At 35.6% G+C, this 123,964-nt stretch overlaps 10 protein-coding genes and 1 pseudogene across 20 annotated transcripts; 1 reads left to right on the top strand and 10 right to left on the bottom strand.

Moving 5' to 3' along the window:
- Positions 1-232: 232 nt before the first annotated feature.
- On the bottom strand, positions 233-8,938 carry LOC133314116 (bifunctional protein FolD 4, chloroplastic-like). Of its 8 annotated transcripts, none has more exons than XM_061515558.1 (6): positions 5,639-5,873; positions 5,366-5,479; positions 1,473-1,798; positions 1,003-1,239; positions 697-864; positions 233-544 (listed from the first exon to the last, which is right to left on the bottom strand). In XM_061515558.1, the coding sequence occupies exons 3-6, from the start codon at positions 1,791-1,793 to the stop codon at positions 374-376; spliced, it is 897 nt and encodes a 298-aa protein (XP_061371542.1). In that variant the 5' UTR covers positions 1,794-1,798; positions 5,366-5,479; positions 5,639-5,873; the 3' UTR covers positions 233-373. The 8 variants fall into 8 exon arrangements, 6 of the variants coding, with proteins under 6 accessions (XP_061371542.1, XP_061371543.1, XP_061371546.1 ...); XM_061515559.1 differs by having other exon boundaries at positions 1,473-1,795; XM_061515562.1 differs by lacking the exons at positions 5,366-5,479; positions 5,639-5,873 and adding an exon at positions 4,309-4,328 and having other exon boundaries at positions 1,473-1,800.
- A 15,064-nt stretch (positions 8,939-24,002) lies between these two features.
- Positions 24,003-33,300, bottom strand: LOC133314135 (putative pentatricopeptide repeat-containing protein At5g59900; annotated as a pseudogene).
- Positions 33,301-35,472: 2,172 nt separating this feature from the next.
- Positions 35,473-40,095, bottom strand: LOC133314154 (putative pentatricopeptide repeat-containing protein At1g12700, mitochondrial). The gene is made up of 3 exons (XM_061515599.1): positions 39,877-40,095; positions 38,656-39,771; positions 35,473-35,740 (listed from the first exon to the last, which is right to left on the bottom strand). The coding sequence occupies exons 1-2, from the start codon at positions 40,093-40,095 to the stop codon at positions 38,668-38,670; spliced, it is 1,323 nt and encodes a 440-aa protein (XP_061371583.1). The 3' UTR covers positions 35,473-35,740; positions 38,656-38,667.
- Positions 40,096-41,657: 1,562 nt separating this feature from the next.
- LOC133314155 (uncharacterized) lies at positions 41,658-43,664 on the bottom strand. Its single transcript, XM_061515600.1, has 2 exons — positions 43,361-43,664; positions 41,658-42,325 (listed from the first exon to the last, which is right to left on the bottom strand). The coding sequence occupies exons 1-2, from the start codon at positions 43,566-43,568 to the stop codon at positions 42,111-42,113; spliced, it is 423 nt and encodes a 140-aa protein (XP_061371584.1). The 5' UTR covers positions 43,569-43,664; the 3' UTR covers positions 41,658-42,110.
- A 5,134-nt stretch (positions 43,665-48,798) lies between these two features.
- Positions 48,799-65,204, bottom strand: LOC133314153 (K(+) efflux antiporter 2, chloroplastic-like). 2 transcript variants are annotated; one of them, XM_061515597.1, is made up of 21 exons: positions 64,984-65,204; positions 62,970-64,664; positions 62,405-62,576; positions 62,239-62,329; positions 60,632-60,768; positions 60,480-60,539; positions 60,247-60,366; positions 59,751-59,819; positions 57,724-57,789; positions 57,033-57,122; positions 55,983-56,087; positions 54,835-54,963; positions 53,149-53,358; positions 52,457-52,606; positions 51,166-51,219; positions 51,025-51,083; positions 50,328-50,394; positions 50,079-50,255; positions 49,859-49,915; positions 49,264-49,338; positions 48,799-49,159 (listed from the first exon to the last, which is right to left on the bottom strand). In XM_061515597.1, exons 2-21 carry the CDS (start codon positions 64,571-64,573, stop codon positions 49,037-49,039), a joined length of 3,615 nt encoding a protein of 1,204 aa, XP_061371581.1. In that variant the 5' UTR covers positions 64,574-64,664; positions 64,984-65,204; the 3' UTR covers positions 48,799-49,036. The 2 variants fall into 2 exon arrangements, with proteins under 2 accessions (XP_061371581.1, XP_061371582.1); XM_061515598.1 differs by having other exon boundaries at positions 62,970-64,618.
- A 3,299-nt stretch (positions 65,205-68,503) lies between these two features.
- Positions 68,504-71,049, bottom strand: LOC133314134 (pentatricopeptide repeat-containing protein At2g22410, mitochondrial-like). The gene has a single exon (XM_061515580.1). The coding sequence runs from the start codon at positions 71,047-71,049 to the stop codon at positions 69,262-69,264; it is 1,788 nt and encodes a 595-aa protein (XP_061371564.1). The 3' UTR covers positions 68,504-69,261.
- A 2,069-nt stretch (positions 71,050-73,118) lies between these two features.
- On the bottom strand, positions 73,119-80,363 carry LOC133314113 (uncharacterized). 2 transcript variants are annotated; one of them, XM_061515553.1, is made up of 13 exons: positions 80,250-80,280; positions 79,981-80,207; positions 79,176-79,304; positions 78,754-78,846; positions 78,519-78,598; positions 77,913-78,026; positions 77,252-77,325; positions 76,811-76,887; positions 76,396-76,479; positions 76,220-76,312; positions 75,952-76,059; positions 75,799-75,870; positions 73,119-73,759 (listed from the first exon to the last, which is right to left on the bottom strand). In XM_061515553.1, exons 1-13 carry the CDS (start codon positions 80,278-80,280, stop codon positions 73,325-73,327), a joined length of 1,617 nt encoding a protein of 538 aa, XP_061371537.1. In that variant the 3' UTR covers positions 73,119-73,324. The 2 variants fall into 2 exon arrangements, with proteins under 2 accessions (XP_061371537.1, XP_061371536.1); XM_061515552.1 differs by having other exon boundaries at positions 79,981-80,363.
- Positions 80,364-81,156: 793 nt separating this feature from the next.
- LOC133314133 (LIM domain-containing protein PLIM2b-like) lies at positions 81,157-83,160 on the bottom strand. The gene is made up of 5 exons (XM_061515578.1): positions 83,026-83,160; positions 82,504-82,600; positions 82,316-82,347; positions 81,993-82,082; positions 81,157-81,480 (listed from the first exon to the last, which is right to left on the bottom strand). Exons 1-5 carry the CDS (start codon positions 83,158-83,160, stop codon positions 81,157-81,159), a joined length of 678 nt encoding a protein of 225 aa, XP_061371562.1.
- A 7,111-nt stretch (positions 83,161-90,271) lies between these two features.
- On the top strand, positions 90,272-96,698 carry LOC133314147 (remorin-like). Its single transcript, XM_061515592.1, has 5 exons — positions 90,272-90,431; positions 95,050-95,100; positions 95,584-95,671; positions 96,040-96,121; positions 96,428-96,698. Exons 1-5 carry the CDS (start codon positions 90,272-90,274, stop codon positions 96,620-96,622), a joined length of 576 nt encoding a protein of 191 aa, XP_061371576.1. The 3' UTR covers positions 96,623-96,698.
- A 6,806-nt stretch (positions 96,699-103,504) lies between these two features.
- LOC133314144 (transcription factor MYB17-like) lies at positions 103,505-105,581 on the bottom strand. Its single transcript, XM_061515589.1, has 3 exons — positions 105,446-105,581; positions 104,728-104,857; positions 103,505-104,165 (listed from the first exon to the last, which is right to left on the bottom strand). The coding sequence occupies exons 1-3, from the start codon at positions 105,579-105,581 to the stop codon at positions 103,505-103,507; spliced, it is 927 nt and encodes a 308-aa protein (XP_061371573.1).
- Positions 105,582-114,394: 8,813 nt separating this feature from the next.
- LOC133314112 (DEAD-box ATP-dependent RNA helicase 8-like) lies at positions 114,395-123,300 on the bottom strand. Of its 2 annotated transcripts, none has more exons than XM_061515551.1 (10): positions 122,536-123,300; positions 120,982-121,042; positions 119,374-119,608; positions 117,661-117,899; positions 117,005-117,256; positions 116,738-116,918; positions 116,102-116,190; positions 115,946-116,019; positions 115,742-115,868; positions 114,395-115,342 (listed from the first exon to the last, which is right to left on the bottom strand). In XM_061515551.1, exons 1-9 carry the CDS (start codon positions 122,835-122,837, stop codon positions 115,790-115,792), a joined length of 1,512 nt encoding a protein of 503 aa, XP_061371535.1. In that variant the 5' UTR covers positions 122,838-123,300; the 3' UTR covers positions 114,395-115,342; positions 115,742-115,789. The 2 variants fall into 2 exon arrangements, with proteins under 2 accessions (XP_061371535.1, XP_061371534.1); XM_061515550.1 differs by having other exon boundaries at positions 114,396-115,342; positions 122,539-123,300.
- Positions 123,301-123,964: the final 664 nt, after the last annotated feature.

Here is a 123,964-nt window from a genome sequence, read left to right as displayed (position 1 = left end):
TCCATCCAATTCTGCCCTGCTTCACACGCAATAACCTTTTGTTCCTGACTCTGTGTGCTTATGAATGTTTCCAAAATAGACCACAGTATCTGTATATAGTTCTAAGTTTCATGAATGTCATGTTTTGTTGGTGTGAGATGTCCAGTGACAGGAAACCATTTAAGTCCTAACTAATCCGATTCCAATTGGAGTTAGTGAATTCAATGAAATAAAGTTCTCTCATTGCATGTTTTTTTCCATTTATAATACTCTAATCCAAGACCTAGTTTAAGGTGAACGAAACAACATTATACTACCATAAAGGTAGGGAAATATCCAAGACTCCCCTAAACAAAAATTGATGGCCTGACATGGTATACATCCTTTGACCAGGTTAGTCAAAATTGTGCATCCTTTTTGCAGAGCTGAGCGTATTTTGAAGAAGCATTGCAATGGTCATTGGACCAACTCCTCCAGGAACTGGTGTGACAGCAGAGGCAACTTTTATGGCTTCTTCATAGCAAACATCTCCAATCAATCTATAACCTCGAGGGCTATTTGGATCCTGTTACAATCACCCCATACATGCATTGGTTAAATAACATTGATATTGAAATTTAAGCGTTCAATATGAAATTTGTTCCATAAAACCAGTACCAACCAAGATAGAAACCCAGTAGCATACCATAAACAAGACCTTAAAATAAATCTACTCACCTCTACCGGGTTGATTCCAACATCTATAATGACTGCACCAGGTTTTATCCAGCTTCCTTTAACCATGTTTGGTTGCCCCACAGCAGAGATGATAATATCTGCCTGTCTTGTGATCTCTTCAGGGTTACTGGTTCTTGAATGGACAACACTGACAGTAGCATCTTCCCTCTGGTAACATAAGATATATATAAACTAGAAACTTGTATGTTTGAAGCAAAAATAAAGGATCAAACAGTAACAATCAAACTAAACTAGTTTGGAACTGTTAACCAAAATTTGAAGTTTGGTGCAAAGCTATATTATTACTTGCAGCAAGAGAGCAGCTGGCATTCCTACAATGTTGCTCCGACCAATCACAACAGCCCTCTTTCCTTTCATAGAAACACCATATCTGTGCAGTAGCTCTATGCATCCCTTTGGTGTACAGGGAACAAACAAGGGTTCTCTGCCTCGCATGGCAAGACGACCAATATTTAATGGATGAAAACCATCTACATCCTTCTCAATTCTAACATCATTCAAGACGTTTTGCTCATTCATATGCTGTCACAAGGCCAAGGTAAAACTTCCATAAGAAAATCTGTGAGTTGAAGTTATAGTTTAGGCAATAAAAAGCTTAGCTATGAGAATAAGTTATTAATATATCATGCTGAAAAGCTTGACGCAGTTCCCCAAGAACTTAGCAATAGTTCAGACCTAAATATAAAAATTGCTTAATTACATAATTTAGCATACTTTGCCCTTAGGAAAATGAAGTTAGAGATCTAGAAGTATACAGAAGGTAAAGGTAACTGAACAAGAATGCCATGAACTGAAGGATCATCATTGTAGCCTGAAATATAGTTCAGGACTTCTTCTTCGGTGGAATCCTCAGGCAAATGTTCTTCCAAAGATTTGATTCCAACAGATTCACAAGCCTTCTTCTTGTTACGCACATAGGTTGCAGAGTCCTTCCTATCTCCAACAAGGATTACAGCTAACCCAGGAGTCACACCAATGGCTTCTCTCATCCTGGAGACTTCAGCTGTTATCTCATCCCTGATTTGCTTTGCCACTGATTTTCCATCAATCACCTTAGAAGATGCCCCAGTAGCCATAGCTGCTGTACATAAAGTCACATGGAAACATATGTACATAGGTTAGCAAATCCTTTCTCAGTCAATTGCATGCAGAGGAAAGACACATTGGCATGTGCAATGAATGGGAATACACATACATACATGGGCACTGAAAAAAAAATGTGTAAGGTAACTCAAGAATCTACATTATTGAACTCACAAGCAATGACAACAATAGCCTAATGATTAAAAGAATAAATGAACCTTTCAAGAAATAAATACCTTCCTCTACTAAGTCTAATATCTTGATCCAACCTACTAAGAAGGTTTCAAATTAAAAAATGGGTAAATCATCATCTTAAATCTCATAAGCAGGCAATTTAGGCAAAAGACATCTTAAATAAACACCAACCTCAGCCAAACTCACATAGTTGCAGTGTCCCAAAGACACCGGACACCCCGGAGCCACATAGTTTATTCATCTAAATAATATACAAAGCAATACAATAGTAAGTAATAACTAGAAGACGAGGTAGTCATCTAAACCAATATTATTAAACTCAGACCGGTCATCGACTCAGTCGAGGTATTGCCTTAATGGATCACTAGTTGAGCTGCTTAAATTGAATTTATGTAAAGATATATACTAAATATAGGGTTCCATTTTTCTGTAGTTGTGGCAGAAAGATTTATCTGCCACAGACACGTATTCACGAGGACCCGCCTATGGATCTCGTTATTTTTTTTTTTTTAAAAAGACCAGGATTCGATGTCGGATCCTGATAAAATTGTACAAATTTTTCTGCCGCAAAGGCAGAAATACTTTTGCCATAAATATATAAATAGAAGTAATATGACAATCAAAATGACCTGGCTTAGTGGTTAGCATTTCATTGAATCTAGTATATGACCGATTCACCGGTTCTTGACCTTGCATGCATGACTAGTCAATTGACTGAACCAAACCGGTTGGCGGTCTGTTCCGGTTCAACCAATCCGGTTTTAGTAACATTGATGTAAACTAAAGTGCTTCCCTACTAATTTCAAAAATTGGAACTAAACAGTTCAAGGCCTTTCGGGCCTTCAACCATGCACTTCCAACATACTCGCATCACAACCATAGCAACAACAAAAACAAATCAATCAAAAAAGAAACACCAACATGCACAAACTAAAAATTTTATCAACGTGATTAGAAGTGAGCAGAATGCATGTATGGGCTCATCAATCTTAAAGCAAAAGAGGTGGTAGAAAAATGACTCAGCATTGGTTTTACAGTTAATGGTAAAATTGTAACAGAAGCCCTCCCCTGAAAAATATAAATAATAATATTAATAAGAAGAAGAAGAAGAAGAATAAGAATAAGAATGGGAATGAGGCTTCAATCCCAAACATCAACCTCAAACAAACAGCATTTCAACTCCACTGAGAAAGAATTCACAAAATAGGGACAAGATAAAAAAAATAGAAGCATTGCATATTTTTCCCAAGACCCACAAAAATAAAAATTAAAATTAAAAAAGACACTTTTTTCAATGCATAACTACGGTTCCTAGTAAATGAAAAAAAAAAAAAAAAAAACACCCAGATAACCCCAGAAGCCAAAAAAACAGCATAGGAGCTGGGAATAGACAAAAACAGAAGAAAAGGTGAGAGCTTTATACCAATGGGGACTTGATGGGATGATGATGAAGGTGCTAGAGAGGAGTGAAGGGCTAAGAACCGGAGAGAGGTGGGACCCATTTGGAGGGGGCGGGTGGTGGAAGGAGGAGGAGAAGAATGGCAATGGGTGAAGAATAGCAAAGAAATAGAAGAAACCATTGGGATTCGGTGAATCCTCAAACAGCAGCTCAGTAATCTATACGTTGTGCTTAGTTGTCCAATGTTGTTGTAAATTGTAATGTTCTCTTTGCTTTACAGAAAAAACAAGAAGAAGAAGAAGAATGCTATGGCAGTGGAAGTGGAACTGTGCTTCTTTTTTTATTCTCAAAGGACATATTCCCTTTGTTCTTTATTTTGTCTCACATTTTGTTTGTTGGGTTTTTTTTTTTTTTTTTTTTTGGTAAAGATGTTTGTTGGGTTTAAAAGTGTGTGAAGATGTTTTTTTTTTTTACTCCCATGCCACTTATTTTTATATATATATAAGAGATAATTTTATTTCTTATAACATGAGAAATATTAAATTTTTATTTATTTATTTTCAGAAAATAAATTTTATCTACTACGTTTAATGAACCCATGTGGGCCATAAATTTTATTTTGCTTAAAATTTGATAATTTTATATAAGCTCAATTATAATTTTTTTCTTTGATTTTACTAAATTTTAATTTTCCACACGTCATCCCTATTTTAAAACTAATAAAGAGATTTAACTTTATTAGTTCAAAAATAATACAAATTGATAGTAAAAATGAAAGGAACCAAAGCTGAATTTAATACCATAAGACAAAGTCATATTTGTAAAATCCATCTGCTAAAAAAGTGAACAAAATGTATAGACAAGCAACTAGCATGGATGAAAACGTGACTTGACTTGATACTCTAAAAGATAATTTTATAAAACGTGACGACTTGATAGTGTAAAGATAATAATTCTTGTATAACTTGAGAAACTTGATTGTAGATGACTAGATGTTAACATTAGTCTTTACTTGATTTTTTACTTGAAAGCAATCAACAATACTATGGTGCCAATACAACGATAATTCATTTTATTTACTTCTTTTGGTTTTGTGAAAGAAAATGCCTGTATTGAAGTTAGGATAATGAGAAGTATTTTTACAACCTTTTCCTTTCTTTTGTGAGCATGCATTAGTTTCTTATTATTTTCTTTTTTTTTTTTTAAAGCAGCAAGCTTATGTCTTCTTTTTCCCCCCAATTAGACCCTGTTAAGATTTAGTAAAGGGTTCATTACTAGAATAATGCTTAGTGAACCTCCCCTAAGAGGTCCAGGAACGGGAAGAGAAAGGGAAAACATAATCAGAAAATAATATTCTATTGAGAGCATTATGGAGAGCTTACAAGTACATTGACCCTATAGATGAAAGTTTATGTTTATTTGTATGTAAATGTTTGACCAGTTTTGTGTGTGTATATATATATAGAGAGAGAGGTAGGATCTTTTGACACCTATTTGACACCTCATCTGTGAGCCGTTAGATCAAAAAAGATCAATGATGTCACATGCTTACAAATCAGAGCCGTTGATCTTTTTGGATCTAACGACTCTCAGATGAGGTGTCAAACTTCAAATTTGACACCGGTATGAAATGATCTTGCCTCATATATATATATATATATATATATATATATATATATATATATATATATATATATCCAAAACAATTTCTTGTGCTACATCTTTAAATAATTAAACCCAAATTTTATTAATTTTTTTTATTAAAAGACTGCAAGCCTTTGGATGGGAAACTATGGGCTATTGATGTCATTAAATTAGAAGTTTGATACTAAATTATGATTTACCAAAAAAAAGTAAGCAAGCAAGCCCCATAGGTGAACAGAATCCTATAGCAAATGAACTTTGGCTATAGTAAAGACCTCCCTAACTGCATAAATTAAGTTGACTAAATCTCCTAATGACCAAGCTTACAATAGGTTGAAGAATAAGTTCAATGCTTCTTCCCTTAGCCATTGGTGAGAAGAACCCTATTCTGCTTCACACGTGCGGAACAAGAAGCCACAATGGTGATGTACTCCAGAGAACCTGAAGAATAAGTTCAACAAAAGAAAAAGCTTAAGATACAATTAATGATCAAGCTTATATCACAAGTTCAAAAAAATGAAAAAAATTACATAAATTTAATGATCAATGCTAACACAAGAACGGAAATGTAATACATCTGAAATGAATCTTTGTTCATACTTGCAGCATGAGGAAAATGTGAACACGTGGCTTCATTGAACAAATCAAATTTGGTCAAACTGAATTATCTGTCTTCTTACGTGTTAAGAAAAAAAAACTAAATTGTGATATATTATGCTTATCCAGTCTTTCATCCTTTTCAAAACAATTAGCATAGCAGAGCAATTGCTTGAGATCTTATCATTCAGCAATTTTAGTTTCTTGGCAGTCTCTGGATCTTCTGGTGCAGATGAACTTTTCTCTCTGAAAATGTTTTGTTCTCATGCACCTGTACAATATAAACCAGGTCAACATCTCAAATACACAATAACAAAAAAAAAAACTAGAATATATTGCACCAAGAAAGAGTTATAGAAACAAGTATAACATATCCAGAACAAGCCTTAACACCAAATGGCACAAGGATCATTTCTGATACTGACAGTGCTACTAATTAATACCTCACGACAGCTGAGTCACAGCAACAGTCATGAAATCCGGTACGCATACAAAAACAAATGCTAGCACTTAACTCAAGAAAATAAAGGTAAGTCTAAATTATTCAACAGGCCTTCCATATTTTATGCTTCTGAATTTCCTTTAAGCACAACTGAGTCCACAAAAAATGCTATCTTCTAAACTGCAGAAACTTGATTAATGTTTAGGTTCTGTTGGCTTCTTAAAGCACCCGCTGAAGTGGCCTGATTAGTGGCCATATCAGGTGAAAACAAAAACTAAAATATATTGCACCTTGAAAGAGTTAAAGAAACAAGTATAACATGCACAGAACAAGTCTTAACCACCAAATTCCATAAGAATCATTTCTGATACTCATAGTGTGCTGCTGCTACCTCATGTCAGCTCAGTAACAATAATGACATACTATAAGCATAGAAAAACAAATGCTAGCCCTTAGCTCAAGAAAACAAAGGTTAGAGGAAAGATGAAAAGAAGCCAGCCATCAAGCGAATACAAAAGAGGCTTTACATAAAATTTAACAAAATATCATCAGTCAACTCTCTAAATATTCCGAAAACAATATTTATTTCTGCCCACATGACAAATTGACAATATCCAAAATGCACCATAAATTTTATAATAAGTTTCAACCATCGTTACGGTAACCAATCATTACGGTAACCAATGATGCCCAGAGGCCAGTTTTAGTTTACAGAAGAAAAAAATCCAAAGTGTATCTCATCACTCAGACTTTTGCAGGGGAATGAAGTAATATTTGAAGTCAGGAAGGCAGATAAAAGAAACAGCTTCAGAAAAACAAAGGGAAAGAACATAGTACTTACTATTTAGACAAGCTGATGCTGACACAAATGCATGATTAGTTTTAGAAAAGTGAAGACGATTCAAATAATAATTTTATTTTTCATAGAAGATTCAAATCACAACAATTACTCTTTTTTGGTAGTAGATCAGTTTAAAGTTTTCCATTAAAGTACCAAAAAAGTTGACCATCTGTATCATTACAATATCAAGAAGGACCTTACAATATATGTTTTAAATCAAAATTAAAGGGATAGAGAGCCCATTGCATAGTTCATCTTCTTTTTGATGTGTAACTATCAAAGCAAATATAGATTGGCTGGTCATCACCAAAACTGAAATAACTTAATGTGTGACCAGAAAGCATCTCACCTAATCTTTCTCTTACAGCAGACCTCTGGCAATCATTTCACGAAGAATTTTCTCTGCCCTATGATTCTCATCTTTTTCAAAGAGAGCACAAATAATTACTTCAAAAGTTATAGCATTAGGAATGCAACCATTGTCTTCCATTTTTGACAGCAAGGCCAATGCTTCATCAAACAAGCCCTCTTTACACAGCCCATTGATCATAATATTATACGTCCAGACATTTATATGATAGCCTTTGATCAGAAGATCCTGAAAAACCTCACGTGCATTCTTAAGTCTTCCACCTTTGCATAGTCCATCTATAAGTATACTGTATGTGCACACACTTGGCAGAATTCCCTCGTCTTTCATTTTCTTGAATAATGCAATTGCCTTGTCCAGATGATGGTTTTTGCATAAAGAGTCTAATAAGGAATTGTAAGTGATTACATTAGCTGGTTGACCTTTATCATGCATCTCATCAATAAGACCCCAAACATAAGAGATCCTCCCTGATTTGCACAAACCATCAATAAGAGAGCTGTAGGTGACCGTATCAGGAGTCATATTTTTGCACTGCATTTCTCTAAAGAGATTCATGGCTTCATGTACCATTTTGTTCTTACATAATCCGTTAATCATGATATTATAGCTCCAAACATTAGGAGTTATTCCTCTTTGGGCCATAGTGTGGAACACATATCTCGCATTGTTCACTTCATTAACTAAGCAATACCCATCCATTAATGAACTATAAGTGACAACATCAGGTTCTATACCTTCTTTTATCATCACAGCTAACATAGTTTTTGCTTCTTTAACCTTTCCTTCCTTACATAATGCATCAACCAACATATTAAAGGTATAATTATCAGGGTAGATGTTTTTCAATGGCATTTCATTTAACAAACCAATTGCATCTTTCAATTGACTCAAAATGCAAAAGCCATAGATCAGAGAACTGAAAGTGACAACATTAGGATGAATTCCCTTGACAACCATTTCAGAATATAAATCACATGCATCAGCTACAAGTTTATCTTTGCATAGGCTATCAATGATTGTGCTATACATTACCACATTAGGCTTAACCGCTTTCCCATCAATCTTTCTCAGCAACTGCATGGCTGCTCTTGTCTCTCCAATTTTACATAACCCATTGATCAAGGTCCCATAACAGACTTGGTCCAACTGATATCCTCGTGCAACCACGAGGTCATGAAAGTGCAGTGCTTTCTTAACCTGACGGTTAAGGCATAGACCTTTCATAAGTGTTGTAAAGGTTATGGTATTTGGATGATAACCCCTCTTGAAAATCTTGCCTAATACAGAAAAAGCAAAATTCAATTGACCCATGTGACAGAAACAATTTATCAACATGCTCAAAGTAACAATGGTTGGAGCAATTCCACTGAACTCCATCTGTTTAGAAAGGGAAATAGCAGTGTTGTAATGCTTCATCTTCACAAGGGATCCTAAAATCTTGCTAAATTCGATTATGGGTGGGGTGGGACGCATACGGAGCATGCGATTGAATGACGCAACAGTATCATTAGCTTTGTTAATGAATGGAGAGTGAGACTGAGAATGAGAACGAGAGTATAACCTTGAAGTCGAAGAGAAGCAAAGAATGACATTGAGGTTTGAGAGAAACCTTAACCTTCTTGACACTGACATTGTTGTTGCATTCAAAATGTGTTGGCAGCTTCTGAGTTTGTTAGGGTTCTTCACAGGAAACAGCTTGACTGCTTGAGCATATCGATTTTGTTAGGGTTCTTCACGTGTCACCCGCATCAACACGTCACATCAGAATTTTAAAAAATTGTTAGATTTTGAGTTATTAAAACATATTTTAATATTAAATAATATTTTTAATTTATTTAAGGGATTTTATTTTCTCATGTTGTTGAAGATAGTAATCTCCTACCACAGACACATGATGTGGTGGACTTGTGGGGCTCATCACCTATTAAAAAAAAGAAAAAAAAGAAAAATGGTGGCACAATTTTTAATGTGAGAACCTATATAGCACCGTTACCGACACATGACACGATACAACACGACATCCCGACACGTTAATTCTAAAATATGTTAGATTTCGACACGTTAAGACACGTTTTGATATTAAAAATATTTTTAATTTATGTAACGTATATTATATTTAATATTCAATATTTAACAAAAAAAAATGAAACTAAACTTATAATATTCATAAATTTTGCAAAAAAACATAATATATCCTAAATATTTATATTAAATTCAATAAAAAGATAATCATAATCCTACGAATCTAATAGTTTGAATTAAAAACTCAACATAACGCAACCTTTGAACTTTTTTTAAAATTTCTATAACGCCTGTTGGAGTGTCAGGGAGTGTCGGACACGACACGTCAGGGTTTTTGAAGTGTCGGTGCTTCATAAGTGAGAACAACCTGAGATACTTGTCTCATGTAAAATGAGATAATGATTTCCCTTTATTTAATGTATATTATATTTAATATTCAATAATTAAAAAAACGAAACTAAACTTTAATACCTATCAATTTTGCAAATGAATCTAATAAATGGTATTACAAATATTTATATTAAACTCAATAAAATGGTAATCTTAATCCAATGAATTTAATAGTTAGAACTAAAAAAACAAGTAACCTTTAAACCATTTTTTGAGTCTCTATAACGTGTGTTAGAGTTTCGAGGAGTATCGGACATGACACGTCAAGTTTTTTTGAAGTATTAGCGCATCATAGGATTAATATATCTCATTTTAGGAGATAAAATCATATTCTTTATGTATAAAAGTGTATGATGTAACATCCCTTGCTACAAACGTTTATAAGGAATATTACATGATTTCTTTTATTTACATTTCCACATAGTCAGTGAGAAATAAGATGGAAAGAAATTAATGTTATTAATTAATACACATCGATGATAATAACAGTAAAGAAAATTATATAAACATCTACCAACATTACTTTATAGGCAAAGTTAAGTCAGATAGTTACATACGAAATCTATTTTACATAGGTCCTACAGTCTACTAAATATTACATAACTTCAGTTTATATTTACATCACATAATTATACAATACAAAAGTCTTATCTTAATCTAGCCTATAGGTGTAGGTCTCCATGCTATCATCATAGAATATGGAAGCAGCTCCTTGATTCCCTACTACGATATAAAACTCCATGCGGTCCTCATAAGAGTAAATATTGATACTCCATCCTTCACCTGATAAGCTTAGACTAGGCATTATGATTTTATGGAAATGTTAGCACAAAACAAACACACGTGAAAAAATTCTTAGTAATATTGAGGTTTTCTAACTATAACCATTTCCAGCCGTAATAACGGAAAATACCATTCTCTCATATAATTGAATAAAATGAAATAATATAATAAATAACACATTGTGTAATATTTAACTTAAGCTAAATAATTTTCCAACTTTGTGGCCTTCTACATATGAAAGATTTATTGTGGAGGAGCTCAAACCACGATAAGGCATCCCTTACCCACAAAGTCTGAACCCAAACTCTGTGGTTCAGTTCATAGCAGTCTTCATCAGTTAGATTTACACATTCTCTTCATAATTATTTGGTACCAAACAATTTGTCAATATGATAATCAGTTGTTGTAAATAAATAAAATTTAAAAGAAAAATAATATACTGCAAAAGAATAAAAATCAAAGAATAAACTTAAACAAAAGAATATATAAAGAAGAGAGTTCGGTAAGATGACAGAGGTATTAAAGTTAAACATCGTTTTCGCAAAATGATTGTAAACACGAGAGAATGTTTTCAAAATCTCTCAATATTACCTTCTGTTTCGTTACTGCCTCGTCGCTTTCCTTCTTTCTTTTTCTGTTAATTTTTCTCTCTCTCTCTTTCACTTTCTTTTCGCTGGCCTCTTTCTTTTTCTTTTTGTAACACCCCGTATATATATCCGGTAATGTTATCATAATATCGTATTAAGCTGCGCTTAATTAAAATGCGGAATTACTTTTTCTTTTCAATTATGATGCCATTAACATTACCAACTTGCTTAATAATCAATTAATAAAACATCGCCTGTATGTAATTGCAATAAAACAGCTAACTGAAATACCTCATAACATAGATAATATAAGTGTGGCTCTAGTCACGGAACTACAACAATGCAGACCGGACCATCTAACAGTTTATACAACTCCAATCTAAAAGTACTAACAGCAAGTGTCATGGACAATCCCCATGCTCACTCAAATAAGGCAACATGCCCAACATCAGTCTCAACAACAACATATCATAAATAGCGGAAAACATAAACAGCATCCCAAATCCAGTCATGCTTACATAAAGCAGTAAAACCTAATCAGCTAAGCTCCGGCCTCCTGCCGCCTGAGGCATCAGTACCCATACTACCTGATCCTGAAATAAGCATTCCCCAAACGTGGGGTAAGATCTCTAATCTAGAAATCTCAGTAAGTCAGTGAGTCCTCAAGGATCTTCCACCCCAAGCTCACTTACATGTGTAATATAAGTTCAAAAGCAATTTATCATTTATCATTTCTAAAACAGTGCAATGCAGCAGATAATCATGTCATGTGTGTCAATACTAATCTACTGGCCAGAGACAGTGCAGGTATACGTCTATCACCTACACACCGTGCAAGTACCACTTGCATTCACCCCGGTACACCGTCTTGTATGGCACTACATACTCAGGCTTCTCGTCAAGATGAAACAACACATGCATATTAAAAGCCATTACATGTAGAGTTCAATCAACATATCAAATATTCAAAAGCATGTACACAGCATGCATAAACCATACCCCCATGGGACATGGTGGAACCACAACATGGCTAAACCGATGACACGAAAGCTTACCTTGCAAGCTAACTCCCAAAGCCAAGAGTCCACAGCTCAAAGTCCGAACACAACAGATTCACAATCTGTTATGGACCAATACTATACATCAACAACAAGCACCATAAGCATACAATATTAAGACAACGCCTTTTCATTACGTTTTATGTCTTAAGGCTTCTCACCAAGCCATAAGCCCTTAATCACTTGATTCTGACTTAGTTCATTAATTACAGAAGTTCCACTTCAGCAATCTAGGGTCCACAAACCCCCAATAGTCTACTGTACACACCGCACAGCTACTGTTCTACGAAATCCCAGAATATCCGAATATTCTTCGGGACCATATCCGGATATGCAATATCCGGATATCTCACTAGACATATCCGGATATGCAATATCCGAATATCCAGAATCCCATATCTGGATATCTATTATCCGGATACTCAAAACCCATATCCAGATATCACATATCTGGATATTCATCGGGCACATATCTGGATATTTCACGACAGAATGCAGAAAATGCATTTCGTGAAGATATCCTCCCAAGGTTGGGTTTTTAACGATATAAAGCACCTAAACATGCATTTCTAGGTGTGTTCAACATTACTCAACAACAAGTTATCATCTTTAAGCCTTAACATGCATCAAGCTTTCATTTTTAAGTTCAAAGACTCAAGACCAAAGGTGACAAGGCTTACCAAAACTCAATCAGCCAACAAGAGGTGCTCTTGGAGCTCAAAAGGTCACTCCAAGGTTTTGTCTCTCTCTGCACACGAAAATGGTATACCAAGGTGGTCCTCTTACTCAACAAGAAAGCTCCTTTAAGCCTCAAAACCCAATGAGCAAGGAAGAACTCCACCCAAACCCCAACTCAGAACACAAACAGTGGCCAAACCTCAAGCACAGCACCCTCACACCCTCTCAAGATGTTTCCCAAGTGTTTCCCAAGTGAAAGTGTGAAGAAAATCAAGAAAGGAAGTGTCTTGGACCCAAAATGGAGAAGAAACCCCAAGGAGCAGCCAAGCTGATCAGCCACCCTCACTCACTCACGTAGAGAATGTAATATAGCCTAGGGTTTAGTGCCCACTAAGGCTTATATAGTGGTTTAACAATTAAATACACAGTATTAACTTTAATTGCTACGCTTAGCATTTTAATCCCAAACTTTGGATTATGAAACTACAAAATTTTCTAAGATTTATCATATTTTTCTTATAATTTTATGAGCACTTTTCTGGTACGTGCTTTTCCAAGCCAGTACCGGTTTCCAGCACCAGTTCTCATTATCTGGACTTGAAACTCATTTTACAAGTCCTACATATCATTCTAGTAATTTTTATACACTTATTATAATTTTCCGGGATACTTTTTCGATACGCATTTATATAGACTAGCAGAACCGGTATCTGCATTTTTCTTCCGAAAAGCGACTTTCAGCATTATTACTCACTTACTATAATTATTAAAGCCTCATAATAATTATTAGGGTCAATTATGGAATCATTTCCTATTTTCTCGTAATTTATTAATTAAATTCCTTAATTAACGGTGTGGGTTCTTACATTCACCCCACCTTTTTAGGATTTTGACCTCAAAATAAGAAACATACCTGGTCGAAACTCGGGGTACTGCCGGAGAAGCTCGTCCTCACGCTCCCAAGTACACTCTTCAGGAGTCCTTCCGGTCCACTGCACCTTGACCATCGAAATGATCTTGCTCCTCAGCTGCTTCTCGCCACGATCGAGAATCTTTAGTGGTCCGACGGGAGTCTTTAAGTTCTCCCGAACTTCCACATCATCCGGTTGCACCACATGCGATGGATCTGCTATATACCTCCGAAGCTGAGACACGTGAAACACGTCGTGGATGATAGCCAGGTTCGGAGGCAAGGCAAGCCGGTAGGCAAGAGGTCCTACTCTACCAAGAATCTGGTATGGCCCAATAAACTACGGGCTCAGCTTCCTCACTTCGAGTGCCCGTTCAACACCGGTGACAGGTGAAAGTCTCACAAACACGTGCTCACCCTCACTGAACGCCAGTGGTCGATGCTTGACATCATAGTAGCTCTTCTGACGATTCTGCGCCTGCTTCAGCTTTTCCCTGATCATCTGGATCTGCAGGGTGGTATCTTGGACAAAGTCAAAGCCAAACAACTCACGATCCCCAACCTCCGACCAGCAGGTAGGTGTACGACACCTCCTACCGTAGAACGCCTCGTAGGGTGCCATGCTTAGGCTAGCATGAAAACTGTTGTTATAAGAAAACTCTACCAATGGAAGGTACCTATCCCATGCCGAGCCCTGCTCCAACGTGCAAGCCCGCAACATGTCCTCCAAGGTCTGGATAGTCCGCTCAGTCTGTCCATCAGTCTGAGGGTGATAGGCGGTACTCAATCTCAACTGTGTACCAAAAGCTCCCTGCAGCGCCTCCCAGAATCGAGATGTGAACTTCGGGTCCCTATTACTGATGATACTCACGGAACCCCGTGAAGCCTCACAATCTCGCGAACATATAGTCTGGCCAACTGCTCTGTAGTGAAGCTCACCTTCACTGGAAGAAAATGGGCAGACTTTGTCAGTCTGTCCACAATGACCCATATCGAGTCACAGCCAACCTGAGTCTTGGGCAGACCCACAACGAAGTCCATGGAAATGCTCTCCCATTTCCACTCTGGAATCTCAAGAGGTTGAAGTTTACCAGACGGCTTCTGGTGTTCAATCTTCACTTTCTGGCAAACCAAACACTTGGACACAAAGATAGCAACATCTTTCTTCATGCCCGGCCACCAGAAGTTCTTCTTCAAGTCTTGATACATCTTAGTAGCACCAGGATGGATAGAAAACTGACCCTTATGGCCTTCTTCCATAACCTCTCCTGTCAACGGACCTCGAGGAACCACAATCCTCCGCTGGAACAAAAGCAATCCATCATCATTCCAAGACACACCGTCTTGGTTCTTCACATAATCCAGACACTCTCTCTGAACTTGTGCCTCTTTAATCTTTTCTAGCAGCTCGTTCACAACATCTGATGCTTCCAACCCGAGAAGTACGCTCGCACACGGAGCGGTCACTGCCAAATGGCGGAACTTCTCAACCACATCGAAGTTACCAAGTAGCAAACTGGATGAACTACTGGATTTCCGACTCAAAGCATCAGCTACCACATTGGCCTTGCCATGATGATACCTTAGCTCAAAGCCATAGTCCTTTATGAACTCCATCCATCTCCTCTGCCTCATGTTCAACTCCTTCTGGTCGAACAGGTACTTCAAACTCTTGTGGTCACTGAACACCACAAACCTCAAACCAAAAAGATAATGCCTCCAAATCTTGAAAGCAAACACAATCGTAGCCAACTCCAAATCATGAGTCAGGTAGTTCTCCTCATGAGGCTTCAACTACCTCGAAGCAAAAGCAACAGCTCTACCAGACTGCATCAGCATACAACCCAGCCCCTTTCCAGAAGCATCACAGTAAAGCTCAAACTGCTCCTCAGGATCAGGAAGGATCAACACAGGTGAAGAAGGCAATCTCTCCTTCAACTCCTGGAAGCACGCCTCACACTCGTGAGTCCACACAAATGGAGTCTCCTTTCGGGTAAGGCGAGTCAAAGGGAGAACCATCGTGGAAAAACCCTTGATGAACCTCCGATAGTAACCTGCCAAACCTAAGAAGCTCCTCACCTCCGTAGCTGTCTTGGGCCTCTCCCAATCCAACAAAGCCTCAATCTTGTTGGGATCCACTGCAACTCCATCTGCTGAAATCACATGCCCCAGAAACTTGACTGATTTGAGCCAAAACTCACACTTAGAAGGTTTAGCATAAAGCTTTTTCTCCTTCAACACTTGCAGAACTATCCTCAGATGCTCTGCATGCTCCTCCTCAGTCTTGGAGTAGATCAGAATATCATCAATGAAGACAATCACAAACTGATCCAGATACGGATGGAAAATCCTGTTCATATAATCCATGAACACTTCCGGCGCATTTGTGAGTCCAAACAGAATCACCAAATACTCAAAATGACCGTATCTCGAACGAAACGCGGTCTTCGGGACATCCTCCGGCTTCACCCGAATCTGATGGTATCCGGACCGGAGATCAATCTTGGAATACACACAAGCACCCCTGAGCTGATCCAACAGATCATCAATTCGAGGAAGAGGATACTTGTTCTTGATTGTCACCTTGTTCAACTGCCTGTAGTCGGTGCACAATCGCATTGTCCCGTCCTTCTTCTTCACGAAGATGATCGGTGCTCCCCAAGGAGACACACTCGGTCTAATGAAATCTTTCGCTGAAAGATCCTCAATATGCTTCTTAAGCTCAGCCAACTCCGGTGGCGACATCCGATAAGGAGCTAAAGAAATCGGCCCCACACCGGGCAACAAGTCAATGGAGAACTCTATCTCCCGTTGTGGCGGAAACTCAGGAATCTCCTCAGGAAACACCTCAAGGAACTCCCCTACCACAGGAATGCAAGTGATATCCTCATGTGTCCCACTCACCAAACCACCCAACATGACATAACCCAATGCCCCTGCTCGCAACGCTCTCCTGGCCTACAGCAGTGAAATGTATGGCGAGGAACTAGCTGTGGAATCACACGGAGACATCACCACTCGCTTTGCACAACAATCAATCAAAACACAGTTTCTAGACAACCAATCCATGCCCAGAATAATCTCAAGGTTGGCCATCGGCAATGCTATCAGATCTACCGAGAACTCACGGCCATCCCACTGAAATGCTACATCGCGATGTACAGTGGCAGAATCACAAATCTCTCCGGTGGCGGTAGTCACCCGCAACGGTGGAGAAAGCACAGAACTGGACAACTCAAGCCCCAAAGCAATCGGGGGAGCAACAAACGAATGAGTAGCCCCGGAATCAAAGATAGCATCCACAAAAGAATCAGCAATAGACACAATACCTCTGACAAGGTTCGGAGCACGGTCCGACTGCTGCCTATCCAGTGTATACACTCTCCCAACAGAAGGTGGCACTGCAGGTGCCGAAGAAGATGCCATCGGAACCATCTGCAAAGGAACTGCCTGAACAGCTGCAGCTCTCGCCGTCGACGACGGACAATCTCTAGAGAAGTGGCCCTCCTTGCCACACTTGAAGCACAACAACTGCCCCGTAGCACAGCGTCCCACATGCTCCTTCCCACATCCCGAACATCTCGGAGTGGTAGGAGGCCTAGCAGAACTCCCCTGGTGTGAAACAACTCTCTTGACCTGACCAGGCGCCTGCCCAGTCGCTAACTGCTTTCCCTTGCTCTTATCAGCAAACCTCCTGTCCTTCCAAGGAGTAGGAGCAGGAGTGGAACCACCTGTTCCCTTGGTTTCCTCAACCTTGGCCCTCTTGGCCTTGCTTGCCACACAAACATCCTCGATGTCCTTACACTGTTGTACCAGTGTACCAAAGTCCCTCGAAGCAGCACCAGCCAGATGCTCAGCAATCACCTCACTAAGTCCTCTGCGGAACTTAGCTGCCAGAAACAACGGAGTAGAAGGAACCATCCGGAAGTGTGCAAACTTCACTAGCTCATTAAACTTAGCCAGATACTCATCAACAGACATCGAGCCCTGTACCAAATGATCAAACTCTCCCTGCTTTCTCTCCTGCGCATCATAGGGAAAGTATCGGCCCAAAAAGCACTTCTCAAAGAATGGCCACGTCATGACACGACCCTGCCTCTCAAAAGCACGAGAGGTGTGCGTCCACCACTCATGGGCATCGCCCTCCAGCATGTAGGTCGAGAACATCAGCTTCTGTGGGTCTGTACACTGCATAACCCGAAAGATCTTGTCCAGCGACTCTAGCCATCTCGCAGCAGCAATAGGATCCAAAGACCCCTCAAATACAGGTGGCTTATGCTTCCTGAAAGCATTCAACCGGCGATCGATCACATCACGATCCTCAGCAATCCCCACAAGGGGCTCCCCCGTCTCAGCGGCATGAGTAGCACTGCCGATGTGACTATGACTGTCCTCCTGAACACTAGGTGGAGGCGGTGGTGGAGGAGCCTGGCCAATAGCAGGACCAGCTCTCATCTCCTCCAACATGACTCTCATCATCGTCATGTTCGCCATCCTGTTCGCCTCGAGGACTTCCTCAGTGGTCCACGGTTCACTTCACGAACCTCAACTGCGGCTATCTGGTTCGCCTCGCGAACAGCTTCCATCATCGCCGCGTTGGCCAATCTAGTGGCCTCCTGATCGGCTAACCTAGCCGCCTGCATCTCAGCCAATGCAGTCAGGATATGATCGGATTGATCCTCAGAAGTCTCCCGTGTTCTCCCGGACCTTACCATGACTCTGCACAAGTTACACAAATTATGAGTTGATCAGGCCCACGCAGTATGATTACATATGCATTATCATAATAAAATTCGACGGAGTAACCACACAAGACAGACACAACAAAACATCCTAGCTATTGCAATACATACAGGCTTTTCCCTCGAACCATTGCTGTGATACCATAAATGTAACACCCCGTATATATATCCGGTAATGTTATCATAATATCGTATTAAGCTGCGCTTAATTAAAATGCGGAATTACTTTTTCTTTTCAATTATGATGCCATTAACATTACCAACTTGCTTAATAATCAATTAATAAAACATCGCATGTATGTAATTGCAATAAAACAACTAACTGAAATACCTCATAACATAGATAATATAAGTGTGGCTCTAGTCACGGAACTACAACAATGCAGACCGGACCATCTAACAGTTTATACAACTCCAATCTAAAAGTACTAACAACAAGTGTCATGGACAATCCCCATGCTCACTCAAATAAGGCAACATGCCCAACATCAGTCTCAACAACAACATATCATAAATAGCGGAAAACATAAACAGCATCCCAAATCCAGTCATGCTAACATAAAGCAGTAAAACCTAATCAGCTAAGCTCCGGCCTCCTGCCGCCTGAGGCATCAGTACCCATACTACCTGATCCTGAAATAAGCATTCCCCAAACGTGGGGTAAGATCTCTAATCTAGAAATCTTAGTAAGTCAGTGAGTCCTCAAGGATCTTCCACCCCAAGCTCACTTACATGTGCAATATAAGTTCAAAAGCAATTTATCATTTATCATTTCTAAAACAGTGCAATGCAGCAGATAATCATGCCATGTGTGTCAATACTAATCTACTGGCTAGAGACAGTGCAGGTATACGTCTATCACCTACACACCGTGCAAGTACTACTTGCATTCACCCCGGTACACCGTCTTGTATGGCGCTACATACTCAGGCTTCCCGTCAAGATGAAACAACACATGCATATTAAAAGCCATTTCATGTAGAGTTCAATCAACATATCAAATATTCAAAAGCATGTACACAACATGCATAAACCATACCCCTATGGGACATGGTGGAACCACAACATGGCTAAACCGAGGACACGAAAGCTTACCTTGCAAGCTAACTCCCAAAGCCAAGAGTCCACAGCTCAAAGTCCGAACACAGCAGATTCACAATATGTTATGGACCAATACTATACATCAACAACAAGCACCACAAGCATACAATATTAAGACAACGCCTTTTCATTACGCTTTATGTCTTAAGGCTTCTCACCAAGCCATAAGCCCTTAATCACTTGATTCTGACTTAGTTCATTAATTACAGAAGTTCCACTTCAGCAATCTAGGGTCCACAAACCCCCAATAGTCTACTGTACACACCGCACATCTACTGTTCTACGAAATCCCAGAATATCCGGATATTCCTCGGGACCATATCCGGATATGCAATATCCGGATATCTCACTGGACATATCCGGATATGCAATATCCGGATATCCAGAATCTCATATCTGGATATCTATTATTCGGATACTCAAAACCCATATCCGGATATCACATATCTGGATATTCATCGGGCACATATCCGAATATTTCACGACAGAATGCAGAAAATGCATTTCGTGAAGATATCCTCCCAAGGTTGGGTTTTTAACGATTTTAAGCACCTAAACATGCATTTCTAGGTGTGTTCAACATTACTCAACAACAAGTTATCATCTTTAAGCCGTAACATGCATCAAGCTTTCATTTTTATGTTCAAAGACTCAAGACCAAAGGTGACAAGGCTTACCATAACTCAATCAGCCAACAAGAGGTGCTCTTGGAGCTCAAAAGGTCACTCCAAGGTTCTGTCTCTCTCTGCACACGAAAATGGTATACCAAAGTGGTCCTCTTACTCAACAAGAAAGCTCCTTTAAGCATCAAAACCCAATGAGCAAGGAAGCACTCCACCCAAACCCCAACATAGAACACAAACAACCCACAAACAGTGGCCAAACCTCAAGCACAGCACCCTCACACCCTCTCAAGATGTTTCCCAAGTGAAAGTGTGAAGAAAATAGAGAAAGGAAGTGTCTTGGACCCAAAATGGAGAAGAAACCCGAAGGAGCAGCCAAGCTGATCAGCCACCCTCACTCACTCACGTAGAGAATGTAATATGGCCTAGGGTTTAGTGCCCACTAAGGCTTATATAGTGGTTTAACAATTAAACACACAGTATTAACTTTAATTGCTACGCTTAACATTTTAATCCCAAACTTTGGATTATGAAACTACAAAATTTTCTAAGATTTATCATATTTTTCTTATAATTTTCTGAGCACCTTTCCGGTACGCGCTTTTCCAAGCCAGTACCGGTTTCCAGCACCAGTTCTCATTATCTGGACTTGAAATTCGTTTTACAAGTTCTACATATCATTCTAGTAATTTTTATACACTTATTATAATTTTCCGGGATACTTTTTCGGTACGCATTTATACCGACTAGCAGAACCGGTATCTGCACTTTTCTTCCGAAAAGCGATTTTCAGCATTATTACTCACTTACTATAATTATTAAAATCTCATAATAATTATTAGGGTCAATTATGGAATCATTTCCTATTTTCTCGTAATTTATTAATTAAATTCCTTAATTAACGGTACGGGTTCTTACACTTTTCTTCTCGTTGTTCTCTCTTTCTTCTTATTCACAGCGATGTTTATATATATATATATATATATATATATATATATAAAGAAACTTGCTTACTGTTACATTTCGTTAGACTCGAACGTAACTAGTAACTAGGTAATCATTACTATTCAGATAATAACTAACCACGTAATACATTTCTAGAAAGATTCTCGTAAACCGTCCTCAGGTGCTTCCACGTTACCGTTTACGTTTTATTTTCTTTCTGTAATATATTTATACATATTTTTACTTTTTTATCAATTATTATATTATTATTAGTATTATTTATTTTATTATTAATATATTATATACATTTATCTTAATATTTAATTACTTATTTCTTTTTATTATTATTATTATCGTTATTATTATTAATTTTATACATCTACGTAAACACACACATATATATATATATATATATTTACGTTTATGCGCTTCGCGTAAAAATTGACGCGAACGACGCCACTATTAGGTGCCACTTTGGAGCAAAAGGCGCCATTTTAACGCTATTGGCGTCGCTTTCTTTTCTTTCTTTTTTTCTTTGGCACCACAATTGGCGCTATTAGCGCCAATTGTGGCGCTAGAGAAAAAGGTGCCATTTTAGCGCTATTGGCGTCGCTTTCTTTTCTTTTCTTTTTGGGGAAAGTACTTCTTATGTGACTGCAGAAGGGAAAACTTGCAGCAACACAGGATACGCGTCCGAATCCTGGTTTTTTTTTTTTTTTTTGATAGAATCCGCACGTGTATCCTAGTGTTAAAAATTTGCTGCAATTTTTCTCATCAGCAGTCACATGAGAAACGACAGACCCTTTCTTTTTTTCTTTGGCACCACAATTGGCGCTATTAGTGCCAATGTTGGCGCTAATGGCGTCAAAAATATTTTTTTATTTTTTTGAATATTATATATGAAGTGCACGAGACTTATGTTTTCTCTTCCTTTATTTTACATGACCTTATATAAGAGATAAGTTTATTTTCTACAACATAATAACAAGTACTAAACCCATATGATATTGGGAAATGTTGAAAAATAATTTATATGATTTCGCTTTAAATCTATTACAATTTTTTTTTGTCACTTACGTTTTACACCTTTCTTAAAATAAAACAATACACCGATAACAAAAAAAGAAAAGAATAAAATTAAATACGGTGGAAACTTACAACAATTACCAAAAAACAAAAGGAATTAAAATGAAAAAAAATTATAGAAGAAAAAAATCAATTATGTCTAAAACATAAAGAAGAAAATAAATAAAGCGTAAAAAATAAAAAATAAAACCAAACATGTTAAAAATTTACAACATTAATAAAAATAAATAAATATAAAAAAATGAAAATGGTCTAAATAAAAAGCTGAAAATAGACCGAAAATAAAAAAAATAAAACAAGACAGAAATAGAAAAAAAGAAATATATAAGTTTTTAACATATTTGATTTTTTTTTATTCTTTTTCCTCATACTATTTTCTTCTTTTTAATTTAGATATGTTTCATATTTTTCTGACATTTTTTTTTCACTTTCAGTCTTTTTTATAATTGTTAAAAGAAATGGAGGAAAAAATAAAAAAGAAATCAATTTGTAAATTTTGAACATCTTTAGTATTATTACTTTTTTCTTAATTTATTTTTTATATTAAAATTTTTTATTTTATTTTTTCTTCTATTTCCTTTTTGTCTTCAATTTTTTTAGACTATTTTTATTTTATTGTTTACTTTTGGTCTTTTCTACTATGGTTATAAGTTACCTACATATTTGGTCTTATTTATTTTTTTATCCTCAATCTTTTTTTCTTTGATTTAGATATATTTAATTTTTCCCCTTCTTTTTTTTATTTTTTGTCTTTTCTATATATATTAAAAGTTTCAACATATTTGATTTTATTTCTTTTTTTATTTTATTTTTTGGTCATGTAAGTATATTCTCTTATTCTAAGAAAGGTACAATAAATAGAATAGTTAAGTTTTTAATGATGTTAAGGACGAACTATGAAAAAAATCATAGTCAGAAAATAATTAAAAAAAGAGAGAGGTAAGTGATTCAAAACAAAATCATAAGAAAAATATTGAACTTTATGATATTATATTATATGTGTGTTTGATAACATTTATTTATTTCTCTCCCTACTATTAATGACCGTAGGATAGCATCAGCAGCAATGCTCTAGTGAGTCAGTGACAAAGTCAAACAAATATTGCGGTTGACAACTCCATGTACGAGATGTGTGTGTGATGAGTTGAGATTAGGATTAGGGCAAATTTAACTTTAAAAAATATATATTTTGTTTTAGACTTTTATATTTTTAAAGGAAAAAATATTTTTGCAGTTACTGCATATACCTTATTGTGTTTATTCTCCAAACGACGTCATTTTGGTATTGAAATTTTAAAAAATTATAAATATAAAGACTATTATAACCCTGAAATAAATTAAAATTACAAAAATACCATGATTTTCGCTCCAAAACGAAGTCGTATTGGGTTTACTGCAGATATCTTATCTGTAGTAACGGCAGAAAAAATAAACCCATTTTTAAAAACAACATTATTTTGACTTTTTTCTAAACTTCTACTTTTGCAAATACTTAGAAAAAGTGAGAAGCACTTTCTTGAGGATAAAAAAAAAAAAAAAAACCAAACATATGTATTGTGATTGCCCAAATTTTTAAGTACTTCTGCAACATGTCACACACCTTCCTCTACATAATTATTGGGCTCCCTATTTCAAAGAACACATTCTGTTTAAAGGTGTTTGAGTCAATTTAGAAAAAGTATTCAGTGTGGCCGAAATTAACTCAAAATGCCGAACAGAATCTTATATCAAATTAAGCAATGAAGTGTGGGTAAAATTGAGTGGCTAAATCTCCTAATGACCAAGCTTACAAATAGGTCAAAGAATAAGTTCAACAAATGAAAAAAGCTTACATACAATAAACGATCAAGCGAACACAAATGAAAAAGATGACATACAATCAATGATAAAGCTAACACAAGAATGGGATAAGGATTATACAATGTCCAATCTTTCTCTTCACCATCTCACTCCTTCCTTGTCCTGCAGGCAGTGGATGCTTTTTGAAATATGATCACAAATGGCCAAACAATATAATACATATGAAACGAAGCTTTCTTCATACTTGCAGCATAAGGAAAATGTGAACACGTGGCTTCATTGAACAAATCCAAGTTGGTCATCAATGCTGAATTGCCTGTCTTCTTAGATGTTCAAATAATTAAACTAAACTATGATACATTATGCTTATCCAGTCTTCTTAATTTTGAAGGCTGGATGTATCATTGCAGCATTGTATGAATCTAACATCTTAATTTTCGCAATGCAATCTTTCATCCTTTTCAAAACAATTGGCAAAGCAGAGCAATTGCTAGAGATCTTTTCATTCAGCAATTTTAGTTTCTAGGCAGTCACTGGATCTTATGGTGCAGATGATCTTCTGTACAATATAAACCAGGTCAACACGTCAAATACACAGTGAAAAAAAAAAAATAACTGAAATATATTGCACCAAGAAAGAGTTATAGAAACAACATATACAGAACAAGTCTCAACACCAAATGGCACAAGGATCATTTCAGATACAGACAGTGCTACTAATACCTCACGACAGCTGAGTCACAGTAAAAGTCATGACATCCTGTACACAGAAAAACAAATGCTTGCACTTAACTCAAGAAAATAAAAGTAAGTCTAAATTATTCAACAGGCCTTCCATACTTATGCTTCTGAATTTCTTTTAAGCACAACTGAGTCCACAAAAATGCTATCTTCTAAATTGCAGAACTTGATTAACGTTTAGCTTCTGTTGGATTCTTAAACCACCCGCTGAAGTGGCCTGATTAGTGGCCATATCAGGTGAAAACAAAAACTAAAATATATTGCACCAGGAAAGATTTAAAGAGACAAGTATAACATGAACAGAACAAGTCTTAACCACCAAATGCCATAAGAATCATTTCTGATACTCATAGTGCTGCTCCTACCTCATGTCAGCTGTGAGTTACAGTAACAATAATGACATACTATAAGCATAGAAAAAAAAATGCTAGCACTTAGCTCAAGAAAATAAAGGAAGGAGGAAAGATAAAAAGAAGCCAGCCATCAAGCGAATACAAAAGAGGTTTTACACACAATTTAACAAAATATCATAAGTCAACTCTCTAAATATTCGAAAAACAATATTTATTTCTGCCCACATGGCGATATTCAAAATGCACTATAAATTTTATAATAAGTTTCAGCCATCATTATGGTAACCAATAATCCCAAGAGGCCAGTCTTAGTTTATAGAAGAAAAAAATTCCAAAGTGTATCTCATCACTCAGACTATTGCAGGGGAAAGGGAATGAAGTAATATTTAAAGTCGGGCAGGCAGATAAAAGAAATAGCTTGAGAAAAACAAAGGGAAAGAACATAGTACTTACTACTTAGACAAGCCGATGCTGACACAAATACATGATTAGTTTCAGAAAAGTGAAGATGATTCAAATAATAATTTTATTTTTCAAAGAAGATTAAAATGATAACCATTTCTCTTTTTTGATAATAGATCATTTTAAAGTTTTCCAGTAAAGTACCAAAAAAGTTGACCATCTGTATCATTACAATATCAAGATGAACCTAACAATATATGTTTTTAATCAAAAGTAAAGTGATAGGGAGCCCATTGCATAGTTCATCTTCTTTTTGATGTGTAACTATCGAAGCAAATAAAGACTGGCTGGTCGTCGCCAAAATTGAAAATAACTTAATGTGTGACTAGAAAGCATCTTACCTAATCTTCCTCTTACAACAGACCTCTTCTAATCATTTCACGAAGAAGTTTCTCTGCCTTATCATTCTCATCTTTTTCAAAGAGACCACGAATTATTACTTCAAAAGTTATAGCATCAGGGATGCAATCATTGTCTTTCATTTTTGACATCAAAGCCAAGGCTTCATCAAACAAGCCCTCTTTACACAGCCCATTGATCATAATATTATACGTCCAGACATTTATATGATAGCCTTTGATCAAAAGATCCTGAAAAACCTCTCGTGCATTCTTAAGTCTTCCACCTTTGCATAGTCCATCAATAAGTGTATTGTATGTGCATATATCTGGCAGAATTCCCTCGTCTTTAATTTTCTTGAATAATGCAATTGCCTTGTCCAGATGATGGCTTTTGCATAAAGAGTCTAATAAGGAATTGTAAGTGATTACATTAGCTGGTTGACCTTTATCGTGCATCTCATCAATAAGACCCCAAACATAAGAGATTCTGCCTGATTTGCACAAACCATCAATAAGAGAGTTGTAGGTAACCATATTAGGAGTCATATTTTTGCATTGCATTTCTCTAAAAAGATTCATGGCTTCATCCACCATTTTATTCTTGCATAACCCATTAATCATGATACTATAGCTCCAAACATTAGGAGTTATTCCTCTTTGGGCCATAGTGATAAATACATATTTCGCATTGTTCACTTCATTAACTAAGCAATACCCATCCATTAATGAATTATAAGTGACAATATCAGGTTCTATACCTTCTTTTATCATCAGAGCTAACATAGTTTTTGCTTCTTTAACCTTTCCTTCCTTACATAATGCATCAACCAACATATTAAAGGTATAATTATCAGGGGAGATGTTTTTCAATGGCATTTCATTTAACAAACCAATTGCATCTTTCAATTGACCCAGAATGCAAAAGCCATAGATCAGAGAACTGAAAGTGACAACATTAGGATGAATTCCCTTGACAAGCATTTCAGAATATAAATCACATGCATCAGCTACAAGTTTATCTTTGCATAGGCTATCAATGATTGTGCTATACATTACCACAGTAGGCTTAACGGATTTCCCATCAATCTTTCTAAGCAACTGCATGGCAGCTCTTGTTTCTCCAATTTTACATAACCCATTGATCAAGGTCCCATAACTAACTTCATCCAACTGAAATCCTCGTGCTACAAGATTGTCATGAAAGTGAAGTGCTTTCTTAACCTGACTATTAAGACAAAGACCCTTCAGAAGTGTTGTCAAGGTTATGACATCTGGATGATAACCCCTCTTGAGAATGTTAGCTAATACAGAAAAAGCAAAATTCAATTGACCAATGTGGCAGAAACAATTTATCAACATGCTCAAACTAACAATGTCTGGAGCAATTCCACTGAACTCAATCTGTTTAGAAAGGGAAATAGCAGTGTTGTAATGCTTCATCTTCACAAGGGATCCTAAAATCTTGCTAAATTCGATGAGGGGCGGGGTAGGACGCATACGGAGCATGCGATGGAATAAGGCTACAGCATCAACAGCTTCGTCAATGAATGGAGAGTGAGAACGAGAGTCTAACCTTGAAGTCGAAGAGAAGCAAATAATGAAATTGGGGCTTGAAAGAAACCTTAACCTTCTTGACATTGACATCGTTGTTGCGTTCAACTTGTGTTGGCAGCTTCCGATTGTGTTAGGGTTAAGAGATTGTCGAGTTTAGAGTGAATTGCAATAATATAAAGTGTGTCATGATGATACATAATGGAATGAAACTTTGAAACATTTTAATTGTTTTTAATTCTAGGGTTTCTCTTTTCTTATCTTATATGAGATAACATTTTTCACAGGGGCAGGTTCATCTTACACCGGTGTAAGACTAATAAGTCTTACACCAAATCTTAACCATTGATTTTTTGCATCTAACGGTTTAAATTTATTAAGTCTCACTCATTAATTGATTTTTAATTCCCAATAAATATCAACCGTTAGATGCACGGAAATCAACGATTAAGATTTGGTGTAAGATTTATTATTCTTGCACCGGTGTAAGTTGATCCTATCCCTTTTTCATATGATAGATATAACAAATAATAGATCCTACCAATTGTTAAAAAAATAAAAAGAAGATAATACGAATTTCGATACTTTACAACATGAAAAAAGCAATCTCTGATAACACGAAAAAAATGATTTCCCTTAATTCTATATAATAATAATAGGATGTATTTGATTGACACAAAAATTGATAAGTTGTGAAAATTTCAAAACTATAAATTGAATGATAATTTTGATGTTTAGTATGTTAGTAAAAATAGAGGAGTACAATTTAAGAATTGTAAAATCAAATTTTATTATTTATTAAGATTAAGGTAACATTTATGGGTCTTTATTTTGTCATATGCTACATGAAGAAAATTCTTATTATGCAAACAGTAAAGGACAAAAAATAATAATAATAATAATAATAAATGAAATGAGACACTTTGTTCAATAATTTTGTTTGGTCATATCTTAGCATGACCAAATTATATTTTCTACAACATAACTCTTATTTATCCCAACATTTATTTATTCCACTTTCTACCATTGATGGATTTAAAATAGATGCAGCCATGAGATCAAATAATTGTATCATTAAAAGGATGAACTCTAGCAACAAATCTATCTATGAGAGAGAGGTGAGACTTTGTTTCCATTCCTATTTGAGTGCTAACAAACTCTTTCTTCATTGTCAAAAGTTCAACCCAAAATGGAGGACAATAAAAAATGCATCCTATATTTGCAACTCTTTACTGGACAAAACCACCACAGTACGCAAGAAGAATTTATATTCACAAAATATTTCATTGATACTATGGTTGGCGATGCATTTTGATAATCTAATCAATAGATGGACAAAGAAAATGAATTAAAAATAAAGTCAATTCTTAAAAATAAAAAAATAAAAAATCAATTGGGTTCTATTTACCCCTATCTCAGGAAAAAAAAATAGAAAATAGTTCCATGGTTAAAAATTGGGAAAAGGTAACCATCTCTGGGACTAGTTTTGATCTCCTTCTCTATCCTTTGACAATAATATAAACCGGTAGGTTCATTAAATTAGAAGTTTAATACATTTTTGGTTTCAGTAAAGTATGATACATTATGCTTATCCAGTCTTCTTCCTTTTGAAGGCTGGATGTATGATTGCAGCATTGTATGAATCAAACTTCTCAATTTTCGTAATGCACACTTCCATCCTTTTCAAAACAATTGGCATAGCAGAGCAATTGCTTGAGATCTTTTTTGGTAACCATTTCTATAGAAGATTCAAACGATAACCATTTCTCTTTTTTGGTAATAGATCATTCAAGTAATAATTGCTAAGTCGTTATCTTAAAGATTTCCTGTTCAGTTCTAAGCAATTTATAACATCCCCAGTAAATAAACAGCTAAGTCCATTCCACATGCACTGATATTCTCGTGTCAAAAAAAAAAAAAAAAAAAAAAAACTTGCTTTACCACATGCAATTCACCAGAACCCGCAAATAATTTAGGTTTTCTTTCCTATAAAATCAAACCTGCTATTTTTATTTAGCAATCTTCTGATAGTTGAAATTAATGTAACTAAATGTGCCACACTTTTCATGCTACTAACCCAGCAAGCATTACCCTACTCAAGAAACTACAGACACTAATTCAGATTTCACTAATCTGAGCATGATAAGTAAAATGATAACTTCCAGCAGCAAGCCAGCAACATTGGGTTTTAAAGATCCAAAACTCATCTGACCAATTAGAAAAAAAAAGACATGTGATGTGAGACCAATGAGATTCAGCTCTAAAGCCATAACTAATTGGACATCTCAATCAACCGAGAAATTAACAGTTGGTGCAATTGCAACAACACCAACAACCAGATTTGAACAATCTCAAACAAACAGCACCCATTTCAAATACTCAAAATTCATATACCCAAACAAAAGGGACGAATTTACATAAAACCCATATCCCCCAAAACACTTTAAATTGAAGAAACTACCATAGAGCCAAGAACCACACCATAATCATAGAACAACAATACCCACATTAAGTTGCATAAACAAATTCAAACAGAACACACAAATTTTGTTCAAACCAAAAAGTAATAACAGGTGATCAAACACAAGCACAAGATTAAATTCCAAACAATCTTTGCTTTTTCTTCTTACAATCGAAAACTCAAATGAAATTCTCAATTTTTGGGCCACCCCACCAATTAATGATCAGAGCTAACACATGAACGGGAAAAGGATTTTACAACATCCAATATTTCTATTCATCATCTCACTCCTTCATTGTCCTGGAGGCAGGGGATGCTTTTTGAAATATTATCACAAATGGACAAACAATGTAATACTTCTGAAACGAAGCTTTCTTCGTACTTGCAGAATAAGGAAAACACGAACATGTGGCTTCATTCAACAAATCCAAGATGGTCAAAGCTGAATTACCTTCCTTCTTAGATGTTTAGATAAATAACTGAAGTATGATACATTAGGTTTATCCATTCTTCTCCCTTTTAAAGGCTGGACTTACGGTTGCAGCATTGTATGAATCTAACTTCTCAATTTTCGCAAAGCAGTCTTTCATCCTTTCCAACACAATTGGCATAGCAGAGCAATTGCTTGAGATCTTTTCATTCAGCAATTCTAGTTTCTTGACAGTCTCTGGATCTTCTGGTGCAGATGAACTTTCCTCCCTATAAATGTTTTGATCCGATGCGCCTATACAATATAACCAGGTCAACACGTCAAATACATAGTGAAAAAAAAAACTAATATACATTGCACCTTGAAAGAGTTAGAGAAACAAGTATAACATATAAAGCACAAGTCTTAACCAACAAATGGCACGAGGATCATTTCTAACACTGATGGTGCGACTACTAACTCACGTCAGATGTGAGACACAGTAAAAGTAACGACATACAATACGCATAGAAAAACAAATGCTAGCACTTAGCTCAAGAAAATAAAGGTAGGAGGAAAGATGAAAAAGAGGCTTTGCATACGGTTTTACAAAATATTATCAGTCAACTATCTAAATATTAAAAAATCAATATTTATTTCTGCCCACATGACAATACTCAGAATGCACTATGAACTTTATAATAAGTTTCAACCATCATTATGGTAACCAATGATGCAAAGAGGCCAGTTTAAGTTTATAGAAGAAAAAATTCCAAAGTCAATCTCACCACTCAGAATTTTGCAGGGGAATGAAGCAATATTTCAAGTCAGGCAGGCAGATTAAAGAAACAACTTAAAAAAAAAACAAAGGGCAAGAACATAGTACATAGACAAGCTGATGCGGACACGTTCAGAAAAGTGACGACGATTTAAATAATAATTTCATTTTCCATAGAAGGTTCAAATGATAACCATTTCTCTCTTTTGAAAATAAATCATTTTAAAGTTTCCCTGTAAAGTACATTGGGAGGAAAGAGGAAAGCCACGTCAAGTACCAAAAAATTCGACCTTCTGTATCATTACAATATCAAGATGAACCTAACAATATATGTTTTTAATCAAAATTAAAGTAATAGTGAGCCCATTGCATAGTTCATCTTCTTTTTGATGTGTAACTATCAAAGCAAATAAAGATTGGCTGGCTGTCGCCAAAACTGAAAATAAAATAATGTGTGACTAGAAATCATCTCACCTAGTCTTACTCTTACAAGAGACCTCTGGCAATCATTTCCCGGAGAAGTTTCTCTGCCTTATCATTCTCATCTTTTTCAAAGAGAGCAAGGATAATTACTTCAAAAGTTATAGCATCAGGGATGCAATCATTGTCTTCCATTTTTGACAGCAAGGCCAATGCTTCATCAAACAAGCCCTCTTTACACAGCCCATTGATCATAATATTATACGTCCGGGCATTTATATGATGGCCTTTGATCAAAAGATCCTGAAAAACCTCCTGTGCAATCTTAAGTCTTCCACATTTGCATAGTCCATCAATAAGTGTATTGTATGTGCATATATCTGGCAGAATTCCCTCATCTTTAATTTTCTTGAATAATGCAATTGCCTTGTCCAGATGATGGCTTTTGCATAAAGCGTCTAATAAGGAATTGTAAGTGATTACATTAACTGTTTGACCTTTATCATGCATCTCATCAATAAGACCCCAAACATAAGAGATCCTCCCTGATTTGCACAAACCATCAATAAGAGAGTTGTAGGTAACCTAATCAGGAGTCATATTTTTGCATTTCATTTCTCTAAAAAGATTCATGGCTTCATCCACCATTTTATTCTTACATAACCCATTAATCATGATACTATAGCTCCAAACATCAGGAGTCATTCCCCTTTGGGCCATAGTGTTGAATACATATCTTACATTGTTCACTTCATTAACTAAGCAATATCCATCCATTAATGAACTATAAGTGACAACATTAGGTTCTATACCTTCTTTTATCATTACAGCTAACATATTTTTAGCTTCTTTAACCTTTCCTTCCTTACATAATGCATCAACCAACATATTAAAGGTATAAACATCAGCATAGATGTTTTTCAATGGCATTTCATTTAACAAGCCAATTGCTTCTTTGAATTGACCCAGAATGCAAAACCCATAGATTAGAGAATTGAAAGTGACAACATTAGGATGAATTCCCTTGACAACCATTTCAGAAAATAATTCACATGCATCAGCTACAAGTTTATCTTTGCATAAGCTGTCAATGATTGTGCTATACATTACCACATTAGGCTTAACCAATTTCCCTTCAATCTTTCTCAACAACTGCATGGCTGCTCTTGTTTCACCAATTTTACATAACCCATTGATCAAAGTCCCGTAACTAACTTGGTTCAACTGAAATCCTCGTGCTACCAGGTTGTCATGAAAGTACAGTGCTTTCTGAACCTGACCATTGAGACAGAAACCTTTCAAAAGTGTTGTCAAGGTTATTGTATCTGGATGATAACCCCTTTTGAGAATGTTAGCTAATACAGAAAAAGCAAAAGTCAATTGACCCATGTGGCAGAAACAATTGATCAGCATGTTGAAAGTAACAATGTTTGGAGTAATTCCTCTGAACTCCATCTGTTTCAAAAGGGAAAGAACAGTGTTGTAATGCTTCATCTTCACAAGGGATCCTAAAATCTTGCCAAATTCGATGATGGGTGGGGTAGGACGCATAAGGAGCATGCGATTGAGTGAGGCAACATCATCATCAGCTTTGTCAATTAATGGTTGCTGAGACTGACACCGAGACCGAGAATGAGTACAGTGCTTTCTTAACCATAACCTTAACACCGACATTGACATTGTTGTTGCATTCAACATGTGTTGGCACCTACCAATTGTGTGTGTTAGGGTTTCGTTTATCAGCATGTGTAGGGCACCTACCAAAAAAAAAAAAAAAAAACATACTAATGGCTGAAGAGTGAAGACCCACTATGCTGAGATCGCAAAATTCCGGTGATAGAAAAATTCAATAGTTTTAGGGCTAAACTAATCTTGTTGAAGGAGATAATTTATCTTAGTGAGTGACAAAATTAGAATGGATCCCATATTATTATTTTTTCTTTTTTTCTTTTTCAGTGGGATCTACATTAAATTTATCTCACAACATGGGACATACTCTCTCATGTAACATGAGATTAGTTTAACTTATAGTTTTAAATTAACCTAAAATTTTGGAAGAGCATAATTTTTTATTATTTAAATTAGATAAAAAAAATTTATTTCATGTAATTTTTCGAAATCAACGCAATAACATTTCATTGAAGGGAATTTTGTGAAATTTTCTAAAATTTGAGATATTTTATCATAAAATTTCGGAAGGCTATAACTTTGGTACGCCCAAATGAGTTTTTTTTTTTTAATTTCGCATAACTTTTCGAAATAAACGCATTTGATATATTTTTTATCTGTGATTGTATATGATGTTATTTAAGTTGAAATTTCGTCTCTCATGAATATAGTTTGAATTTGCAACAATAGTACCATGATTATAGGTATGTTTGTTAGGAATGTTTCTAATCATGACAATGATTTTCTCTCCATCAATGTTGTAGCTCATGGTGTTGGTTCGAAAAAAATTCTAAAGTGTTTGAGTTTGTGATTGTGAGAGATAAATTATGTCAATTGAGTTATCATTGTGTGAATCTCAAAAATTTATGTGGAATAAAAAAAATACACCTGATTTGAGCACCCGAGATGAAAGTTATTTTAATCAAAGTTGAGAATATTAATTCTGAACTCAGAATGGAAATAGTCGCAGCAAAATAAATAAATAAAATTTGGTGCTTCATACCGTTTCAATTGTGTAGGGAAGACCGTTCCTATATATTTGCTTAAATATAAAAAATAGGAAAAATTTATATCATTTTAAAGGAGGTAAAGTTGTGTTATTTTAAGAGAGAAAAAAAAAATAGATAAAGAAGGAGAGAGAGTTGACAAAAAAAAATAAAGATGTGGATCCCACCTCTTTGTGATAGTGAAATGATATAAATTATGTCATTTAAAAGGATAAACACTTTTCTCTATAAAAATTATTGACCAATATTAATATTTTGTTTGTTTAATTAAACATTGAAAAATAATTACGCAAACTCATGTTCCAACCCCGAGTAGGTTTTCTATTATCTTTATGCAAAACGGAAATTGACTCTAATCCCAAGTGTTAAGTATACTCGAGTGAACCTACTGATCTTAAGAAATTACAATCCAACCATAATTTCTAAACAATCGTAAATATTTTAGACATTAGTTTTTGAAAAGGAGTGATGTAACCAATATAATGATTTCTTAAGGACCATTTGCAGACTTCTTTATTTTTTAAAAATTAATGTATCTCTTATGGGAGAATTTTGAGATTTACTTATTTTTGTTTCTTCTCTTCCTCAGGACCTTCAATTGAATGAGACAAATTAGGCTTTGGACAGGTTATCTTTTAATTTTTACTTTATTTTTTCTTTGGGGTGTGGATTTCGCTTACAATAGCTGTATTTTATTTTAGGATTTATCATCTATCATTTAACATGACCACGAGAAATTTCCTACACACACAATATTTTGTGAGACCCGTAGCAAAAAAAAAAAAAAAAAAAAACTTTGACACGCAAAACAAATCTCTATAACATAAAACAATCACTCTTCCTACGACATAACTCTTATAAAACCCTTTATTTTAATCAAAGTTGTATAAACTGAAGTGGCTAAATCTACTAATGACCAAGCTTACAATAGGTCAAAGAATAAGTCAACAAATGAAAAAAGCTTACATACAATTAATGAACAAGCTAACACAAGTTCAGCAAATGAAAAAAAGATTACATACAAATCAATGATCAAGCTAACACAAAAAAGGGATAAGGATTATACAATGTCCAATCTTTCTCTTCACCATCTCACTCCTTCATTGTTCCTGCAGGCATGGGATGCTTTTCAAAATATTATCCCAAATGGCCAAACAATGTAATCCATCAGAAAAGAAGCTTTCTTCATACTTGCAGCATAAGGAAAATGCGAACATGTGGCTTCATTGAACAAATCCAAGTTGGTCAATGCTGAATCACCTATCTTCTTAGATGTTCAGATAACTAACTAAACTATGATACATTATGCTTATCCTGGCTTCTTCCTTTAGAAGGCTGGATGTATGATTGCAGCATTGTATGAATATAACTTCTCAATTTTCGCAATGCAGTCTTTCATCCTTTTCAAAACAATTGGCATAGCAGAGCAATTGCTTGTGATCTTTTCATTTAGCAATTTTAGTTTCTTGGCAGTCTCTGGATCTTCTGGTACGGATGAACTTTCCTCTATAGAAATGTTTTGTTCTGATGCACCTGTACAATATAAACCAGGTCACCACGTCAAATACACAGTGGAAAAAACACTAAAATATATTTTGCCTTGAAAGAGTTAAAGTAATAACATATACAGAACAGGTCTTAACCAACAAATGGCACAAGGATCATTTCTGACACTGATGGTGCTGCTACTACCTTCTGTCAGATGTGAGTCACAGTAACAGTAATGACAAACAATACGTATAGAAAAACAAATGCTAGCACTTGCTCAATAAAATAAAGATAGGAGGAAAGATGAAAAAGAAGCCAGCCATCAAGGGAATACAAACGAGGCTTTGCATACGATTTAACAAAATACTATCAGTCAACTCTCTAAATATTCGGAAAACAATATTTATTTCAGCCCACATGACAATATTCTAAATGCACTATGAATTTTACAATAAGTTTCAACCATCATTATGATAACCAATGATGCTTTAGAGATATATAAAATCATTAATGCAGTCTCACCAATCAGCTTAAGCTTTTGGGTGAATTGATTCTTTACATGGTATTAGAGTCCGGTGTGGTTTATGGACCCACTATGCTTCTGTTAGAAATAATATTGTATTATTTATATTAGTATTGTAGATTACTTTAGAAGATTCCTTGGGCATAGCCCATTAGGATTTTTAGCCTCTTTACTTAGAGAGCTTTTGTACACTCATTTACACAATTCTATACAATACAATATTCATATTTTCCATATTCTTCAAGTTGATACCAGAGCTTGTGTTCTGGGAAAACCTTATTTCCGCAGAAACCCTTGCCGTGCATCATTCCGGCAAGTCATCCGTCTCGTGCATCAAACCGGCAACCTATCTTCAATATCATGTAAAGAACCAATTCACCCAAAAGCTTAAACTAGTGGGTAAGGCTACACTAATGGTTTTATATATATCTAACATGCACCCTCACACGAAAGCCCACTGAACTTGAAGGGTGGGCAATGCACATGCCCACCTACCTGTGCTAAGAAACTCCACAAGACTAAATTAATTATTAATTAAATGAGGGACGGTGAGGATCAAACCCGTGACAACCAGACTCTGATACCATGTAAAGAACCAATTTACCCAAAAGCTTAAACTGATGGTAGAGACAACATTAATGGTTTTATATATCTCTAGCAGATGCCTTGGGCCAATTTTATTTTACACCAGAGAAAATTCACAATTTGTATCTCATCTCTCAAAAGTTTTGTAGGGGAATGAAGTTAGATTTGAAGTCAGGTAGGCAAGAGAAATTGCTTCAGAAAAACAAAGGGCAAGAACATAAGTACTTACACATGCTTGCTGATACTGACACAAATGCAGGATTAATTGTAGAAATGTGAAATATGATTCAAATGGTAATTTCATTTTTCGTAGAAGATTCAAATTAATACCATTTCTCTTTTGTGGTAATAGATCATTCAAGTGATAATTGCTAAGTCTTTATCTTAAAGGTTTCCTTTTCAGTTCTAAGCAATTTATAGCATCCCCTGTAAATAAACAGCTAAGTTCATTCCATATGACTGATATTCTTATGTTACAAAATAAAAAAATAAAAAACCTTGCTTTACCACATGCAGGTCACCAGAACCAGCAAATAATTTAGGTTTTCTTTCCTATAAAAGCAAACCTACTAATTTTATTTAATAACCTTCTGATAGTTGAAATTAATCTTACAAAATTTGCCACACTTTTCATGCATCTAACACAACAACGTATGTGCATTACCCTACTCAAGAAACTAATTCAGATTTCACTAATCTGAGCATGATAAGTAAAATGATAACCTCCAGCAGCAACATTGGGTTTTAAAGATCCAAAACTCATTTTACCAAAAAAAAAATAAAAAAATCCAAAACTCATCTGACCAATCAGAAAAAAAGACATGTGATGAGAGACAAATGAGACTCAGCTCTAAAGCCATAACTATTGGAAATCTCAATCAACCGAGAAATTACAGTTGGTGCAATTGCAACACCAAAGACCAGATTTGAGCAATCTCAAACAAACAGCACCCATTTCAAATACTCAAAATTCATATACCCAAACAAAAAGGCCGAATTTACATAAAACCCATATCCCCCAAAACACTTTAAATTGAAGAAACTACCTTAGAGCCAAGAACCACACCATAATCATAGAACAACAATACCCATATTGAGTTGCATAAACAAATTCAATCAGAACAACAATACCCATATGTCACATTAACAGTAATGACACATTGAAAAACAAATGCTAGCACTTAGCTCAAGAAAATAAAGGTAGGAGGAAAGATAAAAAAGAAGCCAGCCATCAAGGGAATAGAAAAGAGGCTTTGCATACGTTTTAACAAAATATTATCAGTCAACACTCTAAATTTTCAGAAAACAATATTTACTTCTGCCCACATGACAGTATTAAAAAATGCACTATAAACTTTATAATAAGTTTCAATCATCATTATGGTAACCAATGATGCCCAGAGGCCAGTTTAAGTTTACAGAAGAAAAAATTCCAAAGTCTATCTCACCACTCAGAATTTTGCAGGGGAATGAAGTAATATTTCAAGTCAGGCAGGCAGATTAAAGAAATAGCTTCAGAAAAACAAAGGGCAAGAACATAGTACTTAGACATGCTGATGCTCAGACAAATGCATGATTTGTTTCAGAAAAGTGAAGATGATTTAAATAATAATTTTACTGTGAAGAAAGAGGAAAGCCACGTCAAGTACCAAAAAAGTCAATGATCTGTATCATTACAATATCAAGATGAACCTAACAATATATGTTTTTATCAAAATTAAAGTAATAGTGAGCCCATTGTATAGTTCATCTTCTTTTTGATTTTGATGCGTAACTATCAAAGCAAATAAAGATTGGCTAGTTGTCACAAAAAATTGAAAATTACTTGATGTGTGACTAGAAAGCATCTCACCTAGTCTTACTCTTACAATAGACCTCTGGCAATCATTTCCCGAAGAAGTTTCTTTGCCTTATCATTCTCATCTTTTTCAAAGAGACCACGAATTATTACTTCAAAAGTTATAGCATCAGGGATGCAATCATTGTCTTTCATTTTTGACATCAAAGCCAAGGCTTCATCAAACAAGCCCTCTTTACACAGCCCATTGATCATAATATTATACGTCCAGACATTTATATGATAGCCTTTGATCAAAAGATCCTGAAAAACCTCTTGTGCATTCTTAAGTCTTCCACCTTTGCATAGTCCATCAATAAGTGTATTGTATGTGCATATATCTGGCAGAATTCCCTCGTCTTTAATTTTCTTGAATAATGCAATTGCCTTATCCAGATGATGGCTTTTGCATAAAGAGTCTAATAAGGAATTGTAAGTGATTACATTAGCTGGTTGACCTTTATCATGCATCTCATCAATAAGACCCCAAACATAAGAGATTCTGCCTGATTTGCACAAACCATTAATAAGAGAGTTGTAGGTAACCGTATCAGGAATCATATTTTTGCATTTCATTTCTCTAAAGAGAGACATGGCTTCATCCACCATTTTATTCTTACATAATCCATTAATCATGATATTATAGTTCCAAACTCTCTGAGTCATTCCCCTTTGGGCCATAGTGTTGAATATGTATTTTGCATTGTTCACTTCATTAACTAAGCAATACCCATCCATTAATGAACTATAAGTGACAACATCAGGTTCTATACCTTCTTTCATCATCACAGCTAACATAGTTTTTGCTTCTTTAACCTTTCCTTCCTTACATAATGCATCAACCAACATATTAAAGGTATAATTATCAGGGTAGATGTTTTTCAATGGCATTTCATTTAACAAACCAATTGCATCTTTCAATTGACCCAAAATGCAAAAGCCATAGATCAGAGAACTGAAAGTGACAACATTAGGATGAATTTTCTTGACAGCCATTTCAGAATATAAATCACATGCATCAGCTACAAGTTTATCCTTGCATAGGCTATCAATAATTGTGTTGTACATTACCACATTAGCCTTAACCAATTTCCCTTCGATCTTTCTCAGCAACTGCATGGCTGCTCTTGTCTCTCCAATTTTACATAACCCATTAATCAAGATCCCATAACTAACTTCATCCAACTGAACTCCTCGTGCTACAAGATTGTCATGAAAGTTCAGTGCTTTCTTAACCTGACCATTAAGACAAAAACCTTTCAAAAGTGTTGTCAAGGTTATGACATCCGGATGATAACCCCTCTTGAAAATCTTGCCTAATACAGAAAAAGCAAAATTCAATTGACCCAGGTGGCAGAAACAATTTATCAACATGCTCAAAGTAACAATGTTTGACGCCATTCCACTGAATTCAATCTGTTTAGAAAGGGAAATAACAATGTTGTAATGCTTCATCTTCACAAGGGATCCTAAAATCTTGCCAAATTCGATAATGGGTGGGGTAGGACGCATACGGAGCATGCGATTGAATGAGGCTACAGCATCATCAGCTTTGTTAATGAATGGAGACTGAGACTGAGAATGAGAATGAGATCGAGAGTCTACCCTTGAAGTCGAAGAGAAGCAAAGAATGAAATTGGGGCTTGAAAGAAACCTTAACCTTCTTGACATTGACATCGTTGTTGCTTTCAACATGTGTTGTCAGCTTCAGATTTTGTTAGGGTTCTTCACAGCAAACAGCTTGAGCAAATTGATTGTGTTAGGGTTAACTTCACTGATAATAATAAAATTATATATCAAGCCTTAGGTTGTTATTTTATTAATTTTTATTCAGCTTATTTCCACCAAATTGATTGTGTTTTCTTCTTGTAGTCCATTTCAACTGTGAATCTGTGATCAACAAAGTAATGTAAAATAAACACTACTCTTTTTGTGTGTTTAATAATGGGAATAAATTTCTAAAGTTATATAGAAAATTTGTCTAACATTCATCGAAATGACATAGTTTTGTAATTGAAGGATTAAAAAATTAAAATGATAAAGACTAATATAATACTGAAATAAATTAAAATTACAAACACAATATCATTCTCACTCAACCTATTTTACTATTTTTTTTTTTGGCTAAATTGACCATAAATGGATGAAACAACCTACATTCATCCTTATAAGTCACAACTTATATGATTGAAAAATAGAAATAATTCTCACAACAAAATGGTTGTGTGATAACAAATTTTTATGACTGTAGGATAGCTGCAGTTAAGAGTGTCAAAATAAGTTATGACACGTCGGTCGACCCGTAATATGACAAGAAAATTTGTGTTCGACCCACAAAAAAATTTATGTCATATCCGTGTTAAAAAAAATGACGTGCGAAAAATTTGTGTTGTGTTGTGTCAAATTTGTATTGACCGGTATTATTTTTTAATTTTTTTTTACTAATTTTAATTTTTTTTTTTTGACACATTTTTTTTTTTTGTCAATTATCATTTTAACCCATAATTTACGTATTATACGTATTATCATGTCAATCCACAAAAAATTCATATCATTTTTGTGTTACATATAGTCGTGTCATGTTAACCATTTTTACATTCCTACCAGCAGCAATAATCTAGTAAGAAAGTCAACCAAAAATTATAATGGGGTTGACAACGACATTAATGAGATGTGACTTTGATGAGTTGAGATCAGGGTTAGGGCAAATTTAACTTTGTTTGACTTCTATTTTTTTAAAAGCTAAAAATTTTAGCTTCCAGAAAACAATAATATTTTGGCTTTTTTCTTCCTGCAAGTACTTAAATAAGATGAGAATTATTTCTGAAAAAGAAAAGGTAACTACTTGAGGATAAAAAGAAAAAAACCATCAATACAATAATTGTGATTGCCCAAATTTTAAGCTCTTCTGCAACAAGTCCACACTTTCCTCTACATAATTTTTGGGATTCGATTTCTTTTTAAGGTTGTTTATGAGACAATTTAGAAAAAATATTAAGTCTGGCCGAAAGTAACTCAAAATGCGATAGGTGAACAGAATCCTATAGCATATTAAGCAATGAACTATGTCTGAACTAAAGTAATGACCACCCCAGTTGGGTAAATTGAAGTGGATAAATCTCCTAATGACCAAGCTTACAATAGGTCAAAGAATAAGTTCAACAAATGAAAAAGATGACATACAATCAATGATCAAGCTAACACAAGAACGGGATAAGGATTATACAATGTCCAAACTTTCTCTTCACCATCTCACTCCTTCCTTGTCCTGCAGGCAGTGTATGCTTTAAAAATATTATCACAAATGGCCAAACAATGTAATACATCTGAAACGAAGCTTTCTTCATACTTGCAGCATAAGGAAAATGTGAACATGTGGCTTCATTGACCAAATCCAAGTTGGTCATCAATGCTGAATCACCTATCTTCTTAGATGTTCAGATAAATAACTAAACTATGATACATTATGCTTATCCAGTCTTTTTCCTTTTGAAGGCTGGATGTATGATTGCAGCATTGTATGAATCTAACTTCTCAATTTTCGCAATGCAGTCTTTCATCCTTTTCAATACAATTGGCATAGCAGAGCAATTGCTTGAGATCTTTTCATTTAGCAATTTTAGTTTCTTGGCAGTCTCTGGATCTTCAGGTGCAGATGAACTTTCCTCTCCAGAAATGTTTTGTTCTGATGCACCAGTACAATATAAACCCGGTCAACATGTCAAATATACAGTGGGAAAAAAAAAACTAAAATATATTGCACCTTGAAAGAGTTAAAGAAACAAGTATAGCATGACAGAACAAGTCTTAACCAACAAATGGCACAAGGATCATTTCTGACACTGATGGTGCTACTACTACCAAATGGCACAAGACTAAATTATATTGCTACTATTGCCTCACGTCACATGCTTGCTGACACAAAAGCAGGATTGATTTAAGAAATATAAAAGATGATTCAAATGGTAATTTTTTTTTTTCATAGAAAATTCAAATGATAACCATTTCTCTGTATTGGTAACATCATTCAAGTGATAATTCCTAAGTCGTTATCTTAAAGATTTCCTGTTCAGTTCTTAGCAATTTATGACATCCCCGGTAAATAAACAGCTAAGTTCATTCCACATGTACTGATATTGGACTTTGCTACTGGAAGTCCCTTCTAGTAGTTTGTGAGACATGTGATGTGAAACCAATTGAGAGTTAGCTCTAAAGCCATAACTATTGGACATCTCAATCAACCGAGAAATTAAACAAAGTATCATAAACTGTTGGAGCAGTTACAAACCAGATTATACTCGAAATTCATATACCCAAAAAAAGGGCCAAATTGAAAAAAGAAAAAAGAAAAAGAAAAAGACCATATCCCCTAAAAACACATGATATTGAAGAAACTACCTTAGAGCCAAAAAGCACACCATAATCATATTGCGTTGCATAAACAAATTCAAACAGAGAACACAAATTCTATTCACACCAAAATGAAATCACAGATGATCAAACTCGAGCACAACATTAAATTCCAAACAATCTCCTTTTTTTCTTCTTCTTAAAATTGAAAATTCAACTAGAATTCTCAATTTTTGGGCCACCCCACAAAATCCACAAGTCCAAAAAAACATAAAAAAAGAATAAAATTGAGTTCACTTAAAATCTAAATTTTTGAGTCACCCCATCAAATTGGGGAATTAAGCAAAAACCCTAGAAAGTAGAAAGGGACCTTGAGTTGAGTTGAGTTGTGGAAGAAAGGGTCTTTGGGCATCGAGAACCGAAAGGAGTGTGGTCTTGAGCTGATCCGGAAGAGTTGATCGGTAATCGAGAATCTTGTGAGCCATTGGCTTCAAATCAGACTCCAATTTCTCCAGCTCCGAATCTTCACATTCGGAGCTCCGAACCGCTTCACGGGTTTCAACCAATTCGGGTGCCATGTTTCGTATTCAAATACTGTGAGCGTGTTCAAGTTGAAGTTGAAATTGAAATTGAAATTGAAGAAGAAAGAGGTTCTTTTGGGTTTCAAATTTTGAATCCACATTAATGTCTCTCTGATATATGTACCTCTCTCTTCACTGATTTGAAGTGGGAAATTGAAACCGTTAATTGATTTAAAAAATAATAATAAAAGTTTAGGCCTTTTTAAAAAACAAAAGAGAAAAAGTGTTTGTTATTTCTAAAGGATATAAAGTTGTGTCATCTTAAGAGAAAGAAAGAGACAGGTAAAGGAGGAAAGAGAGTTGAAAAAAAAATAAAGGTGTGGGTTCCACCTCTTTATGAAAGTAAAAAGATATAAATTGTGTTATTAAAAAAGATAAACATTTTTTCTAAAAAAATTATTACACAGTGTTAGATACCAATATCTCACCAGAGAGAGACAGAGAAGATTCCTCAATCTTTTTGAGAATTTCTGAATGAGATTATAGATGGTTCACTAATAACGTCGGTAAGCTAAAAAAAAAAAATTAAGTTAGTAATAAAGTTCAGGATTTTATGTATGAAAAAAAAAAATCCTAAACTTTTAGTTAATTATTCACTATGCTAAATTTGCTAGGATTTGCTTACCAAAAAAAAATTTGCTAGGATTTTATAAGATGCCAATAAATTGAATGTTTGTTTTAAAATTAGAAAAGTAGATAATGTTCATAAATGAAGTGAAATAATGAAACATGAATGAATAATTGTCTTGATTTTATTTGTTAAGATAAGATATGAAGGAATAATTATTTTAGTTTTATTTATCAAGATGGTAGTTGTTATATTAAAAATGTTGAAAATGAAATCCAAACACGTAATTGGGTTTTTTTATTGACTTGCAGTTCACAAAAGTTTAACTGATTGTGTGACAAGATATAATTTACATATTAGATGGGAATCTTCTTAGGTTCATAATTTAGAAAACAAAACAGTAGTTGTTTTCGGAATATAACACACGAAAGTAATCCAAAGAAGGTTGATAAAATAAATTATTACCAACTAAATTCATTTAATACATTATAAACAGACAAATATGAAGATTTTGTGTGTGTGTGTGTGAATAATTATCAAGCTTTTTAGTTTTGAGCTTTGCTGAATTTTGTAGTTAAAAAGGAAGAAACTAGTTATAATGTGCTTTGATGAATTTTATAGTTGAAAATTGAAGAGTAAGCATGTACTCTTGCTGTAGATACATTCATGCCAAAAGGAAGAAATTTTTAAGATTTAAAAGGAATTATAAAGAAAAGCATGAGTTAAGATAGAAAGAAAATTGAACTTTTTTTTAATAAAAAGAAGTACCGAGTTCGATTCTCCGAAGTATTAAAAATTTTTCCCAAACTTAAACCTTGTTCTTATAAATGTCAAATCCTCCTCCTCCTTTTTTTTATTTTAAATGTCAATTTAACAACATTCATAATACTAAAGAATAAAGTAAATATAAAAAAAAGCAAGTTTTGAAACTATAAAAAAATATATTAAACACTTCTCTTTCTTGAGTAATAAAGATAACGGAGGAAATAAAAAAAAATTAAAGAAAAGGAAATAATCATCCATAATTGCAAGTTTAATAACATATAGGAAAGGAAACTATCCCCTTTTTTGATTGGGATACAAATTTCCCTTCCTTCCAAAATTTGAATGAAATGGCTCGAGATAAACTTAAGTTAAAAATTACAGTTGATAATCCTTTATGATTTAACTCCTAAGTTCCATTAAATTTTTTTCACTAATCTTCAAAACAAAGAAAAAAGAAGAAGAAAACTTTGTTCGGCTTTTTGACCCTTATGCCCCTTAATTAATAATTAATTACCAAATTGCCCCTCATTCAAAACTATTTCGAAAATTTACCCTCCCCAACAAACATAACACCAATCTGCCCCTGTTTGACCGTTGACCACGAAGCCTACCCGGGTACACCATTACCTACCCGGGTAAATTTTGAAAATTTTTATCTACCCGAGTATGTAGGGGTGTACCCGGGTAGAGTTCTTGAATCTGGGAAAATGTTTGAATTATTTACCCGGGTACGTAGCAGTGTACCCGGGTAAATCGCGTCCAGAAACCCCAATATGTATGGGTTTCGACCATTGTTGCGAGGTATAGGGTTTTTGAAACCCCAAATCTTTCTCTCTTACCCTCTCTAATCCGAAACATCACACATATTTCATCTCATCATTTCAGAAAGCTGAATCTTGGGGGGACATTGAGATTACATCTCCACACTCCCATTTTGTGCTAAAAAATCTGAACCAACCTCCAAACCCAAAACCTAGATCTAATTTTTGTGTGAAAGATGAGTTCAAGTCCAAACATGGTTCCTATAGTTGTTTACTACAATGGGAGGCATTTTGAAGGTCCGAACGGTGTCCGATTTGAAGGAAAAACAAAAACGATGAAAATCAAAGTGGGCACTACATGCAATGAACTGAAGGAGAGAATTCTTCAAAAAATGGGGTCAGAAGGCATACATTCCATCCACCGCATGATAGCCAGGTTAGAGACTGTAGTGGATATGGATACAATATACTACATTGGAAACGATATAAATGATGATGAAGATGTGGAGTTCGTAACAGATGCGTTTGTTGAATGGAAAGTATTAAAATATATTGAGATATATGTTGAAGTTGATGTTGGACAATCTTCATCTTTACCGGTGCATACAACCACTACTGCACACTGTACCGGTCAAGAAGATACAGTTGTACGATCTTCTGCACCTCCTCAGGTAGCATGGGATGAGGATGAAGAGGATGAAGACGAGGACTATGTGGACAGCGAAGAGGAGGGAGAACCTGAAAGTGCTATTCCAGAAGGTGATTCGTCAGACACTGATGTGGACGGTAATTTTGAGGCTGACATGAGCGCCGTAAGTCTCGGTACCCCAGCCTTGTCACCACTTCATGTCGACCCAGTCAGTAGTGGTAAGTTATTAAATTTGAATATTTGCTTTAGACAATTTATTATTTGTGGTAAGTTATTAAATTTGACATGATCTTTAGATGCAGGGTCTGAGGAGCCATTCTGGAATGAAAGCCAACATTATTCATTCATTAACTGGGCGCACCCTAATGACGAGTTGGAGATCCTATATGGCGATGATGACTTGCACGGAGGTTGGAAGTTAGGAGATCCGTTATTTGTGCAACAAGAATTTGGGTCCAAACCAGAATTGCAACATGCTGTGAAGATACATTGTATGAAGGGGCGCAGGACAGCCATAGTTGAAAAAAGCGACGAGTCAAGATTTGTTATGAAGTGTAAAAACCATGCTGACGGTTGTCCCTGGTATATGAGGGCAATTAAGCCGAAGAAGGGAGCTAACTGGGTGGTCCGTAAATGGGGTCAAGGTCACACATGCCTAAATCAAGGCCTAGCACAGGATCATAGACAGTTGGATTCAAATGTCATTTGTGCGGCTATAATGAGTATGTATTCTACCGTTTATTTAATGATTCAGATTATGCGGGCGCTGGAAAATAATATGTGTCACCACATAATGAAGAATGCGAGCAGAAACTGACAAGTTGCTAACAGGATAATGAGCAAAATGACCGGGCTCAGCGTCTGCCCTCCTAGTCTCTGTAACAATGGTCTCCCGGTTATAATCACCAAATATATGATGGCTGTCTCCATCATATAGTGCTGCTCCTGTGACACCATCAAAATCGAACCCCAGTAGCTCCGTCCAGATAAGAGCAGTCATGATGATATCAATCCCGCAGACACGGGAAGTCAGCTCGCCTTGCGAGTAGCCAAGGTTCTGGTAGAAGGCTCTTACCATAACCTCCGAGTATGGGCACCGCATCTCCGCCAGGTGAAGTAAATGTGTCTGCTCAAGAAGCGGCACGATGTCAAAACGCTCTAGGTTGAAGAATGCCGAATCCAGTGATTTCGGTTCGCAGATCTTCCGGGTCATGAAAAACTTCACGAACTTCTCGTGTGAAGGAATGTCATCCTCAAACAAATATCCGAACGTCAAGTCCGGAGCCTGACTCGAAGCAGCCTGGGGCTGAGAGGATGACGACCCATCGTGACGACTCTTGGTTCTTCTCTCGGAATGGGTCACTGGCAGCTTTGAAACGCGTCGAGAGGTCATTGTGTCACACTATTAAACTGAAAAAATAACCAAAATCAGAAATTAGATACATGTTAGGGTTAGGGTTAGGGTTAGGGTTAGGGTTAGGGTTAGGGTTAGGGTTAGGGTTAGGGTTAGATTCAGGGTTAGGGTTAGACAAATTGATAAAATAATTCGGACAGAATCAAATGATATAAACGAAAATACAATGAATCAGAACAGAAATCATAACATAATTGAAAAAACTGAAAAAAAAATTCACCTTTGATCGATTTCAATCGGTAGAAGGCAGAGAGGTTGCAAGGTCCGCGAATGATGATCACAAACAAGACGAATTAGTGCAAGATTATGCCTGAAATCGCTCAAGATGACACTCCTCCAGCAGCTCTACTCGGGTACCCCTTTTGTGGGTTTTCGAAATGGGGCTGCTGGGGTATTTTAAAATCCTACCGTCGATGTTTACCCGGGTACACTGCTCCGTACCCGGGTAAATAATTCAAACATTTTCCCAGATTCAAGAACTCTACCCGGGTACACCCTTACATACTCGGGTAGATAAAAAGTTTCAAAATTTACCCGGGTAGGTAATGGTGTACCCGGGTAGGCTTCGCGGTCAACGGTCAAACAGGGACAGATTGGTGTTATGTTTGTTGGGGAGGGTAAATTTTCGAAATAGTTTTGAATGAGGGGCAATTTGGTAATTAATTATTAATTAAGGGGCATAAGGGTCAAAAAGCCAACTTTGTTCAGTTCCTTCTTTTTCTGTTTTAGCCTATCCCTACTTATTCCGTTCTGTTTCATTGACTAGAAAACATCAAACACATTGTAAGAGATTTAATATTTCTCAACCTTGAACATATGACTAGGCTTTGTAGCATTAACAAAAGCAAGTTCGGGGTTGGCATAAATTTTAGTAGAAATATTTAAGTAATAAATTCCCATATAGCGTTAACCAAAAGTTTAGGATGAGTTCGTGGACCATGAAGTAATGGACCAGCAGGAGTTGCACTAATTGTCCAGTGCTTTGGCATATTCTTGAAAAGCACTGAAAACACGACACCATGTTTTTCGAAAGCCAACGCAAATGACACAATGCCAATAGCACATACAACAACAGCAAAAGGGAATATCATCGTTAACAGAAATTTGCGAAGGTTGGGAACCAAAATTTTCTGGCGAAAGATAAAAGATGACAATGACATAAAACTATTGCATCTCGTTCTATTAGGCAATATTTCTGTACATATTAATTGAACTTATAATCTGCTATACATTTTTTCACAATTATTTTCTTTTTTCCTAACTCTTGTTTTCTTTTGCCTTCTAGTCTGTATACAGATGGGGTAATCTTCATATTGCCAGTGTCCCTTCAGAGATTTGCGTCTCATCTAATGAATCTGGGGATTGAGACTTGGGTTTGCTCATAATTCTATTATATCCATAACCAAGAGAACTTCCACTTAATTCACACAGCTGCATAAATAGAACAAAAATAATATACATCAATTCAGACATCAACTATACACGAGTGGTGCAAGTAGTGCATATTTTGCATGAGTTGTAAAAGGAATATGTACCTCTGTGAGCTCAGCCAGATGTCGGGATCTGAATTCATTTATAGTTGCTGCAATCTCTGATGTAGGAAGTTTAGCCTGGAGAAAAAAAATGCTTAGCAAACTAAAGATCATCCATCTCCATGCCATAGCATTGTGCCATAGCTTCATAAACTAGTAAAAAAATTACAACGAAAACCTTTCCTTTGAATGTTTGGTATTTGGATTCTAGGTATGCCTAAATTAAACATCATCTGACATTTTCGTTTCATTTTTTCCCCATCCTTTTGAATTTATGAACACGACAGCTAGTGTTGACAACAAAGATGTGGAGCCAATCTTACTATGCAGTAAAGAACAAAAATATGTTCAAACCATTTCTAAGAAAAGTTGACTAAGACTCAAGTAAATTATTTATATGAAGGGTAACAATAGTTCAGCCAATGAGACCAAGATTCAATCACAAGACATGACCATAGTCATTTATCTCTTGTGTCAGCCGTAATCAGAGTATTAATATAGATATTAAAAGAGACAGTGAGACACATAAAAAATATTTTCTATTAGGTCAATATTTCTGATCCAATAAAAATAGGGTATTCAATGAAAATTGATTTACCTGAGAAAGCACAGCAGCTGCTAGTTGAAGACTTGGTTCCAAGGTCTCTGGCACAACCTGCAAGCAAAGGAAAATTCAAGTAAGCATTCTTCCACTAATAGCCAATTTTGCTAAAAAAAAAAAAAGCAAGATTTAAGAACAAGACTCTTTTCCCACTGTTTTGGAATTGCACCATAAGGTAATCAAAACGGGAATACTAGAATAGGTATGAGAATATTACAGCAGTAGCTCCAGCCTTTTCTAAATTCAATCCATGATCAACATCATGAGCACGAACAAAGGTCTTCACATTTGGGAAGTACTTGCTCAGAGCCCAAACTGTTCTATAATTTGCACCAGGTGTATCAAGAGTTATTGCTGCAGCACATGCCCTTTCAGCGCCAACCTTATGCAGGACCTAGTCATGCATTAAAAAGAATAACGGGTAAGAACATGTATATGTCTTGCGTACTGAAGTCATGTGCACTACCTCTCGACTACCAGCATCTCCAAAGTAAACGGGGAGATCCAGGGCACGCCCAACTGCCACTCTGTCACTGAAGACGTTAGCAAATATGGAAATCAAGTTAGTTCATCGCCCGCTGTTTCCTATCCAAAATTGCACACAATGTATAATAGCTCACACATATCTTTGGAGAAAACTATAGTATATCTAGATAAACATTTCGTTAAGAGAACATGTGAAATTACTTGAGGGTACTTCTAGAGTCTAGCCTTTAGGTGTCCTATAATTTCTCCATGTACGTAATATATATAGATCACTGCCTGACACAATTGTGTCATGGCATGTCAATTATTTTTCTTGTAACACATTCAAATATTGTCCCATCATAGAGCTAGAAACTAACTATTGTGGTGCTCTAAGTATAGAAAACTACAAACACAAACCTATTGTGAAGGAAAGTAAGGCACAATCACAGACATCATATCTAGGCTCATCTAGGTGACTTAAAAATACAGAAAGAGTATCGTAATTGTTTTCTTTTCTTTTCCCCATTGGGAGGCAGAATTCAGAAATAACAAATATTATGCATGTAATTTTGCTTTCTTTTACAATAGAAATAACATTCATTAAGCTTAAAAACCTAGTAATAGATATCAAGTCATTCATCCACAAGAAACAATTACAAAAGAGGATAATAGTTTTAATTAGCATGATGTGTTACCTCCTCACGTCTAGTGCAACAAACGGAATAAGTCGCTCAGAAAGAAGTTGGGCAATGATCTGAAAATAACACAATGGTAAACTGTTACCCCTAAATCAATTATGTGAACTAATTAATCAAACCAAAAAAGAGAGAATTTACCTGGCCTACTCGTCCAAATCCACAAATAATGATATGATCTTGCAGATCATCTGTCTGTAAAAGAAGTCATCAGAAAAGAAGTCAACTATTAAACTTTCATGTCAACTCCAAATCAAAGATTAAAAATGATAAACCCATAACATCCATTGTCTACCACTGGTATAATAAGCGCTCCTACATAATCTCCTAAAATTAAAAGCTATAATTTTTAAGCTAGAAACCTAAAACTAAACTATATACAATGAACAAAATGCAGTTAAATGATAAAAAAAGAGTTAATCATGTGACAAAAAATATATACCCCAAAAATATTTTAAAGGACATTGCCTGATTTTAAAAAAGTATGAAGGATATCAAAATTTCCCTTCGAATATCATTTCTATGACTAAGAATTCCATCCAGAAACACGATCAGTATCAGTACAAAGGTTTTATAAGGCAGTGAGGACTTATCGAAACCGCAGTCAACTGACTTCATAAAAAACTTTACCACCTTAGTTAGCTTTATAATTTTCAACTTATACCGTCTTTGCTTTTTTCTGATAAGAAATGTCAAACATTTAAAATGAGTTGCCAAACTATATTTGAAACTCAATATTTAGGCCAGGTTATAACTAACTCTACAATATATATAGGTGCAATAAGTGATTTGTTGTCCAATCATTTTATTACTGTCTTATCAGATATGTGTGTGTGTGTGTGTGTGTCTATATATATGTAAAACAAGATGAAAAATTAGCAACATCAGCAACAGACTACCAGTCATAAAAAATGGGGGATATTGAATCGATTTCACAAATTAAAGAATTAAGAAGTTCATGAAATTTATCAATCTGAACTACATTCAGGGAACTAGAGAATAATTAAGCCAATCTAAAACAAATTTTATGTACTATTAACAATAGTACATGCATCATAGTTTTTTTGGATCTATGGATGAAGTTTCAGGAATTTAGAATTAAGGAATTTCACTAACAAACAAGGATTAAGATAATTTAACTAATATATTTTTCAAAGGTCAGTGAACATGTCCCTGACTCCTTGATATGACATGATGTCAGTTTGAGGAACAACTATAATATTTTTCAGTACTGTCTAACGTCTAAATACAATGCAGCTACATTGTACCCGCACAGCAAGACTTTTATGAAACACAGCAAATAATCTATTTAGCTGTAAGAAGTCAGCTTCCGAGAAAGAGAGCCTCATCATAGATATTGCTAAAGCTGAAAATCCATGACCATTTACAATTAATAAAATTACAGGTCGGCAACTCATCTAAGAGCTTTTACCTCACTTTCTACTGGTAATAAGCTTCTAACATCATGCTGCTCAAAACGGGAAGCAATCAGCTGGCCTCCTGCAGCTAGCCATGGCGTGATGGCCATTGAAATGCCGACAACAAGAAACAGCAAAGAGGACATCTGGGAAGACATTATACCCTACAGAAGTGCCAATTAGCAAAACAATAGTTTTATCAGCAGATTATCATAAAAATAAAAATTCTTAGCAGCTACTAATACACCAATCTATATTTCATAATTTTCAACTTACAAGGATGATCAACCATCAAAACCAAAGGTAACACAAAATAAAAAAAGGAAAAAGGGAAAAAAAAATTCATCTGAATAAAAATCAAGCTAGCAAAGCCCCACAATTTCTCTGAATATCCACCAGTTGAATTCCCATTAATGTTGTATAAGCCGAACACCAAAACAAAGAAAAACGTACAATTCTGCCCAATAATAAGGATATAATGGTTCTCTGATTTGATAACTCTTACAATACATCATGCAAAAAACAGCAAGAGACAAAACCTTATTTTATCAACACTTGTCTGCCCAGCACCTATTATTATTTATCAATTTATTAAACTAACTCCAGCAGAATGACTTATTCTACATGAATATGAAAAACAGAGTTAAACTAGTACTTATAAAACATGAAAATCTTGGTAGGACAAAAAGTTTTCAAGCACAAAAACCTGATTAACAGCTTCACCAAAAGCCACAAATGCAAATTCTCCACCGGGAGCAAGAAGAAGACCAACTCTAATGGCAGAAATGAGGGAAATCCCAAAGATTCTACCCATCAAAGAAACCAAGATAGTCTTGCCGCATATTAAGAGTCCCAGTGTCCCTGTGATGACTGGGAAGTTTGAAACAAGAAGTTTTGGATCAATTGACATTCCAACCTGAAAATCACAAAATGAGTGCTATTAATTATGCAAATTGAAACAGGCTTGAACATTAAGCCATTAGCAACAATAGTTGTAAGAATCCTAAGACAAACTCATAGTTAAGCAATCAACATTTTCTAATCAAAATTTTCTGATCAACGTACCACAATGGTTATTATCTAGATTCTCGATCAACAAAAGTTCAGAATGTGCTTGGACAAGCCTTTTGTTCACATCCGAAATAGTTTAGTTTTCTTGTAAGTAATATAAAGCTCTACCCCTAATCCCACCTAGTTGGATAAGGCTTGGTTATGCTGTTGTGGTAGAGTAAAGCTCTATCCATAACAGACCCTGAATCATTAACCTATCCCTATTGTCAAATAATCAGCCCACAAGAAACACTTACAATTTATCTATCTTAGCCCTAAGAAATACTCTACTTAAACCATTCCCCCTTTTTAAGCCTTTGAAATTCTGAATTTTTTTCTCAGTTGTTATTGAACTAATGGATAATCCAACTAAAAGTGATGCTTTAATCCAGAACTTTGAATTCTTTTTTGCAAACCCTTTTGTAGAATCGAAACTTTTAAATTTTTAAATTTTTTGAGTTGTTAGTGACTCTGTGGACCTAGTTAAAGGAAATAGTTTGATTTCTAAAATTTTCAACTTTGTGTTGAAAGGAATTTCTAAATGGCTTAAAGGAAATACCTCAGCCCCATTCATTGTATATAGGATTTACAATCACTAATAAAAAGGAAACAAAATAAAACCTACACAAATCTAACTACTTGATTGCAGATATGCAATCCCTAAAATTAAGGAATCTATTTCCTAAAATAGAAGATACTAATAAGATATTATTCAATGATTTGAATACTTTTTTTCTTTTCCGCATTGAATTCTACATTTTGAACTATGTTTTAGTGGGATGATAATCAGATCACAGTCAGTGCTAGTGTTTAATGAAGGATTGAAAACAGAGAAGCCAAGCTAATCTGTCAAACAGAGAAGTTTTTTTCTGCTGAAAAATCAAATATTATCTAGTGTACAGTGTACTACTGTTTGCGTGAAGTTTTTGCAGAAGAAAGAGGGTAAATAACGAAAAATGAATTCTTCTCCTTTTTGAACAATATTTAACATGCAACCTATCCCTTATCTACCAGATCAAAAGCACACCATTTATTTATCCGGATCCACCATTTTCCTTTTTAATTACATCTATAATGGATAATTTCTCAAGTGGCCAATTCTTTGCTTTAGAAGATTCTCATAACAATAATTCACATATAAGTAATTGACTAGATGATTTTAAATTGTGGTTCGCAAGCGCAATCATGCCCACAAGTGCAGCCGCATCAACCACAATTGTCAGCAAATTTGGAATCACAACGCTACCGTAATCACAATTTAAAATAAAAATAGATATTTGTCACTTGAACAAATAGAAAAATACAATTAATAAATTTGTGAATTCTGATATTCAGAACCTACCGTCATAAAGAAGAGCCCCAAAAGAAGGCCACGATATGGAGCAATATCAGATTCAACCTGTAAGGAAAATTCAGTTTCTGCCAGTAGTAAACCAGCCAAAAATGCTCCCAATGCCATGGAAAGCCCTGCCTGTTTTAAATAAATACAAGTCCAAGATCAGGTTAATGGTCACAAGAATAATAAACTTAAACCCAAGATTTTGAAAATCGGATTGGTCATCAAACCGAAAAAGGGACTGGATCTTGATATTTTGTTATTTTTTAATATTTAAAATTAAATATTATTCTAGTAATAAGAAGTATGTAAAAGCATTAAAATTACATTTGAAAAGTAATAAAATATTTGTACAAAATTATTTGGGACTAAGTTAATTTTGATTTTTGAATATAACAAGTAAGCAAGACAATGTAACTAATAAAATTGAAGCTGACAATTAATTGTAAACTTCTAGAATTGTTATTTGCCATGTTGAAATTGAATTAATTATTGGTGATTTCTTCCACAAGTGCTATTTATTTCTAATGTTTAATGATTAGGTGTTTGCACTAATTATTCAGATTCTATATGTAGCAATCACATAATTTTAATATAAGAATAATTAGTTTAATAACATTACACAGAAAGAACTAGTGGCACAGTGGTTGAATGTAGCCTTCTATAGCTACACATGTATGTTCGATTTCTACTTCTTTGTGCAGCAATCAAATACATTTAATATATGAATAGTTAATCTGATAATATTACACAAAAAGCACTAGTGGCACAGTGGTTAAATGTTGTCTTCTTATGCTGAATACCCGTGTTCGATTCCTACTTCCCACAATTAGTACATTTTGTGATAAAGCTTTGAACCAGTTCAAACTCCCAAACTGTATCCAATTTTAGCGGTACATAGCCAGTTCATAGATGTACCAGTTCATAGTCGAACCGGTCCGACCAGTTGGTCCAGTTTTCAGAACAATGCTTAAACCAAACAATCAAACCTTGGCTGGCCTTTTCATTTTCCAAAATATTCTAATTAAGATAATATGATTGAAAACATGAAAATTTATTTCTACAATAAACAAAAACTTAAGAAGAAACTCTTCAACCAGGCAAAAACTCAAAGAAGAAATGATTAAAGGAAAAGCATTAGGATAATCACATACCCTGGCTGTAAGAAGACTAGTCCCGAGAATAACAAGGAGTGTATTGGCCGAGAATATTTCTGCATTTTGATTTTCTGCAACTTGCTTGTATATTGGTCGAAGGAGCTGTAAAGAGGAAAAAGAAACTCAGTACAAAGAATAATCTGCATGTGCAATTGAAATACCACCATGCGATGCCTTCTTAAAGAACGATATCAAATATCCTTTGAAAATATTGCTTTTTTACAATAATGTTTTAGTATTAGGATCTTGACGCAATTAATAGTAAATATCCTAAACGGCCACTCCATTTAATCCCACTAAGAACAGAAAAAAATATAAAGGAACTTCCATCAAGACCTAGACTTCATAAACCATTACAGTCCAAAACTCATCTCAAACTATATAAGCAACTAAGTCTATGCATTTCACATATGGTAAACCGGTCGGTAACTTCCATCACCATGATAGGCCAATTATCTGAATGTGCTTCAAAGGTCTCTTAATATCATGTAAAACCATGTATTAAAAAAAAAATCATGTAAAACCATGGGTCTGTTTGATTGTGTTCTGGTTTTTTTGTTCTTAAAACTGTTTTGTAGAATAATTATGGAAACAGTTGTTTTCTATTTTTTTTTGTTTTGAAAGTTAAAAACCAAAACAGAAAACAAAAACAACTCAGATATATTTTCTAAATTTGATTCTAAAAACAAAAAAATAGTTACAGTTTTCAAAACTTTTTTTACAAAACAGACCTTACCAAACGAGTTTTTTTGTTTTATTGTTCTGAAAACTAAAAAACTGTTTTTAAAAACAACATTCAAACAGAGCCCATATAATTGATGGCCTAGCATTATGCTCTATATATACTCATATAACTTGAAAAGCACACACATCAAAATATTAATTAAATAAAAACAATAGATATAGTGATTCATGAGAACAAGAAAATGTAATATTTCCTTCAAGTAGAAAAAAGTAAGCCTCAGCTATCCATATTACGATTACATATTAATAATAAGAAACCATACTGATGAGAGAACTCAAACCTCTGTTCTGAATACCACTTACCAATCGTCCACCTGCAATTATGGCAGTGATGGCAACTGCTGCCTTAACAGCAGCTAGTCCAAGAGCTTCAGCAATGGCTTGAAAACCAACCTGAAACAGAATGGTATTTACCATGAGGACAACAAAGGCAGCAATAGCTGACTATACATGTGGCAAAAATGATGATGACAACCACAGAAGCAAGGTCACGTCAACAACTACCAATCATGCACTTACATGAACCAACTATAAATAGAAAGATAAATCTGTGTCTCAACCTTTTCAGTGCATACATTATAAATAATATAAAGGCAACTCTTAGTGCACAAGGCTCCTCGACTTTGCAAAATTTTGGGAGAGGGTCGATTATACGTAACCTTACTCTTGCATTTACGCAAAAAGGCTATTTCCCAGACTAATAAATTATTCAATTAATTGCAAGTCCTATAAATAATGATTAATTCCCATATTAAGTTTCAGGCCAGTGGATGGGAAACGATTCACAAAGAACCTTTGTCATTATGCAATGTGGTTACACTAACAAGGTAAGGTTGAAATTTTTGATTGCACATTCACATTCTTATGTTTCTTTCTGCATATTAAACTTCATTAATAGTTCATGCAACTTAGTCTTGTTCTATACCTCATCACCACAATATTGTCTACCTGTCAAACATAGGTGTTTTAAGAGGAGTGCTTAGAAAAATGTTACCCCTCCTTTGGAAGAATTAGGTGAAATAAGAGGTATGAGTATTAGCAAGACCACGACAGCCAGATCCTGAATAGAAACAAAGAAGAGTTAAAGTCAATTTGGGTCAAAATATTGCAACACAATTAAAAAAGACATGAAAGGCATTAAGAGCGAATAATAAACAATAAATGTCAGAAATGGAAAACTCACATAACAATTGACCAGATAAAGCAGACAAAGAAGAGGATGCTTGTTGAGGATCTCTATAGATTAATATACTAAATAAAGTCCACAAGGGAAAAATATAAAGATGTGCAAAGCCAACTGCCTCAAAATTCAACTGCAGATTTTAGTTTCAAATTTTCATACTTACTCATTAGGAAGATGCTTGTTTAGTATGTTTCATGAACCAACTATCTCAAAACATTAAGCTGTTGAATGAAGACACAAATGGTTTTATATTTCTATCACGGTCCCCTCACATAATAGCCCTTTGGGCTTGAAATATAGAAAATGCACCCCTCACTATACCTTGTGCTAAAATTCAACTTTTAATTTAGAAGAATGAATTTGACAAGGATTGAACTTATAGCATGTCATGAACAAACTCTCCAAAAAGCTTAAGTTGTCAGGTGAAGACATATGATTAATTTCATGTTTCTATTGTAATAGAATTGAGAACGAATTAGGCTTAATTCAATCCCAAAAGCTAGCTCAAGGGGAGAGGATAGGATTAGACATCTACAGGTGGCCTAATATTAAGATTGGGATTGGCTTTGATACCATAATGGAATTGAGAAAGGATTGGGCCACACTCAACCTCCAAAGCTAGCTCAAAAGGAGAGGGTTGTCTATGTCATATAAGGGGTATGCCTCCTTACCAATCAAATTTTGGGACCCGTCATTTCTTTCCACTGTTTATCTAATTAACAAACTTCCCTCTGCCTCTGCAAAATGAGGTAACTTTCATCAAACTCTTTCACACCCCACCTTACAACAAATTTCTGTAAATCTTTGGATGTGCATGTTACCCCTTTCTCCGTTCCTACAAAAAACAAAAATATAGATTTCAAGAATGTGTTTCCCTTTGTTATTCTTCCAACCATAAGGCCTACGCTACAAGTATCTATCCCCTGATGGTCGGCTGAATATTTTCAAATGTACTCTTTAATGAGTACAGGTTTCCATACCACTCATGGTATGCTTTTGCTATCCCTACCTTCCCCAGTCCACTCCCACTTTCTGCTCATCCACCTATCTTGTTCCCTTCTTCTTTTGTTCCTTACTCTATTTCTACTCCTCCTCTCCCTCCTTCCCCTCGACTTATCAATCCAGCACAACTCCCTGAGTCATCTTCCACTTATGCTGACCCATCCTTGGAATCTAGCTCCTTCTCTGCTAGGCTCACCCTTGTGCCTGGCCCTCCCCCTCCTCCATTGCAACATCCCATAAAGACTAGATCCAAATTTGGTATCAATAAACCTTGGCTTGTCCCCACTCTTTTACAGAAACATATGAAGCCCACCTCGTTCAGAAAAACCTTGGCTGGCCCTAAATGGTACTCTGTTAAGCAGGCAGAATTACTGCCCTTATTGCCAATCAGACTTGGTCCATAGATCCCTTACCTCCCCATTGGCAGGCCATTGGTTGCATGTGCGTGTTTAGAGTCAAAAGGAACCTTGATGGCTCTATTAATAAGTACAAGGTCCAACTGGTTGCGAAGGGCTTCCATCAGCAACCCAGGTTTGACTACACAAGGACCTTTTCTCCTGTTGTCAAACCTGTACCCTGTACCAGTCCGCACAATTCTCACCCTATCTCTCAGCAACAAATGCCCAATTCATCAGCTTGATGTCAACAATGTCTTCCTAAATGGGCTTTTGGACGAGGAGGTATATATGGTGCACCCTCTGGTTTTGAAGCCCCTGACAAATCTCTAGTTTGCAAGCTCCATAAGGCTCTTAATAATATATCACAAGAATTATATTGTCTTTGCAATCTAGTACATCATTTGACAAGAAAATTCTTTCAGTATCTGGATGGGTAACCTGAAAAAGTAAAACAGAAAATGTAGCCCGTCCATGCCGTGATGTGCTCTCCCCTCTCTCCTGCAACACCTGTGAAATAAGTTCAATTAAATTATTGCAGCATGACAGACTCACCAGAAATAAAAGGAAAAGAAAAAAATAGAAAGAACAAACACAGCCTTGACTGCATATATTGAACTCAGATGAGAACCTTTTCAAAAGGAGCATTTGATAAAGCTACAGGCATTAAGCTTTATTACTTAGGAATAAGCATTAATATATTTATTAACAGATGCAATGCAAGCTACAACAAAAATATTTGCAATTACTTACCCAAAATATCTTTTTACAATTAATGCTTTTTAAAAAGGTGGATATTAATTAATACGAACATAAAATAGAAACTTCAAGATGAGTTGTTAGATTGACTAGATTGTGTGAAAGTTTACCACAAGGTCAGAGATTAAAGCCCCTCAAAAAATAAAAATTAAAAGCACACAAAGCTCAGGTTATTTACCTGCAGAACAACAGCGGTGGATGATAATGCAAGGCCGTTCCCAATGACAATAGCAGCAGGTCCAGGTTGGCCACAAATATAATGAGCCACCAAGCCTACAACTACAGCAGTTGCCAAAACCTGCATTTGTTCATAGATGCTAAGAATAATCAGCTAATACATCACCAGATTTTCACAAAATAGCTTGAGGTGAAGAGTAATAACAAGGATGGAAGATGGAGTTTCCAAATCACCTGTGCAGAGCCTAATCCAAAGACATATTTCTTCATTGAGCTAAGCCTTTCAACAGAGAGCTAAAAGAAAAAGGCAGAAGCATCAGTTTATCTCTTATAATTATGGTGATGGTCAAAGATAAGGTAGAACAAGAGCTTATAGGAAACCCTACCTCCAGACCAATATTGAATAAAAGGAACACAACTCCAAATTCAGCTATTGCTTTTGTCCCATGAACATGACGAATAATTGAGAGACCATACGGACCAATCAAAATACCAGCAGCCAAGTAGCCAAGAACAGGACTGCCTACGCATTGTTGCAAGATAGACGGCATAGCATCAGCACAACAATATCTTAATGTAAGACAACCAATTTTATTATGTATACCTTTTAAAGAAATTTGACATATCCGGATAATGGTTAGATGCTTCTGACAAAAGCACCATTTTCTATTTGAGTGACAAAGTTTGCCCTAGACATTACAGTTTCATATCATAACTACAGTTTTCAAACCCGGACGGGTCAGTCAGACCAGGTTAACCGTGAGTCAGTCTACTGGCCAGTCTCTGCAAACTGGACATTGATTGACCAATTGAACCAGTTCACTTCAGTGAGGATAATTTTCAACAAAATGTTGCTGCCATGATTCAAACCTGAGTGGGAAAAGATGAGACTCTCACACTGCAATAGTCAGTGACTAAGCCAAGCTTTGTTTGCTGTGTAAGTATCACATTACATTCTATATATTATATCCTTCAAGATGGTGATTATTAGAATAATATTGTATTTATTGGTTGCTAGGCTTGATTAATTATTATATTATATCAGAATAATTATATTTTATATATAAAAAAATCACTCCCCATTAAACCCTGACTAGCGAGGATGGGGTGAGGGCAATCTTTGTACGTAGTCTTACCCTTGCATAATTGCCAAGGAGCTGTTTCCCGGATTCGAATGTGACCTTTCAATCACAAAGGAACAATTTTACCACTGCTCGAGGCTCACCCTCGTATATTTTATCCATATAATATTACGAAATATGTAGTGTACTATTATTATATATTGTATCTATTTATATTTATTGTATTTTTTCAACGACATCTTAATCTTCAATACTGTATTTTATATATATACTTTTAATATAATTGTTGATATTGTAAGGATATAGGTACGGAAGGAAGAAAAGAGAGAATAAAGACTACATAATCTGAAATTGATATTCATTTGATATGAAAGATGTATTATGATGTGATATAAATTACAAAGCATTAATCCCTATTTATAATAATATTAGACTCCAAGTCCTAATTAAACAAGGAAACAATTCATGAAATATATAGATATATGGAAACCAATCCAGAGAGATAATCTAAGATACTCAAAATTACTCTAAGATATAATCAAGATATGAGATATTTTTCATATATTCTAATAATAATGTCATATATTTAAAAAATATATATGTGTTCAAAAGCCCAGTTTGGCTCTGGCCTAACCTCAAAACCTTAACATCTCTCTTCACTGATTCAAGGATCAGTCTGGTTTTGAAAACATCGGTCATAACTAAACTAACAAATTGTCACCAAGAAAAGGAACTATGAGCTAAAAAGAGTGGAGATCATTTATGCATCAAAGTTTCATTTAAGCAAAATATATGGAGTTTGTTGCCCAATCACATTCCAACTTAAATATCTAGAGTCCTAGACAAGCAACTTCGTTATACTTTGACAGACTATGTTCAACTTAACACAGAAAACATAACAACTGAATTACCTCCAGGGATTTTTTGAAAAATTGGCACAAATATAACACTTGCAAGTAATAACCAGAGCATGTCAAAGAGGGATGCTTCTTCCTCATTCACCTGGGATAAATATCTAACACTATCAGAAATTTTTTATAAAATTAAGCATAAGAGGGAAAACAAAGAAAAACAAACCTCTTGATGAGGTAATGACGCAATGATTTTCTTAATTTTCTTGGGGAGTTTCTGAAGTTGTCTAACCAAAGGCTTTGCACTAGAGGAAACTTCTTCAACACTGGTCACAATAACATCTGTCTGTTGAAGCAGCTGACCATTCCTCTCTGTTCTATTAGCATAGAAGGCAACCCTGAAATAAAATCCACCACTTGTTGAATGCTGAGTAAAATCTTTATATTAAACCTGCGAATGTAAATTAACATGGCAAGAAGACACAATATAATCTCCCTTTAATGGCGACACATATCAAAGCATATATCCCCTTTCCAAAGTCCAAATTATAGCAATTTAATTTCAAAATCAGTTTTCAAATAAGCCAGTGAATATTGTGCCTTGATATTCTTAATCATGTTGCACAGAAAGCTCAAAAATGTCATCCTAATATTTTATATGCATTACTCCTATACCATACATATATATCCCAATGACATGATGTATTACCCTACCAGATAAATTGCTTTTAGAATGATTGAAATAAAAGCAACAGCAATACAGGAATAAGATGTAGCCCGATCATACACACCCTGCTCCCATTAGCAATAACCCAAGAATCAGCTTGGGCAACTGCTTCTGTGCAGATAACACGAGGCTCTGGAAAACTGATGCAGGTGTGAAGTCAGTCCCATCTTCAGTAAAAGAGAAGAATGATGCAGAAAAAAATCGGGAAGACTTTTTCAGTAATGCCTTGGGAGCAAAGGGTGAACTATCTCTAGTCAAATCTTTCTGTGCCTCCTGCTTTTTTGTTTGAACAGAATTCTCATTATCACTTAAATAATCAGACTGTGTTATGTCTTCCAAAACTTGGCTGGTTCTATCAGATAGTGTTTCAGATGATAACTTGGCAAGCAAAGATTCATCATCAATTGCCAAATCTCTGTCTCTTTCAACAGTGACATCACCAGAAAAACCTTGAACCACTTTTTCCTCCTCAGGAACAGCCACAACATCTTGTACTTGTATAGTTTCCATAGTATCGGCATTCAAATTAAAAACAGACTTTTCTGCTCGCTGTAAGGCAATCTCTGCATCATTAACACTTTGTGTAGCCTCAAGTTCAAAGGCAACAGCTTGCTCCGCTAAAAGCATTATATTTGAAACATCCTCCTCAGCTTTCACTGCACTCAGCTGTGCCTTTTCGGCAATTACATGCAATTTATTCACTTCCTTCTGCAACTCCTCCTTTCTATTTTGCAAGCGCCTCAGTTCTGCCTCACAATTGGCTAAATTTGCCTGGCATTCCTTGATTTCTTCTTGACCAACCAATACTGTTTTCTCCTCTTCCATTATGTCCTTGTCATCATTGCTCTCATTAAAACCTTGTGCCGAATCAGGTGCCTCTCTTGCAACATCCAGAGATTCTACGGCTACTTGAACCCTTGCCTCAGCTAACGAAAGAGCCATTGCTGCTTTTTGGACAGCTTCTTTGGCCATATGTTCTTCGTTAGCAATTTCTTGGATGGTGTCAAGGGTAGAATTAACATCGTTCCAAGCACGTGCTGCCTCATCGTGCAAAAAAATGGCAGTCTCTGATATTTTTTTAACCTTTTCCTCAAACATGGTGCTATTTATTTGTGCAACTTCTAGCTCCTTCAAGGCCTTTTGCAATAGTTCTTTCAGTTCATCCACACTTCGTTCCTCTATTCCTATTTCACTCCCTCCTTCTTTCCTCCTGGCTTCCCCTTCTTCTTCTTCCTCCAAAGGTGCATCCAGTTCAGCACTAGAAATGGGCCCCAACCCTGCATCCTCACTTGAATCTTCCACACAATCAACATTCCGGCCATTGCCATTAACATAAGCTAAAGAATCATTACCCTGACACTTCGACCAAATGACTCTAGACCCCAAAAAAAGATTTCTATTCTTACAAGACAAACTTCTCTTCATATTCAAAACTTTAAACTGACCACCAGAAACAACTCTTGAGTTATTCCAACAAGCAGAGACACCACTGACTTTGTTCATCCCACTAAAACACGACCTCCTCGACACACTTCTCGAGTTGCCAAGAAATGCACAGCCAAAACCTCTCCCTCTAAAATCAAAACGACCTACTGGTTTGTGTCTGAGACTTGTCCCCACACCTCCATGTGACATTCTTGACTGTGGCAACCTACAAGCCATATCCATGTTCACACTTCTCAACCTTTCGCAGCTCAACACTCAGAGACAACACTGTTCAGCACATTTTACACACACCAATCAGCAATCCCTCAAAAACCTGATAAATAAAAAAATAAAAAAAAATCAGAGACACTGAATACAACACAGATTTCACATTCATCTAAAGCAAATAACCCACTCAATTTGCTAACACAGCAAGGCTGGAGCCAAAGCCGTATCCATGTTCATATTTCTGGATCTTTCAACAACTCAATACTCACAGACAACAACACTGTTCAACACATTTCACATACACTAATCAGAAATTCATCAAAAACCTCAGAAACTGCTGAATACAAACACAATTTTCACATTCATCGGAAACAAATAACTCACTCGGTTTTGCAGAAACGATTTAAGAGTCAATATGTACGTACCTGTGCATCAACGCGTAGACTTTGAAGAGTGAAGAAGAGTGTTGCAATTGATCATGAATGAAGAAAAAATGACGAAACTGAGGAACGAATCGGCGTTGTCTTCGAAGTTTTGAAACTCAGCTTCGCTTTTTTGTCTGAAACAGATAAATTTATAACAATTTTTTAGGTTTTTTATTATAATTTTTTTTCCTTTTCCGTCACTTACTAAAAACTACTTACTTTCTGATGCTGCTTGGGGAGAGGGAAAATGAAAATTTCTCAACTGAGAAAATGTGCAATATGCGAGATTTTATATGATAATAATATATGAATATTCTTCTTTTCATTTTTTTGGATACCCACCAAAAACGGCCATTGAATTGAGTATCGGAAAAAATATTCTAGAAGCCATTGTCTTCACGTGCATTAAAGAGTTCGCAATTTTACATTGAAGAGTTTGAATTTTTTTTTAGAGATATATTGTTAATTACTATTAATCTCACTGCTAAATTGTTCGTCGTTAGATTAATTATATTGATCAAATAGTTATATTTATTTTTATTTTTATATGATTATAATTTTCCATATTTAATATAAAAGTATTAAAAATAAAGAATATAAAAATAAATATTAAATATAGAGAGAAGAAAGAAAAATTTTAAAAAATTAAATCAGAATCTTTTGATCGATCTAACGATGAAACAAACTGGTAATAACATTGATAGTAACACTAATTAGTAGTAGCAAAATCCTGTTTTTTTTTTAATATATTTTTTAAATTTTTTCACCTATTATCAATTAATTAACTAATCTAATTTGAGACATTGAGGATTATCAAATTTTATTGGATGTCTTATAAGGAGTTGTTATAACTTATAACTTAATAGTTATCTTAAATTCGAGTCCATAAAAATACAACTGTATTAAAATTTGGTACGAAAAAATTTGCCTCATATTTGACTTAAATAAAATATCTTTGAACCGATGAATAATATAAAAAAATAATCATTATCAAATGTTTAACATAATTATCTATTGGGGCTCAAACTAAACTGAAATAGTCCATGTTAATTGATCAATATACTTGGGGGAAGAGAGTTTAAACTATGAACTATTGAACTTTCGCTTTAGATTTTTTAGCATGTGAATTTGTGAATAAAGAAATCAAATCTTTTGTGGTAAATTACAAATAGCCCTTGATATTTTAGTTATTTTTAGCTTTATATGTATAGTTTATTTTGTAAGAGACAATTTGTATTAGAATAAGATGGCTCGCAACGCAAACTACTGGTACATACTATTCAGCGACCTATAGAATATTAACAAATAAGTTATGTAATTTGGAATAAACTTTATGAATGAAAATGAAACATCGAGAAAGCTATTTGTAATTTACTCAATCATTTATCCCTAATTTTTATTGTCTTTTTTATTCTCTTATTTGGTAATAACCTCTCTTGATATATTTTTTTCTTCTAAATAAACATTTAATTAGAGAATAGGAAAAAGGAAAAAGAAAATCAAAACCGTGAAAAATAGGGTTCAATTGACTACAAGTAGAAATATAAAACAAGTTACTTGGTGCCTGTTTAAGCTATCCAATGCTTTTGGTCTAGTCCAACCCAGACTTTTAAGAGTGGCACCTACATTTTTTAAATTTGAAAGTTACTTTTAAGTTAAAATTCAAAAAATAAAAGTTTTAAAAATAAAACTATAAACTATTTGATGATTATATAAAAATTTTAACTTAAAAATTATTTAAAAGCTATTTATCAAAAAAAAATTGATATAACTTAAAAAAGGAATTTTTGGTTTTGACTTTTTTTTTAATTATATAAAAAACATTTTTTATTATAACATTTTTTGTAAAAACCTATTTGACCTATCTTCTATTTATAAAAAAAAGAGAAACTAAAAAATTATCCCAAACAGACACTAAATAATAAATATGGTATTTAAATTTTTTGTAGTACACTCATAATGATTAATAATAAAAATTTAATGACATCCTTGAAGTTAGAAATTATAATAATCCACGTGATTGATATGACACACATTAAGTTGAGTGATGTGATGTGATGTTTATATATATATATATATATATATATGAGAGGTAGGATCCTTTGACATCAGTGTCAAATTTAAAATTTAACACCTCATCTAAAAGTCATTAGATCAACGGCTCTTATTTGTAAGCATGTGACACCATTGATCTTTTTTGATCTAATGGCTCTCAGACGAGGTGTCAAATTTCAAATTTGACACTGGTGCCAAATTTCAAATTTGACACTGGTGCCAAATTTCAAATTTGACACTGGTGCCAAAGAATCATACCATACATATATATATATATATATATATATATATATATATATATATATATATAATATTGTGACAACCAAGTGATGTTACAACCAATGTTACTACCCACCAATCTCACAGTTGGATTGGTCGTAGCGATCCGACGATCCTCGTTTAATCCCTAAATATCCCCCTTGTCTTCGCTGCTCTCTCTCCCCCTTCTCTCTCTTACTATAGGCTCTGCCACCGCCTCCCCCGTAGCCAGACACGTGACGCTGCTTAGGTTTTAAACATGGTGTGCTTCGTTCTACCTACGAGAGTTCGCATTAATGAACAAACCATAAGGTAACCTAAAACTACATATCTTAGATACCTCCTGAGGTTATACTTAACAAGCCTATTTGTATCGTTAAAGGATGCGTCTGTGCCATTTGGAACATTAATATTATTATCAATCTCTTTGTAATCTTCTGACTGACGAAGAGTAGCTAAACCAAGCTCAATTTGATTTGCATTAATTTGGAGTTCTCGCTTCAGTGAAAAGGTAGCTTAAAGTTGGCTCCTATAACTAGAGCTTTCATTTCACGTAGTAATTTTAAGCAATTCCTCAATTTAATATTGATTGATCTTTTAAAGTTTTGCTAAAAAGGAGTTATCTAACCTTAATTTGAGGATTAATTATTGGGCTAAACCGCTTAATTCCTGTAATTCATAAGGTCTATGGGCTTGAGATAGAGTGTTCCCTTTGTATCTCTTTCCTTTATGTGTGGTTAATTATATATTGACAGGTAGGCCTTTAAGTTTGATGACATATCATGTTAAAAAACTATGGTCTTTTAATACAGATTTCAGACCTACTTACGAGATGGATTATAAAGGCACCAATGGACCTTACTTAGAGCAAGAAAGATGAAAATTCAAGTTAACAAATGAAAACGCCAATACGCATTCTTTAATTAACATGGTTTTACTTATAATTACAAAATAAAATATTGTTTTCATTTGCTGCGTCTTCTTTTTTTAAAAGATTTTGAGAAAGACATTATGAAATTAACATAATATTATTTTCAACATTTTCTTAACATAATCTTGAAAATAAGAAACAAAATGACAATCATATTGTGCTTTTGTAATTATTGATAAAAATATTTTATGTGATAATAAAAAAAAACAAGCATACCAAGTTGTATCCAAGGGATCAACCTTGCTTGAGATTGGAATAAAAAGGGTCAAATAACATACACAACCTTGATTTTATTCTGAATATACAAAAATGATATCCGGATCTGGTAGTGTGTGATTGGAAGTGTGAGTATATCCTGGTTTGGGTGTCCTTATTGAGTGCTGATTGCAGGGAATGTGTATCTTTCTCAAGCTGTCTATCCTGATACATGAGTGCTGTATTGATACTCTGCTTGACACAATCTATGTCCAGTTGTTGAGAGTTCAAGATATAATTGACTGCAAGTCAGAATATGAGGTTGAAAAGGGGTTTCCTAAGGCAAGGTGGATCAAAGGGAACTATTGTAGAGAGCAGAATCTTAAAACAACCTTTGCCTCCTGAATTTGAAGGTGTTGATCCTTTAACATCATTATCTCAGTATGCTATATGGCAGTCTTTGGGAGCTGGTTAGCTTTGGAGAGGTATGGAAGTAGCTGTATAGATGATTTTGCAGCAGCCATAATGATTTTGATGAGAAATGGTTTGCAATTTGGTTTAGCCACAGATCCAGTATGAGCACAGTACATATTTGCAATTAAGGTATCATCAAACCTCTGCCTGTTTAGCAATTTGATCTGTAATCCACAATAAGCAACTCTACTATTTCCCCATCAAAATATTGCTCTATGGCAACAGATATCATCTAGAAATAAGTCACTTGTGTAACAACACCATCAGGGGTGAGGTTTAAATTTTCATGCCCTTGGTTTATTTCCCTTCCATAGACCATGTCGTCTCACAAATGAAATCAATTTATAAAGTAATAAATGACTCTTCTAGATAGCAGTCAATTTACTTTTCTCTTGAAGTTTAACAAAACATGAATCCTGAGAACTGTTTGAACCATTTATTTCTATGGAACTGCTACCTGATGGTTTCTGTACATTACTCTCCTCCATTAGGCCTCTCATTTTAATAACATCTTCCCATCTATTGGATCCCGCATAAGTATTAGACGAGAGTACATAGTTACCACTATTAGAAGGATCCAGTTCAAGAAGCTTGTTTGTAGCAATCTCAGCCAAGGGTATGTTTCCATGAACCTGAGAGGCGCTCAGCAATATCCTCCATACTACATCATCTGGAGCCATAGGCATCGTTTTTATGAACTCATATGCCCTCTGTAAATTGCCAGAGCGACTCAAAAGATCCACAACACATCCATAATGTTTCTTTTCCGGTGTCACTCCATAAACCTTTTCCATAGTTTCAAAATATTCCAATCCTTCATCAACCAATCCAGCATGAGCACAGGCTAGCAAAACTCCAACAAAGGCTCCAGGAGATGGCTGAAAACCTTCTCTCAACATCTGTGAAAAAAAATTAAGTGCCGAATCTGCAAAACCATTCACGGCAAGGCCGACAATAACCGCAGTCCATGACACAGAGTCCTTCTTCCTCATATCTTTAAACACCTCCAATGCTTTCCCAACTACACCACATTTGCAATACATATCTATCAAGGCATTTCCAACATAAACATCAGCTTTCACGTCATATTTCCGTATATAGTCATGAACTGCCTCCCCAACATCAAGTGAACCAATATGGGCGCATGCAGAAAGCACACTAGCAACCGTAATTTCATCCGGCTTCACCTTAGCTTCCATCATTTCTTTGAAAAGCCTCACTGCCTCCGTAAATTGGTTTGCTTGAGAATAACCCGTGATCATAGAAGTCCATGAGATCACATCTCTCTGCGGCATAGCATTGAACAGCTCCTGAGCTGCAAACAAATTTCCTACTTTCCAATATCCCATAATCATGGCATTCCAAGAAACCATATTTCTGTGTCGCATCCGATCAAATACTTCTCGAGCAAGATGAACCATACCGCGCCGTCCATACATATCAATCAGGGTATTTCCTAGGTAAACATCAATTTGCACCTTGTTTTCCTCAATGTACTTAACCATGGCATCAGCAACACCCCACTCACCCAAAAAATTGCATGCCAAAACAACCTTCACCATTGTCACAGCATCACCGTTCACATTGGCCACCTGCATTGCTTCAAAAAGACCCAAAACCTCCCTAAACCTCTTGCACTGACTATACCCACAAATCAACGAATTCCAAGAAACCAAATCCCTCTCAGGCATTCCATCAAACACCTTACGCGCAAAACCCAAATCACCACAACTAGCGTACATATGAATCAACGAATTGGAAACAAAAAGAAGGGACTCAAACCCAAGTTTCAAAACACGGGCATGAGCTATTCTACCACAGGAAACATCAGAAACTCGAGCACAGGCCTTAAAGAGAAATGGGTAAGTGTGATTGTTACCAACAATGCCTTGGCTATACATGAGGTTATACATACAAATTGCTTCGATGGGTTGGTCACTCTGCGACCAACCGCGGATCATGAGGTTCCAAAGCGACAACGTGGGTCGGTGGATTTGGTGGAAGAGGGTTTGAGCTTTGAGGATGTTTGTTGAGGAAAGCGCGTAGGACTTGAGAAGATGGTAGATTGAGGAAGGGTCTGAGTCTGTGTGAAGAGTTTTGATATTTGGATTCACCAGAGAGGTGCTGCCGGTAATGGCTTTGGTTAGTCTCATCTTTCATGACTCTCACTAATTTGTCAACAATGGCTACCCTCTAATAATATACAATTTGACATATGAAATATACCTACCATTTGACATGTGAAATGTATAATTTGATACCTTGTCATATCAATATATAATTTGATATGTTGCTATCTTAAAAAAAAAAAAAAAATTCAAACTTTATCTCATATATATTCATAAATTTTATTGAATTTCATAGACAGCAAATTTGCATAATAAATTTATTTGAAATTTTAATAGAATTTCATTTATTTAATATCTACAATGAGAGATATATAATTTCATATCGTAAATTATAAATTTCAATAGGAGACAAATCATTATGTGTATTAATATAGTGTGAAGAAATATAGTGATTTGAAGCCTAGTAAGAATAAATGGTGAAATACTAGGTAAAGTATTCCAAGTGATGGATCCAAGAGAATGATGAATGTATGGCCGTATAGTTGTAATTAATATAAGATACGTACGACGAGACTTAAAAAGAAGAACGTGAGTGTGTATGTGTGTGAATGTATGACTGTATGGTCATAATTAATATAGTATTGGTATGCTCGAGGGATTCTATAAAAGAGATGTCGTAAGTGGTGACAGATCATTGTACACAAACGAGACTCAAGAAGGACATGAGTGTAAACACAATAATAATTAAGAGACTATGGTTCGGAAAATATGTTTTTCGAGATTTAACCTGTGAAAGTATGTAGTATCTTTGAGATTTAACTTATTATTTATGGGATCTATTAATCTCATATTGCATGAAATAATTATCTCATGCAACAGAGATAAGATTGTGGGGTCCATTATTTTTTCAAAAATAAAATAAAAAATAGTGGACCCCACTATTTTGTCTCTGTTGTCTAAGATAATTATCTCATGCAATATGAGACAATTATTCCCCATTATTTATATATGGGGTTACTGTAAGTATAAGAGTTTAAGCATGAGTCAAACTGCTTTGTGATAGGATAACAAAGTTTATCCCTTAGCACTTGAAGTGGTCACTTATGTTTCTTATAGTTATAGATATTGTGAGATGGGTTGAAAATAATGAGCAAAGTGAGTTGGAATGAATCTTTTATGATATCAAAAATTTGGGAGTGTAAGTAAGAAGGTTAAAGTTTACTAAGATGAAAAATTTGGCAAAGGCCGAGATAAATAATGTTTCGTACTCCCACTACTTAGGAACTTATGATTTTATATTCTATTTCACTCTCCAATGGAGGTTCTTTTCACCCTTCCCTCGTGGTATTGCTTCAGTATCGGTCACTCAAGAATATTTAGCCTTACAAGGTAGTCGTTGCTGATTCACACGGGATTTCACATGCCCTGTGCTACTCAGGTTATAGCGTAAGCTAGTTATGCTTTCGGCTATTGTAGTATCGCCATCTAGGGCGCAACACTCCATCGCTTCACCTAGCAACACGACGCTTATATATAGCTCTCCTACAACCCTGTTTTCTCCGTTTGGGCTATTCCTATTGTGCTATTAGGGGAATCACTTCTCCTTTCTTTGGCTACTAAGATGTTTCAGTTCCCAGGTTGTCTCTTGTTTGCCTATGGATTTAGCACCTATTCGGGAATTCCCAAATCTACGCTTATTTTCATCTACCCGAAGCATATTGTAGTTTATTCCTCAAATCTGGATGCTTTGCTATCCACCAGAAGCCTTTTCTCATTTGAACCTTTCCATTCACGATAAGGCTATGCACATCCTAAGGTGAGTCCTTATATCTTCTATATTACTTTTAAGACCCAACCAATCTATTTAAACGTTAATCTGATTAAATCCAAACCAGAAATACATTTGATTCACTCTTTAGTCCTGATTTAAAGACCAGATTACTTTTAAATTATAAGAACTTTTTTTTTAATCACTGTAGCAACCTACGTGTGGACATTGTGAATACGCATATGAACTTTCATCAAACAATGATTCCGTAACCATAATGCATTCACATAAGTGGAGACTCTAATGCATTCACAACTTTTTTCAGAAAGAAAACAACAAAATTGAAAGAATTATAAAACTAAACGGATGAAGAGTATGTATGCCTTAAAATTAATTCCATCACATAATTCCACTTAAATTAACAGAAATTGAGTATAGAGAAAAGCAGGTAATGCAGACATATGTTACAGAAAAGCAGTATGTGGAATGCTTAGAAAACCATAGGCCGGTGACTATATTGTCACATGCTTTCTATCCTCTCCTTAAAATAAATAGTATTGAGTGAACAAAATTGATCTTTTTTTTTTCTATCTAACGGGTCATGCGGGCTTTAGCCAACTTTTTCTTCCTTTTCTTGACAGCCTTGGGGACTTTATTTTTACGTGCTTCTCTCTTCTCTTCCTTCACCTTCTTCTTATTCTCTTTTCTAGCATCTTTTCTAGCAGCTTTCTTATCCACAGGATTCTCTACTTCACTTTCAGAAGATGAAGTCTCTTCTGCATCACTTTCATTATCTTCATCCTCATCAGATTGAGACTCAGCATCATCCTCATTGTTGCCTCCTTCTGTAGCACTTGATTTCTGCTGTTGCTGGTCATTTTGCAGTGAAGGCTGTGCTTTGGTTAGAGCATGTTTCAGTCCAGTAATGGTCTGATAGTATAAATCTCCAGTGTCTTTCCCACTTGTTATCCGTTGCACATCCTCCTCAGCATTCTTAACATCCTCTAGTGTCTTTGGAATGAAAGACTGTAACAAGAGTTCAGGAAATCAAAACTTGTAAGAAAGGACATAAAAGATCAATGTGCTAAACAGACCACAAAGACCAGTGCTTTCAAAGACCAAATCTGAACCCCATATCAAGTTCTTACAAATATAAGAACCAAGAACAATTAAAATCAAGCTCATATCTACGATTTGGAAAGAAAATTCAAAAGGAAAAGGAGGGTTAAATGATGATTTTCCTCCCCTTTTGTTGTTTAAAATAAATAAAAGAGAGGCAATGGAGGGTTATGTAAAATAAATAAATAAATAAGAACAAAGAATGAATTTTACAATTTCATTATATGCCATAAATATGGAAAATATCTGTAATTATTTGTCTCCTTTATTAGCTTGATTATGTTTAGGATTTAGATAGATTATGTTTAGGATTTGAGTTTATTCTTTTAGACTCACTAGTTTTTCTATAAATATTATAATCGTGTACGTGTTTTTCTTAAGTGAATAATATTTGTGTTCACCTTTCAAGTTTATATATTAATAAACTAGTATAGTAATGTCAACTTCAACAATAATATTTAGAACAAGTTATTACGGTATTTAGTATAACTTAGTTTCTCTCATCAAAATCCCTCTAATTCCAAGCTTTAAAATCAAGTATTGAAGGATTTTGGAAAGTTAAGTGAAATTGTGAAAATCCCTCATTTCTTCTCTCCTCCATTAGTTTCCAACCAAACATACTCCTCTACCGGGTATGGATGAAATCAACCCAAAATCTGAGACTTTTGAGGATTCAATCACAGAGGGTGCGCATGATAACTTTCCCAGTATCATTTTTTTTTTAATTTCTATTCCCGGGAACAGAAATGGATAGAAAACTCGTTTGATAAAACTGGTTTATTTTTTTGTTCCCGAGATGAACCAGTTTAATTTTTGTGCTGGGGAACAGAAAAAAGAATAAAAAAAATTCTGCTTTTTTGTTTCCGGTCACAAAATGAGAAACACTTTCTCTCTCAATCACTCTCCACCTCTACCAACATGACCACCACCACCATCATCCCGACACGACCACCGCAGCCACCGTCGCCGCCGCCGTCGTACCACTAGTGCCGTTGTCACCCCCTCCCACCACCACGATGCCACCGCCACCACCTCCACCTCCACCCATCACTACCACCATGTCACCGTCACCACCACCACCACTTCCGCCACCATCTCCATCACCACGCCACTGCCACCACCACCATCGTCACCACGACCCCCGCTACCATCACCACCATTGTCACCGACAACCACTACCATTGTTGCAGCCACTACCATCACCACCGTTGTCGCCGCCACCAACCATCACCACTATTGTCACAGCTACTACCGTCACCACCACCATCATTACAACCACTTTCGTCACCGCCACCGCCACCATCACACCACTGCCACCACTATTGTCACCACCACCACCACCATCGTCACCACCACCATTATCGCAACCACTTTCGTCACCGCCACCATCGCCATCACCACGCCACTGCCACCACTACCACCACCACCACCATTGTCACCAACCACCACTACCGTCACCACTGTCGTCGCCGCCGCCACCAACCACCATTGTCGCAGCCACTACCGTCACCACCACCGCCATCGCCGCAGCCACTGTCATCACAACCACCACCACTACCGTACCGCCGCCGCCGCCACCACCACCACCATGCCACCCCCTGCCGCCATCACCACCACAACCACACCATATTGAAAGGAAAGTGATGATCCGGAATTTTTTTATATTTAATAAGAATTATTTTTTATTATATTATTTGTTGTGTTATAAAACACAATTCTCATTCTCGGAATAAAAATAGAACATGTTATCAAACACATTTTTTTCTCAGAAACTGTTCCAAGGCATAGAAATAGAAAAGAATTGTTTCTTTTTAGAAATAGTGCTAGGAAATAGAATGGTTGTCATGCACACCCAGAATTAGATAAAGATTGATTTAAATATAATAAATAATGAAAAAAAAAAAAAACAAAGCCAAGTAAGAAGTTGACATAATGTGGCAGGTTACCTGCATAAATACAGAGTCTGCAATCTCATCCTCCACAGATACATCTCCTCTTGCCAAAATTTTTTGTTGCATCTATAGAAATTTATTAGAACCATAAAGATCTTTTTGAAGTTGTTCATAAATGGAAACAATAATAAAACAAATGACGAATACCTCTTCCAAATAACTGTCCACAGCATCATCAGCAATGGATGCATCAACAATAAAATCAAACAGTTCTCTATTTGTCATGACAGCTACACCATGTTTTTTAAAGAATTCCTGCAAGCCAAACAATTACTTAATCACATTTTTTCCTTATTAGCCCCACAACAGACTAGAGGAAAATAAATATGTAACTTACAGCTAGTGCCTAGAAGTACTTGCAGATATATGAGGAAAATAAATTCGTAATTTACTGCTAGGGCCTAGAAGTACTTACAGATATATGAGCACAATCTTCACGCAGAAAATCAAGGGCATGAGGATGGTCCGGATCAACAGCTTGAGAAACATCAATAATATACAAGTGACCCTGGCAAACAAAGAACAAATGAATTAACTATTGACAAATAGGCATTTAGCCAACGAAATATAAACAGGCGATGGGGTGTTCACCTCATAATAAAGTATATTATATTCACTGAGGTCACCATGCACCAATTTGCACTTTTGATACAATGTCCGCATCGCGATAATCATCTGAAATACAAATACTAATATAATTTCAACATAAAAAATTGGCAGCACAGAATATACATTAACACCCTTAGAAACCTAAAAGAAATGTCACATAATTGTTTCCATCAAGAAACCCTAAATGAAAGAGACTGAGCAGACTTCTAAAACTTTAACCATATAATACAAGTGAGCTTTTAGTAATCATTCTAGATAACATGCTTCTGAGGACCAAAAAAGGAACCTTATACTACAGCATCCCAACAGCATAATATTTAAGAGACCTGCTAAAGGTCTAAGTTCTAACTTCTAAACGATACAAGCATCACTGGACTTTGATAGTAATTTGACACACCTCAAAATATCCTTCCCGTAACTTGTCTAAGGACAAAGATGCATCTTTAAGACGAGGGGCAGCCCAACCAGTCTTTCCTGCAAGAAACAAAAATAGGCAGAGAGCTTCAACTAAAAGTGTGCTTGTATTTTCCTCTTTCTAAACTGCAGACCGCATTACCAGAATGAGATGATATATGCTACGGCAAGAAATTAGAACTTTCTATGGCTGATGATAAATTTGATCAATATTGAGGGTAACTACCATCTTCAATATTAGTGAAAAGAGCAAGTAAACTGCACATTATTTTTCTTTTTTTGGATCAATGGCATACATTTTACACACTGGTATTTCATATAATCAACAATAGTAATTGAGATCAATTGATCAAATATAAATAATCAATCACGTTGATTGCATTCACCAGATTGTATTCTCAAAATGCAGAAAAAAAAGCAATACCTATAAATTCCATAACCAGAACGTGTAGCCTCAGAAGATATGGCGTAGGGCACCTAAGTCCTGCTGCCTTTAGCCTGCAATCCAATAAAGACGGGGTAAAACAACTCCGGTCAGAATGGAATCAAACTTTTTTTTTTTTTTTTGGAAACAACCAAATGAACAAACCCATGTGCACTGGAAGTATAAAAAAGGAGCCCCTTTAACAGTAGAAGAAAGATAATACAGGAAGAAAAATAAAATAAAAGCTCAGAAAAATTGACGCACATAACATTGCCCCTCCAGTACAGATTAACACTTAATAGGTTTATTCGAGCCTATTTCCATTCAGATTTAGAATAAATCCATGAAAGATCTTTCAACTATCAGGAAGGATGACTACACAAGCTCCTGGTTTAAGTAAAAGCCACCATAAAACTTATATAAGATTTACAGTGCTTCAATTTGTAATCTACAGGTAAGAGGTTTAATAACAAAAACCCTAACACACAGCATGAAATTGACTGATGTATTTATACCTTTCTTCAATTCTTTATCCTTTTCTTATTATTTTGATAGTCTAATTTAGTATATTATATTTCAATTTTATCGGCATTTTCTTAGCAGTTTCTAGTGAAGTGCATAACCAACAGAAAGAAGGAATGAAAAAAGAACAGATGCACACCTCATAAGATTCCTCATTTCTTTCTCTGCCCATGTTTTTACCATTTTCCTGGGATTATGCCTGCAGTATCCATGTCTAAACCGGTAGTCTCCTTGCACATATCTGTCTCTATCCCTGATACCAATCAGGTGATAAAGTTCAGTTCATAAAACAAAATAAAAATGGATCTTTGAATCAAAATACTGGGTTTCTAGTCAATGTGTCGAAACATATTCTCTGATGCATTTGTACTTTGTATGTATCTAAGGAATATATAAAAAGAACATGTATCTAGAACGTTTTAGTAATCCTCAGCCCAAAGTCCTCCATAAATTCTTGAAAATATATTATATTTATGTTATATATATCTGATCCTACAGATAAACATAGAGTAAATAAATCAAACATCAGTAAGTGAATACTCCCCCAACTGGGTTACAAACAAAAGAACAGAAGAGGAAATAGATTAAATTATCCAGCACGTGGAAGAAACTCTTGCATGATAAAACATAAATTATAAGACAAGTTTGCATGTCCTGGTCCTATATAATTCTTTCTTAATATTTCAGCCTTCAACACAATCTACAGTGACAGAAGAAGCTAAAACAAAGTAACACTTGTACTTACTTAAACACCAGAACAGAGGTTTTGTATATTTTAATTGCAAGTTCTTGACCATCAGATTTGGTTGCATGATAAACATTTGCCTGTTAGAAAATAAGAAGAAAGTAAGAAATGGAAAAATTGATGGCTTGATATCACATACAACATATTATCCAGACTGAGTCATCATCATAGAACCTAAACCATAAGATCATGATAAAACAAACAAGTAAATAAAAGCCTCAGGCATATCACATACTTCCTTTCCAGTTGAAATGCATCCATTGATATCATGAAACACACCTCTGTTCAGCATCTTGAATAAAACCATGCGCGTTCTAGGATCAATTGCCTGGGGAAATTTTGTAGTTAGTTGCATAATAGTCATAGAAAAGGAATAGACAAACATACAAGCCTCAGGCATATATAATCAAAAAGAAGATAACAAAACGTAGGACTGTAAGAGGGAAGCAAGTAATGAAAATAAAGTTGAGCTGGTGAAGTCAATTGATTATACTCTATAACTACTGTATAACCAGGTGCACAAACAGGGAATAGAGAGATGATAAATATATGGTAAGGCTTCTTTTCTTTACAAGGAGCAAACATTATATTAGGGGGGAAAAAAGAAGAAGAAGAAGAAATTTAGTTACCAGATTTTAAAAAATCATCATTGTTCACCTGTTCAACAGTGGCTCGGTCTGCTTTCTCAGTAGTTTTAGTTTTGCCAATGGCCATATCTCGAACGCTTCCACGAATCGCCGTTGTCACAGAGTTAGACATGCCAACATTCATCCTTCCTTCCCACTCCTGCACCACCAAGTGTCTAGCTTAAAACTAAAAACAAACAAACAGATTCCACAGAATCCCTAAACACACAATTCACCCCACAACTTAAAATGCAAACAAATCCATATCAAAGAATCACTTGGGAGTCAACCTAATAGAAGTCACAAGTCAACGCACATACAAAAACAGCTACAACAGCAAATATGTTCAAATCTCAATTCTTTTAAAGGGAAATCAATTAATATTGAAAAGGGAAAAAGAAAAAAAAATAATTAATAGTGAAATTAGCATGATTTATGAACAAACATATAAAAACTACAGAAAAATTCAAACTTCAATGGATAAATGGATATATATTTTCAACCCTTTTAATGTTTCTAGTGGATAACCAAGACCACCACACATACAAAAACAGCTACAATCACGAAATCAAGTTCACCCCCACTAACGATCCTCAAATTGTTCCAAACTTTAAAAAAATAAATAATAATAATATATTGAAATTAGCATGGTTAATGAACATGCATATAAAGAAAAGAACACATAAAAATTGTACCTTTAATCGATAAATGAATAAAAAAAAATGACCCTTTAAAAGTTTACAGCGCATAATGAGATACCCTTTAAATGGTGTGAAAGAAAGAGCAAAAAAAAAGAAAAAAAAAGAAGGGGGTGGGGTTTGAAGCATGGAATCAACCTCCAAGGGAGAAGCTCGAATGTGATGGGAGAACTTTTGGTTACGATTGGAGAGAGGTTGAAGTGTGGATGAATGGAGATGGTGGCCACCATGAGCGTTGGGGCGCCTCGAATTTAGTGAGAAGGAACCATCAAACACTTCCTCCTCGTCCTTCGAATCCAACCAATCCAACGCATCCCCAATTTCCGAATCCGAAGAACACGAAACCTCTTCTTCTTCTTCTTCTTCTACTACTACTTCTTCCTCTTCTTGTTCGTGTTGTTCTGTACGATGTTGTTTCTCTTCAACCTCGTTGTCCATTGCTCTGATTGTGTATTGTTGTTGTAACCGACAAAACAACGTTGTTAAGAGGCGAATATGGAAGACATATAGGGTTCAGGGTTTGGAACAGTAAGGTTAGTGATGAATAAATACTGTTTATCTATAATTCTTCATAGAATTAAATAGGTTGTGAGGACACTCCCATATGTTAATCATAAAAAATGTTTAATTTCGTTACTTAGTAAACGTTTTTGATATTAAATTAATTTTCAATTTATATAATATATATTATATTTAATAATTTAAAAAAAAATAACCTAAACTTATAATATTTATAATTTGCAATATGAATTTTTTTTTTTGACAACTATTATATCGTTTTTATTTTTAGTATATGAACTAGAGTGATAGTTCTCTTCCTACTCTTCATTTCACCAAAATGAGATTTTTTAGATTTATTAAAAAAATAAATTGCAATTCAAAAAATAACATGTATATATCCTAAATTTTAAAACTAATTATTCGATATAGTAGTGGTCTTTAAAAATAGTGTCTCACTTTGATGACTGGATTTCAATAGTAGTGCTCGATATCCATTGCATTGTAATGTGTTGAAGTGCAAATAAGTAGAGAAATTTGTGGACAACATAAAATCATCTCTCTTACTATCAAGTTATTACACAATTGCAGTGATACCACTGCAAGGAGAAAAACCTCCAACAAAAGCAATAAAAGAATATATATTGTATTGAACAACTCTTTTTGTATGAATACATAAAAAAAAAAACCTCTCAAATTAGCTTACAAAAATAAACTAATTTGTAATCAAATGTTAGACAATGAAATTCAACCAGATAAGGAAGTGTGCCAACAACACTTAACAAAGCTTTGAAAGGAGGAAGCAATTGATGTTTCCTATGTTTCATTTTTAGAATTTTCTTCTGTCTTCTGTTCCTCAGATTCTGTCTGTGGCTCAGGCTCAGGCTCTGGCTCTGGCTCTGGCTCTGGCTTTGATGGTTCTTCATCATCAGCTGGTTCAGGAGGTGGAGTAGCATTCTTCTTGTTTGCTGCAGCCTGGAGTACATGATTGTAGTTTCCCTTCTCCATGAAAAGCTGTGCAAAATGGTGCCTGCAGTATAGAACACCATCCAGTGCAGCATAGGAAGAATGTGTGAGAGGGCAACCTGCATGAGCACACCTAAAGCAAGTCTTGTGGTAGCATTCCCCTTCCAGTGTCAACTATTTAACCAAAAAAAATAAATTTTTTGAATAATTAGTTCAGTTCAATCAAAGTTCTAAACCAAGTGATATGTAATCAATTTACAATACCACTCATCATTAAATCCCAACCAGCAAGGATAGGGGCGAGGAAAATCCTTGTATATAATCTTACTCTTACATATTTGCAAAAAGACTATTTTTCGATTCAAATCTATGACCTTTTAGTCATAAAAGAGCTACTTTTGCCACTGCTATAAACTCGTCCTCTTTATGTTATCAGTTTACAATACAGATAGTAATGGAAAAAATTTAGTGATAGATTATATTTACAAACTCTTACAAATTACACTATGTACTATGAATAATACATGTTTAAATAATATGTACTACCCATAGTATATAGTATAATTTGTAAGAATTTGTAAAGTTTGTAAATATAACTATTCTCAAAAATTTATATCTTATAACCCCTTTGTGTCATTTTTAATTGTAAATGTCACAACCAAATTGAGTTTTCTGATATTACAAACCTTTTCCAGCGGATAGACTGTTTTTGAGCAAACCGAGCATTTGTCTAGAGTTCCACTGAACATGGATGAGAGTCTGCTAGGAGTCCTATTCTGTAAATTAAGATCATTGTGACTGACATGTTAGAAAGAGTACACAAGAATATTTGAATGAATAAAAATATATTGCTTCATGAATGATGATTATGCCTCAAGCATATTACAAGTAAGGTCCATAAAAATAAAAGGGCAAAAAATGCAGTTGAATGTCCCAAGCACAATGCCCTTCAAGTTTTAAGGACACTTAAAAATGGTAACACATATGTTAGGTTGGATAGTGAACATACCATTAGCTCATTTTGTTTATCAGAAGACTTTGCTGCCTCATTTATAGAATTATAGTCATGAAAACAACATAGCATGTTAGCCAAATCAACAGAAAGTGGCAGGTGCATATAAATTTGTACTCAATAAGAATGTGACTGAACAAAAATAGAAAACAAGGAACTGAAACAGAAGATGGTTCACATCTCACCTTGAAAGTTCTTGCTGAAATTGCCAGATTCCTTGAAAAGCTGTTCAAAGTGTGGCTTGCAATAGAGGACACCATCCATTGAGGAATAGGTGTTCATCTGACCAACATAAAATTGCATCATTGGCACCACAATTTTGGCACAAGTTTAAAATACATTGATTTTTTCTTTCAATGGATCAAATCGTGTCTGAGTACATGCTTGGCCTAATAATTTCATAACAAAATTTAAATCCTGGCATTAGGAATCTAAGATGAGTAAAAATTACGAATGTATGAAATTCAATAACGTGCAAGATTATGCACGTAATTTGCTAAATAATTGCATGCTTCAGCTTTGTATGATTCTGATGCCTTTACATTTGTTTTATTCCACAAGGGCTTGTTAGGCTAGAAAAAATGAACTGTTGAATGCCAAATTCAACCATAATAACTAAGAACGAAAGAGGAATATGTAGGAAGCATATTCAACACAAGAAAAAGAACAAAACAACAACAACAACAAAGGGTGTTGGAGAACCATACCGTAAGATATCCCTTGCAGTGACTGCATTTGAAGCAGGCTTTATGGTAAGGTACACCTTCAAGAGTTAACAAGTCAACCACATAAACAGTCTTATCACAAGCCTTGCATTTATCAAGAGTTCCTGTGAATGACATTGTGTTTTTTCCTTCCTCAAGAATGACTCAGGAACTATGTTGCTTGTGTTTGTTTATGTTTTTTTTTCCTTTAATCAAGGATTAAAGAGAAGTTCAACAAGAGAGAACAACACTCATTGCCTTGCACCTCAGACAAATGGGGATTGAATAAAGTCTTTGATATGTCTAAGCAAAGTAACTTATAACGGATTTGATTGCAGTGGTAAATGGTTGACAAGTGATTGGAGACCTCAAAATATTAAGGAAAAGATAAAATTATGCTGTAATTTGTGGATACAAACTCATTGGTTGGAGTGAAAACAGGTTAGTCTCTGACCATTTCAATAGTAGGAATCATTGTATTTAAACAAAAATAACTAATTCCAACTGTTTTTTACATTTGCTATTCTGGCAGCTAAATTTGTCAAATATAGTGGGATTCTAGGATTTCATAATTAAATGGCCAAAAAGAAGAAGAAGAAGAATTTCATAATTAAGATTCTGAAAGAGTTATATCGAGATTGCATTGTCCAAATTATTTTTTTATCCATAAAAAGGAATTTGCATCTTTAGAATTTGATAAATTAAGAGGACTTTGCATTCATAATATTTTTTTCCCCCTTATCAACCACTAATTCAGTCTGTCAACCACAAATATTCAATTCGTAAGCATCATCATCTAAGCTTTTTGTTTTAGTTTAAAAAAGAAACAAAAACTTTTATTTAATTCTTTTTAAGAAGGCTAAAAAAAACACTTCAAACGATAAATTATATAGCACTTATGGGGCCACAGACAGTCACATGTGGGAGCTATTACTTGATAAAATAGCACTAATGAGTGTATTTGGGATTAGTATTATTGGTTGCCAACGGTATGAGTGTCAAATTATTATGCCAATATAGGCTCACGTTCTATGTATTTCGGGAAATATATAATTATAATATTAAAGTTATTTTCTTTTTCACTCTCTTCATAAACTTATCGGCTGATATGTCACAATCCTATTAGTTCAATATACATATGACGGGAGTACTAAAAATTTATGGGAAAAGTGTGTATCATTTTAAAGGACATAAAGTTGTGTCATTTTAAGTGAGAGAAAGAGATAAATCATGGAAGAGAGAATAGAGGGAAAAAGTTTTAAAAATGTGATCCCACTTTTTTGTGAGTATGAAAGGATGTAAGGTGTGTCATTTAAAATGACACACCTTTTTTTCAAAATTTATTCGTCCTAATTAAAAACTAGTTGAAGCAACTCATACATATAGATATATATCCAATGGTTTAACACAATCCTCTAGTATAATTCTTTTTATATAAATCTATTGGTTTATTGATTACCAAACTGATTCAGTTTAAATATTGAGGAAGGTTATATTTATAAAATTTTTGTTTACAAATTCTTACAAACTATACTATGTCTAACCGGAGATACTATTGAGTAGAGTATTACCGGTAAGACGTAATGTAATTTGTGTTGGGCTTCCTCCTTCAATGCTAAGCCCAAGCCCATTGAGGGGTTTCCCAAAAACCCTAAACCCTAAATTTCACCTCCTCTATATATTCATTAGTTGAGGGTGGAGGCTAGGTTAGAGAAGAAGAGAGATTAGAAATTTGAGAGAAAATTGTTTGAGCAAAGCTTTATGCTTTGTATTTGAGAGATCTATAGAGAGAGTTTGAGTGAAACATCTCTACGGAGGTTTGATTATCACCATTGTTGGAGAGGTTGAGTTAACCACCACATTGGTGAATTTGATTCTTTGTAACCATTATTTTTATAGTGGATTTTTGATCTGGACTAGGTCCCATGGGTTTTTACTTCTTCATTGGAGAAGGTTTTCCCACGTTAAAAACTGCTTGTGTTCTCTCTCTCCTTCTCTCTTTCTTTCTCTCTCTCTCTCTCTCCTATTTTTTGATTTTTCGTTTTGATTTTTTCACTGCGCTGCCCGACCTGGTGAAATTCAAGTCGAGGTATTGCCGAGATCCGAGATCAGGATCTTGCTAACTAACTTCCGCAAAAGGCTGTAGAAGCCGAGCTTGAGGGAACCGAGTTCCCAACAGTGGTATTAGAGCCCGAGTTCGACGGGTTCTGAGGGAGACGAGATGGAGACCAGTGGCATAACCAATGATGGAGACATGTTCAAGCTGACCGCAGACAATTTCACCTATTGGAGACCGATGATGGAATATCATCTCTGCTGCAAAGATTTACATGAGCCCATTACCCTTGATAAGAGACCGGAAGGCAAAACCGATAAGGAGTGGCAGATTCAGAGTCGTAAGGCGGTAGCTACGATCAGAAAATATATTGACAAGAGCCTCTTTGAGCACGTGTCCGAGTTCACGAACGCGTATGAGTTGTGGACGAAGTTAGAGTCCAAGATTCAGAAGAAGACTCCCAGGAACAAAGCATACCTGGTTCGCTGACTAGTGAAGTTGGAATACAAGGATGGCATGAGCATGATAGAACACCTCAACACCTACAAAGGTATTGTGAATCAGCAGTCAAAGGCTGAGATGAAAATTGATGACGAGATACAGGCTTTGCTGCTGTTGAGCTCGCTGCCAGAAAGCTGAGATAATCTGGTGGTGACCTTGAATAATTCAACCCCAGATGGAAAATTGAAGATGGATGTTGTGACAGACAACCTCCTGGGCGAAGAAGCCAGGAGAAGAGAACAGAGTATTTCGAGCACGTCTGAGGCCAACGTTGCTAAGAATAGAAGGAAATCCGACTCCCGGGGTAGAAGCAAAAGTCGGGGTCGAGATCATGATAGAAGAGGAAAGTCCAGAGGTCGGTCAAAGCCGAGATATGAATTGAAGTGCTTTTACTGTGGAAAGACAGGACATAAGAAGCCAGACTGCAGGACCCTGCAGAATGACGAGAAGAACGGCTATGTGAAGCTGGATCAGATTATTCCCAAGAAGAGGGAAGACAAGAGCACCACTGCGGTGGCTGCAAATCCTGATGCCGAGATATTCTTCCTTGGTGAGGATAATTATTTGAATGTTGCATATGATGACTGCACCTGGATTGTTGACTCTGGCGCCTCCTTCCACGTTACTCCACACAAAGGTTTTTTCTCCTCTTATCGAGGTGGTGACTTTGGAGTCGTGAAGATGGAAAATCAAGTGACTAGCAAGACTGTTGGTGTCGGTGATGTGACCCTGACCATGGATGTTGGGTGCCGACTTGTGTTGAAAGATGTAAGGCATGTTCCTGACATGCGACTGAACCTAATCTCGGTAGGAAAACTTGACGATGCCGGATTAGTGAACTACTTCGGTAGTGTTAGATGGAAGTTGGCCAAGGGAAACTTGGTCATGGCCCGAGGTAAGAAGGAAGGCTCCTTGTACGTGATGCAAGGAAAGATCAATGGCGGAGAAGCCAATTCTGTCCGAGATGAATCTAGTTTGGAGCTATGGCACAAGCGCCTCGGCCACATGAGCGAGAAAGGGCTCCAGATCCTGAACAAGAAAGGATTATTGACCGGGTTGAAAGGCCAAGCGTTGGAGAGTTGCACGCATTGCCTAGCTGGAAAGAAGCACCAAGTTTCTTTAGTGAGACCAGATCAACCCAGAAGACACAGGTATATTCTTGACCTCTTCCATATTGATGATTGCTCCATGTCGGAAAAATCCCTTGGAGGAGCTCAGTATTTTGTTTCATTTATTGATGACCATTCTCGCAAAGTGTGGGTATATTTGTTGAAGTCTAAAGACCAGGTACTCCAATCCTTTAAAGAATTCCATGCTATGGTTGAAAGGGAGACTGGCAAGAAATTGAAGGTGGTTCGATCTAATAATGGTGGTGAGTATTGCGGTCCTTTTGATACATACTGCAGAGCAGCCGGGATCCAACTTGAGAAGACGCCCCCAAGACTCCACAGTTGAATGGACTTGCTTAGTGGATGAACAGGACTATTGAAGAGAAGGTCCGAAGTATGCTATCCAATGTCGGATTGGCGAAATCATTCTGGGGAGAAGCCGTCAGAACTGCTGTTGACTTGATCAACCTCTCACTATCACGGCCACTTGAAGGAGAAATTCCAGAAGAAGTCTAGACAGGTCGGAAAGCGGCCTATAATCAATTGAAGGTGTTTGGGTGCATAGCTTTCGTCCATATCCCTAAAGATGAAAGGGCAAAACTTGATGCAAAAACAAAAGAATGCATCTATCTTGGTTCGCCGAGATGTGAGTTCGGGATTCGACTTTGGGATCCAATCAATAAGAAGATAGTGAGAAGCCGAGATGTGATCTTTCATGAAGATGAGAACATTCATGACATTTCGAAGCCCAAAGTCCAGGTTACTGTCAGACGTGAAGAACCCATCCCTCCTGTCCGAGCTGAAGCAGGGGGAGAAAATCAATAAAATGAAGAAAATGATGACCAGCAACATGTTGATGATGAGGTCCGAGTTGATGATGAGATCTGGGATGAGAATGATGAACTGGGTTCTCAAGCTGAAGAACAGCCGAATATCCAACTCGAGAAAGAAGACCCTCTACAAGATACTCATCTAATGAATACACCGTTGTTGCTGAAGACGATGAGCCTCAAAGTTGTGATGAGGTTGTGACGAGCTCAGAAAAAGAAGAATGGGAAAAGACAATGCAAGACGAGATGAAGTCTCTACAAGAGAATCAGACTTATGAGCTGACCAAGTTGCCTGAAGGAAGACGAGCTCTGAAAAATAAATGGGTCTACAAGATTAAGAATGAAGAGAACGGGCAGAAGCCGAGATACAAAGCCCAGTTTGTAGTGAAAGGTTGCAATCAGAAGAAAGGAGTAGACTTTGAGATCTTTTCTCCTGTGGTGAAAATGACCTTAGTCCGAATCGTGTTAGCTATGGCAGCTTCAATGGACCTCGAGGTAGAACAAATGGACGTGAAGACGGCATTTCTTCACGGTGATTTAGAAGAGGAAATTTATATGAAGCAACCTGAAGAGTTCCGAGCTCCAGACCAAGAAGACTTGGTATGTCGGTTGAAGAAGAGCCTCTGTGGCTTGAAGCAAGCACCTCGGCAGTGGTACAAGAAGTTTGAATCATTCATGACTGATCACAAGTTTGAGAAGACAAAAGCCGACCATTGCGTATTTGTGAAGAGGTATGAGGCCGGAGATTTTCTGATATTGTTGTTATATGTTTACGACATGCTTATTGTAAGGAAAGACAAATCGAGGATAGCCGCCCTGAAAAAGGTGTTGAGCTCGTCCTTCTCAATGAAGGACTTTGCCCTTGCAAAGCAGATTCTCGGAATCAAAATTATCCGAGATAGACAAAAGAAGTTATTGTGGTTGAGTCAAGAGAAGTATATTGAGAAGATTCTGAAGAGATTCAGCATGGACAAAGCCAAAACAGTGAGCACCCCCTAGCCGGACACATAAAGCTGAACCAGAAACAATGTCCGAGATCTGATGAAGACAAAGATGAGATGATGAAGGTCCCGTACCAATCCGTCGTCGGAAGCTTGATGCATGCAATGGTTTGCACTAGACCCGACTTGGCATATGCTGTTGGAATGGTAAGCCGGTATCTGTCAAACCCCGGCAAAGAGCACTAGAAAGCAGTGAAGTGGATCTTCAAGTACCTCCGAGGTACGACCAATTTATGCCTCTGATTTGGAGAAGGCAAAGCCGAGTTGCAAGGCTACTCAGATTCTGATTTAGGGGGAGACGCCGACTCGAGGAAGTCGACGACGGGATACATGATGAGATTTGCTGGAGGAGCTGTCTCTTGGCAATCAAGACTTCAGAAGTGTGTTGCACTATCGGCAACCGAGGCTGAGCACGTTGCCGTTATTGAGGCAAGCAAAGAGATGTTGTGGATGAAGAAGTTCCTCATGGAATTCGGCAATGATCAAGACAAGTACGAGCTGGGTTGTGACACTCAAAGCGCAATCCATCTTGCGAAGAATTCGACCTATCACTTCCGCACTAAGCACATTGATGTGAGGTATCACTGGATCTGAGATGTGGTGGAAGATGGAGAGCTCGAACTCGTCAAGGTGTACACTGACCAAAATTGGTCCGCCATGATGACTAAGCCGGTTCCAACAAGAAAATTTGAAGACTGTTGTGAAGGAGCCGGGTTGATGCTGAAGACGACACATTGAAGTCGGAGGGGGAGATTTGTTGGGCTTCCTCTTTCAATGCTAAACCCAAGTCCATTTAGGGGTTTTTCAAAAACCATAAACCTTAAACCCTAAATTTCACCTCCTCTATTTATTCAATAGTTGAGGGTGGAGGCTAGGTTAGAGAAAAAGAGAGAGATTAAAAATTTGAGAGAAAATTGTTTGAGCAAAACTTTATGTTTTATATTTGAGAGATCTCTAGAGAGAGTTTGATTGAAACATCTCTAGGGAGGTTTGATTGTCACCATTGTTGAAGAGGTTGAGTTAACCATCACATTGGTGAATTTGATTATTTGTAACCATTATTTTCATAGTGGATTTTTTATCTGGACTAGGTCCCGTGGATTTTTACTTTTTCATTGGAGAATGTTTTCCTACGTTAAAAACGGTTTGTGTTCTCTCTCTCCTTCTCTCTCCTGTTTTGTGATTTTTCGTTTTGATTTTTCCGCTGCGCTGCTCGACCTGGTGAAATTCAGGTGAGGTATTGCCGAGATCCGAGATCAGGATCTTGCTGACTGATTTCCGCAAAAAACTGTAAAAGCCGAACTTGAGGGAAATGATATTTATTTGTAAGTTTGTAAAAAAAAGTTTATCAATATAACTCTACTCTTGAATATTATCAAACTCATTATAAAGGTGGCTGTCGCAAAATTATTTCTCAAAATAAATTCCTTAACACTTAAACCAATGCTATAAATATAAATTAAGGATTGGCTAAGTAAAAAACTTGCAAGAAAGCTCGATAATATAGCAGAGTTGCTAAAGAATGGAGTCTATAATTAACGGTTAAAAATCTTGCATGGTTCCAAGAGAATTGTGGTCACACATTTGTGAGGTACAATGGTTCAGAATCTCAGAGAACATTAACTCTTTATAAATGGCCCACCACGTTTGTTGGAGTTTTTTTTTGTAGATTTTAATATTATAAATATAACACTGCCTCTGTTTCTGTCTCTGTTTCTCTGAATTGAACTTCAACATTTGAAGCCAACGCCAATGGCAGAGCTGCAAACCAAGGCGGAAACTGAACCTGTTCCGGGTCAGTATTTGGCTCAGGTTGTGGCTCAGGCACCATCAAACGATGCCGTCTCTGCCGAGAAGGCTTCAGAAACGACAGCAGCAGAGGATTCCAAAGCTCTTGTAGTAGAACCTGAGAGTGAGTTTTGCACGTGTTCATGTTCTTGTTTTCATGCGTTCTTTTTTGGTGTTTTATGTGATGATTGTTTTTCAGGGAAAAGAATTCGTGGGTTTTCATCAAAATCTGGTTTTAGTGCGGTCTTGGTTATTGGTAGAGATATAATATAACGCCAAGCGTGGGTTAAATTTTTACATATTGTAATTATTATATATAATTATAGGATTTGATAATAATAGGATTTTATTTCTCTACGTAATAGAAGATAAATTATCTTACGTGACAAATAAAATGGAGCCCATCAATTTAAAAAAAAAAATAGAGGCACATTTTTTTATGTGAGTGTAACATGAGAGATGAATCTCAGGTAACATAGAGTATAATTTCCCATAATTATATAATTAATTATAGGGTAAAAGATTTCATATAAGTTATCTCCGGTGAATCCAAAACGACGTCGTTTTGGGGCGGAAATTAAGGTGTTTTTGTAATTCTAAGATATTGTAGGATTATATTAGTCTTTATCATTATAATTTTTTAATCTTATAATCCCAAAACGACGTCGTTTTGAGCTCATTGGAGATAACTTTATCTCCAGTGACTGAAGAAATACTTTTCCCTTAATTATAATTTGGCCCGGGTTACAATTTGTAATTTGGCCCTATCTAAAACTTGAAATGTTTTTGGTGATGAAAGATTTGGGTAAGTTGTATTAGGTTATGTGTTCAATTTTCACTTGTATAAAAAAAAAATATTTTTAGTAAAATTAAAAAATATTTATAAAATTATAACTCTTCTTAATGCTGCCTGATCAGGTACTTTGTATTTAATATAATTTAAATATATTATGGTATGAACTAACTAAAATTAAGAAAAATAAATACACATATAATTTTTTTGACTCGGACTCAAATTGGAGCCCGGCTCGGCCACTGATAACCATGTGATAGAATCTTTTCAACATGGTTAGGGATATAACATAAAAATCATGGTTAGTGAATTAGAGAAATGTGAATGATATATTGGCTATTTGATTTAAGTTCAGTGGTAGATATTAGTGATTTAATAGTTTCTCGAATAATATTTATGGGGCAACATCAACTCACACACGTGTTAAGACAAAGAATCTTACATTGCGTGTATCAAATAACTCAGGTAACTAATAAGTTATAACAGTTAGATATAAATGGAATTAAAATATCAGTATCTATAGGTTTTGAATGATATGTGCATCGTTTAATATGTATTGTTGTTGAGTAAGTTTGGTTTGACAATCAATAAATGTGAGTCATGCTTGAATTTCACTGTGTTGCTTAGTTACATATAGATGGAGACAATGGCTTTGCATGGCACTAATGCAGCTCTTTGCCTCCTCCGTTCATTTACCTTCTCTAAGTTATCTGAGACGCATAAAGTAGAGTCAATTTGATGGAAATATATAATTTTCCATGTTTTAATATTCTTGTACATGAGACTTATGATAATTTTACTGAATCAATGATATAACTGATGCACTTGAGTCACCATAAGTCATCATAATTGTCATTTCGAGGGGTTTTAAGGCCTTTTATGAATTTTAATAATTGCAGACGTTTCAGTTTGCATGACTTTATGTTTGGTTTATGATTATGTCTGTTTTGAGTCAGTTTTATTTCTGTTTTGTGTCAGTTTTAATATCATTGATAGTCCTTTATTGTTGTTTACGTTATGTATTGCCTGATTAAAAAGGCTTTGTAGAAGGATGTGAAGGGCAGACTTTTGATGATTGAAGAATGATAATATAGCAGAAAACTTCTGCATTTTCCTGAAAGCCTACTTTCCATATAATTTTGCATCATTTGGTATCAGAGCTCAGGTTGCCTTAAAGATGGCTGAGCAGGAAAATCGCGGAGGTCGTGGTCGTGGTCGTGGACGAAGAGGTCGTGGCGGCAGAGGACGCGGTCAACCTACCGATGACGATTATTATACTGATGTGAGAGATGCTGAAATTGAGGAAAAGGACAGACGGATCCAAGAACTCGAACAACTGCTTGCAGAGGCCCAGTTGCACGGGTCAGAAGGGAGACAAGAATCTGAACTGTCATCTCCAGAGGAAGAGGAGGACGAAAATCCATTTTGGAACCGCGAAATACCAAGGAGAGGTCGAACCGGTGATCAACCCTTCACTTCCAATTTTGGGATGAAGATCGAGATTCCAGAATTTGAGGGATCAACTCACCCTGACGTATTCATCGACTGGTTACACACCGTTGAGAGGGTTTTTGATTTAAAAAACCTCACAGATGAGCAAAAGGTGAAATTAGTGGCAATCAAATTGAGGAAGCATGCCTCAATCTGGTGGGAACATGTCAAGAAACAAAGAATCAGAGATGGAAAGTCTAAGATTCAAAGATGGGACAAGATGAAGAAATTGTTGCAGCACAAATTTTTGCCCGCTCAATACAGACAAGAAGCCTTTATTGAGTATCACAATTTCAGGCAACGTGACCTTACAGTGGAACAATACACCACTGAATTTGATCGTCTTCGAATGCGTTGTGACATGGTCGAAGAAGATGAACAAGTGATTGCTCGATATCTAGGTGGATTACGGGATGAAATTTCTGATGTTGTGTACTTACAACAGTATTGGTCTTATGAAGATGTGTGCAAACTGTCCTTGAAGGTGGAAGGACAATGTAAAACAAAGGGTGACCGTTCGAAGTTTCAATCAAGATTTCCTAGAAAAGAATTCGGAGCTAAATCAGTGAGTTCTTCAGCAACTTCACCTGCTGGAAGGAGTTCTATGCCTCAAAAAAATATTCCCAACAAGGAAGGGTCGATCAAAGGAGGTAATACAGGAAAGAGGTGTTTCAAGTGCCAAGGAATTGGACATTTTGCTGCAGATTGTCCAAATAAACAGATTGTGACATTTGCAGAGGCTCCAATTTTTTATGAAGAACCAATCTATGACAATGTCGATGAACAAGAAGAAGCAGAATCTGAAGAGGTGGGGATTGTCTATGCTGATACCGGAGAATCACTAGTCGTTCGGAGGGTCTTGAATGTGGATATGGTGAATGATGAAACATGGCTTCGACACAATATTTTCCACACCAAGTGCACCAGCAGGGGAAAAGTATGCAGTGTGATTATAGACGGAGGGAGTTGTGAAAACGTGGTTTCTACCACTATGGTAGAAAAATTGGGGCTGAAAACAGAAGAACACCCACAACCGTACAAGCTGTCTTGGCTAAAAAAAGGGAATGAGGTGAAAGTAACCAAAAGATGCCTAGTGTGTTTTTCAATTGGGAAAAGATATTCAGATGAAGTATGGTGCGATGTCATTCCTATGGATGCTTGTCACATTTTATTAGGCAGGCCATGGCAGTTTGATAGGAAGACAAAACATGATAGTTTCAAAAATACTTACACCTTTAAGAAGGATGGCCACCTTATTACACTAGCACCTTCAGATTGGAGGAAGGAGGCGAAGAATTCTATGCTGTCCAAGGCAGAATTTGCCTACAACAGATCCCAGCACCGCACTACTGGCAAGAGTCCTTTTGAGATTGTCTATGGGCGTGCTCCAATTACACCAGTAGAACTATCACCTTTGCCAATTCAGAAATATTTTAGCTCCGATGCAGAGGAACATGCTAAGCACATCAAGGAACTCCACTCTCAAGTTCACAGTCAAATTCAGAAACAGAATGAGAAATACAAGCAACGGGTAGACAAGCATAGGAAGCAACAGATCTTCAAGGAAGGAGATCTAGTATGGATTCACTTGCGCAAAGAACGTTTTCCTGCTAAACGCTCTGGCAAGTTGCAACCCCGAGCTGATGGTCCTTTTAGAATCCTTGAGAAAATCAATGACAATGCATATAAGGTTGAGTTACCAGGGCAGTATAATGTGGCTGGCACTTTTAATGTTGCAGATTTATCCCCATACTGTGCCGAAGATGAAGGTGACATGGCAGATGAAGACAATGCAGATTCGAGGACGAATCTTCTCGTGGTAGGGGAGGATGATGCACTTGAGTCACCATAAGTCATCATAATTGTCATTTAGAGGGGTTTTAAGGCCTTTTATGAATTTCAATAATTGCAGACGTTTCAGTTTGCATGACTTTATGTTTGGTTTATGATTATGTCTGTTTTGAGTCAGTTTTATTTCTGTTTTGTGTCAGTTTTAATATCATTGATAGTCCTTTATTGTTGTTTACGTTATGTATTGCCTGATTAAAAAGGCTTTGTAGAAGGATGTGAAGGGCAGACTTTTGATGATTGAAGAATGATAATATAGCAGAAAACTTCTGCATTTTCCTGAAAGCCTACTTTCCATATAATTTTGCATCAATAACCACGTATTTTTACAGCATATATTCATATGCTTTAAATATGGGATGTTTATTTTCTTTTTGTGAATTGCAATATTTCAGTTGATCATGTTTGTATTACCGTTGATAATTTCAATGTTTAAAGAGCTCTTACTTGATATTTAGATGTAAAGGTTTAGTAATTAAACAGCTTGCATAAACTCTTCTTCTACTAAGTTGATATCAATATGATATCCATAATTCTCCGTTTGATGTAGTTTCCTTTCAAATCATTTGTTAACTTTCACCAATTTTCATTGTTTTTCTTTGGACTGCAGCGACACCAGTTCCTGCTAACAAACTAAGCTCAAGAGGATCCCTTGATAGGGGTTAGTATTGACTGTTCTCGTATTTCAGTTTGCATTGTCTTTAACTTATATATTCTTTGGTTATTTGAATTTTTTATCTTCTTCAAATAGTATATGCATTTAATATTGGGAGCTCTTAATTCATTTCATAACCACTTCAATTAGTAGATTCACAACTATCCTGTCAGGTTTCTTTTCACATTGCAAATATATAAATGGATTTCAAGCCGAAACATTTTTGTCTCTTCCTATGTAACATAAAAAAAAAAAAACCGCTCCCCGTTAAATCCGACTAACGAGTGTGGGATGGAGACAATCCTTGTACGCAGTCTTTCCCTTGTATAATTGCACAGAGGTTGTGTAACATGAATATCTACTAGTTTTAACACTATTGTTATCTCTCTATAAAATTCCTGTCTGCAGATGCTGGTTAACCAATCACTTTTTCTAGATAGTATATGTCTTCCTATGCAATTGACCTATATGTACTTCTGTTGTCTACAGATATCGCTCTGGCAGAATTAGAGAAAGAGAAAAAGAATTCTTATGTTAAGGCATGGGAAGAAAATGAAAAAACCAAAGCAGAAAACAGGTAAGACTAAATTTTATGTACTTTTACTGTTTGCAGTTATGAAAGTTAAAACCAAGTCACATTGCTCAAACAATTCTCACTAGATAATAGAAAATCTATGAAATAGGAACTTTATAGTGTTGGTACTGTTGCATGACACAATAATCCTCCCAACCCTTCATTAGTTCATATGCTTCTGGATTAGATGAAATCTCAGCAGCCTGCAAGATATTGTGAGTTTGTGATCTTATGCCATGATGATGAATATGATAATAATAATAATAATATGCCATTTCTAGTGCATGAGGCTTTATCTGCATATCATAACTTGTGACTATATGTGCTGCAAATGATTGGGAACCTAAATAAATTATTTGATGTGTTAATAGAGCTCAAAAACATCTCTCTGCTGTTGCTGCTTGGGAAGAGAAAAAGAAGGTAGCTCTTGAACTTGAGCTGAAAAAAATTGAGGTAATACTTAACCTGTTTTTCAGCTATTATTTATTATCATCATGACATTTCTTTTCTAAATGCATGCTACATGCTACTAACATGATGCATTTGGCAAAGGACACAAAGAAGTGCATCCTTTTTAAATATCAAAGGATATAATAAACTTTGATATTATATGATGCATGATATTATAATGAAGTAGTTTGAGAACATATTTTACTGTGACATGTAGAGTGAACGAAGTAAGATCCAAATGAACAACATGCAAGTACTTATATGAGTGTTGCTGCATACAACTTTTAACAACCTCTCTTGTGTGAGCAGGAAAAACTGGAGAAAAAGAAAGCAGGATATGTTGAAAAAATGAAAAACAAGATTGCCTTACTTCACAAGCAAGCAGAGGAGAAGAGGGCAGTGGCTGAAGCCAAGCGTGGTGAAGAGCATCTTAAGGCAGAGGAAATGGCTGCAAAATACCGTGCAACCGGAACTGTTCCAAAGAAATCTGTTGGATGCTTTTGAGATTTTTTTGCTTTTTGAGTCTGATGTCTAAATAACTAGTAATTGGAAGTTTTGTCAGTATTTTCTCTTATTTTGTTCTCAATGTTGTTTGAGTGCAAAAATATATATATCTAGTCCAAAAAAAAAACCACTTCATTGAGAGGGTAGGGTGATATATATATATATATATATATATATATATATATATATATATATATAGTCAAAAGAGAAAATTAAAACTTGTAAATGCTTCTTTTAGATCACTCGCTTGGATGAAGTGTTCTATGGTGGTATTTTCACTGCAGAACTTTCTAATATCAAGTAATTGAGTTTCTCTTATTTCAACTCTTCTTAGTGCTATTGCAGCCTCTACACTACCTAGAATTAAAAATGAAAAATAAAAGTCTCACACCACACCTTTAAAAGGAGGGCTAAAATTTCATGAATTAATTTTGTATGAAAAGCTGTTTTTGAAAGGTATACCTAACTTTCAGATAAAATAAGAAGGGTATTACCAAACTTAACCTAAAGATAAAGACATAATAGGGTGTCAGTTTTGTTGTGTGCTTAATGCTACATAAGACATTCATACAATACCTTGACAGAGAGTGAGGGTCAGTTTTAATAAGTCATAATTCCTTAAAAACATATACTTCTAAGAAGTGTAATGCTTCAAGAATGCATAGGAAAAAGAAAGGAACTTGCAAAAACTATATTTAGTTTGTTTGTATCAAAAATCTTATTTTAATATAAACAAAAATTGAATGAGTTCAAAGGGTCACAGAAAGAGAATCATGACCCCTGGACTATGGCTGAAATCCTGAAACAGCCTTGGCACAAAGTCTGGTAGTTTGGAGACTGTAGGACACTAGTTAGCTTTCAAAATTAAAATTGGGTAAACATAAAATGTGAATATTTATAAAAAAAACTTGTCAAGTAAACGAAAGTAAGATGAACTAGAGAGAGAGAGAGAGCGAGAGAAACTGAATATTATTGATATGAAAAACTAACTGTGAATGTACACCGAGGTCACTATATAGACCTTCAGATTAAGCCTAATACAATGAGCTAGGTGGTTGTGAGCTATCTAACTAACTCCTTAGAATCAGGAGCTGATTAACCAATTAATACAAGGGTGTGATCAGCTACTACGCTGATGCACACTAAGCTTTAACAGAAAGCAACGATCAGCTACTAAGCTGATGCATAGTAAACTAAAACAGAAAGCTACAGTAAGCTAGCTATTCTCTAATATTCCCCCTTCAAGCTCAAGGAGGTTTGAGTAACAATGTGTAATCAAACACCTTGAGTTTGTCTCTGAGTTCTGCAAACCTTGAGGCAGAAAGAGGCTTGGTAAAAGTGTCAGCTACTTGTAAAACAGCAGGAATGTGATGAACCACTAGGGACTTGGCCAAAACCTTTTCCCTGACAAAGAAGAGATCAAGTTCCATATGCTTGGTTCTAGAATGGAGAACCGGATTGTGAGCAAGAGCAACTGTGCTCTGATTATCACAGTAAATAATTGGAACTTTGAAGGGAATGTGGAGTTCCTGCAATAGGGATTGTACCCATAAAATCTCAGCTGCAGTATGTGCAAGGCTTCTGTACTCAGCCTCAGCACTTGAGCGAGCCACCAATGATTGTTTCTTAGCCCACCAAGATATAGGATTTGACCCAAGAAGAACACACGCACCAGAAGTGGATCTTCTATCATCTGGATCAGATCCCCAGTCAGCATCACAAAAAGCTACAAGAGACAGTGGCTGCTGCAGTGAAGAAGGATGAAACAGAAGGCCATATGTGAAGGTGCCTTTAAGGTAACGCAGAATGCGTTTGACAATTTTCCAATGCTCTTCAAGAGGTTGAGATAAGAATTGGCAGACTTTGTTGACACTAAAGGCAATTTCTGGCCTGGTGAGAGTAACATATTGGAGTGCTCCTACAACAGATCTGTAAAGAGAAGGATCAGAGATGTAGTTGGAACCATGTTTACTTAACTTGCAGCCACTTGGCATAGGAGAGGAGATGCCCTTAGCTTCAGCCATTCCAGCTTTGTGGAGAAGATCTCTAATATATTTTGATTGGCATAACATTAGTCTGCCATCAGAGAGGGATTTCACTTCAATGCCAAGAAAATAATCCAGATTGCCAAGTTGTTTCAAAGCAAATTTGGAGTTAAGCTGGTTGGTAAGCTGTTGAATGAAGTCAGAATTATTCCCTGTGATTATAATGTCATCTACATAGACTATAACATAGATGCAGATGCCTTTGGATCGAAGAAGAAAGAGAGAGGGATCACATTTGCTAGAAACAAATCCAAGATCATGAAGAGATGATGCAAATTTTTCAAACCAGGCCCTTGGAGCCTGCTTTAGGCCATAAAGAGCCTTGGTAAGCTTACAAACTAGAGATTTGTCAGAAACCTCAAAGCCTGGAGGTGGAGACATGTATGTATACTTCTTCAATGAGCTCTCCATTAAGAAAGGTATTATTGACATCAAGTTGTTTAAGAGGCCAGCCATAAGACAAAGCCAAAGTGAGGATGATTCTGACTGTAATGGGCTTCACAACCGGTGAAAAAGTCTCATTGTAATCAAAGCCAAGCTGTTGATGAAAGCCCTTGGCAACAAGCCTAGCCTTGTACTTATTGATTGTGCCATCAGGATTCTCTTTGATTCGAAAAACCCACTTGCAACCAATGGGTTTTCGAGTGGCTGGCAGGGAAACTAATTGCCAAGTTCCAGTAGCAATGAGTGCATCATACTCTTGTTGCATTGCTTGTGCCCATTTGGGATCAGCCAAGGCTTGTTTAGCGCTGGTTGGTTCAGTGTTGATGGTCAGAATTTCAGGGACAGGACCTTTGGAACGAGTAATAATGCTGTGTGGAGATGAACAAGTGCCTAGTGGTGCTGAAGGTAAATACTCAGAACCAGAAGATGGTGGGGAGGAGGATGAGGAAGGGAAAGGAGTGTGTTGTGAATGACCAGTGGATGGTGTGTGTGTGTGTAGGAAGTATTTTGAGAACTTGGAGTAGTGGAGGTGTGAGAAAGAGACTGAGTTGCCAAGGGTGAGGAGTGAGATGAAGATGGAGAAGCTGGATGTGGTAAAGTGTGAATCTCAACTGGAGATGTATCAGGAGCACTGGAATTTGTAGAGTTAGGACTGGAAGAAGAAGTGGGAGTATTATTGGTGAAGGAATTATGACTGGAGGCAGAATCAGAAGCAATAGGAGAAGGTACAGCAAGATTAGATTGTGGTAAAGACCAGGGAATAATTGTGCTAGAGTAAAAGGAGGTGGTAGATGGAGTTAAAGGTGTGGTATGGAAAATAGTGGAATATGGAAAACGAAATTCATTAAAAATGACATCCTTAGAGATGTAGATTCTGCCTTCAGAACTGAGGCACTTATAACCTTTGTGGCTGGGTGAGTACCCCAAGAAAACACACTCTTGAGATCTGAAATCTAGTTTGTTTTTGTTATATGGTCTGAGTAAAGGGAAACAAGCACATCCAAAGGTACGCAGGAAAGGATAGTTAGGTTGTGTTTTGTAAAGTTCTATGTAAGGAACTTTGAAATGTAAAGAAGAGGTAGGAAGCCTATTAATGAGGTAGATAGCAGTGACAAAGGCATGATCCCAATATTTCAAAGGAAGAGTGGCATGAGCTAAAATGATTAAGCCCATGTCAACTATCTGCCTATGTTTGCGCTCAACCAAACCATTTTGATGGTGAGTGTGAGGACAAATTAATCGATGAATAACACCTAATTCAGAAAGAAATTTGGTGAAGGGTCTAAATTCACCTCCCCAATCAGATTGAACAGATTTAATGGTGTGTTGAAATTGAGTTTGTACAAATGTGTGAAAATGTTTGAAAGTGTTTAAGGCTTCTGACTTTTTCTTGAGAGGATATATCCAAGTGAACCTTGTGGTGACATCAACAAATGTGATGTAATAGAAAAAGCCCTGTGATGATTGAATGGGGGCTGGTCCCCACAAGTCACTGTATATAAGGGTAAAGGGTACTAGATAATCAGTTGATGAAGGAAAGGAAGGTAAACGATGAGATTTCCCAATACAACAAGCAGAACAGAAATCAGATGTACTTTTATTATGAAACGGGATATTACATTGTGTAAGTGCATTTTTCACAGCCTCAAAATGAGGGTGTCCTAACCTACAATGCCATAGGCTATATGAAGAAGTGCTCCTTGATACATCAGAGTGGAGATTGTAACTATTACATGGACTATTTTTTGATACAGAATTACAAGAAGAAAGTTGTGTATTACAAGACATAGTATTGGACAATGAACTGGACAAAGAATTGCAGATAAGAGACTTGGGCAGAGGGGTTGAAGTATGTGCTCGAAGTCCTTGGAACTTATAGAGACCATCTTGACCAAGAGATCCTTCAAGCAAGACCTCCTGAGTCTCCTGTGATTTAACAAAACAGTGAGTAGGATGAAATTCAAAAAATACATGATTGTCCTTGGCAAAGTGACCGACACTAATGAGGTTCTTTGTTATTTTGGGAACAAGAAGAAGATTATGTAAGTGTAAGAGAGTGTGTGAATTAACTGGTGAAGTAAATGTAGTTGAACCAACAGAGTTAATAGGTAAACCTTGGCCGTTCCCAACAAAGACCTGATCAGGACCAATATACTGTTGATATTGCAACAAGTTGGCAGGTTCTGCAGTGACATGATGTGATGCTCCTGAATCAGGATACCAGTCAAGGGCTAACTGGCCATGGGTGGAAGTAGAAAGTGCTCGTGTTGCTCCAGATTGTGATGAGAATCCAGTATAATGAGGTGGTGTATGAGAAGATGGTGCTGCTGAGTTCACGAATTGGGAACCAGAAGCAGAGTTGAAGGAATTCCAGTTGTTGTGATGAGCTGGAATCTGAGAGAGAGTGAGATTTGCTGTCACCGGAAAGTTCGTGTGTGGTACTATGGTGCTCGGAAACCGTGATTGAGTTTGTTGTGGAGGTGTGAAGTTGGAATTGTATCTCCACCAGCAGTTAGCCGCTTCGTGGCCTGGTTTCCGGCAAAGTTGACACGAGACGGTGAACCTTCCACCACCTCTGCCACCACGATACCGGCCACGACCACCGCGCCAACCACCGCGGAATGGAGGAAAGTATCCTCCTGCATTGATTCCTTGACCAAAAGATCCTTGTTGCAGTGTTTCAGGTCGTCTGTGATTCCCCTGTTCTTGAACGCCTGAAACAGGGGCTAACAGAGGTGCACTGTGAGCTACGTTGACGGAGTTGAGACTCAAAGAGCTGGAGTTGAACTTTGCAAGCATCGCTTCTTGAGCTAGAAGCTGTGTTTCGAGATCATCAAACGTGCTGGATTCTCTTCCTTTGAAGTAGGTAATGAACGAACCATAGTCCTCAGGTAAGCCTTCGAGTACAGTGCGTACAAGTTCACGTTCAGAGAGTGGTTCTCCTATGGCCAGTAAGACATCACCAAGTGCTTTGACTCGTGCTATATACTCTTCGATAGTTTTGTCATCCTTCTTGATATTATGTAATTCAGAACTAACTTGGTTGGCTTTTGCTTTGGTTACAGATTCGAAATACCTGTGGATCTTGTCCCAGGCTTGATGAGACTGACGTACACCAAGGATTTTGTTGATGATTTCTTCAGATAGCGTAGATTGCATCCATGTGAGAAGCATCTTATCCGTTTTCTCCCACTCGATGAACTCTGGATTTACTTTTTCAACGATTCTGTCTTCTTCTGATAGAAACTTCACAGGAATTCTTGGATTAACCAAGAAACGTTCAAGTTGATGTGCTATAATATGGGAGGTTCAACGATTTGCTTCCAGAGGAGGAAATTTTTGCTGGATAGCTTTACTGACATTTGAGTATTGAATAGTATAGATGATTTGGAGTCTCCCGAAGGATTTTGTGTAGCTGAAGAACTAGTATCATTAGAACTTTGTGTAGCGGAAGCCATGGATGAGAGTAAGAAATGGATCAGGGCCCCAAGATTGGAGCTCTGATACCATAAACGAAAGTAAGATGAACTAGAGAGAGAGAGAAAGAGAAACTAAATATTATTGATATGAAAAACTAACTGTGAATGTACACCGAGGTCACTATATAGACCTTCAGATTAAGCCTAATACAATGAGCTAGGTGGTTGTGAGCTATCTAACTAACTCCTTAGAATTAGGAGCTGATTAACCAATTAATACAAGGGTGTGATCAGCTACTACGCTGATGCACAGTAAGCTTTAACAGAAAGCAATGATCAGCTACTAAGCTGATGCATAGTAAACTAAAACAGAAAGCTACAATAAGCTAGCTATTCTCTAATATCAAGAATCATGAAATTCTTAGGGAGGGAAACATTTTTTTCTTGTTCAAAATTCATATATTTTGCAAAAATAATGCAACGAAACACACATAAAAGATATGTGCTACACAAGTCGCACATTCCTTTATCAAGGGCTATGTTATTTTGACAAAATATTTAACTTTCGAATATTTCGAGAAAAAATGTTTCCATTTTCAAATAAATGAGTCAAAAGCCCAATTCTTAGAGCATGAACCATTGTCAAGGAGCAAGTCTGAGATGCAACTATCAAATATATATAACCAAAGAACTAAACTAAGAAGAAAATTTATTAAAATGTAAAAAATAGATGACCAAAGATAATACTGAGAACCGAAATTTCATAAACATATCCAAAACATAATCGAAGTCAATAAGTGTAATTCACATTTACTATTCCTAATAAGACTTAAACTATAAAACATCCTCCATGTGATGTCACCAATGCTGAATAACCACTATATTCAGCCAATTACAAAGTGATAGAAAATACTACAAAACACCAAACCAAAAGCTACATGACACAAAAAATCAAACATGCACATGCACATGAACTAAAGGGGACAAACAAAAGAGTTTTCTTCCAAGAAGCTCATGTCATTGTTTATAGGAAAATCTAACAAGAGCTGCAAAGCAGTGTCTGAAGAGTCCTCTAAGTCATTAGAGCTTGATGAATCAGACCCATGAATCACACCATTAGCACATGACTTGGAGCTCCTCCACTCCAACTCTTCTTTCACATTGCTTTCTACGTTTGAGGATCCTAATGGGTTGGAAACCAACTCTGCTGTGACAGCAGAAACTGACTCACATTTGTTGGAAGATGATCCAGCAGAAACTGGACTCTGACAGCAACTAGTTTTGTTATCTGATTTGTAAACGTTTCGAAATGCCTCACCAACTTCAGAGTTCCAAATTCGGAGGAAGTAATCAGAATCAGTTTTGCAAAAGGAAGAAGGGTTGTTGTTGTTGAACCTTGATGACTCACTTGAGAGTCTAGCTTCTGCTTCAAGCCTAGCACTCTCCCACTGAGTCATGTGACGTGTGGAAACAGATGCATGTGCCTTGTCAATAGGGTAACAAGATGAGATAACTGGCTCATGAGTTTTGGGGTCAAGCCCCATGCTTTTGAGACGCTTCTTCAAGTGTGTGTTCCATAAGTTCTTTATCTCATTGTCTGTTCTTCCTGGTAACTGAGAAGCAATTGCAGCCCACCTGAGAATTGTTAAATTTGTTGAAAACTTCTAGTTATAAATGCAATCATAATAAGAATATTCACCAAACAAGGGAGAAATTCTTATATACTATTGAGAATAATATACTCAACAATCTACATTTTATTATAAAGTATTATAATGATGATAATGAGACATCTAAAAGGTCTTTTCACAGTTACAAAAAGAGAGGACCTTGTGAAATCAGGAAAGTAGGAAACTTAGGGTTTTCAGGTTAACCAGTGTCTCAAGTTCAAACCCCTAAGAAAGCAACTGCTTTAAAATTTGACAAAGATAACTTTCAATGTTAAAATTTGGTAAGGAGAGTTTTGCCGCACATGTAGTCCTAACCAGGACAAATCAAACTAATCGAGTAATAGATGAATCGATGGATAATTAAAAAATAAAAATAAAATAAGAAACTTTGAGAGGAAAACAAAAAAAAAAACTTAATAAGCTTAGATAAATATTTTCACCATTTGTTGCATACTGTTTCTATGGATATATAGGGAATTCTGAATATCATGGATTTGAGGAGCACAAGACAATTTTCAATTGTTTACCTATTTCCAAGGATGCCATGAAGCTGTATAACTAGTTTTTCTTCCTCAAGAGTGAAGGGACCGCGTTTGATGTCAGGTCTGAGATAGTTCGTCCACCTAAGCCTGCAACTCTTACCACAACGAAGAAGACCTGAAAGAGAAAAATAATCTCATAATCTATGGAAACATGAAGGTCATGTATATCAAGTTGAAAAACAGAATAAATCATCTAGTATTCTTTTGTTTGTTTGACAATGATAAGTATAGAAAATCATAGCCTAACACTAAAAAGAAAAATGGTAATGTATAAATAATATAATGCTCCAAGTTCCTCATTAAATTTGTCTTCTACTCCAAATTACTTTCCTTTTCATATACCTGCCTTTTAACTTTTTAAGAACTTGAAAAGGAAGAGCAGAGCTTCACTTGTTCAAGAGTTGTGAAATTGGTATATTATGTGTTCATGTTAGCAAATATAGGAACTTCTAATAGCTCAGTGGTCAAAATATGCAACCATCATTAAAGGGACACAATAATCATCCAAGTCACTTGGAAACAAGGATTAAGGCTGATTTCTCAAAGAAAAGTTAAGAGAGTGCTATAGCTAATATGTTTAGAACCTAAAAAAAAAATGCTATTCAAGAAAAGTGATTGTTAAAGTATATTTTATTAAGTTCTTAACAAACAATTACTAAACTAAGTACACCACCAAAAGAGATAAGACAAAAGGATAAAAAACCTGTCATCTTGGGGAGAGAACGCCAGCTTCCATGACCACCATTCTTCTTGATATAATTAGAAAGAATTTCATCCTCTTCAGCTGTCCATGGTCCTTTCTTCAAACCCTTCTTGTCACAACATGGTGTCCTTCCCATTCTTTCACCAACTCTCAACAACACCAACCACAACACATTAACAAAGTAAAAGTTACAAGAAACAATGTAGAATTCCCTTTAAAAGTACACCACACCTTTAGACAATTCCTTTCTAAATTTCTTAACAGTAGAGAAACACCCCCTCCAGACACTTGAAGCCTCAAAGTAACAAGAGCATAAATAGGAAAGGGCATAGATGATATAAATAAAATAAAATAAAAAGTGGATATTTGAGGTGGCATTATTACTGGATGGGGCTTGCAAGGATTATCAGCATGTTTCAAGCTGGCATTTGCAATAAATGCATTTTCTGTAGCATTGACAAAGTTGCATCATCATTGAAAGAAATAAATTGCACAAACAATGAAAGACCGGAGTGGATCCTCTCTCTCACGTGAAAAAGTGATCATGTGGTCATGTTATTTGATCATAATCACTTATTTAAAAATTATATATTTTTTTCTCTCTTATCTCATTATCAATGAGTGGTTGTGATCAAATAATATGATCACATGACCACTTTTCTATATAAGAGGATCCACTCTCATTAAAGACATTTTAAATTAAGGGATTAATTAATATAAAAATATGTGAGTCTTATATTTTTTTTTTCTTTTTTATCCCTTTACAGTGATCCACATTGGCTCCGTACATACTAAATGTTAAGAATCTTGAGGTCATTATTTTAAAAATTAGCTCAAAAGATTAGAGTATTCAAAATCTTATAAATTACACATTAATTGCCTTCACAATCAATATAAGACTATTAATATTGCCACTCCCTTTAAGGTTGACGTGCACGACTGAGTTTCAGCTTGACCCGGTGGTAGTAGCCCTTTTCTTCTTTGGATGGCTTCATCCACCTATAAGTAGCCCTTTTCGCAGTTTGACTTTCAATGAAAGCATTAAATATTACAAATCTTGAAGTCATTGCCTAAGAAACTAACTCAAAGAATGAGAGTATCCAAAATTTTATAAATTTTACATTAATTATCTACACAATCAACATGAGACTCCCAGCATTATATTTTTATATATATATAAAAAATAAATTTATTTTTTTATAATATTAGAAATATTGTACATTTTGCATTTTTTTGGGTTTTCATTTTGCACGGAACTGGGACGAGGGAAGTAGATTGATGTCCAGATGATAGTGGCAGCATTAATGGCAGAGGCAGTAAGAAAAATGGAATGCATTAATGGTGGATTCTGTTCTAGAAAAGTCAGTGAAGGATCAAAAACCAACACAAACACTTAAAGGGAAGGACGTGAACATTAAATGAAGGGTGCAATAAATGACATGCAGAGTACGAATGCACCAGAAAATGAATACTACAAGACACGAAAGTTCTCTTTCTTCATTATGGCAAACAAGAGCAACAAAGACCATTTTTTTTTATTTTCTTAATTAGAAATAGAATAATAAAATTACATATTCACAATTTTGTTCTTGATTCAAAGTTATAATTCATTCCTTAAAATTAAACCATTTTCAAATTAGTCAGTGAAGCTTAAGGAATAAGCATCATGCGAATTTAAATAGATTGGTGATTGAAATATACACCGGTGTAAGAGTTAGAAGTCTTACACTCAATCTTGACCATTGATCCACTTGTATTCAATGGCTCACATTACTAAAAAAAATTAGCCGTTAGATATAAATGGAATCAACGGATAAGATTGAGAGTGTAACTTACACTGGTGTAAAATGATCCTGACCCATATATATATATATATATATATATATATATATATATATATATATATATATATATATAAAAATATATATATATAAAAAATATATATATATATATATATATATATATATATATATATGAGACAGGATCCTTTGACACTGGTGTCAAAAAAAAAGTTTGTCACCTCATCTAAGAGCCGTTAGATTAAAAAAATCAACGATTCTGATTTGTAAGCATGTGACACCATTGATTTTTTTTAATCTAACGGCTCTTAGATGAGGTGTCAAACTTTTCCTTTGACACCGGTGTCAAAGGATCCTGCCTCTATATATATATATATATATATATATATATATATATATATATATATATATGACTTATCTTTTCTCAAGTTATTTAAAATAATTTTATTTCCGATCACTAAATCATAATCGTACAAAGATTGATCAATGATGTTAAAAGAAGAGAGAGAAAAAGGAAATCATAGTTATTCAAAAGTGAATAAATTAATATAAGAAAATAAATAAATAAAATGACATAATTTATGGAAGAACGAAAATAAATATATCTGAAACTGCTTAAGAAATATATATATATATATATATATATATATATATATAATTTTGTAAGAAAAAAAGTTAGAATCAATGCGTCTGTCTCACAATTAAATTAAAAAGGTTAAGTTGAAGATATTAATAATATAAAAAAAATTATATTTATAAATTTTTTATTTATAAATTCTTATAAATTATATTATATATTACGAATAATATATATTTGTTGTCATATTATTTAATAAATTTAGAAAAATTTAATGTATTATTAATAAAAATATAAATTTTCTATATTAAGAATACATTATATTTATTTTGGTAATCTGTTATTTTATTAAGAGAAACCACGTCACATCACATTTAAATACAAATACAATTGCCCCATCAGGATTCAGGAGGCCATCAAGGGCTCCACTAAGGATTCCTTTTACCAAATCTATGGATGGGGTATTAGGAACAGTGACCAATTTGTCACTGTTCATCATAAAATTTACCAGAATGTCACGCGCACAGTAAAAATTCTCAAACTGCCACGCAGGCTAATTCGCTACACAGTGCAGCGAATTAGGCCTGATGATGTGTCACGTCCTCAGTGGTCCACGTATTTCGCTACACAGTGTAGCGAAAGACGTGGTCAAAAGGTCAGCCCTGTCAGTCACCTTTTGGACACGTGTCAAGCCACCCGTATTTCGCTACTCTGTGTAGTGAAATACGTGGCAACGGTCACCTGCTGCCCTGCGCATGTCAGACACGTGGCAGCATGGCACTAATTCGCTGCCTTGGGTAGCGAATTAGGTGCAAATTTTTTCCTATATAAACCCTTCCGTCCCCACCCCCTCCCCCCCACCATTTTCTCTCATCCTCTCCCTCACTCCCTCTCTCTCTCTCTAAGTGCATTCTCTCTCTACAAGGTTAGTAATTTGTTTTATTGCTTTTATAATATGTTTGTTTCATTAATTATGTTTTTTTTTTATAAATATGTTATATTATTTAGTGTTTAGGCTTGAAACTTTAGGTTAGTAAATATGTTATATTATTTAGTGTTTAGGCTTGAAACTTTAGGTTAGTAAATATGTTGTAGTATTTAGTGTTGATACTTGAAACTTTAGGTTAGTGAATGTGATATATTATTTAATGTTGATATTTCCAACCTTAGGCTGTATGCAGGGTCTATGTACCAATTGGATACCATTGACCCGAATAAATTTCATATTGATTCTTGGCACTGTATGCAGGGTCTATGTACAGTGTGGGATCGTGATGCGTCGATGTACATGCCGCAATGACATGGCTACACGGGAACCTGAAAGCAGTGAACTCACCACACTGACATGTACGGTCAGATAACGAAACTGACCATTTTCGTCCTTCGCGATGAGTCCGTACATTATACGACTCTTGCACTTCAAATCTTGTCCTTTGCGCGTCATAAGATGTTACGTAATTTGTCACAGCTTTACTTTGATTGTCAACATATAGTCGCCACATGACTTTGGCGAAGCGATTACCTTTGTCAAGCTCCTCACGGGCTTCCTGTCCGTGCTCTAAAAAATATGCCACCAGTCTACTGTAAGTTATACGCACAAGTGACGTAATTGGAAGGTTTCTTGCCCCTTTTAAAACTTTGTTAACACACTCTGACAGATTAGTTGTCATGTGGCCAAACTTTCTTCCTTGTTCATCGTAAGAGATGCTCCACTTCTCTTTCGGGATGCGATCAATCCAAGCAGCTATTTGAGGGCTTGTTTCTTTAAATTTCTCTAAACCAGCATCAAAGTCAAAGCGCGATTTGTATATCCTACACATGGCACAAAAAAAACATTACTACTTGTTGTCCATTAAACGAATCAGACCAATTGAAAACATACCTAACTTCTTCAACTGCTTCTTCAACATGACATTCTTGAGCTTGTGATTGAAATTACTGGCCACGTGGCGAAGGCAATACACATGATATGCCTGTGGTGGAGACCATCCTAGATGAGCATTGTTGACTGCAGACAAGATACCCGCATGTCGATCAGAAATCAGACAGATTCCGTGTTTTTGCGTAACATGTATTCGAATAAGTGCTAAGAACCATGACCAGTTGTCAGTATTCTCCGCAGACACGATAGCGAATGCAATTGGAAGAATGTAATTGTTGCCATCAACAGCTGTAGCAATCATTAGGGTCCCACGATATTTGCCATATAGATGTGTTCCATCGATCAAGATTATTGGCTTGCAATAATTGAATGCTTCACAACACTGTTTAAATGTCCAAAACACCCTTCTGAAAACCTTGTGAGCTTGGTCTAGGCATCCATCAATGAAATGGTCACGCAAATCCAGCTTATATGCGGATCCGGGAGAAAAACGCAACATGTAATCCAGCCACCTAGGTAAGAACGCATACGACTCGTCCTAGTCACCAAAAACTTTCACAATAGCCTTTTGCTTTGCCTTCCATGCCTTCCTATACGATATATGGAATCCAAGGCTAGTAGCGATCCTTTCTTGGATAAGGCCAATTTTGACACTGGGCTCCTCTCTTATCATTTCTGTTTATATGGTCAAACAACACTGTATTATTCAACAATAGACAAAGTTTTTATAAATTTAATATGAATAACTGTACGCACCTAAGATCAATGAACAAATGAGATTTGAGTCTAACTGCTTGTGATCTTGGGTAAGAGATTGACTAACACTTGTGTGTTCGTTGTTCCATATGCCTATCGCCCATTCGCTGCCGCCTTTTTTTTGGTATGCTCTCATCCTCATTGGACAACCCGCGTTATGATTTTGACAAACCATAATCAACCTTTTCGTATCACTTTTCAGAACGACTGTTGTGCGATGATTTGCCATACAATATTGTTTAATTGCCATCTGTAGATCTTGCTTAGTGTCAAACATTTGGTCCTTATATAGCTCGTCGCCGATCTTCCAGTTAGGTATTTGTGCTCCATTCATATCATCCAATTCTTGGTCTGGATATTCCCAATTAACATTTGTGAAATGGCTTACTCCAGACCAAAATGGTACATTATCATTTCCTGCATAATAAGATATCCAAAAACCCAATATATAATATTAATGTCGTTATATTTGATATTAGATATTTTATTATAAAGCATTAATCCTTACGTACCTGCAACAGGAGGATCTTGCATTCCGACAATGCCTGGCGATGGAATTGGTTGTTCAACTGCAGTAGACGGACAACAATCAAAGTCGCCATCGACATCCGTATCCGATGACTCGCTATCTGGAACAAGACCTTCATCACGCTCTTCCTCGGAACTATCCGTACGCCAAGATGGATCGTACATGTCGTTGGCTGGAACCGCTTCATACAAAATTTCTTGGGTTGGTGGTGCAAGCGTTGGGGACGCGACCTCAACTTCCAGATTAACCTCGGGCACCATGTTTATGTCGATGATGTCAGTGCATGGATTGCTCGGTTGACTGCTGGATTGTCCACCGTAGTTGACTTCTGCATACAATTCAATAAATCTTGACTCGCCGTGTTCAGAAGTGCTTGCATCTACTACTAACGTTACATCTTCATCGTCGACAATTTCCACACCAACCCATTGCACCGGGTTACCCGAGGCACATCTAGCGGTCAACCGAGCAAGAGTTTGACCACGTTCTAATCTTAACTTCTTGTATATTAACTTCTTCAGCTCGTGAAGATTGCATCTTGGGCTCATGCGAAACATTTTTGCATCACCTTCAAACACTTGCCCGTTTCGACCAAAGTATTTTCTTCCATTATAATAAACAGTTGCTATTAAATCATTCATACGCTCACTCATCCTACAAAAATAGAAAAAAAACTAAGATTCAACAACAACACAAAAGTAGTAAACCTTAACATAAAAGGAAAAATATGGCACTGGTAGTTCATACCCGAAATGGAGTAATTTATAGCTCATAATTCGCTAGGGGGGTAGCAAATTAAGTATCATAATTTCGTTGTACCCCCTAGCGAATTAGTGGGGAGATGACACTTGGCAGATATTACATATTTCGCTACCAGTCATGCTAAAAATAACCACATAATTCGCTACCTAGTACAGCGAATTATGTGGGGAAGTGACACGTGGCCTGACTTTGAGTTGACATGAACTGACCCTTCTGCTGCATAATTCGCTATACAGGGTAGCGAATTACGTGTCCAACAGGGGTGTGACACGTGTCCAAAAGGTGACTGACCGGGCTGACCTTTTGACCACGTATTTCGCTACACTGTGTAGCGAAATACGTGGACCACGGAGGACGTGACACATCATCAGGCCTAATTCGCTGCACTGTGTAGCGAATTACCCTGCGTGGCAGTTTGGGATTTTTTACTGTGCGCGTGGCATTCTGGTAAATTTTATGATGAACAGTGACAAATTGGTCACTGTTCCGGGGTATTAGGCCTTACCTTAACAAATAAAAAAAATTACAAATGCAAATAGTTTTGGACGTACATTAAATGTAATGATAAAGAAGGAATAGTTACCATTTTGTCACGTTTGGACAAAAAAATTACTAGACTGTCACGCCAACAGTAAATTTTGCCAAAATGCTACGCGGCATGACTCACTACACAATATAGCGAATTATGCATGCAAGTAATTCGCTACACAGTGTAGCGAAATATGTCACGTCAGAATGCACAGAACCAAAAATATCACATGTCAAATTTTGAGAAATTCGATATACTGTGCCGCGTTGCATTTTGGCAAAATTTACTGTTGGCGTGACAGTCTGATAATTTTTTTGTCCAAACATGACAAAATAATCATTGTTCCGATAAAGAAATCACAATCTTCATTTACCAAAAATTAAATAAAAAATCACAATCTTATGAAAAAGATTAAAATTCAAATTTTGAAAAGATATTCGTGAAGAGCATTTCTTAATTGCTTCAATGGCTAAGGGGTTTGTTTTAAGCCTTGTAAGTATTAGTTATGATAGTATTTACGAGATTAGTATTATAACAATACTCATAACAATATATATATATATATATATATATATATATATATAATTTTTGCTTTGTAGCTGAACATTTGGTACTGTTGACCTGGTAAGTGAGTGGCAGAAAGGTGGATGGAAATTCAACGAATGGTCAAACAAAACCACAGGCAAAACAACAGTGCCAATGTTACCAAAAAAAAAAAAACAACAGTGCCAATGCAATGCTCATCTTCTGGTAATAAATGTAGTCAAACATTTCAGTCCAAGTTATATAGCGTTATCAAAAGCAATGTTTTTTTTTTCCCGATAAATGTTTGATATTCATCCAATATAATACATACTTTTGCTAAATATTTTTAAGATGGTCATATATGTTTCATTTAAAATAAACATGCCCCTAATAGGTCTAACACTTTTGGTGATGCAATAATAAGTTTTTTTCCTCTCCATCAACTTAAATAAAATTATCTTCAATAATTCCAAAACTACATTTTGATGGTTGCAACAATTAACAAAGAATATTTTAAAAATTTTATTTATTTCTTGTTATATAAATTTTACCAAATCTTTGACAATTGTTTCAATGTTGCTCAAAATAATTACATCTCATGTCAATGAAAACATTACACAATTGAATGATTAAAAAATTTCGTAGACATTGAGTTTTTTTTTTTTTTATTAACCAAGATCATTTTTTTTTTTTTTGAAAAAATTAACCAAGATCTTTAAGACGATGAAATGTTGACATCGAAAGTTTCATTCTCAACCATGCTAACCCAAGTACCAACTATGTGGGGAAAAAAAAAGGAAAAATAAAATAAAATAAAAACCCTAAAAAAATAACAACTTATCAAAACGGATCCTTGAAAACAAACAAAACTTAATCAGCAGAAAAGGAATCGAAAAAGAAATTTTATTCAAAATAATTCTTTTTCTAAATCCTTAGGCACACGTATGTACACACAATTTTAGGGCTGATCACAAAGAAATTGACTTCAAAGAAACTCGATATTATAATTCTTATTATAGTTGTACCCTTTAATATTATTAGTTTTTAAATAACGGTGCACATAATGTTTAGATTTCAAGTGAGAAATTAAACAAGTATTAATCACTACATATTGAAATAGAGGCAGGATCCTTTGACACCGGTGTCAAATTTGAAGTTTGACACCTCATCTGAGAACCGTTAGATCAAAAAAAATCAACGACTCTGATTTATAAGAGTGTGATACCATTGATCTTTTTTGATCTAACAACTCTCAGGTGAGGTGTCAAACTTCAAATTTGACACCGGTGTCAAAAGATCCTACCTCATTAAAATATAGTATCAACAAACATTTGATGACAAAACTTGTTAAGTAACATTGCTTTATCTTCAGAAGTGGTAATTCGCACAAGACAAGTAACATCACTATGTTTTCAAAAACTGCATAACATTTCTGAGCACAGAACTCACAAAGATTAAAAGGAGAGAGAAAACAGATATAGAAAAATGAAAAGTGATGAGTAAATTTTTTGTTTACGAGGAATGTTTTGTAAGTAATGTTTCAAACAATGCAACAATTAAACCCAAATCCACTTTCGAGTGATTGATGCTCATTTTTATTGCATGAAAAGAAACATTACACACCATTCTATTAATTTTTTTTCAGAATATCACTTTGCAAAACTTGCCTACAAGGAAATGGAATGCCTAAACATTAAAACGTGCATAATATGCAATGCCACTAATAAATTGTGAACAAACTCAAGTATTAGACAAATGGAAATGTGCTACATCATAACCAAGGTCCAAAGTTGCTTGTGGAGTACCAAAACACATCCATGAATTTCGAAAGCTACTAATAATAAACCACTGCTGCTACGGCTAACCCTCACGCAATCAACATTTGCAAAAATGACTTGGCAGGCCCTTCAACTGGCAATGATCATATAAAAAATAAATTGCCAAAAGGATAACCGAGTACCATGTAATATAATTTGAGCAGCAGATGTGGAAATTCCTATAAGAACCACTCCCCGTTAAACCCGACTAGTGAACGTGGAGTGGAGGTAATCCTTGTACGCAGCCTTACCCTTGCATAAATGCAAAGAGGCTGTTTCCTGGATTCGAACCTATGACCTTTTTTGGTCATGAAAGAAAACTTTAGCACTGCTCTGGTTCACCCCCTTTTAGATGTGAAAATTCCTATAACTGACTAAAAATAATAATTTTAAGGGAACCAACATGGCAAATCAAATAGCATAATAGGATAGGAAGGGACATCTTCATATCAAGGCACATTCCTAAACAGTTCAAGGATTACCAACGAAATGGAAAAATAGAGAGTAAAATCAGTTAGTAACAAACACATCTGCAAATGTAATCCATGGAAACCCAAACTGGACCCAGCATCTATCTGGTACTTAAAAGCCAGTATTCAACTTTCTGAAGGTCCTTATAAATGCAGAAATTAATTAAAAAACAATCAAAAAGGGTCTGACAATACCCCATTTTTCATAGTGCAGAACATTCATTAGCAACTGCAATGACAGCCACATCAACCTGTAAAAAAGATATACATACACAGGAATCAGATACAGCAACAGCAACTACATAACTGAATAGTAATGGACAAATCAATAAAAGAATTTAGCATAAACAATTGTATAGAACTAGTCTCAAATGAGTATAAACCTTATCATATGGCCAAATTTTCCTAATAATTGAAGTCCCTTTAAAAGACAATTGATTAAGCTATTTATTTTTGTTGGTTGGTAAAATGTTGGATTAGTTCTTCTTATAGAAATGGAAATAGATTTTAAAAATAAAGAGGAAGTGAAACGTGTTGCTAAGCATTTACTCTTTCCATAACTAGAAATTTTGACATCCAGTTCCTTTCTTGAGGAAGATCAATTTGTTTCCAAAGCCCATTATAAATATAGAATTTTTCCTATCACTCACCATTGCTATCCACCACGGTTGTGAATACAACCCCTTATTTACCACCAGTCACCGGCAATATATTCCCTGATCAATGTGTGGCGGAATTTGTTTTATTTCAGTGCCAAGTTCTTGTTCAATTCTATATCTGGACAAAATAGATGGAAACACATCAGAAATTTACCAAAAGTATTCCTTAAAACCATATCTAACAGAAATACTTACAAATTGAAGCGATCCTCATAAGTGATCAAGTTCACTGCTAAACCAAGGTGCCCAAACCTCCCTGAACGACCAACCTGCATATCAATGGAACATCCATAAGAACACATACCGGAATCATCTCAACAAGGTAGGGGAGAAAGCAGATATCAAGCATACCCTGTGCAGATAAGTTTCTGAGTTCTTGGGGAAATCAAAATTAATAACGACATTGACTGCTTGGATGTCTATTCCCCTAGTGAAAAGATCTGTGATTGTTTGAATACAAGGGAGAAAATTTATAATCGTTAGGACAGTAAAAGCCAATCAGGTGCTATAAGGGTCCAGGGAAGGGTGAGAATGAGACCCCATTGTGTGGGCAATTGGGCAGATATATGAAAAAAAAAAAATGGGAGTGGATCCTCTCATGTCTTATTTAACATGACATGGTCATGTGAGGGAATCATAATCATACAAAGATGAATCAATGGTGATAAAGAAAGAGAGAGAAAAAATATTGGAATAGGTAGTTACAAAATCATTACCGTTGCTTCACCTTTATATGGTTATGATTCCCCCGTGACTATGTCATGTTAAACAAAACATTAGAGGATCCATTTCCAAAAAATATTCATCACATACATTATCATTCAAAATATCATCAGTGCATCAATTAATTACACTAACTAAACAAATATAGATCATAATATATTCACTATCAAAACTGAATTCTAAAATAAAATAAAGGAAACAGGGATCAGAAAGTTACTAATCAAAAAAGTTATCTATCAGGGTGCTAAAATGACAGCAACATACCAGTACAAACTAAATTCCTGCATGCACCATTGCGGAAGTCATGAAATACTCTATTACGGTGGTCTTGCAACATCTTTGCATGAATATAGAAACATGAATACCCAAGTTCTGTGATTTTCTTAGCAAGGAGTTCAACCCGATTCACAGAATTGCAGAAGATGATTGACTGGTTTATTTGCAGCTGGAATAGAAGCCATTATTATTATTATCAGATTCACAGTTGGGAAACAAAGAAAATCCAGAGTAACTTAACATTGATAACTATACCTTAGAGAAAAGGGTATTCAGGCAGTGGACTTTCTGCCTCTCTTCCACAAATGCATAAAATTGTGTAATACCCTTCAGAGTTAGCTCATCCATAAGATTAATGACATACGACCTACGAAGATATCTATCCTTGAAGTCCTTTACGGTAACAGGAAATGTAGCTGAAAACATCAGAATTTGACGGTTTGAAGGAAGAAATTGAATCAGATGCTCTATAGAAGGTTGGAACTCTGGGGAGAGAAGCTTATCAGCCTGAGTGAGAAAGTTATGTAAAGCCTCGGATTGATAAAATAACTGTCACTATTAGAGTCATTAATGTTAAAAGTGACAAAGAATGAATATGTGCAACGGACACAAAGGAAAAGACATTCTGCTCAATATTTACAACAGAAATCAGTGATGCAATAAATTGAGGCATTGCTTCCAGCCTTCCACTACCAACTTGACAACATAATGATACAGATTCCATACCCAAGCACATCAGACAGAAACCATAGAAACACAGCTGGGTATCAGATGATACTTGTCCAACAACATCCAATCATTTTTTATCCTAATCTTTTCAAATCTCTTTCAATATACAACATTATCAAACAGTTGATGTTTCTCTACCAGATGCTATATAAATTAGTAAATTTCAGGTTAAATATGATTACCTCGTCCATTACAAGCATAGAGCAATCTTTTAGAACGCATACACCCTTGTTTGCAAGATCTAATATTCTTCCTGGAGTTCCAACTAGCAAATGAACTGGCTGATATAAACGCATAATATCATCTTTCAGGCTAGTACCACCTGTTGTAACCATAACTTGAATTTTCAAATGTTTTCCGAGCTCTTTACACACTTGAGATGTTTGCAAAGCTAATTCTCGTGTTGGGACCAGGATAACAACTGCATGACAGAACAAATACAGAGGCAATGGTCAAAACAAAAGTAAAGCCTAAAATATGCAAAATCACGTTAGACATGAAAGAACTGTAAATAAAGAAAAATTGAATCATGCATAAAAAATACACCCAAACATATCCTTTCCTAATTTCAATTAACTTTGGCGCCAAAATCTATCAGTGCATTTGTTATGCAACAAAATAGAAAAAGACTTGGTAAGCCATAACACAATTGTGTCAGACAATGATCTATATATAATATGTACAGGGAGCGATTATAGGATACACAATAAACTAGAGTACCCTCACATAATGCATGCACTTATCATATGTTAATATTCTTAGCAGCATTGATCTTCCATGTCTAAAATAATTTTCAAGTAACAATTAATCTACTAGAAATCAGTTTTTGTTTAAGGGAATTTCCAAAACTTAATAGTTAAAATGAAGAGAATTTTCAGGAACAAATTGCTCTCAAAGCTTTAGTATCTTTTTGGATAAAATGCTGAAAACAGATATAGAAATCAATATGATGATATTCAAAGCCAAGCTTGTTTTCTGTGAATACTCAGAAAATGATATTACTAAACTAGCTTGACCTTCCCTATAACAAACTCCATTTTCTTTTTTTTTCTTTTTTTTTTATGTTTTAATAAAATGGGGTAAGGCCTCCAATGCTGTATGGAGCTGAATGTTGGCCAGCACATAGGCAACATGAACATAAAATGGGAGTAGCAGAGATGAGGATGTTAAGGTGGATGTGTGGTTATACGAGGATGGATAAGATAAGAAATGAAGATATTTGACGAAAGGTAGGAGTACTACCAGTGGCTGAAAATATGAGAGAACATAGATTGAGGTGGTTTGGGCACGTAATGAGAAGGCCCCTGGATGCTCCCGTACGAACAAAAGTCTGTTACCAAGAGCTCAACACAAAGAAAGGTAGAGGTAGACCGAAACTTACTAGGGGGAAGGTAGTAAAACAAGACTTAATAAAGTGGGATATAGATTGGCGGACGATGTGCCTTAGAATGGAATGGAGAAGAGCTATAAGCATGGAGGAGGGTCAGACCCATTGTTATTCCTATGTTCCAGATGGTCCCTTTTTTGTCTTTTTCCTCTTTATTTCTCCCTCTACTTTCCCCCTTCTTTTATTACTTTTATATTTAAATATATATATATATATATATATATTATTACTTTATTTATCTATTTTTATTTTTATTTTTTATTTTTTTATCTTTTTTCAACCTTTTTGTATCTTTTATTTGGGTTCATCTACCACCGACCCCAATTAATTTTGGATAAAGGTGTAGTTGATGTTGATGTTTTAATAAGGAAATATTGCCGACAACAAGCAACAGGGCAACAGGCTACCAGAAAGGTTTACGGAACTGAGACATCAATAAAGATAATCCTCTCCACATGACTTTTGAGTATCTTGTATAAAAGCAAAAGGTAAGTGAAGGAAGTCAAACCTTGAATAACATTATCATCCTGATCAATTTTTTCCAATGCAGGAATGCAAAATGCAGCTGTTTTGCCAGTTCCATTTTTGGCCCTAGCAAGAATGTCACTACCAGTAAGAGCAATTGGAATGCTTTCTTCTTGGATAGGAGAAGGCCTCTCAAAACCCTTCTCATATATTCCCATCAGCAGCTCACGCTTCAAAAAGTAATCCTCAAATTCATTTCCTTTCGTTGCTGTTACATCCTGAGTAAGAAAATGAATAAAGGTCAAGACCAACATGAATGTAATAATATAAGTTCATAAATCCAAACCCAGTAAACATTTGTTCGGCCTCTAAATGGATGTTTGAAATATCATGCAGAAATATAACCAAACTCTGTCATCTAGCACTTAATTTAGGATAAAAATTCAATTTCATCAAACAAAAAGAAACCTCCTAGGCCACAAAACTAAATGCCACTGCACTGGTTGCGAGAAGTAGAATCTGAGTACATTTCTCAGTTTTCTAGACTTGTAGCAAAGTATTAATACTTGAAAGAGTTCATGGTCCTGCAAGTATTAATGCACTCTAAATTCTAAAATCTAATTGTCTAAATCACTGAAAATTGGCAATCTCAAAAGTCTAATAGAGCATAGGATACTAAAATTTACATGAATCAATAAAATGCCAGCTAAAACCTATGTAGAGAATCAACTCCAACTAATAATTCTAATATAATAACTACAAAATAACAACTCTATCCTAGTAAAGTTAAATGAAAATAAGATAGTAAGGAATTGGAAACATCAGGAATATGGTGTCCTGCTTCAAGGATCTCAAACAAAATATATGACTAAAACTTGAAAAAATGGTTGTTACAATCAGATGATTCGCGATTCCAATAGCACAATTCAATCTAATTCGGCAAGCTAGTCATTCTTATCATGTTATGAATTGGAGAGGGCTTTGAATCATGTTATATATCACCGATACAAATTGCACGCTTCCACAACTCGTTATTTTTTTCTTTTCCGCTTTTTTCATCAATTCTTATAAAAGAAATTGAAAAGTCAAATAAGTTCAAATTGTTAAATGAAAAGGAACTAAAGAAGAGTTACTGAACGCACCATTCTTGATCACTTAATTATATGTTTTCATTCATCTGAAACACGAGCTTCACATAGTCACTCACTCACTATTTTTTCATACTCCTAAAACAGAGGCTTTACACAGTCATTCCCAAGGTCACTCAACATGCACCATATTTGGCTATATCATTGCTTTGTTTTTGTTCTTCTGAAACATAGACTTCATGAAATCACTTATGAGACTCAGTTATGACTTATTACTTTCAATTTTATTTTGTGAGACTCATGGATAAGTTGTTTTGTCAATTCCTAGCTTAAAATTATTACATTGAGCATAACACATCATATATATCATATATTTCAAGCTATTTTTCATTGTCTCTGAATCTTATGATTCGATGTGATTTATGAATTATGATTCAAAAATTAACTTGGCAATTCACGATTCGAATTGTGATTTGATAAACATGGTCTAAAACACAATGCATATTTCATACAACCAATCCTTGGAGCATAAGATAATAGTTGTCAATTTTTCAGAACCATACCTCAGTCTTATAGCGTGTATCAGCTGGTGGAATCTTTAGTCTTGCCTTCCAATCTTGTGAACTAACCAAAAAAATCAATGGACGATAAAATTACAACACATTCTTTCCTTAGGCAAGAAACACGACAATAGTTTTATCTAGAAGTAAAATAATTGAATTTTACAAGTTGTCACTACTCCCAAACCTTTCATGAACTAATAATTGAGCAAATAATGTTTTTGCAACATCACTCCATACCATACTAAATTTGCAACATCACTCCCAAGCCATGAATGTGGACATTGTCAACTCAACTTTGCATTTAAGCATAAACATCAACATCACCTTTATCCCAAACTAGTTGGGGTCAGCAGTCAATGAACCCATATAAAAGCAAGAACATATCAAGGAAAAATAAATAATAAGAAAAATATAATATATATAGGTGAGCACAAAATACAACAGAAATCAATGTAATTATGGCAATGTCAGACAAAGGGTTTTATAATGCAAATCAGAACCTAGAACCTCATAAAACAGCAAGCATTTTGATTTACTGCTCAAATTTAAGTTTCAACAACTGTTTACAAATCATTATAACTTACAACACCTTCCAGACTCCTTATTATACAAAAAGTGTTTTGATCCCCAGATTTAAAACAAAAGGAACTCCAGCCTTGACTAAGTAGGAAAAAATAAAGAAAACCCAACAGTCACTACACTTTTGTAAGACCAGAAAATTAAGTAAACCACAGTGATGGCAGACAGATTGCTTTAACCATTAAAATAAAGAAAAAGTAAGCTAAAATTTCTAGCTATCAAAATTACAGATATACCACATCAATTAATAATAACTACATATCTCCCCTCATAGAAGATAGGGTTCACTCCCATAGTTACATATCCTTTAATACTCATAGGCAATCAACCACTCACTCACACAAATAAATATTGAATTGAAAAGGTCTCATGCCAAATCCTAACCCAATCTAATCCCCAAAAAATCAGCAAATCCAAACCACAAACCTACACACTGCATTCATCAATCGCATTAAAATGCACATGTATGCCTAACACACACACACACCCCCAAGACTAAGTATCATAGGGATCCTTGTTTCTTAATTCTGTTATCTAATGCTGAGTCACCAGTTGAAGGGAATATTCCCAATTCTGTTGCAATGGAAACCAATTACGCTTGAGGGGAGTTGTGGGAGTGCACATCCCATGCTGTTTAAAAGGAGGAAGCATCTGTGGTGTAATTGGAACCTTGGGCTGGGTTGGGAGAGATTCCAGAACCTCTCTGATTGTTCAGGTTAATTTTCTATCTTCTTTTTTATCAGTATTTCTGCATTAGTTTCCATTCCTATTAAGTGTAATTTCTTCAGTTTGGAAAATATCTCTATATTGTTCATACTGAATCTGTGTTAGGATTAAGTTCAATTAATACAAGTTCCTTTCTATTCTCCAGTCCATACTCTGATACTTATCACACACACACAATGTAATTTCAAGAAATTAATATGGGTAAGTACCAAAATAAAAAGAACAAACACAAAGTAAAAGACAAAAAACCACCTTGGGTCGACGGCTTCAGACTGTACAGTCTTCTCAACCTCCTCAACAACGTTGGTGTCAGTACCCCCCAATTGGGTTCTTCTCAACCACTGTTGTTGTTGTTGTTGCTGTTGCTGCTGCTGTTGCTGATGCTGATGTTGCTGATTCTGTTGATGCTGCTGATACTGCTGAGGATGCACCATGTGCCTCTGCACATACTGATGTTGATGTGGCCTTGGTTGAAACCCAGGGTTCGAGTTCAAACCTCCATTACCTCGTCCTAGACCGATCCCAGGTGGGTATCTCGCTCTATTGTTCATCCTACCTATTCAAAACAAAAAACCCACAAAAAATTTCTACCCAAAAACAATGTACAAGAAGCTATCTACTAGTAAGAAGCTAGGGTTTCTACTGGGTCGCTGAATTGGGAACTAGAGCCAAACCCCGCGAACGATGATTTCAAGAAATGGGGTTGCGATTGCGGCCTAAACTAACAAAATCTGGGAAGAAAAATCTGAAATTTCTTAGGGTATCATACAGGGACCCAAAAAAATGGGTAGGAGACGGTTTTCTATCGAAATTTGGAGAAAGAAAAATGCTTGGGAGTTTTTGTACAGATCTACAGCAAGCAGTTTGAGGGCTACAATTGTTTTGGTTTGATTCGAGCGAGTGATTTGTGGAAAGGTTGGAGAAATCGAAGAGAGAAAAATAAAAATGTGATTTTCCTCGAATTTTTGTTATGAAAATGGATTGGTTAAGGTCGTCAAAATGGGTTTTCCATGAAAATATTTTTTTTTCTCAAACTTTAATCCTTAAAATATCGTCGATGTATGTAGTAATATTAATTTCTTAAAAAAAATGTTTTTATTTTTAGCATTGAGAAGTAATTTTTTATTGACTATTTCACCCCTGCTTTAAAAATAATTTAACATTCTGCCCCTTCCCAAACTATAAACCATATCATGTTTATATTATTTTACCTATCTTTTTTTATATCTACTTTACCTATTAATCTCTTATGTTATTAGATTAAAATTTCAACTAATATTTATCATTTCTCTTCTCTTGGATTCTGATCTAGCGGTGTTGGAGATTGATAGGTATAAAAAAAAGGCTAAAATATAAGTTACTCCCTTGAACTTTGACAATATTTCAAATTACCCCTTTGTACTTTTAATTGTTTCAATTAACCCCATGTACTTTATAATTGTTTCAAATCCATAATTTTGTTAAAAATTTTATAAACGTTGTTAAACCTCCTTACATGCCCTAAGCCCCAAATCTCCAAAAAAAAAAAAAAATTCTCTTTTCCTTTACATTCTCCCATCTCTTATTACAATTTTCTTTTGATCTTTTCTTAGTAGTTTGGGATGATTTCGATTTGGATCAAAGAAGATTAATGTGTCTCTTTTCTTCAACATTCTCTCATGGTCTCTCTTAATACATG

The sequence above is a fragment of the Gastrolobium bilobum genome, unplaced genomic scaffold (assembly GCF_033153095.1).
Source record: "Gastrolobium bilobum isolate Gb01-03AN ecotype WA unplaced genomic scaffold, APGP_CSIRO_Gbil_v1 utg3818, whole genome shotgun sequence".
Taxonomy (NCBI): domain Eukaryota; kingdom Viridiplantae; phylum Streptophyta; class Magnoliopsida; order Fabales; family Fabaceae; genus Gastrolobium; species Gastrolobium bilobum.
This window is presented reverse-complemented; position numbering and strand designations above follow the sequence as displayed.

Coding starts and splice junctions, on each gene's coding strand:
- LOC133314116 (XM_061515557.1), bottom strand. CDS start 3,575: ATGGTTTCTTCTATTTCTTTGCTATTCTTCACCCATTGCCATTCTTCT. Junction 1,240..1,472: donor TTCAGTTACCTTTACCTTCT/GTATACTTCTAG, acceptor GCCTTGTGACAG/CATATGAATGAGCAAAACGT. Junction 545..696: donor TTGGAATCAACCCGGTAGAG/GTGAGTAGATTT, acceptor TGATTGTAACAG/GATCCAAATAGCCCTCGAGG.
- LOC133314154 (XM_061515599.1), bottom strand. CDS start 40,095: ATGAAGCATTACAACATTGTTATTTCCCTTTCTAAACAGATTGAATTC. Junction 39,772..39,876: donor GTTTTTGTCTTAATGGTCAG/GTTAAGAAAGCA, acceptor AAAATTGGAGAG/ACAAGAGCAGCCATGCAGTT.
- LOC133314155 (XM_061515600.1), bottom strand. CDS start 43,568: ATGGCACCCGAATTGGTTGAAACCCGTGAAGCGGTTCGGAGCTCCGAA. Junction 42,326..43,360: donor ACAACTCAACTCAACTCAAG/GTCCCTTTCTAC, acceptor CTGGTGCATCAG/AACAAAACATTTCTGGAGAG.
- LOC133314153 (XM_061515597.1), bottom strand. CDS start 64,573: ATGGATATGGCTTGTAGGTTGCCACAGTCAAGAATGTCACATGGAGGT. Junction 53,359..54,834: donor TGGGGCTCTTCTTTATGACG/GTAGGTTCTGAA, acceptor TGTGATTTTCAG/GTTGGAATGTCAATTGATCC. Junction 50,395..51,024: donor GTTGCACTAGACGTGAGGAG/GTAACACATCAT, acceptor TAACGTCTTCAG/TGACAGAGTGGCAGTTGGGC.
- LOC133314134 (XM_061515580.1), bottom strand. CDS start 71,049: ATGAGACTAACCAAAGCCATTACCGGCAGCACCTCTCTGGTGAATCCA.
- LOC133314113 (XM_061515552.1), bottom strand. CDS start 80,280: ATGGACAACGAGGTTGAAGAGAAACAACATCGTACAGAACAACACGAA. Junction 78,027..78,518: donor ACCTCTGTTCTGGTGTTTAA/GTAAGTACAAGT, acceptor GATTGGTATCAG/GGATAGAGACAGATATGTGC. Junction 76,313..76,395: donor ATAATATACTTTATTATGAG/GTGAACACCCCA, acceptor TTTGTTTGCCAG/GGTCACTTGTATATTATTGA.
- LOC133314133 (XM_061515578.1), bottom strand. CDS start 83,160: ATGTCATTCACAGGAACTCTTGATAAATGCAAGGCTTGTGATAAGACT. Junction 82,601..83,025: donor ACTGCAAGGGATATCTTACG/GTATGGTTCTCC, acceptor TATGTTGGTCAG/ATGAACACCTATTCCTCAAT. Junction 82,348..82,503: donor TTTCAGCAAGAACTTTCAAG/GTGAGATGTGAA, acceptor TAAATGAGGCAG/CAAAGTCTTCTGATAAACAA.
- LOC133314147 (XM_061515592.1), top strand. CDS start 90,272: ATGGCAGAGCTGCAAACCAAGGCGGAAACTGAACCTGTTCCGGGTCAG. Junction 90,432..95,049: donor TCTTGTAGTAGAACCTGAGA/GTGAGTTTTGCA, acceptor TTTGGACTGCAG/CGACACCAGTTCCTGCTAAC. Junction 95,101..95,583: donor AAGAGGATCCCTTGATAGGG/GTTAGTATTGAC, acceptor TGTTGTCTACAG/ATATCGCTCTGGCAGAATTA.
- LOC133314144 (XM_061515589.1), bottom strand. CDS start 105,581: ATGGGAAGGACACCATGTTGTGACAAGAAGGGTTTGAAGAAAGGACCA. Junction 104,858..105,445: donor TTCTCTCCCCAAGATGACAG/GTTTTTTATCCT, acceptor TTTCTCTTTCAG/GTCTTCTTCGTTGTGGTAAG. Junction 104,166..104,727: donor CATGGCATCCTTGGAAATAG/GTAAACAATTGA, acceptor AACAATTCTCAG/GTGGGCTGCAATTGCTTCTC.
- LOC133314112 (XM_061515551.1), bottom strand. CDS start 122,837: ATGAACAATAGAGCGAGATACCCACCTGGGATCGGTCTAGGACGAGGT. Junction 119,609..120,981: donor ATACACGCTATAAGACTGAG/GTATGGTTCTGA, acceptor TTTCTTACTCAG/GATGTAACAGCAACGAAAGG. Junction 117,257..117,660: donor CTATGCTTGTAATGGACGAG/GTAATCATATTT, acceptor TTTCTCACTCAG/GCTGATAAGCTTCTCTCCCC.